General features: G+C 46.2%; 2 protein-coding genes across 7 annotated transcripts in view; both read right to left on the bottom strand.

Moving 5' to 3' along the window:
* PGAP1 (post-GPI attachment to proteins inositol deacylase 1) overlaps positions 1–5,601 on the bottom strand; it is a 76,299-nt gene extending 70,698 nt beyond the window's left edge. Inside the window, exons 1-2 of one of the 4 annotated variants that reach the window (XM_078779926.1) lie at positions 5,547–5,601; positions 4,978–5,124 (exon numbers count right to left, since the gene is read on the bottom strand). In XM_078779926.1, coding sequence (XP_078636052.1) covers positions 4,978–5,124; positions 5,547–5,567 — 168 coding nt within the window. In that variant the 5' untranslated portion in view covers positions 5,568–5,601. Of the gene's footprint in view, positions 1–4,977; positions 5,271–5,403; positions 5,459–5,546 lie in introns of those variants that run through there. The other 3 variants (XM_078779927.1, XR_013623813.1, XM_078779928.1) reach the window with 3 other exon arrangements.
* A 26,339-nt stretch (positions 5,602–31,940) lies between these two features.
* Positions 31,941–118,039, bottom strand: LOC137429871 (spermatogenesis-associated serine-rich protein 2). 3 transcript variants are annotated; one of them, XM_078779934.1, is made up of 12 exons: positions 117,268–118,039; positions 102,556–102,635; positions 90,413–90,521; positions 88,647–88,701; positions 88,192–88,453; positions 74,372–74,590; positions 71,565–71,703; positions 64,600–64,658; positions 47,999–48,108; positions 46,217–46,319; positions 38,880–39,121; positions 31,941–34,717 (listed from the first exon to the last, which is right to left on the bottom strand). In XM_078779934.1, exons 4-12 carry the CDS (start codon positions 88,674–88,676, stop codon positions 34,283–34,285), a joined length of 1,599 nt encoding a protein of 532 aa, XP_078636060.1. In that variant the 5' UTR covers positions 88,677–88,701; positions 90,413–90,521; positions 102,556–102,635; positions 117,268–118,039; the 3' UTR covers positions 31,941–34,282. The 3 variants fall into 3 exon arrangements, with proteins under 3 accessions (XP_078636060.1, XP_078636061.1, XP_078636062.1); XM_078779935.1 differs by lacking the exons at positions 90,413–90,521; positions 102,556–102,635; positions 117,268–118,039 and having other exon boundaries at positions 74,372–74,575; positions 88,647–88,676; XM_078779936.1 differs by lacking the exons at positions 88,647–88,701; positions 90,413–90,521; positions 102,556–102,635; positions 117,268–118,039 and having other exon boundaries at positions 88,192–88,474.
* Between the last annotated feature and the right edge of the window lie 26,140 nt (positions 118,040–144,179).

The following is a 144,179-nucleotide window of genomic DNA, read 5'->3' as shown; positions in this document are numbered from 1 at the left end:
GTGCTTGTTCGCTCTCGTCCTCGTCTCGACTTGTGCCCCGCCCCCTGTATCTCGTTTTTCTTCCGCCTCTGCTCCTGCTTTCTCAAATCCACGTTCTCGCTTGGAGACTTTTCCCAGATTGTTTTTCATGGTTTTCATGGTTCTGTTTGGACATTGTTGGAATATGTTTAAACCGCAGCCGTGATGTTGACACCGCCCTCCCCCCCCCCCCCCCCCCCCCCCAGAATTTCCATGTTTTAAACGTTTCCCAGTGTGTACCCTGGTCAGAATAGGTACACCGTATCCCTGCGTGTCGTAAGAGACGACTAAGAGGGTTGGCGTCAGGAAGGGCATCCGGCCATAAAAACATTGCCTCAAAAAGAGAACCATGACAATTCCAAGTACATATGGGCAGGGTGCAGCCTGAAGTGGAGATGGGTTTCTGAGGTTTGGGACATGGAATGTAGGGACAATGACAGGGAGATCAGGAGAAGTGGTGGAAGTATTAGTCAGAAGAAGAGTGGACATATGTTGTGTGCAAGAGACGAGATGGAAGGGAAGTGGTGTGAGAATGGTGAAGGGTAGGCAGGGACAGAAATACAAGTTTGTGTGGCAAGGGTGCCCGGAGGGCGTGAATGGTGTTGGTGTCCTGTTTTCTGATGAGTTGTGGTGTGGTGAGTGTGACTAGAGTGAGTGATAGGTTGAGGATGGTGAAAATGATGATTGGAAAGCTCTTGGTGAACGTCATCTCGGGATATGCTCCGCAGGTTGGTCGAAGCGATGAAGAGAAGGACAGGTTCTGGTGTGCGATAGAGAAGCTGATGGAAAACGTGAAAGATGAGGAAGTTGTTGTGGTGGGAGGAGACCTGAATGGACATGTGGGAAGGAGTATGGATGGTTTTGAGGGAGTTATGGGGGTTACGGATATGGTGTGAGAAATGGAGAAGGTGAAAGGATTTTGGAGTTTGCTGATGGAGCTGATTTGTTGATTTGTAATACTCAGTTCCAGAAAGAGGATAATAAGCTTGTTACATACACGTCAGGTGGGTCGACGACAACCGTTGACTACCTGATGGTGCGTCGGCGAGATAGGGGGCACCTCCGGGACACAAAGGTGATCTCGGGGGAGGAGGCTGTTTCACAGCACCACTTGGTTGTCTGCGACATAAGGGTGAAAGGTGCGAGGAGAGATCGGCAGGTGAAGTACCAACCGAGAATGAAGGTGTGGAGGTTGAAAGAGGTGACAGTAAGGGAGGCATTAAAAGAGAGGCTGAGTAGGGTAGAGGATGATGTGGTTGAGCTTGAAAGTGGTTGGATGTCATTGAAAGCTTGTCTGTTGGGAGCCGTTGGTGAGGTATGTGGATGGACAAAAGGACCACCGAGGCACTCGGAAACATGGTGGTGGGATGATGAATTTGGAAAGAGGATTGACGAGAAGAGGAAGAAGTTCAAGGAGTGGCAGAAGGCGAAGGGTACGGGAGCAGAAACCGCAGAGCATGAAAGTTATAAGGCAGCCAGGAAGGCTGCAAAGAAAGAGGTAGCAAAGGCGCAGGAGGCATGTAGGAAAATGTTCGGAGAACGCTTGGATTCGGAAGAGGGTCAGAAAGCAGTATTCAGGATTGCAAAGCACATAGCGAAAGAGAGGTGTGATGTGATGGGGGTGAGGTGCTTGAAGGATGAAGTGGGACAAATTGTTGTCGACCCAGATGGAATTAAAGGAAGATGGAAAAGATATATGGAAATGCTGTTGAATACAGAGAATGAATGGGATGGCAACATAGAGAGTAACCCAGTTTTAGGACCGGCAGAGAAGATAACTGAGAAGGAAGTTGAGGAAGCGACAAAAGCAATTAAAAAAAATATAAAAAACCACCTTTAGAGGCCATTTTTCCCCGCAAAGCGGGGGTTGGCCTTTTTCGGGAACCGTGGTTGTTGTTGTTTTTCGGTCCCCTTTTTGAAGCAATGTTTTACGGCCGGATGCCCTTCCTGACGCCAACCCTTTTTGCCGCCTTTAACGACAAACAGGGAATTACCAGTGAACTGGTACTCAATTTGCCGACCTCGGAAGGATGATAGGCTGAGTCAACCCCCCTGGCGTTAATTCAGCGATCAACCGGGATTCGAACCCAGGATCGCAGGATCCTAAGCCGGCACCCGAGCCGCTAGCCCAACACCAGGGTTCAAGCGATAAAAGCAATGAAGAGTGGAAAAGCGGGAGGGCCGACGGGAGTTGTGGGAGATATGTTGAAGGCAGCAGGAAGTTGGGGTGTGAAGAGAATGACAGAGATCTGTCATCTGGTGGTGAAAGAAGGCCGCATTTCAGTGGATTGGGAACTGAGTACCCTCGTCCCTCTATACAAGGGGAAAGGTGACCCTCTGGAGTGTGGTTCGTACCGAGCGATAAAGTTATTGGAGCATGGAATGAAGGTATTGGAAAGGGTGTTGGAGAGGAGGATAAGGAAGAAAGTGAAGATCGACGAAATGCAGTTTGGATTTATGCCAGGAAGAGGAACGACAGACGCGCTTTTCATTGTGAGGCAGTTGCAGGAGAAGTACATGGAGAAGAGGAAGAAGTTGTTTTTTGGGTTTGTTGATCTGGAGAAAGCATTCGATGGGGTTCCACGCAAAGTATTGACATGGGCATTGAGGAAGTTAGGAGTGGAGGAATGGTTGATCAGAGTAGTGATGGCAATGTACAAAAGAGCGCGCACAGCTGTAAGGACGAAGGACGGGAACAGTGGTGAGTTTGAGGTGAAGGTGGGAGTGCATCAGGGGTCGGTACTAAGTCCACTACTATTTGTAGCTGTGATGGAGGTGCTGGCTCAGAACGTAAAGGAGGGTTTACCGTGAGAGTTGTTGTATGCAGATGATCTGGTGTTGATTGCGGAAAGTATGGATGGACTGAAGGAAAAGATGAACAAGTGGAAGGAATGTATGGAGATAAAAGGTCTGAAGGTGAATATCGGAAAGACGAAGGTGATGGCAAGTGGTAAAGCATGTGGTGAGGTGGAAAGAACTGGGAAGTGGCCATGTGCTGTGTGCAGGAAGGGTGTCGGAGTGAACTCCATTCAATGTACAATGTGCGCTGAGTGGGTTCATCAAAAATGTAGTGGTCTGAGAGGGTCATTTACCAGTGTGGCAGCTACATTCAAATGTAAGGTGTGCACAGAGGGAGCTGCAGATGGAGGAAATGTTGAGTTGGATCTTGGAGACGGCGTGAAGCTGGAAGGTGTGAAAACATTTTGCTACCTCGGAGACATGCTGAATGGAGAAGGTGGATCAGACTCGGCAACGGTTGCTCGAGTGAGATGTGCATGGAAGAAGTTTCGGGAACTGAGTGGCGTGCTGATGAGGAGGAGAGTGTCGCTGAAGCTGAAGGGAAAGGTGTATGCTGCATGTGTGAGAAGTGTTATGATTTATGGGAGCGAGACATGGGTAATGAACGTAGAGCAGCAATGAAGGCTGGAAAGGGTGGAAATGTGAATGGTTCGATGGATGTGCGGAGTATCGTTGAGAGAGAGGAAGACAAATGATGAATTGCGAAAGATGATGGGAATATTGCCTGTGATTGATGCTGTGAAGAGGAACAGGTTGAGATGGTTTGGTCATGTGTTGAGGAAGGATGAAAGTGACTGGTTGAGAAGAGTGATGGAAATTAATGTAGAAGGAAGTAGAGGACGGGGAAGACCGAGAAAGACTTGGCTAAAGATGGTGGAAGAAGAAATGCGGGCAAGGGGGTTAACAAGGAGAGATGCAGAAAATAGGGCAAAATGGAGAAGATTGTAATGGGGACCGCAAGGCTAACCCCCACTCTAGCAGGGAAAATGGCCTTAAAATGCATGTTGTTGTTGTTGTCCCTCATTTTTGATCCAATCGAGGGGAAACTTCACAAATCTGTTCAGCATGTCAGTCTACTAAAATTTCCTTTTGGGATTTGCGATAGGGCACGTGGTTTGGCAGATATCGTTAATTAAACGAAAAAAAATAAAAAAATGGATATCTCTTGAATTGCGAGTTCCTCAGACCGTGAGTTGGTAATAATTTATATAATTCACACAGTCCACGGAGCGACCTTGTGGGCTTATCAATGAGGCGAGGCGTGACACACATGTCTCAGCATACCTCAGACCAAGTTTGAAAACCATCATCAACCGTGCATAAATTTGCATATTCGATCATTTTTTACAAAGTTATGGCACTTTGAACTTTGGTAGGGGACATGTATTGCAGCGCAATACTCAGAATGCTTGTTTATTTTGAATATTTTGCACTCATATTGATTGTTCATTGCTATTTAATTGTCAAAATATTTTTGTTTTTATTGGTGTTCATTTGTCATTGTCTACTTAATTGTTTCTTAACTTCTCAAATTTTTATGTATTTTTAATCTACATTGTTTTCAAATAAAGTAAGAGGTGTGTGTGTGTGTGTGTGTGTGTGTGTGTGTGTGTGTGTGTGTGTGTGTGTGTGTGTGTCCATTCACTTATGAGCAGTGTGTGATTTGGTGGTTGCGCTGGGAGTGTTTTGGGGCCACAAACAAAATCTTGTTTAGGGCCACCAAAATCCTCGGGCCGGCCCCGCTTCCAAGTGGTTAATCCATTCTGGGTCAACTATCATGAAATATTTTTCCTTCGATTTTAACACTGTACACACACAGTACAGTGCATCCATATTCATTTGGAAAGACAACTTAGAGGTATGTACACAACTTCGAGCCATCTAACCTGTGTTCGAATCTCGACCTAACTATAAACTCTCACTCTGGCATTTGTCGTGCACGGCGAGGCAGCAATGTGTGTGCCGTCCCATCGGGAGCTCGTTTCGAGCGGTGTATGTTCTCCAACCTAAAAGCCAACGTCTGCATACGTGCTTCCCCACCGTTCCAATTTTCACACTCACAGGCGTATCGAAGCGTTTTACGACAGCTACTCTTGCACTACAAACCTACTTTGCACATCAAATATCAATATCAGAAACAGATCGCGAAGGATCACGTACCAGGTCCAGGAACTTCGGCATTTCGAACATGTACGTCATGGCGCAGCTGTTTTCCTCGCCGTCGGGTAGGAGGGATAACGAGGCGATCAGCAGCATTGCGAACAACACCGCCCGAACCACCAACGCTACTCTTCCCATTTGGACTTGCTGAAGAGAACCGGCCACCCCGAAGCCCCAAAACACCCCGAAGCCCCAAAACACCCCGAAGCCCCAAAACACCCCGAAGCCCCAAAACACCCCGAAGCCCCAAAACACCCCGAAGCCCCAAAACACCCCGATCCCGGCTCATTAATATTCATTACATTAGAGAAAAACATCTTAATTCGTTGAAAATTTTTATATTTCTTTGACATTCACTCAGATGCGATGATATATATCCCACAGTTCGGGGCGAAACATGATTCTTTAAATAAAAACAACTCCAACCTGTCGGCCTAACTATTCCTATGCTGCAGTACGCACAACATCCAGGGAGGTGGGAGGGTCTCACTCTCAACACACTTCAAACAACAGTTCCTCAAGGAGGATTTGGTTGTAACAATAAATATAAAATAACTGATAATACGTACAATGCAAGATACCGATTGCATTTCGCGACGAAGGAAGTCGTCGTTCTTCAAGACATGCAAACTATACCGACATGGCTGCTATGAACCTACATGCAGAATGAAACAATATTCCAAAACATTTCCTTCTGCAATTTATTTTCATTGATCATATTGATCATTAGAGCAGGAGCAGGGCTACAAAACCAAGTGCATTTCTCTTCGGGTCATAAAGTTAATTATTTCACGGCCTATGTATTTATTATACACGCATGAATTAGCCTATAGGTTCATACATTGTGTATCTAGGGAGGGAGGATGAGGGTGGGAGAGAGAATCAGGATTGGAGAGAGGATCAGGATTGGAGAGAGGAGGAGGATGGGAAGGCAGATACGAGATAAGAGGGGAGAAGATGGGGAGAGTGAGAAAGGGGGAGTGGGAAGGTGAGAGTGGGAGGAGATTCAGAGTGGGAGGAGATTCAGAGTGGGAGGAGATTCAAAGTGGGAGGGGATTCGGAGTGGGAGTTCGAGTTGACTCTTGGAGTTGGATCCCTTGACAAGGTTCAACGTGAGACTGCATTCTTTGACATGGCAATGCCCTTTTTCGTATCACATTTTAAGAGTGCATCATCAGACTTGCATTGTCAAACAAGCTCTCAACTATACTTCATATTTCCTTAATCTGTCATTGTGTGGATTATCTCTTGAAAAAAAGTTAAAATATAGTGTACTAGCAGAAGTACCCGGCATTGCCGGGCGGGGGAGGGAGGGAAGGGGAAAGGGGAGGGGAGGGGAGCAGGGGGGAGTGGAGGAGAGGGGGGAGGGGAGAGGGGGGAGTGGAGGAGAGGGGGGAGTGGAGGAGAGGGGGGAGTGGAGGAGAGGGGGAGGGGAGAGGGGGGGAGGGGAGAGGGGGGGAGGGGAGAGGGGGGGAGGGGGGGGAGGGGAGAGGGGGGAGTGGAGGAGAGGGGGGAGGGGAGAGGGGGGAGGGGAGAGGGGGGAGGGGAGAGGGGGGGAGTGGAGGAGAGGGGGGAGTGGAGGAGAGGGGGGGAGGGGAGAGGGGGGGAGGGGAGAGGAAGGGGGGGGAGGGGAGAGGAAGGGGGGGAGGGGAGAGGAAGGGGGGGGAGGGGAGAGGAAGGGGGGGGAGGGGAGAGGGAGGGGGACGGGGAGGGGAGGGGGGAGGGGAGGGGGGAGGGGAGGGGGGAGGGGAGGGCGGGAGGGGAGGGGGGAGGGGAGGGCAGAAAGGAAGGGGTAGGGGGGAAAGGGAGGAGCATGGGGAAAGGGAGGGGGAGTGGAGGGGGATGGGGAAGGGGTAGGGCGGAAAGGAAGGGGTAGGGGGGAAAGGGAGGCCCATGGGGGAAAGGGAGAGGGAGGGGGAGGGGAGGGAGGGGGAGGGGAGGGGGGAGGGGGAGGGGAGGGAGGGGGAGGGGGAGGGGAGGGAGGGGGAGGGAGGGGGAGGGGAGGGGAGGGGAGGGGAGGGGAGGGGAGGGAGGGGGAGGGGAGGGAGGGGAGGGGGAGGGGAGGGGAGGGGAAAGGGAGGGGGAGGGGAGGGGAAAGGGAGAGGGAGGGGGAGGGGAAAGGGAGAGGGAGGGGGAGGGGAGGGGAGGGGGGGAGGGGAGGGGGAGAGGAGGGGAAAGGGGAGTGGGGAAGGGGAGAGGGTAGGGTGGAGGGAGAAGGGAGTGGGAAGGGTAGGGGATGGGGAGGGGGGAAAGGGAGGGGGAGCGGGAGGGAGGGGGAGGAGGGAAGGGGAGGGGGAGGGGGGGAGTAGGGAGGGGGAGGGGTAGGGGTGGGAGAAGGGGAGGGGAGGGGGTGGGGAGGGGGAGGGGGTGGGGGAAGGGGTAGGACAGAAAGGAAGGGTAGGGGGGAAAGGGAGGAGCATGGGGGAAAGGGAGGGGGAGGGGGAGGGGGATGGGGAAGGGGTAGGGCAGAAAGGAAGGGGTAGGGGGGGAAGGGGAGGGGAAAGGGGAAGGGGAGAGGGTAGGGTGGAGGGGGAAGGGAGGGGGAAGGGGAGGGGGAAGGGTAGGGGGGAGGGGGGAGGGGGGAAAGGGAGGGGGGAGGAGGGAAGGGGAGGGGAGGGATATAGATGGTTACTGGCAATTGATCACATCCACAAATGATGTAATCCACACAATTTATGTACTTTACATAACGTTAATAGGAATACATGGCCGTGTAGATGGGAAATACAGTTTGTTTGAAATAAATCACAAATATCAGATGAAAGTGAAAAAAAAACCTATGTGGTGTGAATGGCAATGTTCCTCGCTGAAATGTGAAAAAACTGAATTACGTGCGAACGCATAACTGTGAGATTATGGCGGCAAGGTTGGAACATCACGTGATCCTAGCAGAAGTACCCGGCATTGCCGGGTGGGGGAGGGGAGACCCGTACATTCCCAACCCGTACATTCGCCCTCTCGACTCAAGCTCGTATTCGATTCGTATTCGAAATCGAAAGGGGAAAGGGGAAATCCTTCGTATTCGAATTCGTAAACACGAAATATGAATTAAAATTTAATTAATATCGCACAAAATCGACACAAAACACGGTCGCATAAAGGTGAAAAACGCAATGGCTTTTCGCCCTGAATTACGTGCAAACGTGTAACGTGTGAAGGGATGGAACATCACCTGATCGCTCTGAGCGAATCAGCGAGCTGCTCGCACTGGCTGAGATTAGCGGGTACTTCCTGAAATGCGCTGAGGTAAATATGAATAAAAAATATGGATCTCGTCAAATATGGTCTCAGCCATGTTCGTCCCAGGCTCAATGGCCATGTCTATGCCAAATATCAAGCACGTGAGCCTCTCCGTTTCGGAGTCTATCGGTAACATTACACACACACACACACACAAACTGTGTTTTATATATATATGTAGATAGTATCGTATAATTATGTTAATCTTCTCTAACTGTGTTCAGCCTGGTATTGCTATAATGGTAAAGTTGACTGGCTAAAGATCCTCAGGTTCTGATTTCAAGCCCCTGTCCCGTTATTCAATTAACACCAGGTGGGTCATCTTTCTGATGTTGGCAAAAGGAGTACCAGCTTTCTGGGAAGTATAAAGATCATGGATTGGGATGTGGGGTGATGTAAAATGGTGATGGCCCAGTCCCACCAACTTTGAGTCCAGAAGGGAAGAGTACAATTGAACTGTCTCAAAATGGCTGTCAATAGATAGAATAATAATAATAATATAAGAAGACGTAATGCAGAGCACGATAATTGCAAAATCCACCCTCCTCCCGAAAAAGTTGCCATGGATACATCAAATTGTCCATTTCGTTAAGATTAAAATTGACCATCTTAATCAAAGGGCAGGTCAATCAGATTAAAATGGATGATTTTAGAAGTTTGAGCTTGAGTTTCACCTTTTGACCTCAAAATAGTTGGTTTCCCAATTAAATGAGGAACTATGCAATTGCTGTTTAATTTTCAAGTCATTCAGATGAAAAATTATGATTTGGGAAGTTTGACCTTGAGTTGACATTTGACCTCAAAATAGCTGATTTTCCAATTCAGTGACTTCGTATGCAAATTCTGTTCAATTTTCAAGTCAATCAGATGAAAAATGACAATTTTAGAAATTTGACTTCAAGATGACCTTTGACCTCAAAATCAAGAGGCTTCTTCCTTGTGACCAACTCTACCATTTGGTGAAGTTTTGTAAAGACCGGTTTGAAATTGTGACCCTTATGTGATTGACAGACAGACAGACAAACAGGCAGAACAACGCACAAAACCAACCAACATACTTGAAAAATCTTCGATTTGCAAGTAAAAAGGTACAAAAGCGAGGTTTGCAGAAATCCTAAATTTTTGGAGTTTAAAAAGGAAAGGGTCACAAGAAGAAGGAGTCCACTTAGGACATACCGACTTAGGACAAAAAATGAATTTTAACGATTTCAGCATAAGGCTGCAACATAGCAAAATGTGAAAAAAGTGAAGGGGTCTGAATACTTTCTAAATGCACTGTACATATATATATATATTGTTGCGGAAATGGAGTACGGCTCTTCCCCATAGCAAGAGGGGGGTTAATCCCCCTTTTATTTCCACTGGCCGTCTCCGCTCCTGAAGCTGCCCAGCTCCCTCCACAAGGCAGGTGAGCAACCTCGTTCGAGACCGCGGACAAGATGTTATTTTGCCGAGCGGATTAGCAGCCCGCGGCTCGAACCATTAGCAATACTAAACCCGATCCTAAACGTTGGCCAAATCGTGCCACAGGTGTTCAATGATGGAAACCTCTAAAACGAACGGATGTGAAGAAAAGAAGGCAGAGTAAGGAAGAACAGGAATTTATTACTAAGTATTGTACAAGTCAAAGAAACCAAGGAAGAAGGAAAGATACAAAAATAATGACAGAAGGAGAAGACACAGTGCAATACTAGCTTATCTATTCAGGCTTACTTATACCCCAGGGACAAGACACACAAAACAAACTCACGTACACAAAAGGATGGAATGGCAGGAATGGGTGGAGGGATCAGAAGGTTCAGGTCCGTGCAAACGGCAGGGCTGGAGGTGACAGCTCCGACTCCTCGCACTCTGGTTCACAGAACGGGCGACAGGGAGATCCGAAGACCGCGGAACGTCGAGGTTCGCGTGCCCGCACTGGTTGTTCTTCAGAGTGCTGGTTGGTATCACGAGCAGGGCGTGCCGATTCTCATTCGCTTTCCACTCCAGAACTTACTCTCTCCTCCTCAACTGAACTCTCTCAACTGGGCTCCGGTGGACTGCTGCGGTGGAAGGCTCCGGGTGACGGGTTATATAACCACGCCCATGGAACTTTCGCGAACCTCCTCGAACGCTCTTTCTCCGCCCTCTCAGGCCAAACCCCTCATCCTTGGTTGGTTGATCGGGGGCTGGCTCACTCCTCCTTCTAATGACGAGGTGGAGACACGCCTTTCTTCTCCGAGCTGACCGCGTGCGTAATGGAGTTTGGGGTGAAGAAAACCACCCAATGCAACGGTGCTTCGAAGAGATGATTGGGGGAAACTTGAAAAGGGAACTATCTTATGTCATTTGGTGCAATGCAGAGTCAACTAGTGGGAAACAGAGCCTTAAACTAACATAGAATAAGAAATAACTATTTAGAAGGGGATATGATTTTCTACGTGCATGCGATGGATTAACTAAGGGGACGACCTTTGACCTTTACAATTAACGGAGGTATTTACAAGGATCATTACATTTACACAGGGTGATATTTACAAACAAAGGATTCTCAAATCCGCAACACTGCACCCTCATCCTCCAGGCACGTCCCGGGCCTATAAAACTTTACTTAGTGTGACACATAGGTGTAGTTCCCTCTACAATTAACCTGACCCTGAGTGCGACAGTTTTAAAACACAAATAAGTATGTCCCTCTGCTGCATTACACCCTACCTAACAGATTCACGCCCACAAGATAACCGAATTGCGGAATTGTTCTCAAACTACACATGAACGGTGGAGAGCATTATTTACAAGTGACGCTGATTGTATTTACATTGCAACCCTTAATCGGGCGAAAATGGATTAATCGGGCTAAAATGGCTTAATCGGGATAAAATGGCTTAATCGGGCTAAAATGGATTAATCGGGCTAAAATGGATGAATCGGGCTAAAATGGATTAATCGGGCTAAAATGGATTCATCGGGCTAAAACTGATGATTCGGGCTAAAATGTATTAATCGGGCTAAAACTGATGATTCGGGCTAAAATGGATTAATCGGGCTAAAATGGATTAATCGGGCTAAAATGGATTAATCGGGCTAAACTGGCTTAATCGGGCTGAAATGGCTTAATCGGGCTAAAACTGATGATTCGGGCTAAAATGGATTAACCAGGCTAAAATTGATGAATCGGGCTAAAATGGCTTAATCGGGCTAAAATGGATTAATCGGGCTAAAATGGATTAATCGGGCTAAAATGGCTTAATCGGGCTGAAATGGCTTAATCGGGCTAAAACTGATGATTCGGGCTAAAATGGATTAACCAGGCTAAAATTGATGAATCGGGCTAAAATGGATTAATCGGGCTAAAATGGCTTAATCGGGCTGAAATGGCTTAATCGGGCTAAAACTGATGATTCGGGCTAAAATGGCTTAATCGGGCTAAAATGGATTAATCGGGCTAAAATGGCTTAATCGGGCTAAAATGGATTAATCGGGCTAAAATGGCTTAATCGGGCTAAAATGGCTTAATCGGGCTAAAACTTATGATTCGGGCTAAAATGGCTTAATCGGGCTAAAATGGCTTAATCGGGCTAAAACTGCTGATTCGGGCTAAAATGGCTTAATCGGGCTAAAATGGATTAATCGGGCTAAAACTGATGATTCGGGCAAAAATGGCTTAATCGGGCTAAAATGGATTAATCGGGCTAAAATGGCTTAATCGGGCTAAAACTGATGATTCGGGCTAAAATGGCTTAATCGGGCTAAAATAGATTAATCGGGCTAAAATGGATTAATCGGGCTAAAATGGCTTAATCGGGCTAAAATGGATTAATCGGGCTAAAATGGATTAATCGGGCTAAAATGGCTTAATCGGGCTAAAACTGATGATTCGGGCTAAAATGGATTAATCGGGCTAAAATGGATTAATCGGGCTAAAATGGATTAATCAGGCTAAAATGGCTTAATCGGGCTAAAACTGATGATTCGGGCTAAAATGTATTAATCGGGCTAAAACTGATGATTCGGGCTAAAATGGCTTAATCGGGCTAAAACTGATGATTCGGGCTAAAATGGATTAATCGGGCTAAAATGGATTAATCGGGCTAAAATGGATTAATCGGGCTAAAATGCATTAATCGGGCTAAAACTGATGATTCGGGCTAAAATGGATTAATCGGGCTAAAACTGATGATTCGGGCTAAAATGGATTAATCGGGCTAAAGCTGATGATTCGGGCTAAAATGGCATAATCGGGCTAAAATGGATTAATCGGGCTAAAATGGATTAATCGGGCTAAAATGGCTTAATCGGGCTAAAACTGATGATTCGGGCTAAAATGGATTAATCGGGCTAAAACTGATGATTCGGGCTAAAATGGATTAATCGGGCTAAAATGGATTAATCGGGCTAAAATGGCTTAATCGGGCTAAAATGGATTAATCGGGCTAAAACTGATGATTCGGGCTGAAATGGATTAATCGGGCTAAAACTGATGATTCGGGCTAAAATGGATTAATCGGGCTAAAATGGATTAATCGGGCTAAAATGGCTTAATCGGGCTAAAATGGCTTAATCGGGCTAAAACTGATGATTCGGGCTAAAATGGATTAATCAGGCTAAAATGGATTAATCAGGCTAAAATGGCTCATTTTCTTTTTCCACCGTTGCATATGAATTTGCCTTGTCCAATTCGGCAGCCGTCAGGTTTTTCACACCCCGAGTCGCGATTTCTATCCCGGTCCACCCGGCTGTGCCTTGCTCAACGTCGCTTTTCCCACGCTCCTCAAGCCGCGCTACCTCGTCATGCACATATGCGACCTCCTCGCTCAACCTGTGGTTAACCTCCCTCTCCAATTCTTTTGTCTCATACGTGGCCTTGTCCCTCGCCAACCCCTCATTAATTTCTTTGGCTTGGCCATTTATGCCCTCCAATTTGCCCCCTAATCTGCTTCCGGATCCCTCCAATTTGCTTCCTAACCCCCCAAATTTACTTCCTAATACTCCAAATTTCGTTTTCCAATCATTTCTCATTTCCTCAATTTGGTTTCCCAATTGCTCAATGGTACCCCTTGCTTCGTCCCTCATTGCATCCATCTTACTCCCCGATTCTACCATCCATGCCATCATTTCAGCCATAAATAATTGCATGTCTTTAGAACTCACTTGCGAAGCGGGCATGGCCCTCGTCGCCACGAGCGAGGTGCCGCCATTTTGTGTGCCTGCAACCCCCTCTACCGCACCTTCTTCAACCTCCTCTTCCATTACTCCCACTTCTTCCCTGGGGTCCTGGGTTGACGCTAACTCCTCCTCTACCTCCCCATTTCCCCCCACCGGCATCCGATCGCCTTGGTTATCCATGGCACAACTCAATTTGGATGTTAAATAAAAAATTTGGCCGCTCGTAATTTTGACCAGATTTTTTCACAGCGTCCAAAATTTGGTTTGGGTCCCAAATCCCACTCCCAGACACCAATTGTTGCGGATCCGGGGGTCTGTGCTCCCCTTACCAAGGGGGGGTTAATCCCCTTGTCTTTCAAACTGGCCGATCCCCTAGTCCTGGAAATTATGACGTCACTTCCGGTCGGGAGTAGCCAGGGTGATTGGTCAATAAAGTCCAAAATACCTGAGTGCTAACCCTGGCCGTAAAGCGAGGAGATAACTCCCACCTGGGCCGCAGCGTTAATGGTTACGCCGAGCGAAGCGAGCTGCGACTCGGGCCGTTAGCAAAAAGACGAACCCGATTCTGAGCGGTTCTAATCATGCCACGTATACTCAATGGGGAAAAGACAAAGACGATTGGATGAGAGGAAACCAAAAGGTAAGGAAAGAACAAATATGGTTTATTACTATACTACTGAAAGAGGAAACGAAAGAAGAGCATGTACAGCGAGAAGAGCAAAAGGACACAGGGCAAGCTTACACAGTCTTAAATATCACGCCCAGGACAATACAGACAGACTTACACGAAAGGGGAATAGCAGGAAGGAAGGTCCAGGCAGATGGCAGGGGAGGAAGGTCCGGGCAGATGGTTCAGGCGTTGAGGTCTGGCTCCAGGTTCACGCTCCACTCCGGTCCACGCTTTGGTTCCGCGGCGAAACCCGGCAGGCAGCGCGGTTGGTATTGTCATGGTAGCGGACCGGCTCTCTCACAACTTCGTGTCTGGTCTCGTTCTTGACCCAACTCTCTCTTCTGCTCTGCCTCGCAACCTCTTGACTCACCGCGGCTCTCTGGCTCTCCCTTCTGCTCTGCCTCGCAACCTCTTGACTCACCGTGGCTCTGTTGAAGTAGTCCCACGCGAGCGCTTTTATCACGCGCTCGCGTATCAAGCCGCATGCTTTTCAGGTCCGCCTACCGATGAACACGCCTCGGCCCTGATTGGTCGCGAGGGTTCACCGGCTCCTCCCTTCGTGACACGTTGATGGGGCCACGCCTCGCTCCGACAACTCCTCCCCCTTTTCCTCCAGCTTGACCGCGTGGATAATGGCGTTTGGAGCCAGCGCTGCGGCTGGCAGAGACGCGCAATCCAATTTGGAGGGAGGCTAAGCCGCAAAATGAAGGGGATTGAACAAGGGGCCTAGGTTATTTGATTAATGCAACGTAGAGTCAAACTATTGGAAACAGAGCCTTACCTGAAACACATACTAATGAAATAACTGAAGAAGGTTCCTAAGGTGTCCTATGTGTTGCAATATGGCCTAACTAGGGTGCAACCTTTGACCTTTGGAAGATGGGGATATTTACAGGGAATTATTTATAAGAATTATTATTTACAAGTGAGGGGTTCTCAAAACCGCAACAATATATATTGTTACTGATCGCGGTTTAGATGTTATGATGGGCCGAGCGGATGGTTCAACCGCAACCGTTACAGGATCCCCGACTCACCCGATTCCACCCAAACGTTGGCCGGATCGCACCGCAGCTATTCAATAGGGAAAAGACTAAAACGACGAATGCAAAGAGGAAAAGGAATAAAACGAGAAGACGTACAGACGAGTAATGGGATTTATTATTTACACAAGCAAAAAGGAGCAATCAAGGTTTATTTACAACACATAAGACGCAGGTGACACAGTGAAAATACTAGCTTATTCAGACTTAACTTATTCCCAGGACAGAACAAACAAAGACACTGACTCACGCGGGGAATTGCAGAGTGGATTGCTGGAAGGAGGTGTGTGGCTGGAGGGGGGGGGGGGGGGGACGGCACGGAGCTGGCTGGAGCTTGATCCCGCATGGGACGTCGGGCTGGACCTCGACGGCCGCTGATGCCACCGGGCCTGTCGTGTGCGCGGGATCACGGGTCGGAGCTGCTTGGTGGAGCCGATGCGCTGGTGGGGGGGTCTGGCGTGACGGGTTCTCTCCTCCTTACGCGCTCTTGCTCTGATGACCCAGCTCTTTTTCGTCCCTCCTTGTCTCAACTCAAAGTGCATCTCCTCTGGGAACACCCCCGCCGTGGGTTATATAGGCCCCGCCCCTCAACCTTTGCGAACCTCCCCCAAACGTTCTCCCCCGCCCTCTCAAGCCAAACCCCTTGTTCATGGTTGGTCGAGTGGGGCTGGCTCACTCCTCCCCTCTCTGACGAGGTGGGGACCCGCCTTTCTTCCCCAACCCTTCCTCGTGGTCAATGGCGGATGAAGGGAAAACCGCCCAACATGCAGTTGGCAATGCGAATTGCAATTGACGAAAAGGGGGGAATGGAAGTGTTGGGAGTGGGAATGAAGGGAATCTATCTCTTTCACTGGTGCAATGGAGTATTTCAATTAATGGGAGACACAGCCTTACTCTAAAAACACATAATAAGAGATAACTATCAAACAGGGGTCTTCTATTATTTGGCTGATGTGTATGCTTGTGGACTAATTATGGGATGCCCTTTCACCTTTACACAGCTCCGGAGGTAGGGGGGCGCAGAATAAACAATAATAATAATAATACAGCACACAATCAAAAAAATACACAGTTCTCATACCCGCAACACTGCACCCTCCTCCTCTTAGGCACGTCCGGGCCTACAACTTTTATTTAGTGTGACACGTAGGTGTAGTTCCCTCTACTTTTAACCTGACCCTGAGTGCGACAGTTTTAAAACATAAATAAATGTGTCCCGCTGCTCCATTGAACCCTACCTAACAGACTTATGCCCACAGTTAACCGAATTGCGGAATGGTCTTCAAACTACACACTGACGGTGGGAAGCATTATTTACACTTGACGCTATTTTTATTTACAAAACTAACCCAGGACCTGTAATTGTTCTTTCTGGGGGGGAGACAGTCTGCTCTGCATCAATGCACCATGAAAGCACCCAAAAACGCACCAATATACACCGAAGCACCAATCGGTGCAGTCACCATTGTTCAAGAGTGTTCAACAAAAATAAATTCAACAACCCCTAACCCTGCAGGTGGTCTCTTGCTCTTCGGCTCCCTCTGCTGGTTATTATTATTTCTTCCAGTTGTTGTCTTTTCCTTCATTTTCTTACTGGCGGCCTATTTGAACTGAAAAATGCACCCAATGTGTCCTTTTTATTTGATTTTTATTTATGGCCCACAGGACCGACTAGTGTGGTTCACCTGTGGGGCATCGGTGCCCTGTGGCCAAGGTCCGCCAGCAAGATTTCGGGCCCTCATGGCCGGTTCCAGCAGAGGGGCCATGCCCCAACCCATGGGGTCCATAAGTGGTGCTCGGCCACAGACATGTGGTCCATAAGGTGGTGCATCGATGCAGACAGCTGGTTCTGGGAATTCCGGGCGCACAATGGAGGACTCACGCACGCTCCCCTCGGCACCCAATGGCGCACAGGTCATGTGGGAGACAAAAGGGGAAAGACAAATGAGCGAGGGGTAAGGTCACCAGGGTACACATCAATAAGGCAATGCAAGGCGAAATGCGTACGGAGGGCGAGGTGAGAAAGCTCGTCCCTACCGTACGTCACCCCCCTGTCACCTACCCTACCCTTGCCCTTACCCCATATGTACAAAAATCTACACATTTACAAATTCGTCACTACTGTCACGTCTTCCCCATATTTCCCCTATACCAAATTCGTCTCCACAATCCCTCTACTTCAAAATTTGCCATCACCAAATTCATCATCAATCCTCATAAGGAGGCAGAGATGGAACATCAAAGCACAATGTCACACCCACGTCATGATGCGTCTCACATTCCAAACATCTGCATCAAAAATAATTAAACATGGCATGGTGTGGAGTACCTGTCACCTCAGGTGAGTGGATGCAGATGGTGCGAGGAGATCCTTCATCCTAACTATCCTCTAAATGACTTTAACACACTTTACACTACCCGGGGTCTTTCCCTGCCAATCCATTGGCCAACTTACACTATGGGTTCTAAAAACCAATTCCCATTGACCAAACTGTGGTGCTTCTCAATTTGGGGTCTCACTCCCCCGATTCATCTCCCGGTGCCCTCGCACAATTTCTGGGCTGCGACGTGTAGCTCTCCCAGCAGGTCTACCCACCTGCACACCTCCACCACTGCAGTTGCCACCCGAGCTAACCTAGCTCCTCACCCTAACCTATCTAACTGGGGAAGGCCCTCTCGCACTCTCACCCCCTCAGTGCCCTCTGGCACGGGCTACCCGGGTCCGTCCTCCGGATCCTCGGGCCCCATCCACAACTACCGGCTCCCAGAGCCCACCTGCGGCCTCACCTGGCCGACATCCTCACAGTGGTGGAGTGCCCAAACCAACTACACACACTAACAGGCTACACGCCCAGCCATTTCCACAACACTAATGCACCCATCCAAAGACCATTCTTTCACCCGCACCACAGATGCCAATATCCAACCACAATTTACCTATACCCTCTACCTAACACTTACACTACCCGCCCCGGGTATCCGTGATGGGGGTCCACTCTTCCCCCATTCACACCTTCGCACCATCCACTCCACTCCACAATTTTCACCATACTCACTCCACGACCATCCATTCCAATACTCCATTTATTCCACACTACCATTTATTCCACACAGCCACATACACCTGTTGTTGCACACCTGTGCAATCACCTGGTGCCACCTGCACCCTCCTCCTCTTCCTGGACCATTTGGTCAACACAACACGCAATCACCACTACTCCCTCATACACTGCTTCACACACCTGTTCAGTTGCACACCTGTGCAATCACACCTGTTCAATCACACCTGTTCAATCCTCACACACGGCATCATCTCAGCTAACTACTCCCCTCTGAAACTTGCGCTTCCCAGTCGTCCCTTTAAACTATTGCGCTCCCACGTCATTATCATCCACGCTAATCTACCTGCGTCCCCACTACAGGTATCAGTCACTAGCTAACCTTAACGTTACCTAATGTCATCTTCGCTAGATCCCTACACACGATATATCCTAACCCACCCGGGCTAGTTTTCACTGCCATACACCCCATAATCTATAGCTCCTTTGCCCCACACTCTGTGAGGGATGGTGGATTTGCCATCCCACCACATCGGGGAGGTCCTACTATCAATTTGGCACACCTAAATCCAACCAATCAAAAATTCTGCCAATCATCGTACCAATCATCAAATTTCGCCTTTTTCTAATTTCGTGGCCAAAACACTATCCTCATCACCCGTCTACTTATTACATCCTCTCGGTGCGCCAATTCACGTCTACAGCCCGGCTTCGTACAGCCGAGCAATGAATACGGGTTGTTTTGTGCCAGCGGCTGGATACGTCCCGCATTCGTGGCAGGGACGGGGGCTTACCCGGGCCGAGATCCCACGCACCACCTCGGCGTGGAGCCATCCAATGTCCCGATCTCGACCTGCCGGCACGTCTCAATAGAAAGTGGTCGCCATGACGACCCTTCCTATCGGGCTGCCCGCTCCGCCTAGTGAAGCCCGGACGCGGCCGTTCCAAGCGAGGCACAGCGTGGATCGCGTACGGCGGTTCTTTCGAAACCGCCGTGGTTTGGATCCCCGCTGGTCCTCGCGGCACGCGAAACTGCCCGACGCGCACCGAGGGCCCGATTCGGCTATAAGTCGTTCTAACCTCTAACCCGGTTACCGTTGATGCCTCGCCTGCATGCTTATATGCATACGCTACCCCTTTCTTACTCATACATCCAGCCGTTTCCATGCTCCTCGTACCTTTCCTTACACACCCAGGTACACTCATTCCACTCACAGACTTGGTCACACACCTGACCACCGAACACCTTGGCACACATTCGTCGCTCGCACACCTCACCAACACACCTCTTCGCGCCCCTTCCTCGGTCACCTCCTCTGTGACAATCACAGGTGTGCTCTCACCCGCACACCCAACCACGTGCCTCACGACCAACTCAAGTGTGCATTCCCACACATGCTCTACCATTCCAGGTGTGCATCCTTCCATTCCAGGTGTACATCCTCGCTCACCTGTCACAACCAACTCACGCTCCATGTCACTCTCACTACTTCCACCTCCATTCTTGACCGCGCACTCACCCTTACTCCCGACAGCGCACTCTTTCCTCATGCACCTGTCCGTTACACACCTTTCTCGCGCACACTCTTGCGCACACTCTCCCGTTACACCCTCTGTAACACTCACCACAGGCGTGCATTCTCCTTCACTCTTGACAGCGCACTCTTTCCCCATGCACCTGTCCGTTACACACCTTTCTCGCGCATCCTCTTGCGCACACTCTTTCGTTACTTCCTTCGTAACACTCACCACACCACGCTTCCATGTACCCCCTCGCACACGCGCTTCGACCAACTCACTCTTGACGGCACACTCACTCCTCGGCGTGCACTTTTTCCTCACACACCCCATGGTCGGACATTCTTGCACACCTCTTTTTTCGCACACCTGACCTGTCACACACTTCACCAACGGCCTCTCACGAACACCCGGATCCAAACCAATCCCCAAGCCGACTGAAGCTTTCCTCACATCATATACATTGCCACTCACCTCCGTACCTCGTCGTCGCACCTCCTTTGCCACCTGCAAACTCTTTATTTGGTTAGTGAGCATCACATTATGAGTTGAGCACCGACCTTGCACATATTCCATCACCTCCTCCTGGATTTCTCTTTTAGTTTCTGTCCGTCCCTTCTTAATTTCACTCACCTCTTCTTCCACTTCCTCTAATTTTTGCTTCACCTCTTTTATTCCCCGGTGCGTCTCCTCCAGTTCGTCTTCTAAGGCTACCGTGACCGTCTCTATGTGCATCCTCAACTCTCGGTCCTTCGTCTCCATTATCTCTGTCACCTCGTCCACCCTCATTGTCAGTTCCTCACGTACCATCTGACATTGCCTCTGCGTCGCTATTAATTCGTTTTTAATTTCTTTTTGTGTCGCCTTTAACCCTCCTAGTACCGCAGTGTTCTTTTGAACCTGCTCCACTAGCTCTTTTTGTCCCTCCGTCAGCTGTTCCACCTCCTCCGTCAGATCTTCTATTCCCCCTTGTAACTTTGCCGTATTATTTCTCACCTCTTTCTCCATACGCTTCTCACCTCGCTTTACCTCCTCGCGTAGCCCCGAGACCCCCTCACTCACACCTCGTCGTATCTCCTCTTTCATCTCCCCCATCTCTTTTGTAGATGCCACCCTCATCTGTCCCAATTCATCCCTCTGAGCATCCAATTTGGTTTCTACCCCGATTTTTACCTCCTCTATTTGCTCTCCCATTTGTTTAATTTCTCGGGCGGATTGCGCCCCTATTTCCCGCAATTTGTCCTCCATCCTATTTTCTAGCCCCATTAACCCATTTTTCATCCCCTCTATCTGATTCTCCTGGGCAGCCATTCTATTTTCCACCCCCGTTAACCCATGTTTCACCTCTTTTATCCCGTTGTCTAACCCCTCAAAATTATTGTCTAACTTCCCAAATTTCTTGTCTAACCCCTCACCAGTACCCCTCGCTTCGTCCCTCATTACCCCCATTTGGCCCTCCAATCGCTCACCCTGAGCATCCATCCGGTTCCCCATTACCCCCATTTGGCCCTCCAATCGCTCACCCTGAGCATCCATCCGGTTCCCCATTACCCCCAATTGCTCACTCTGCAGTTTGAGGGACGCCTGCATTTGCGCCATAAATTGCTCCATGAGGGCCTGCATTTGGGCCATCCCTCCCACTTGTGCAGCAGGTGCGGCCGCCGTAGCTATGTGCGAGGCGCCATTTTGCGCGCCTGTAGTCTCGTGCGCGAGAGCGCCATTTGGTGCGCCTGATACCCCCTCAACCACATTGCCAATGTTTTCCTCCTCTCCTTCCTCCACATACATTTCCCCGAGGTCCTGGGTCGATTCTACCCCGTCTATCTCTCCCACCGGCATCCCGTCGCCTTGACCAGCCATGGCGCGATTTCAAAGTTCAGGTTTTGTAAAACAAAACAAATTTCGGCCGCTCCAAATTTTGACCAAATTTTTTTTTTTAGATGTTTTAAAAATTTGGTTCGGGCTTCGAATCTCACTCCCAGACACCAATTGTTACTGATCGCGGTTTAGATGTTATGATGAGCCGAGCGGATGGTCCAACCGCGACCGTTACAGGATCCCCGACTCACCCGATTCCACCCAAACGTTGGCCGGATCGCAACGCAGCTATTCAATAGGGAAAAGACTAAAACGACGAATGCAAAGAGGAAAAGGAATAAAACGAGAAGACGTACAGACGAGTAATGGGATTTATTATTTACACAAGCAAAAAGGAGCAATCAAGGTTTATTTACAACACATAAGACGCAGGTGACACAGTGAAAATACTAGCTTATTCAGACTTAACTTAATCCCAGGACAGAACAAACAAAGACACTGACTCACGCGGGGAATTGCAGAGTGGATTGCTGGAAGGAGGTGTGTGGCTGGAGGGGGGGACGGGGGGACGGCACGGAGCGGGCTGGAGCTTGATCCCGCACGGGACGTCGGGCTGGACCTCGACGGCCGCTGATGCCACCGGGCCTGTCGTGTGCACGGGATCACGGGTCGGAGCTGCTTGGTGGAGCCGATGCGCTGGTGGGGGGGTCTGGCGTGACGGGTTCTCTCCTCCTTACGCGCTCTTGCTCTGATGACCCAGCTCTTTTTCGTCCCTCCTTGTCTCAACTCAAAGTGCATCTCCTCTGGGAACACCCCCGCCGTGGGTTATATAGGCCCCGCCCCTCAACCTTTGCGAACCTCCCCCAAACGTTCTCTCCCCGCCCTCTCAAGCCAAACCCCTTGTTCATGGTTGGTCGAGTGGGGCTGGCTCACTCCTCCCCTCTCTGACGAGGTGGGGACCCGCCTTTCTTCCCCAACCCTGCCTCGTGGTCAATGGCGGATGAAGGGAAAACCGCCCAACATGCAGTTGGCAATGCGAATTGCAATTGACGAAAAGGGGGGAATGGAAGTGTTGGGAGTGGGAATGAAGGGAATCTATCTCTTTCACTGGTGCAATGGAGTATTTCAATTAATGGGAGACACAGCCTTACTCTAAAAACACATAATAAGAGATAACTATCAAACAGGGGTCTTCTATTATTTGGCTGATGTGTATGCTTGTGGACTAATTATGGGATGCCCTTTCACCTTTACACAGCTCCGGAGGTAGGGGGGCGCAGAATAAACAATAATAATAATAATACAGCACACAATCAAAAAAATACACAGTTCTCATACCCGCAACAATATATATATATCTGTGCAGTGTCTGTCCTGTGTTGTCACTGAACTACTTCCTCAAACTTTTGTGAAATCGTATCAAACTTCTGGTATGCACCTATCTCTCCCGTTGGTATGTCCTAAGGGTATTTTTTAGAAAAAATTTCCAATTTGTTTTTTTTTTGGGGGGGGGGGGTGGGTTTGATGTTTTTTGATGTTTTTTTCCAACATCAATTGTTTATAAAACGTAATATCACGTATATTACAAATACATTTGTGCATTATGATTATTTCAATTATGATTGGTGTAAACCATGACAAAACAGCAACTCAGGTACAGTCATTTATCTATACTAGGGCATGCCCGTACTATATATATATCTAAAATTATATCCCCCCCCTCTATTTACATGAAATGGTTTGGTCCATTCGCAAAGCCAAAGCGAACGGCTTGCGAGTACGGTGACAATCCCCCCCCTCTATTTACATGAAATGGTTTGGTCCATTCGCAAAGCCAAACCGAACGGCTTGCGAGTACGGTGACAACCCCCCCCCCCCTCTATTTACATGAAATGGTTTGGTCCATTCGCAAAGCCAGTAACGACCACAGAACCCCCCCCCCCCCCCCCTATATTTACATGCAATGGTTTGGTCCAAAGCGAACGGCTTGCGGAGTTTGGTAAAGAAATCGCCATAGCTCGGTAACTACTTCTCCGATTAATATGAAACCTTGAAAAGGCACATCCTCGGGTCCCCAGCAATATACCTGGCAAGTTTCAAGTATATCGGACCGGTAGTTGTCGAGAAACAGCGGTCGCATACACACACACAGACACACACACAGAGATTACTGGAATTATAGATAGATATCTGCACATCTGGGCAGTCTGTTGTCACTGAACTACTCCCTGAAACTTTTGTTTCCGTGGTTGTGAAGTGTTTTTAATAACGTAGTGGTGGTTTTGAATCATGTGGTGGTGAGGTGTTTTTAAATGACATGGTGGTGAGGTGTTTTTAAATCACGTAGTGGTGAGGTGTTTTTAAATCACATGGTGGTGAGGTGTTTTTAAATCACGTAGTGGTGAGGTGTTTTTAAATGACATGGTGGTGAGGTGTTTTTAAATCACGTGGTGGTGAGGTGTTTTTAATTATGTGGTGGTGAGGTGTTTTTAATTACGTGGTGGTGAGGTGTTTTAAATTACTTGGTGGTGAGGTGTTTTAAATTAGGTGGGGAGAGGTGTTTTAAATTACGTGGGGGTGAGGTGTTTTGAATTACGTGAGGATGAGGTGTTTTGAATTACGTGAGGATGAGGTGTTTTGAATTACGTGGTGGTGAGGTGTTTTAAATTACGTGAGGGGTGAGGTGTTTTGAATTACGTGGTGGTGAGGTTTTAAATTACGTGGGGGGTGAGGTGTTTTGAATTACGTGGTGGTGAGGTGTTTTCAATTACGTGGGGTGAGGTGTTTTGAATTACTTGGTGGTGAGGTGTTTTAAATTACTTGGTGGCGAGGTGCTTTGAATTACGTGGTGGTGAGGTGCAATCATCCCAAACTTCCAGTCTGCACCTACCCCTCCCGTATGTATGTGTTGAGGAGTTATTTTTTGAATTTTATATATTTTTTCAACCGAAATCTTCCACCTAAATTGCTTATAAAAATGTAATATCGCAAACACTACAAATAAATTTGTGCAAAATAATTATTTGTATTATGATTGGTGTAAATCATGACAACACAGCAACTCAGGTACAGTCATTATCCTCAGCTAAAATAAGCCCGTTCCTCAGGAGCGACGCTTCGTGAGGCGAGCGCAGTGAGCCGAGCCAAGCTAGTATATATATATTTATATATATATATATATATATATATATATATATTATATATACGTATATATATATATATACAGACTTGGCATTTAATATGGCATATTTTTTTGGTGGGGGTGAACTTACTTTTCAAGATGTCTTCGAACCAAAAGTTCATTGGAATTATGTTGAAATTATTCTAGATTTTGTTAACGTGACCTTTAAAAGAAACAAAAACCACATTTGACATTTCGAAACAAATAAATTGATCCTTCAAAGTGATGTAAACTGATATCGAACTCAATTCATGGACAGTACTGTGTTAAACTTCTGTACGTTTTCCAGAAGTATCTCTTTATTTTGCACATTAGCCAAAAAAATTTAAAACAAAAACAAAAGTTAAATTACGACTGGGATTACGGACAGTAAAATTACAGTTCAGTACTTCGTGTAACCCCCACGAGCATTCAGGAGAGCACGTACACGTTGAGGCATGCTGTTCACGAGATTTGCCAAGGTTTGGACAGGAATCGCTTGCCATGCAGTGACAATAGCCTGCTGCAATTCACGCACAGAGGTCGGCTGCTGGTCCAAGTGGTCGATTTGACGCGTTAATTCTGCCCACAAGTTCTCTATCGGATTCATATCCGGGGACATGGCAGACCACTCCATATGCTCTACACCACGGTCAGCACAAGAAAGTGTTGGATCATGCGAGCACGATGAGGCCGTGCATTGTCATCTTGGAAGACAAGGTTTCCTCGAAAGGCTGCACGAGCAAATGGAAGCAATGTTTCTTGCAGAATGGCCCTGTACTTGAACTGGTTCAGGTTTCCATTCAGAACAACCAGGTCAGTTTTGCCCCCTGCATGAAAAGCAGCCCAAACGGTCACCCCACCACCTCCAGCTTGGACTCTTGGCACTATGCAATCTTTGTTGTAGGCTTCATGCACTTGTCTGCGCACTCGGACGCGGCCATCTTGACGATAGACCAGAAATCTAGACTCGTCACTGAAGATTACGTGATTCCAGTGTCCTGGCTGCCATTGACGGTGCTCTCTGGCCCACTGCAATCGGCCATGGCGGTGTTGTCTGATCAGGCGTGGCTTTCTCAGGGGACGCCTGGCACCATAGCCTGCTTGAAATAGTCGTTGGTTGACTAGCCTTCTGGATACAGGCACATTTGTCAGTTGCTGCCACTCAGCCCTAAGCCGATTAGCTGACTTGGTACGGCCATTGCGGACTAACCGGTGCAGCTGGCGATCATCCCTCCTTGTGGTTCTGCGGGGACGTCCTGGCCTCGGTATTGGAGTAGGGACACCCCTCTGAGCATTTCGTTTCAGGATCTTTGACACCTGACCTTGAGTGATGCCATACTGCCGAGCAATAGCACGCTCTTTCATGCCGTAATTTCGTAAAGCCACCACTCCATGACAAACAGCATTGTCGATTTGACGGACCATCTCCAGAGGAAGCGGCAATAACTTTTGGAGATGTGCAGCAGTTGTTTTCCACTAATACAGAACGCAACAACCCTTGTATACCCGACTGTGAAGCCAATCGTCAAATGCACCTGTCCGTACATTTTGCCACGCCACCTGTGATATAATCCTGTTGTTGACTTCTTGCTGCGACAGACAATCAGTGACATGGTTGTTTTAACAAATAAATCACCAAAGTGTAAAGGAAACTCACCAGATTTATATACTAATAATAATAATAATAATTCATTTATTTTGTATAGCGCTTTTCATGAAGCCCAAAGGCGCTTTGACAGAGTGCAAAACATAATGCATAACAAAACATGAAAACAACAATTGCAAAAAGACAAGAATCAATAGGGAAATATTAAAAGCAAAAGGAGGGAGAAGGAGAAGTGATAGTCAGGGGTTAGATGCTGTGGGTTGAATGTTGAATGCAGTGCTGAACAGGTGGGTGTTGAGTGATGTTTTGAATGTGGTGAGTGAGGAGGAGTCTCTGATGGTGTGAGGTAGTGAGTTCCAGAGGGTGGGAGCAGCGATGGAGAACGCCCTGTCCCCCCAGGATCTGAATTTGGTCCGGATGGGGGGGGTCAGGAGGTTGGTACCAGCAGAGCGGAGGTTGCGGGTGGGAGTGTGTCTGGAGAGGAGGTCAGCCAGGTAGGATGGGGCTAGGTTATGGAGGGCTTTGTAGGTCAAGAGGAGGATTTTGTACTGGATTCTCTGGGAGATGGGGAGCCAGTGAAGCTTGTAAAGGACGGGGGTGATGTGGTCACGGGTCCGGGAATGGGTGAGTAGACGGGCAATGGAGTTCTGAATGTATTGGAGTTTATTGGTGATTGTTGAGGGTCAACCATAGAGGAGGCTATTGCAGTAGTCCAGACGGGAGGTGATGAAGGCGTGGATGAGGGTTTCTGCAGCCGTGGAGAAGAGGGATGAGCGGAGACGGGCGATGTTTTTCAGGTGAAAGAAGGCTGTCTTTGTGATCTGTTTAGTGTATTTGTCGAAGGAGAGGGTTTGGTCAAAGATGACGCCAAGATTCCGGATGAGAGGGGAGGTGGATACTGGGATACCGTCGATGTTGAGGGCAAAGTTATGGGTGGATTTTGTGAGCGTTTTTGGGCCAATGATGATTATTTCAGATTTATCACAGTTAAGTTTGAGGAAGTTGATTTGAAGCCAGGATTTTATTTCAGAGATGCAGTTTGTCAGGATAGAGTGGGTGTCGGTGGAGACGGACTTGGTGGAGATGAAAAGCTGGATGTCATCGGCGAAGCAGTGGAATTGGAGACCATGACGGCGGATTAAGTGACCGAGGGGGGACAGGTAAAGGATGAAGAGGAGTGGGCCAAGAAATGAACCTTGGGGGACACCTTGGGGGAGGGGAGCAGTGGGGGATTTGCAGTTATTGATGGAGATGAACTGGCGTCTGTCAGAGAGGTATGATTTAATCCAAGAGAGGGCAGTGCCGGTAACGTTAAAGGTGGATTCAAGTCGGGTGAGCAGGATGGTGTGATCGATGGTGTCAAAGGCAGCGCTGAGGTCGAGGAGGACGAGAATGTTGAGGTTGCCAGCGTCAGAGGAGAGGAGAAGGTCGTTGGTGATTTTGAGGAGAGCAGTTTCAGTACTGTGGTTGGAGCGGAATCCGGATTGGAATGTTTCATACAGGTTATTGGCAGAGAGGTGATGTTTGAGTTGAGTGGCTACAGCACGTTCCAAAACTTTTGACAGAAAGGGTAGGTTGGAGATGGGTCTGAAGTTGTTTAGGGTGTCAGGGTTTAGACCAGGTTTTTTTAGAATGGGGGTAACAGCAGCAATTTTGAGGGATGGTGGGACGATGCCTGTAGACAGGGAGGAGTTTATTGTTGCAATGATAAGTGGAGAGAGAGCAGGGAGGGAGGCCTTGACAAAGCTGGAGGGGATGGGGTCAAGAGTGCAGGTGGCAGTTTTCATTCCTATGAGTTACTGAGTTAAGATACTGAGTTAAGAAAGTGAACCCAAGTCAAGAAAAAAAAAATAATCCATATTAAATGCCAAGTCTGTATATTATATATATATATATATATATATATATATATATACACACACACACATGGGATTACGTTTGATTAACCGAAACGAAAGTCGTGCGATAATTAGTTTTACAAAGAGTTATTAAAAAAAAAAATAGAGAAATTAATAAAATAAAATATAAGGAGGTTTTCTATTTGGAAATAGTGAGAAAATTTCATTGGCGCAGAATGGAGCCATCCTTCAGACACATGCAAATTTAAAAGCAAAAGCCAAATCCAGCTGGCGAAGATCAGGCCTGTTGTGGTGGCCAACGAATAAAGCTGGAAAGCCCAACACCAACACGATGAATAAAATTCTCCAGTAAATATTTTCGAACTTTGCAAGCATTCGAGACAGAAAAACAAAAATGGCCGAACACAAAAAAAACACATTATGCTTCCACACAATCAAATCATACTGACATTGGACAAAATAATACAACAGCTAGATAAATACCAGTTGAGATAAACACGATTGCTGGACATCCATAGTTTCATAAAAGATGAACTTGTGAAAATCCATACCAGGCCCAGAGACCCAACTTCATCACGGGAGATTGCAATAATCTTCAGGGCCTTGGTTTCCACAGCATCAAGCTAAGCACAATGTGAAGCAGGGGAGCCAGCCCAAAGGTGAGAGTAGTAATCCATAAAGCTGCGGATGAAGGCCTTCTCGGTGGATAGGAGTTCAGGTGTACCAAGGAAGGACTTTGTACGACGGAGGTTGCCCAGTCGACGCCTGGCTTTGGAGGCCAACTTTGAAATGTGGTTTGCCCAAGAAAGATCTTGGTTGATAGTAAAATCTAGGAGTTTGAATGACTGAACTTCATCAACAGGATTTTTTTTTTTTTTTTATAGATCGGAAGGGTTTTCCCTTCGGTTGTTCTGGAGAGAAATAGTGAGAGTGTGAGATTTGTCAGGATTGAAAGACATATTCCAAGTGTTTGACCAGCATTGTGATTTTTTTCAAGAACGTGGTGAAAATGGTTGAAGCGAAGTGAAAAACCTTGAGCGATGTGCCTCTCACTCACTCACCGCAGGCAGGTTGGTGGTCTTTCCGTCTTCTACCGACTCCTCTCTGGCCTTGCCCCCCCAGCTCTCTCTGGGCTCTGTCCCGCAAATATTCCTACAGGTCGCACAAGATCTGCCTGCAACCCTCTTTTGGTTAAACTGCCAAAATCAAGACTCTCTGCTCACCTTCACTCCTTCATTCCTCTTTTCTACCGCCTCTGGAACAAACTCCCTCACTCTCTTCAATCCCACTCCACCCTCCAAGTCTTTAAAACAGCTGTTCACCACCATCTCTTATCTTCCCCCATCCAAAACCTTGATCTTTTCTACCCCCGCTAATTTCACCCCAATTCCACTTTTTGAAATACCAACATTTGTCCTGGAAGTCCTTGGTGTCCTTGTGCTTTATACTTCTCCCTCCCCTCCCCCCCCCCTTCCCACGCCTCGTCCCCCCGGGCCCTCTCCCTTCCACACATCTCCCTGCTCTCGGATGTTGTGTGTGTGTGCTTCCCCTTTTCTCCCCATCTTGTCTTCCGCTCCCTCTTTATGTGTATTTTGTTTGTCTGGTCGATTTGTTTGTGAAGTTAATGTTAGCTCTTTCACGAGCCTCGATTCAGTATACAAAAAAAAAAAAAAAAAAAAAAAAAAAAATCTGAAGATGAGGGATGTCACGACAGAGGGTGGAATAATCAGCAAACAGATAAAGAGTATTTTCCAGAGAGTCAGAGAGATCATTGATGAAGTTCAGGAATAGGACTTGGCCCAGAACACTGCCTTGGGGTACTCCAGCCTTGACATGGACAGGATATGAAAGGTTTCTATTGAGCGCCATACGTTGGCTACGAGAGTAGTTACCCTGCGCTCGCGAAGCGAAAACGGGGTTAAGCATTAAGTTGTGTCCGTATACCGTGTGTCGTACGTGTGCCACGTGCAGTACGTGTCTGCATTTTAAAAATTCATTTTCTCGGCAACCGTTGGTCCGATTGACACGAAATTTTAGCATAGAAGCGCCTCTGCCTGTATAATTTTTTTATTCATAATTATGACGTCATGGGTCACGTGGTACGGACGCCATCTTTGAAAAAGGTTACACCTCTATATCTCCCAAACCGCTCAATGGAAAAAATTGAAACATGGCTCATTGTCAAGTACTCCCCATGGGGAAAAAGATATATTGATGCTGATGTCATCGGTGCCTTAATTATGACGTCATAATTTGACAAGTACAACGCCTGATCTGATCAATATGAATAAAACAAAAATTCCTCTGCAACTGTTAGACCAATGGACACAAATTTTTCAGAATATGTGCGGCTCCTATAGAATTTTTAAATGATAATTCTAACGTCATTGGTCACGTGGTACAGACGCCATCTTGGGAAAAAAATCAAAAAAAGTTGCACCTCTATATCTGCAAAACCGTTTCATGGAAAAAATTGAAACATGGCTCATTGTCAAGTACTCCTTTTGGGGAATATGATATGTTAATGATGATGTCATCTGTGCCTTCGTTATGACGTCATAATTCGACAAGTACAACACGTATCCGCTCTGTGAATTTTTTTTTTCTCAGCAACTGTTGGTCTGATGGGCACGAAATTTTCACCATAGGAACGCCCCCTCATGTAGAATATTTTAATGATAACCATGACGTCATAGATAATGTGGTACAGGCGCCATCTTGGAAGAACCGAAAAATGTTGCACCTCCATATCTCCTAAACCGCTGCATTGAAAAAATTGAAACATTGCTCATTGTAAAGAACTCCACATGGGGAATAGGTGTTGTTCACGATGACGTCATTGGTGCCATAATTATGACGTCATAATTCGACAGGGACAACGCTTAGTCTGATCAGTTTGAAATGTATTGGGCATGATCTATGCAACAATTATATTAGAGAATATAAATTTATGATGTCATCGCTCACGTGGGCTGGTAGCCATATTGGATCAAAGAAAAAAATGTTCAAAAACAGAAGAGTTGGCTCACAACAAGTTGACTGCGCAGGGTAAGTATTCTATGAATACCATATAGTTGAAGTCAGTAATCCATGTGTGGAGTAGGCATTGGATGCCATAGGCAAAGGTTTGGAGAGTAAGGCAGGATGCCAGACTATATCAAAATGACGAGATATGTCCAGAGAAACGACCCTGATCTCACGTCTGACATTGATGGCCTCCATCCATTGTTTGGTGAGTTGAAGCAGCATGTGTTTGTTAATTAATTGAGTGAAGACCCTTGGTGGTGAGGTGTTTTAAATTAGGTGGGGAGAGGTGTTTTAAATTAGGTGGGGTGAGGTGTTTTAAATTAGGTGGGGGTGAGGTGTTTTAAATTACGTGGGGGTGAGGTGTTTTGAATTACGTGAGGATGAGGTGTTTTGAATTACGTGGGGGTGAGGTGTTTTGAATTACGTGAGGATGAGGTTTTCACGTGACTGTATGTGTCCGTTGTTTTTTTTTGTCATTAATGTTAGCTCTTACATGAGCCTCAATCTTGTATACCAAGACACTTCGGGGTTGAAGCTTCTCAATTTCCAAATGGCGAAAGAAATGCTACATCACACTTTTAATCAATCGTCGATGCAAATGCATCAAAAAATACCATTGACTTTTAATTGAATCATAATTACTTTTCATAACATGAGACGTAGTTGAGCTTGCGATGCCAGGAAGCAAAAAAAAATCGTCATTAAAGTAACGATGACAAAAACTATGGATGATGTGGAAAATCAATACAAGCAACTCAAGGGTACATGTTTAGGTGTGTCAAAGGTAGATTCGTTCAGAAATATTCACCTGGAAGTTATAACTGATATTGGTTTTTATTCGGCACAAGTGAAGCTTAAAATTAATCGATCCTCTCCAAATACATATGATGTCCAAGGAAAATATTAATAATCAGAACATTGTCACAGCTTGTCAGTAACACTTTGTTGTTACACGCAATAGCATCGTAATAAGCGAAAGCGCAGCTATATTATATAACGGAAACATTATAATTGTTTCAAGTATTCAAACAGTTTCACAATTTAAAAAAAAGAAAACCGTTTTCATTTCTTTTTGGGTGGAATAAATATTTTTCAATCATCATTTCCAAAAGGATGCCACGAGAGGTCCCAATGTGATTCTGTAAGGCACAGATGATCTAATATACTTTGAATAAACAATTGCACAAGAGATGACAATATGTCACGTTCAGCTTTTGCCCACGGTATTTTTTAAAAGCACAATATTTATGCTTTTTAAACTATGTAGTGATAACTGCAACACGTGGCAGGAGATACAAGGCAAATGCGACACGTATGACATGAAAATAAGTACAGGGATTGGCTGCAAGTTCCAGAAAATAATCAGTAGCGATTGGTGGTTATGAAAGTAATGTAAGTGAAGATTGACTGTTGTGACAGCCAATTTAAACGTTTGGAAGTATACCTTTAAACCACTCACAAGCTCGTTTCTTGTCATGGAACAAAATTAGCTTCTGAAATAACAAAACCTTGGAAGTCTATAAACAGCAGGTTTGGAGACGGATCCTGCCAGCTTGACACCCATTCCAAGACTTTGTGATGCAATACAGCTGCGATGGCATTCTATGGTTAGGCCGATGCCTTTCGTTGTCCAACGATGCTCCTTACTTTGCATGTAGCTTACAGATTACAAAAACTGGTATCAGGATCGATAAAAAATAACGAGGATAAATCAGCATGTATGTTCATTGTTCAAGTCTCTCATTGAATGATCAAGTTTATGTTGAACTTAATAATACAATACCCTAAAAATTGTTTGATTATGAAACACAATATTTGGTCAGAGGATGATAAAGCGTAAAAGAGCAACACCAGAAGAAGAACAAAACAAAACGTAATACGATTCCTTCCAACCTTTTGCTATGAAACAGATTTGTAAATATAAAAGATATGACGTTTTGGGATTATTATTATTATTATTATTATTTTAAACCAAGAAAGCAATGTGATGTGATAAAACCCACGATTAATGAGAACTGTATGCCAATCTTTGGTCCAATATCTATTGTTCAGGCACTAGTTGGATATGTTAAAGTCCAAAGATATTGCAACATCATTCAATATAAAAATCACAACCTGAAGTTCACATTGTGATGAAGAAGAGAATGGGAGAGAACAATACAAGAAGAGAGGTGAAAAAGAGGAAGAGCTCACAACAAGTGAGGAGGAGTCTGATAGTGCTCGAGGTCTGATAGTGCTCGAGGTCTGATAAGAGGTTATGGAGGAGAAAAAGGGAAATAATAAGAAAGGTGAATAATTTTTATTAAATCACAAACTGTAAATTGCGGGCGAATCAGAAATATTGAAGGTAGGTAAATCTCTCCTACCCATCCACTACTCCTTATTTAATGGTCCCAATAATTCCTACTTTATTGTGGAGTCAGCCAGGAAAGGTTTTTAGCCTCAGTCGTTCACGAAACTGTTGGCCAGGCCTGGCGTTCGACATACAGTTACAAGAATTTGCAATTTCTTCAGAATGCCGGAGATAACTCATCTACTCTTTGCGAAGGACACCGTGGAATGTTTAATGTCCATCAGCTAATGTTAGCAGACAGATCCTCAGCTTAACACCCATTTGGAGGACGATGGACTTTATGAGGAAACACTGCCTGCGAAGCACCAATCTGACAGTTTATTATAGTCCAGTTGACAATCGAACCCGGAGTAGCCAGCTCAAAGGCAAGTGTGCTACCTCTGCACCATCCTGGTGGACCTTTGAATCCAGATAAATGTAAGAAAACATTTATTTCGCTTCAATGTTTCTGTGTTACCCCGTACAATAAAGAAGAAATACGAGAAGAATCAAGAAGAGAAAGATTAGGAAAGAATAAGGAAAAGAAAAACGGGAGAAACATAAATCAGTAGACAAAAAGTATAAGCAAAGCGAGGAATAGGAAAGGAGAAAACAGTACAAGAAGATGCAAATGCTGTTTGAAGCAAATCTTTTGTGCTTCTGCAGGTGGTCATAAACCTCGACACTCTACCTTTGTGGACACAGACTGAAAAGTTATATCACACCAACGATATTTATGCTTAATGACAAGAAGAAATATGTCCTTAGTTGAATGAATGAAACAGCAATATAAGGTGCTGCCTTCCCAGTGGAGTTCCGGAAGACTTAGGCCTGGTAGGCAGAGCCATTAGGAACATGATCTTGAAGTCCGTTATAGCCACGAGAAGCTTGTGCTCGAGGTCCATTTTGCCGAGGACGGGGATTCCTCTGAGGTCTAGCATTGGGTGGTGTTTCCCTATTGGCTGTTTTGGGGTTTAGTGAGGTCTTCACCATGGTGGATTCTCGGTTTTCCTCTTGATCATTATGGTTCGGTTCAGGTGGTAATTTTCCCTGAACTTGTGCCTTTGGCATGTCCCTCATCTGGTTTCTCCGATAACCACCATGCATGTCCCTACGTTGATGTGTTGCTGACTTGTAATTTTCACCACCAGCTGGTGAGGTCCCTATTCCACCTCTTCCAAAATCCTGTTGTCCTCTGGCACGAGGACGATAACCCGCACCAAACCGCCTGACTCTTTGGGTGCCTTGGAATGGATAACCCTGAAAGGCAACGACAGCACACATTGTCAGCAGGAATCAAGTTCAAAGTTAGGTGTGGCACTCTTCATCCAAAAGTTTTTCAATTTTTTCCAAAAACCTTCACAACCATCGTGCACATGTTACCTCATCCCAAACGATTGCAAACGATCGAAAAGTGAAAACTTAAACAAAGCAAGTACAGATACATTCAAAGTACACCGCCCCCATGCCAAATAAATAAATATCCTGCAGCACGGCATTGCCTGGGCGCCTTCGATACCGCCGTGCAGGTCATAGAGACTGCATTGGGAGGGAGAGGTGTACAATAATTGATTGATTAATTGCATAATTAAAATCAATAACTAATAATCATAAAACATTTTCTTAATCAATTGGCTAATAGCATACCTAAACCACCAGTGCTTCAATCGAAGCTGTAACTTTTTGAAAATTAATTAAATCAATAAATTGAGCTAGGAAATCAATAAATAGTTAATCGATTAATTGATTAATCAATAAATCAAAAATATCCTTTGTAACCACATCATGTGATCAATGTTGTGTCCAAATGTCAGCTTCCTAGCTCAAAAGGTGCCTGAGATATTGCCCAGATGATAAAGTAAATAAATAACTCGTTAATAAATGGATAATAATTAATTAATTAATTAATTAATTAATCAACAAACAAATATAGCTTTTTGCCAAAGCACTTTCTCACTATTGTGCTGAAATTTCAGCTTCCTAGCTCATAGGATGGCTGAGATATCGCCGGGACAAAAGAAAACAACCAGAGTGAAAACTGAGTACTCCCTTTCAGCGTGCGTCATTGCCGAGCCCCCTTCGGTGCCCGACAATGATGTTATGCAGCGCCTGGAGATGGCTTAGGAAAGGAGCGGTGTACAATAAGACGTCATCAGTTTATTTTATCTTCATATACCAGAGGTGTATGCAGCATAAGGCCTGAACCAATGCTCTCCACTCTTTCCTATCATGTGCTCGATGTGCTTCCATAGTATAATTCCACCAAAGCGGTCTTTGGGCCAAGCCATCATGGTGTAAACCCCCGTCAATCAAAAGATGGAATCGGAATGCTTTAGGAAAATGAAGCCATCAACTCTCGATGGAAAGAACATTTTTCCAAGAGCTTTTAAATTGTAACTCCATCATGAAAGATAAGATCCTCGTACGGATACCTCAACGACCAACAAGAGAAGAACTCGAGGAACGCCCTACTTGAGTGAGGTGCAGATGACCATGGGTAAGATGAAGAGCAATATCAGTCACTTGTGAACACACAAATAAAATTCCCTTCCAAAAGTATCTTCCTCACTCACTATGATGATGTATGCAGCATAAGGCCTGAACCAAAGCTCTCCACCCTTTCCTATATTGGGCTAGATGTTGTGCTTCAACAGCAAAATTCCAGCTTCCATGAGATCCTTCTCCACTGTTTGCTTCCATATTGGTCTACCCTCTTGAGAATGCACCAAAAGCCATTACTTTTCTTTGCTGTTAAAAATTTATTACTTTTTGCCCTCGAGTAATCTGTGTTAAGGGAAGTACCAATATAACAAGCGTTACGCCTTGGACCTTGGTCCCCCGTCAGGGAAGTGATGTGAGTTGACAAAGTGGAAGACGCAGAAAACATGCTATGATATGATATTTCGCTCACAAGGTTCAGACATACATGGAGGCGGCCATCTTGGATTTTGACGTGGCGACCCAATTTTCAATAGCGTTCTTCCTTATGCCTAGATACACCCACACACCAGATTAGAAGTTGGTACTTCGCTTATTTTTCAAGATATTCCGCAAACAAGGTTCAGACATACATGGCGGCGGCCATCTTGGATTTTGACAGGGCGACCAAATTTTAAACAGCCTTCTTGCTTTTGCCTAGATACACCCACACACCAGATTAGAAGTTGGTACTTCGCTTATTTTTCAAGATAAATGAAAACTTATCTGACTGAAAACACAAGATCTGCCAGCAACCCTCTGATGGTTAAAGTGCCGAAATCTCGGCTCTCTGCTCACCTTCACTCTTTCATTCCTCTTTTCTCCCGCCTCTGGAACAAACTCCCACACTCCCTTCAATCCCTCTCCTCCCTCCAGGTCTTTAAAACAGCTGTTCACCACCATCTCTTATCTTCCCCCATCCAAAACCTTGATCTTTTCTACCCCCACTAATTCACCCCAGATCCACCTTGTTTGAAATTCCAACTTCTTTCCTGGAAATCCTGGCAGTGTCCATATGTTTATACCTCTCCCACCCCCCCCCCCCCCCTTCACATGCCTCCCCCCCCAAAGCCCTCTCCCTCCCACAGATCTCTCGATGTCTCCATGTCTCTCGGTCCCTGCTCTCAAATGTTGTGTTTGTGTCCTTCCCCCTCTCTCCCCATCTTGTCTACCACTCCCGATGTTATTTGTTTTATGTGTCTGTTTGTCTTTCTGTGTGATTAATGTTCGCTCTTTCACGAGCCTCGATCTTGTATACAAATATATATATATATATATATATATATATATATATATATATATATATATATTATATATATATATATATATATATATATATATATATATATATATTTCGCTCACAAGGTTCAGACATATATATGGTGGCGGCCATCTTGGATTTTCACGTGGCGACCCAATTTTCAATAGCGTTCTTCCTTATGCCGAGATATATCCACACACCAAATTAGACGTTGGTACTTCACTTATTTTTCAAGATATTCATCTCACAAGGTTCAGACGTACATGGCGGCGGCCATCTTGGATTTTGACGTGGCGACCCAATTTTAAACAGCGTCCTTCCTTGTGCCTAGATACACCCACACACCAGATTAGAAGTTGGTACTTCGCTTATTTTTCAAGATATTCTGCAAACAAGGTTCAGACATACATGGCGGCGGCCATCTTGGATTTTGACGTGGCGACCCAATTTTCAATAGCGTTCTTCCTTATGCCTAGATACACCCGCACACCAGATTAGAAGTTGGTACTTCGCTTATATTTCAAGATATTCATCTCACAAGGTTCAGACATACATTGCATCAGACATACATGGCGGCGGCCATCTTGGATTTTGACGTGGGTTGCACCCACACACCAAATTCGAATGCAGTCCTTCGCTTACGCACGCACGCCCGCACGCACGCACGCCCGCACGCACACATGCACGCATGGACGGACGGACGGACACACAGACGGAGGGGAAAGCCATAGTCCCCCTTTCGCTACGCTGTGCGACGGGGGACAAAAACACAGGGTGCATGAAGCTAATATATGAGTGAGGGTGAAGAAGAAGAAAACCACGCATTTTGCATCTTCAGATGCATGTGGCTGCTGAAGCAGTTTCCTCGGCTAGTTTTTTTTTTTTTTTGTATACAACATCGAGGCTCGTGTAAGAACCAACATTAATCACCAAAAAAAACCAAAAAAAAACCTGACACACAAAACATACAATAAAGGGAGCGGGAGACAAGATGGGGAGAGAGAGGGAAGCACACAAGCACAACAGCAGAGAACAGGGACATTGGGAGATCTGTGGGAGGGAGAGGGCTTGGTGGGAGGAGGCATGGGAAGGGGGGGGGGGGGGGGGTGGGGAATGGGAGAGGTATAAAACACATGGACACTGCTCGTGGGCACAATCCTGGATGGGTGGCCACTTCGACATAGGACACTCAAATGGCTCATTCTTCCCATTAAGCTGGTACTCAGTTTGCCAGTTTGCCAGATTCAGACTGAGTCAACCCACCTGGTGTTAACGACACGACAGGGGCTTGAACTCAAGACCGTAAGGTCTTAAGCCAACACCAGTCTTATGAGTGAGATAAGTTGAACAAAATTCAACAAGCATGATGTAAACTTTAAATTTTTCCTAAAATTACAAATAAGAATATCAAGTGTGGATACAAAAAACTGCAGACTAGACAAGAGCACTCTGGATAAAATCTGGGTCTGGAATAATTGATTTTGTATCAAGCATTTCTAATAGAGACTTATTTAATTTCGAGAGGGTCAAAACTTTTATTCCAAACTCAACTGTATAAATTTAGCTTTTACAATTCCCCAAAGCCACTGTCAAATATGACAGTTAATGACATACACACATTCCCCATCTTTATCACATTCCCTGCCCATTCAATGTTCTTTGCATATTCATGCCATGACCTACTTTTGTTACAGGATGTGCATTGTGCTCTTCTGCCGAGTTAACTGAAGCCGTCTTCGCCTGCTGCCCCTGGGTCGGAACCGGCTGACCGCTACGCTCTGCTTGCCTCTGATCTGCCTCTGGCCTGGGCGTCATTTCGCAATGTCCACGAGCACGAGAAGGGGGTGCGGCCACCTTATGGGAACTCAGCGATATGAGAGTGTCGTAGTTCGGCTTAGATGAGTAGAAATTCTTTGGATGTGTCACTGGAGGATTAGAGAGGAAATGCTAATAATAGCAACCATTACTAGCAGTTGTGCAAATTCTTGGTCTCCTTTTAACAGACAATGACTGTATTTCTTTGGATCATTTACCTTTACTCAAGCGAGACAAAAACAAGGTTGTTGCAATAAATGGTAACAAATCTAATAAACATTTTTTTAAATTCTCAAAATGCAAATGATAAAATAAACACTGGGACCTTTTAGGAGGTAAACAATATAGTCGTAAAATTATTTTGAATTAGTAAAGTCATAAATGATAGAATTAAAAGCATAGTATTGCCAGCCCTCACCAGGAGAAAATGTTATATGTGTCAAATATTAGCATTCTGAATGCCTTATCTATCTATAATTCCAGTAATCTCTGTGTGTGTGTGTGTGTGTGTATGTGTGTATGTCTGTGTGTTTGTCTGTGACCGCTGTTTCTCGACAACCACGGGTCCGATATACTTGAAACTTGCCAGGTATATTGCTGGGGACCCGAGGATGTGCCTTTTCAAGGTTTCATATTAATCGGACAAGTAGTTACCGAGCTTTGTCCAAAAAACGATTCAACCAATCAGAGAGCAGCGAGTTATCACGTGTGCCGAACGTGGCGAACAGACTCTGCCTCGGACGGCACATTTGAGAGCGTATTCATTTATTTCACGTTGGCAAACTATGTTGGCGTTAAACTATGTTTTAAAACTAATTAAAACTAATTTGCGATTCTTTCGCTTTCCTGCGCGTTTGTGCACGCTATGGCGATTTCTTTACCAAACTCCGCAAGCCGTTCGCTTTGGACCAAACCATTTCATGTAAATAGAGGGGGGGGATTGTCACCGTACTCGCAAGCCGTTCGCTTTGGACCAAACCATTCCATGTAAATAGAGGGGGGGGGATTGTCACCGTACTCGCAAGCCGTTCGCTTTGGACCAAACCATTTCATGTAAATAGAGGGGGGGGATATAATTTTAGATATATACTGTATATAGTACGGGCATGCCCTAGTAAATATAAACTCTTATTTGAAGGAAACACTCTTTTCTTTCTCAGACTGAGATAGCATTTTTAGATCCATCCAAATACCACTTGTAATCATTATCAGTTAATCATATTTTCATTAAATGTAAAAAGAGCCGACAGCAATTGGGAATGCAAAACCGACATCCAGATATAAATCTGCTATAATTATATATTCACTCTTTAGCTGCAGTGGTGATAATAATGCGTGCCCCATCATGGCAAATATTAAAGGCATGAATGATCTGCCACGCACTAGGAATCTCAAGCAGCCAAGGGGCAAATTGCAAAGGCAGGCTAGAAATACCAATTATGCAAATCCCTACTCCAACTTGGCGTGGCTGTGTGCAATCACCCAACACTTATGCATAGCTAAAATTGGAGGACTGAACATACAAAGTGCTATTGTTCTACAATGGTAAAACATATATGCATAAAATACCAAGACATAAAAGCTAAACTTCTGTACCTCTTGCCTCATATTAATCTTTTCATTTCAAATCCAAATTTCTTGAGTATATAGCAATAATTACAAATTTGACTTCACTGTTCCAATACTTATGGAGGGCTTTGTGTATATACGGTGCCTTCAAAAAGTATTCACACCCCTTGACTTTTTCACATTTTGTTGTGTTACAGCCTGAATTTAAAATGGCTTAAATTGAAATCTTTTGTCACTTATCTACACAAAATACCCGATAATGACAGATTTAAAATATGTTTTTAGAAATTTCTACAAGTTTATTGAAAATTAAATAAATAAATATCTAATTTACATAAGTATACAGCCCCCTCAGTCAATACTTTGTAGAAGCGCCTTGGGCAGCGATTACAGCTTCAAGATTACAGCTTCCATCATTGCTTCGGATATGAAATCTTTCCTCTTCTCCAATGGCTTGATCTCTGATCATTAATTTGGTTTCAGACCAGGTCACTCTACTCTGGTCATGCTGCTTCTGCTTTCTCATCAATGGATGGAGGTCCTCAATGCCAAACCGGAAATTAGAGATGTCTCCCTTGACATATCACGTGCCTTCGATACGGTCAGGCACCCCGCTCTGCTCACCAAACTCTCCTCCTTTGGTATCCATGGAAATCTCCACGCATGGCTGGCGGACTTCCTCTCTAGTCGGAGTCAACGTGTGGCCCTGAATGGGTTTCTCTCATCTCCTCTTCCTGTTCAGGCTGGAGTTCCCCAAGGCAGTGTTCTGGGCCCTGTGCTTTTTCTGGTCTTCATCAATGATCTCTCTGACTCTCTTGAAAATTCTCTCTATCTCTTTGCTGATAACTCTACTCTCTGTCGCTCCATTCCTCATCCCTCAGATAGGCAGTCTGCAGCCTCCTCACTCTCTCCAGACTTGCACAAAATCACAGACTGGGCAAACAAGTGGAACATGTCTTTCAATCCTGACAAATCTCACACTCTTACGATGTCTCTCCGAAAAGACCGACTGGACAACCCTCCCATCCACTTTCTGAATAATCCTCTCCAAGAAGTTCTGTCACTCAAGCTTTTGGGTCTCACTATCTGCCATGATCTTTCCTGGGAAAACCACATTTCAAATCTGGCCTCCAAAGCCAGTCGCCGACTGGGCATCCTCCGTCGTGCGAAGTCCTTCCTTGGCACACCTGAGCTCCTCACCACATACAAGGCTTTCATCCACAGCTCAATGGAATACTGCTCACCACTCTGGGCTGGTGCTCCTGCCTCACACCTAGCTCGTCTTCACGCTGTTGAAACCAAAGCATTCAGAATCATTGGAATCTCCCGCGATGAGGCTAACTCCGAGGGCCTTTCACTCACTCACCGCAGGCAGGTTGGTGGTCTTTCCGTCTTCTACTGACTCCTCTCCGGCCTTGCCCCCCCCCCAGCTCTCTCTGGGCTCTGTCCCCCAAATATTCCTACAGGTCGCACAAGATCTGCCTGCAACCCTCTTATGGTTAAACTGTCAAAATCAAGACTCTCTGCTCACCTTCACTCCTTCATTCCTCTTTTCTCCCGCCTCTGGAACAAACTTCCTCACTCTCTTCAATCCCACTCCTCCCTCCAGGTCTTTAAAAGAGCTGTTCACCACCATCTCTTATCTTCCCCCATCCAAAACCTTGATCTTTTCTACCCCCGCTAATTTCATCCCAAATCCACTTTTTTGAAATACCAACTTCTTTCCTGGAAATCCTTGGTGTCCTTGTGTTTTATACTTCTCCCACCCCCCCCCCCCCCCTTCCCATGCCTCCTCCCCTCAAGCCCTCTCCCTCCCACACATCTCCCGATGTCCCTGCCCTCAAATGTTGTGTTTGTGTGCTTCCCCTTCTCTCCCCATCTTGTCTACCGCTCCCTATTTTGATATATTCTGTTTGTCTGTTTGATTTATTTTGTGTGAGAAATGTTAGCTCTTTCACGAGCCTCGATTCTGTATACAAAAAAAAAAGAAAAAAAAAGAAAGTCTTCATTGGTATGTCTGTCTCAGCTTTGCATATCTGGATTTGGGAAGTTTCTCCCATTCTTCCTTGCAGATTTGCTCAAGCTCAGCCAAGTTGGATGGAGAGTGTCCGTCAACAGCAATCTTCCAGTATTTCCACAGATTCTCAATGGGGATTCAAGTCTGGGCTTTGGCTCCGCCACTCAATAACTTTCACGTTCTTGTTCTGAAGCTATTCCAGTGTTGCTTTGGCTTTATGCTTGGGGTCATTGTCCTGTTAGTTCGTAAATCTTCACCGCAGTCTAAGGTCTTTTGCACCCTGAAGCAGGTTTTCCTCAAGGATTTGCCTGTATGTGGGTCCATTCATTGTTTTCTCTATCGTTACACATCTCTCAGTCCCTGCCGCTGAAAAGCATCCCCATGCATTATGCTGCCACCACCATGCTTCACGGTAAGGATGGCATTAGATGGGTGATGAGCTGTCCTCGGTTTCCGTCAGACGTAGTGCTTTGTATTCAGGCCAAAGAGTTCAATTTTCATCTAATCAGACCACATAAAATTTTACCTTATGCTCTCTGAGACTTTCGCATGCTTTCTTGCAACTCGAGGAATGCTGTCATGTGCCTTTTTCTCAGGAATGGCTTCCATCTGGCCACTCTCCCATAAAGCCGAGATTTAGGATGTGCTGCAGAGACTGTTGTCCTTCTGGCAGGTTCTCCCATCTCAGCCAAGGAACTCTGTATTTCTGTCAGTGGTCATTGGGTTCTTGGGCACCTCCCTGACCAAGGTCATTCTTTCCCGGTGCTCAGTTTGGTCAGCCAGCTCGAGGAAGAGTCTGAGTGGTTCCATATTCTTAGCATTTCCTAATGATAGAGCTCACTGTGCTCTTGGGAACTTTCCACACTCTAGAAATTGTTTTTTTTACTATTCCCCAGATCTATGCCTCCTCACAATTATATCTTGGAGTTCTATGGACAGTTCCTTTGACTCCATGGTAGAGTTTCTGCTCTGACATGCATTGTCAACTGTGGGACCTTATATAGAAAGGCGTGTTTCTTTCGAAATCATTTTAAAATCAAATTTTTTTTTTCAATTGAAATGGCCACAGATGGTCTCCAATCAAATTGTCGAGAAATCTCAAGGATGATCAAAGGAAATTGGATGCACCTGAGCTCAATTCGGAGTGTCATAGCAAAGGTGTTAAATACTGTTACGTTTGTCGGGGTAGATGAAAGAATCCCATCGTAAAGGTAGGACTGTATAATCATAGCATGGACCGTGGACGCGTAGAAGAAATCTCGATGTATTTAAGTAGGGAGACTGTAGCTTAAGATTGTTTATGTGTCTTCACATGAGGGGTGAAGCAGTGATAACTAGTTAGTGATTACGGTTAGTTTTTTCCCAGTATGTGATTTCCCTTTGTCACTTTCCCTTTACGTTTTACATTTACAACCAGGCCGGCCATGCAAAACCTCCATTAAACCACCACAACCGCCGACAGAACCCGTACATTGCCGATCGGCAGGTAAGCACCGCCTTAATGAACACTCACACCAAGCAAACCCGGCAGGCCATGCCCCAAGGTACGCAATTGGCCAGTAGGAGGTGGGCGGGCAAACTGGGAGGGACGTTCGGTCATTGGCTTGAGAGAGTAAAGAAGAAGAGTCTGTCTCTCTCTGGGTTCGGTTGGGTTGTGAAGTTTGTGCGCTTTGGAGGAGAGCGAGTGGAGAAGGTCGACAGCAGCTCTTTCTCTGGTAGGCTGGAGGCCACGCTGAACATCCCTAAGTGGTGGAGGTGCCTAAAAGGATAACCTCTTGACTTTATTCACCTCATGTTTGTGGCGCCATCAGGTGCGACGGCGCCGCCATCTTGTGCCAGGTTCCCGCCTGAGGGACATCGCACTCTGGGCTGCCAACTTCATAGACGGACCCATTTGGGACCAGATAAGGGCACTATAAAAGGGGACTTTCTTTTATTTATCTTTCCCTTTGTCCATTTTTGAGACTGAGTGGAGGATCCTCACAGTAGGGAATTAGTTTTTACCACAACTTTTATTTCGTCTTGCATTTATTTTCATTTAACTATTTGTTGAATTTACTGTCATTTTTACTTATTTGTTGTTTTGGAATAAATCCGTGTGTTCCGCCCAGGTAAACGGCTCGCATCCCGTCATTCCCATGCGTGTAAAAATACCGCCATTTTCGGCTGCTTGCCTCGGGAGTAAAAACTGTCTCAGCTATCACCGGTGATCGTAATCTTCGGCGATGCGACAATACCTATTGACTCAAGACATTTCAGCTTTTTATTTTTAATGAATATGTAAAAAAAAAAATTCTAAAAAAAGAAATATTCCACTTTGACATTATGGGGTATTATGTGTTGGTCAGTGACAAAAAATCTCACTTTAATCCATTTTTAATTCAGGCTGTAACACATCAAAATGTGAAAAAAGTCAACGGGTGTGAATACTTGGTACTGTGTGTGTGTATTGTTACAAATCCGTCACTTCCGCCAGTGTTATTATTATATACTTGTAGGATTTTTAGTTTCAGGTGATATTGTTAAGATTTTTGTGTGAAATGGAGATGACTTTCGTAAAAGGTAAAAATAAATGTTTGTGAAGGAAAAAGGAAAATGCGGCAAAGAAACGGGAAGAAGGGAGATCAAGATGGGCAGAGCGAGGAGGAGACAGCTGTGAGTCACATCGAGGCTGCGAGCGGACTTTTTTTGATATTGGTCGCGAATGAGTTGAGGCTTCCCAGGAAAGGGATTGCCCACGACATCATCACATATTGCTAATGCAATTCAACCTGCGTCTTAGGTTTTATCACCAAGGGTGAGTTATTGTTGGAGGGAGCCAGAGCCTCCATTACAGGCTGATACGCCATTTTATCCTCGAAGAGACTGTCCGCTTCGTGCATCTTGTTTTGTCATTGGGATTTCCATATCGACCTCATCGCGTTGATTGCCGTTGGTTCCCATATCGGCTCAATTCCCATATCAAGCTCTCATGTCGTAACTCATCATCCACAGTGGCGCCAATATCTGCCTGTTGTTTTGCCGTTCTGCATGACCTCCATCTTCAACCAGCGTGGGGATCCGTGCACGGACTTTGGGGAATGTTACATTCCACTCATGTTTGGCATATCGTGAGTTCATTGCTTTGAGAGCATTGGGGAATGATGGTACCATCATATGTATTGTTCATTTGATGCAAGTGATATTTTCATTGTACTTTCTTTAATAGTGTTATTATTGTGTATGTGAGAGTTCTTAATACAATTACTTGTTTTGTTCTACAATTTCATTGATGTAGTTTTACCATGGTTTATTAGCACTCAAAATAACAAATCTTTCTGCAGTGTTCCCGCTTGAGACTCGGAGGTGCACCGTAACCGGGGTTTGGGGAGGAACATGTGACAGTACATATATACATATATGTGTGTGTGTGTGTGTGTGTGTGTGTGTGTGTGTGTGTGTGTGTGTGTGTGTGTGTGTGTGTGTGTGTGTGTGTGTGTGTGTGTGTGTGCAAGTCACTGTCGTGGCTGCTATCTCCACACGTGGGTGGGTTTCAGGAGACGGAACAGAAACCTACCAAGTCTCAAAGCTCAAAGTATCCACCTCTGTGTGTACATGCTTGTGTGTGATAAGGTCTTACCTTCCCCAAATTCCTCCAGGGCCTGTTTCAAGCACTCTACATCGCAGACAAAGCGCACCATTTTACTCAATTCCTCATCGTACTTGCGTTCACTCACAAAGTGCTGAAAACAAAAAGAAACAAAGATCTCTTACTCAGCCTTGTGATCTTAAACCAAACAGCATGTTACCCATTACCTATTCACTCGCATTTTCCATAGTTGCAGATTGCCTTTGCCTTGAAATATATGACCATTGCAAATAACTATGCAAGCAAAGTATAAATCATCGCAGGATTTGATTTGACATTTAAAATTTTTAATTTATTTTGCACACATAAAAGTAAAGCTTTTTTTGGGATTTTTGCAACAGTTGTTTCATCAATTCTTAAAAACCTCAATGAAACTTTCGACAATATAATGGCAGTTCCCAAAATACTGTATGCCCATCACAAAACTGTCACAAATATCTAAATATGTCAAAGAAATGTTCCTTGTATGACAACTACAGAAAAATTCAGGAGTGAGCTATAATCTTCCAGTAGTTGGTCTGAATAAGGTAGTTGTAAAAAAGAGATGGAGAGAGAGATGAAAGCTCTGCAGAAGAGCTCATTCGGGACAAAATCGATTCCACATGTGGTGACATTGCAGATGTACAATCACTTTGTGAAGTCATAAATTCCACGTCTTTCGACCTGAGAGCAATAACGTTGAGAGCAATAATATGGAGTATGGAGGTTTATCTTGCTTCAAATTGCAATAGTCCCTCACTATCTTCAATCCCACTCCTCCCTCCAGGTCTTTAAAACAGCTGTTCACCACCATCTCTTATCTTCCCCCATCCAAAACCTTGATCTTTACTACCCCCGTTAATTCACCCCAGATCCACTTTTTTGAAATACCGACCTCTTTCCTGGAAGTCCTCGCAGTGTCCATGTGTTTTATACCTCTCCCACCCCCCCCCCCCCCCCTTCCCATGCCTTCTCCCCCCAAGCCCTCTCCCTCCCACAGATCTCCTGATGTCCCTGTTCTCTACTGTTGTACTTGTGTGCTTCCCTCTCTCTCTCCCCATCTTGTCTCCTGCTCCCTTTATCATATTTTATGTGTCCGTTTTTTTTTTTGTGATTAATGTTCTCTTACACGAGCCTCGATCTTGTATACAAAAAAGAAAAAAACAATCTTATCTCAATGATTCCAGGCTGCATAGTTAATAGTTTTTTTGTTTGTTTTTTTTGTATACAGGATCGAGGCTCATGAAAGAGCTAACATTTATCACACAAAAAATCAAACATACACACAAGGTATATAGTAAGGAGGGCAGTAGACAAGATGGGGAGAGAAGGGGAAGCACACAAACACAACATTTGAGAGCAGGGACATCGGGAGATCTGTGGGAGGGCTTGGGGGGAGGAGGCGTGGGAGGGGGGGGGGGGTGGGAGAAGTATAAAACACAAGGACACCAAGGACTTCCAGGAAAGAAGTTGGTATTTCAAAAAAGTGAATCTGGGATGAAATTAGCAAGGGTAGAAAAGATCAATCTTTTGGATGGGGGCAGATAAGAGATGGTGGTGATCAGCTGAAATTAGTTTATAGTTGATCAGGTTTTTATGCCCTATGACCCACCCAAAACTTTACTAGCCAAACTTGTTCTGGGATTGTCAAAAGAAAGCTCTGCTACGAGTATCACAGAATGCCAATTTAAAAATAGTGAACATAGGCTGCAGCTTTTGACCACTTTTACTAGTAGTGCTTTTCGACAGCTTGTGATATCATTGGAGGAGGTTGGCTTTAGGTCCCTCAAGTACCTTGATATGCCCACGGAGCTCACTCAGCTGATGTTCGTCCATACGACTCGCTTGGTCTGCCTGCTTTTTGAGGACCAGCGCCGTGGCCTGTCGTTCTTCCAGCAGCCGCACTACGAGAGAATAAATAATAAAAATACAATAGTTTTTTTTAAACGTGGAACATGAGAGCTGCACGTGTGAAGCGAGTTTTTGTCTCCGGTTTTGAATATGGAAACCATAATACACTGCTGGTGGAACACAAAGATGAAGAATGCTATTCTATCCTCAGGTATGTCATCATTCTCAAATCTCTTTCACGTTTCTAACAAAATATGAGGTTTGTGATTTAACCCATAAAATATGGATGAAAGACTCAGGAAGGAACACAAAATTGCATCCATAAATCTTCAAAAGAACTTCTCACATATGGATTTGTGAGATAAAGGGAAGAAAGACTTCAAGGGAAAGATCGAGTTTAGTTTCAATAGTCGTTTTTTGTTTCTTTACATTTTTTTTTCAAACTTATATCGATAAAAACAACAACAAAAAAATCCAACTCCTACAAATAGAAACTCCTGTATTCTCTTTGTTTCAAACTATAGGGGATACTATTGCAATTTGAACCACCGCCATATCCAGATTGTTCTTAAGGTAAAAAAACAAAAACAAGTTTCATTCTTGTTTTTACTATACCGTGATGAATTAAAAATAAAACTGTACTTTCTAACACCTGATTTTGAAAGTAGTAAACTAAGATCCAACATATTCTCATGCATATTGCCTTGAAAGTTCAGTGATACGCCATTCATCCCTATTCAGTGATACCATCCCCATCAGTGCCAGTCGATGCATTGAAATTCCCCAAGACTAGAAGAGTATCTCTCATGTGGCATTGATCAACCACAGACTCGAGCGTGGCGTAGAATGCCTCCTTCACAGTGAGATCACTTTCCTCAGTAGGAGCATATACAGAGACACTGAAGTTATTCATTTGAATTCAGCTCAACGGTACTGTGTCCTCATGAAGTATTCAAAGAAGCAGACGATCACCCCTGTCGTGAACCTCGTTAGTCTCTGGTATAGATAGCCTCCAGCATGTGTTAAACGTAAACTAAGTTTTATCTCTGATGTGTTAACTTATTTAATTAACCTAGACAAAATAATTCCAGCCAGATACATTTGTGACATATCAAACAAGTCATGAAGGTTACAATACATGAACTTGGTTGGTTGGTTGGTTGCAGCAGGGTGATCGGCATCTCAAGGAGATAGGAATGGGCCAGGCATCAGCCTGGGGGGATGGCCAGACGGAGGCCCCTGGAGTACCGTTGGAAAGTGGATGCGGCGAAGCGCTGCTCTGATGCATGCTCCCATACCTGACCTGAACTTCAGTGTAAATCAAGCAATGGTACTTGAGGTTTGTTCAAGTAGTTGTTTATACAGGGTGAGTCAGAAGAAGCGCCCGATTTCTGTATATATATATATATATATATATATATATATATATATATATATATATATATATATATATATATATATATATATATATATATATATATATTGTTGCGGATATGAGATTGGCCTCCATCCATATCCGCTTGTAAATATTCCCCTATTTCCTCCATACTTCCCAACTATCCCCAATCCCCCATTCCCTAGTCCCATTTTCTGTAAACAACACTCTGTAGACCCGACCTTCCCCTATTTCCCCCATTAAATGTCGCATCCAGGTCCACCGCATCTCACGTAGACAACTATAGGACATCTTGCTAGTTATTCTTAGTCTATGTCAGTTAAGGACTCGTTTCCATTAATTCTGACTCTTCGTTGCACCAGAATGTGATTGTATGGCACCGTTAGGAAGTTTAGGACCTCCCAATACCTCCCCGCAGCTCTTCCTCACGGTTCAGCAACAACAACAACAACAGCAACAACAACGGCGGCGGCGCGGGGAGTGCGCGTCCTCACTCCGGCTTGGTTAGCCGCCATCGAACATGTGCTCGACGGGGTTACCACGTAGGGGCTCGCTGTCAGCTCCTCGTCAAGGGCGGAGCCCGGTAACCCCCGCACCCAATGGGAGCGGCGGACCGGTCCCATCTGGGGCGGAGCCAAGCAGCCGAGGGCGTGTCACTCCCCGCTGAGCATGCGCAGGAAGAGGGAGGTGACGTCAGATGCGCCCTCAGCTTGGAGAGAAAAGGACGCCACCTCCGAGCGCCGTGACACCTCCCTGCATCTACTGGACCGTGCTTTATCCTGTCCCTGAGCCAAGGTGCACCTTGTGCTATCGACTGCCTGCCCTTCCCTGCCACCAATCCCTGTGTAAGTCAGTCTTGTTCCGTTTGTCTGTGGTCTGTCTGGGATAGATAAGATTGTGTCTAAGTGCCTATCTCTTCTGTGCTTTACCTCTTACCTTGTAATCTACCCCTTTTCTCCACCACCAATTATATCCTCCTCCGGAGGTCTTGAGAACTGTACCCCTTGTGTCGTTTCATTTATCCCAGCCGTTGTGTCCTTTCCTTCATTGATTTAGCATAGCGCGATTTGGTCAACGTCGGGTGGAATCGGGTAAACTGTGCGAACACGGCGGCCATTCCGCTCGGCCCATCATAACATCTAAGCCGTGTCCGTAACAATATATATATATATATATATATATATATATATATATATATATATATATATATATATATATATATATATATATATATATATTGTTGCGGATATGAGGATTGCATTTTTTTGATTGTGTGTATTGTATTGTGGTAAATTGTTGTGTAACATTGTTGATTATGGCCCCTCCTGCCTCCAGAGTTGTGTAAAGGTAAAAAGGGCGTCCCGGTAGTTAATTCCATGAAACACCACATTGAAGGACACGATAAAACCCTTGTTCAGTAGCTTATATCTTATTATGTGTTTTAGAGTAAGGCCTTGTCTTCCATTAGAATGACACTCCACTGCACCAAGTGGAAGAGATAGATTCCCTTCAATCCCATTCCCAAAACCTCCATTTCCCCTTTCGTCATTGCCAAGCCTCGATTGCCAATTACATCCCCTCCAAAGCCGCCATTGACCACGAGGCAGGGTTGGGGAAGAAAGGCGGGTCCCCACCTCGTCAGAGAGGGGAGGAGTGAGTCAGCCCCACTCAACCAACCACGAACAAGGGGTTGGACTTGGAGAGAAAGATCAAGGAGGTTCGCGAAGGTTGAGGGGCGGGGCCTATATAACCCGCTGCGGGACGTTCCCCAACAGATCGCAGATGAGCTGAGAAAGGAGAGGAGCTTTTACACGAGAATCGCAAACAGGGTCCAAGAGAGAGCTGGGTTGTGAGGTCCAAGAGAGTTGAGAGTTGCACCGTTGTTGCGTGCGAGATACGAAAAGCCTTTGACAAAGCCGCTTCAACCAGCCCCGTTTCAACCAGCCGAGTGACCCTGCCGGCGTGCGCTGTAAAGCCGAATACAAGGAGCTGCCGGCGTGCGCTGTAAAGCCGAATACAAGGAGCTGCCGGCGTGCGCTGTAAAGCCGAATACAAGGAGCTGCCGGCTCCCCGCTTCCCGCCCGGAGTGGACCCGCTCGCTGTGCCCTGTGATCCCACCTGCTCATCCCTCCAAACGATTCCTACCCTTCCATCCATTTGCGTACGTGAGTTTGTTTTGTTTGTTCTGTCCTGGGTAGGTAACTAAGTCTGTATAAGCTAGTAATTTTCACTGTGTCACCTGCGTTTTCATGTCACCTGTAAATAATCGTGACTGCTCTTTTTGCTTATGTGTGTGTAAATAATAAATCCCGTTACTCTTCTGTACGTCTTCTTCTTCTTCCTCTTTGCATTCGTCGTCTTAGTCTTTTCCACATTGAATATCTGTGGCGCGATACGGCCAACGTTTGGGTGAATCGGGTTTAGTCGGGGAAACTGTTAGGTCGCGGTGCCTTCGCTCGGCAAACAACATCCTTATCCGCAGACCGTAACAATTGGTGTCAGGAGTGTCGGATTCGGACCTGGGACTAAAAATTCATTTAGCCCAAATTTTGGACACAATTGTACAATTGGAGTAACAATTGGTGTCGGGGAGTGAGATACGAGGCCCGAACCAAATTTTAAAAACAGCTAGAAAAAAAAATTTGGTCAAAATTTGGAGTAGCCGAAATTTGCTTTTGTTTTACAAAAACCCGAATTTTGAAATCGCGCCATGGCTGGTCAAGGCGACGGGATGCCGGTGGGAGAGATACAGATAGACGGGGTAGAATCGACCCAGGACCTCGGGGAAATGTATATGGAGGATGTGGTTGTGGGGGTATCAGGCGCACAAAATGGCGCTCTCGCGCACGTGGTTGAGGGGGCACGGCCGCGGAACCAATGAGCGCGGCCCAAATGCAAGCCTTCATGGCCCAATTCATGGTGGAAATGCAGGAAAAAAACGACAGTATGGAACGAATGGAAAACAGAATGAGGGCTGATAGTGAGCGAATGAGGGATGAATTGAGGGGAAAAATGGGAGAAATGGGGAACCGGATGGAGGCTCAGAATGAGCAATTGGGGGTAATGAGGAGCGAAGCGAGGGCTCAGAGTGAGCAATTGGGGGTAATGAGGGACGAAGCGAGGGGTACCGGTGAGGGGTTAGACAACGGGATAAAAGAGGTAAAGAATGGGTTAATGTGGGTGGAAAATAGAATGGCTGCCCAGGAGAATCAGATAGAGGGGGTGAAAAATGGGTTAATGGGGTTAGAAAATAGGATGGAAGGCAAATTGCGGGAGATGGGGAGCAATCTGCCCGAGAAATTAAACAAATGGGAAAGCAGATAGAGGAGGTAAAAATCGGGGTAGAAACCAAATTGGATGCTCAGAGGGATGAATTGGGACAGATGAGGGCAGCATCTACAAAAGAGAGGGAGGAGATGAAAGAGGAGATACGACGAGGTGTAAGTGAGGAGGTCTCGGGGGTACGCGAGGAGGTAAAGCGAGGTGAAAAGCGTATGGAGAAAGAAGTGAGGAATAATACGGCGAGGTTACAAGGGGGAATAGAGGGTCTGATGAGGGGAGTAGAACAGCTGACAGTGGGACAAAAGGAACTAGTGGACCAAGTGGAAAAGAACACTGCAATAATCGGGGGGGTTAAAAGCGACACAAAAAGACATTAAGAACGAATTAATAGCGACACAGAAGGAATGTCAGATGGTACATGAGGGGTTGACGAAGAAGTTGGAAGAGGTGACAGAAGTAATGGAGACGAAGGACCAAGAGGTGAGGACGCACATAGAAACGGTTAAAGTGGCCTTAGAGGACGAAATTGAGGAGACGCACCGGGGAATAAAAGAGGAGAAGCAAAAATTAGAGGAAGTGGAAGAAGAGGCGAGTGAAATTAAGAAGAGACGGACAGAAACTAAGAGAGAAATACAGGAGGAGGTGATGGAATATGTACAAGGTCGGTGCTCAACTCATAATTGTGTGCTCACTAACCAAATAAAGATTTTGCAGGTGGCAGAAGAGGTGCGGAGACGAGGTGCCAAGGTGAGTGGCGATATACGAAGAAATGTATATGATGTGAGGGGAGCTTCAGTCGGCTTGGGGGTTGCTTTGGACCCGGGTGTTCGTGAGAGGCCGTTGGTGAAGTGTGCGACAGGTACGGTGTGCGAAGGAGGAGGTGTGCGAGAATGTCCGACTCTGGGGTGTGTGAGGAAAAAGTGCGCGCCGAGGAGTGAGTGTGCTATCGAGAGTGAGTCGGTAGTAGTGCGTGTGCGAGGGAGCACATGGAAGCGCGTAGTGAGGAGTGTTACAGAGGATGTAACGAGAGAATGCACACCTGTGGTGAGTGTTACAGAGGATGTAACGGGAGAGTGTGCGCAAGAGGATGCGCGAGAAGGGTGTGTAACGGACGGGTGCATGGGGAAAGAGTGCGCTGTCAAGAGTGAGGGAGAATGCATGCCTGTAGTGAGTGTTACAGAGGATGTAACGGGAGAGTGTGCGCAAGAGGATGCGCGAGAAAGGTGTGTAACGGACGGGTGCATGGGGAAAGAGTGCGCTGTCAAGAGTAAGGGAGGATGCACGCCTGTGGTGAGTGTTACGGAGGAAGTAACGGGAGAGTGTGCCAAGAGTGTGCGCGAGAAAGGTGTGTAACGGACAGGTGCATGAGGAAAGAGTGCGCTGTCGAGAGTAAGGGTGAGTGCGCTGTCAAGAGTGGTGGTGAAAGTAGTGAGAGTGACACGGAGCGTGAGTTGGTTGTGACAGGTGAGAGAGGATGTACACCTGGAATGGAAGGATGCACACCTGGAAGGGTAGAGCGTGTGTGGGAATGCACACTGGAATTGGTCGTGAGGCACGTGGTTGGGTGTGCGAGTGAGAGCACACCTGTGATTGTCACAGAGGAGGTGACCGAGGAGGGGCGCGAAGAGGTGTGTTGGTGAGGTGTGCGAACGACGAGTGTGTGCCAAGGTGTTCGGTGGTCAGGTGTGTGACCAAGTCTGTGAGCGAAAGAACGAGTGCAATAACGAAGTATGCGGGGTGTACGGGCGGCGTTGGAGCATCGAGCTCAGTGAGGGTGAAAGGGGTAGCGTATGCGTGTAAGCATGCAGGTGAGGCATCGACGGTAACCGGGTTAGCGGTTAGAACGACATTTAGCCGAATCGGGCCCTCGGTGCGCGCCGAGCAGCTTCGCGTGCCGCGAGGACCAGCGGGGATCCGAACCACGGCGGGTTCGAAAGGACCGCCGTACGAGATCCATGCTGGGCCGCGTTTGGAACGGTCGCGTCCGTGCTCCGCTAGGCGGAACGGGCAGCCCGATAGGAAGGGTCCTCATGGCGACCCCTTTTTGTTGAGGCATTCCGGAAGGGCGAGATCGGGACATTGGATGGCTCCGTGCCGAGGTGGTGCGTGGGATCTCGGCCCGGGTAAGCGTCCTTCCCTGCACCGAGTGCCGGACGTATCCAGCCGCCGGCACCAAACAACCCGCATTCATTGCTCGGCTTTACGAAGCCGGGCTGTGGAAGTGAATTGGCGCACCGAGAGGCATTAGTGAGTGGACTGTGATGATGGTGATAGTGATAGTGATTTGATACGAAATTTTGAATAGTGAATAGAATTGGCAGTAATTGGAAAATTTTTGATTGGTTGGAATTTGGTAAGCAAAATTGATAGTGGGACGTCCCCGATGTGGTGGGATGGCAACTCTGTCATCCCTCACAATGGGGGCAAAGGAGCACTAGATTTATGGGGTTTGGCAGTGAAAACTAGCCCGGGAGGGTTAGGATATATCATGTGTAGGGATCTAGAGAGATGACCTTAGGTAACGTTAAGGTTAGTTAGTGACTGATACCTGTAGTGGGGACGCAGGTAGATTAGAGTGGATGATAATGACGTGGTATGTGCTTAGTTTAAAGGGAAGACAGGGAGCACAAAGTTAGCAGGGCAACAGGTAGTTTAGATGATGCCGTGTGAGTGTTGGAGGTGTATAAAAGTGTATTGTGAAAAGTGTGTAAGGAACAGGTGAGATTGCACAGGTGTGCAACTGAACAGGTGGATGGAGCAGTGTTTGAGTGATGGTGATGGTGATGTGTGTTGTGTTGACCAACTGGTCCAGGAAGAGGAGGAGGGTGCAGGTGGCACCAGGTGAGATTGCACAGGTGTGCAACAACAGGTGTATGGAATATATGGAGTGTGGAATACATGGAGTGTGGAATAGATGGAGTATTGGAATGGATGGTCGTGGAGTGAGTATGGTGGAAACAATGGAGTGGAGTGGATGGTGCGAAGGAGTGAATGGGGGAAGAGTGGACCCCCATCACGAATACCCGGGGCGGGTAGTGTAAGTGTTAGGTAGAGGGTATAGGTAAATTGTGGTTGGATATTGGCATCTGTGGTGCTTGGTGGAAGAATGGTATTTGGATGTGTGCATTAGTGTTGTGGAAATGGCTGGGCGTGTAGCCTGTTAGTGTGTGTAGTTGGTTTGGGCACTCCACCACTGTGAGGATGTCGGCCAGGTGAGGCCGCAGGTGGGCTCTGGGGGCCGGTAGTTGTGGATGGGGCCCGAGGATCCGGAGGACGGACCCGGGTAGCCCAGTGCCAGAGGGCACCAAGGGGTGACAGAGCCAGGAGGGGCCTTCCCCAGTTAGATAGGTTAGGGTGAGGAGCTAGGTAAGCTCGGGTGGCAACTGCAGTGGTGGAGGTGTGCAGGTGGGTAGACCTGCTGGGAGAGCTACATGTCACAGCCCAGAAATTGTGCAAGGGCACTGGGAGATGAATCAGGGGAGTGAGACCCCAAATTGAGAAGCACCACAGTTTGGTCAATGGGAATTGGTTTTTAGAACCCATAGTGTAAGTTGGCCAATGGAATGGCAGGGAGAGACCCCGGGTAGTGTAAAGTGTGTTAAAGTCATTTAGAGGATAGTTAGGATTGAAGTCTCCTCGCAACATCTGCATCCACTCACCTGAGTTGACGTACCTCCACACCATGCCATGTTTATTTATTTTTATGATGCAAATGTTTGGATTGTGAGACGCATCATGACGTGGGTGTGACATTGTGCTTGATGTTCCATCTCTTCCTCCTTATGAGGATTGATGATGAATTGAGTGATGGTAAATTTTGGTTAGAGGGATTGTGGTGACGAATTTGGAATAGAAGAGATATGGGGAGACGTGACTGTAGCGACGAATTTGTAAATGTGTAGATTTTTGTACATATGGGGTAAGGGCAAGGGTAGTGTAGGTGACAGGGGGGTGACATACGGTAGGGACGAGCTTTCTCACTTCGCCCTCCGTACGCATTTCACCTTGCATTGCCTTATTGATGTGTACCCTTGTGACCTTACCCCTCGCTCATCTGTCTTCCCCCTTTTGTCTCCCACATGACCTGTGCGCCATTGGGCGCCGAGGGGAGCGTGCGTGAGTCGGCCATTGTGTGCCCGGAACTCCCAGAACCAGCTGTCTGCATCGATGCACCACATTATGGACCACATGTCTGTGGCCGAGCACCACTTATGGACCCCATGGGTTGGGGCATGGCCCCTCTGCTGGAACCGGCCATGAAGGCCCGAAATCTTGCTGGCGGACCTTGGCCACAGGGCACCGATGCCCCACAGGTGAACCACACTAGTCGGCCCTGTGGGCCATAAATAAAATAAATAAAAATGGACACGTTGGGTGCATTTCGCTTTAATACAAATAGGCCGCCAGTATGAAAATGAAGGAAAAGACAACAACTGGAAGAAATAATAATAGCCAGCAGAGGGAGCCGAAGAGCAAGAGACCACCTGCAGGGTTAGGGGTTGTCGATTTATTTTATTCAGTGAACAATGATGACTGTGCACCGATTGGTGCTTGAGGGTGTGTTGGTGCGTTATAGGTGCTTTCATGGTGCATTGATGCAGAGCAGACTGTCTCCCCCCCCCCCCCCCAGAAAGAACAATCACAGGTCCTGGGTTGCGTTTTGTAAATAAAGTAGCGTCAATTGTAAATAATGCTCCCCACCGTCAGTGTGTAGTTTGAAAACCATTCCGCAATTCGGTTAACTGTGGGCGTGAGTCTGTTAGGCAGGGTGCAATGGAGCAGCGGGACATATTTATTTATGTTTTAAAACTGTAGCACTCAGGGTCAGGTTAAAAGTAGAGGGAACTACACCTACGTGTCACACTAAATTAAAGTTATAGGCCCGGGACGTGCCTAAGAGGAGGAGGGTGCAGTGTTGCGGATATGAGGATTGCATTTTTTTGATTGTGTGTATTGTATTGTGGTAGATTGTTGTGTAACATTGTTGATTATGGCCCCTCCTGCCTCCGGAGTTGTGTAAAGGTAAAAAGGGCATCCCGGTAGTTAATTCCATGAAACACCACATTGAAGGACACGATAAAACCCTTGTTCAGTAGCTTATATCTTATTATGTGTTTTAGAGTAAGGCCTTGTCTTCCATTAGAATGACACTCCACTGCACCAAGTGGAAGAGATAGATTCCCTTCATTCCCATTCCCAAAACCTCCATTTCCCCTTTCGTCATTGCCAAGCCTCGATTGCCAATTACATCCCCTCCAAAGCCGCCATTGACCACGAGGCAGGGTTGGGGAAGAAAGGCGGGTCCCCACCTCGTCAGAGAGGGGAGGAGTGAGTCAGCCCCACTCAACCAACCACGAACAAGGGGTTGGACTTGGAGAGAAAGATCAAGGAGGTTCGCGAAGGTTGAGGGGCGGGGCCTATATAACCCGCTGCGGGACATTCCCCAACAGATCGCAGATGAGCTGAGAAAGGAGAGGAGCTTTTACACGAGAGTCGCAAACAGGGTCCAAGAGAGAGCTGGGTTGTGAGGTCCAAGAGAGTTGAGAGTTGCACCGTTGTTGTGTGCGAGATACGAAAAGCCTTTGACAAAGAGCCGCTTCAACCAGCCCCGTTTCAACCAGCCGAGTGACCCTGCCGGCGTGCGCTGTAAAGCCGAATACAAGGAGCTGCCGGCGTGCGCTGTAAAGCCGAATACAAGGAGCTGCCGGCGTGCGCTGTAAAGCCGAATACAAGGAGCTGCCGGCTCCCCGCTTCCCGCCCGGAGTGGACCCGCTCGCTGTGCCCTGTGATCCCACCTGCTCATCCCTCCAAACGATTCCTACCCTTCCATCCATTTGCGTACATGAGTTTGTTTTGTTTGTTCTGTCCTGGGTAGGTAACTAAGTCTGTATAAGCTAGTAATTTTCACTGTGTCACCTGCGTTTTCATGTCACCTGTAAATAATCGTGACTGCTCTTTTTGCTTATGTGTGTGTAAATAATAAATCCCGTTACTCTTCTGTACGTCTTCTTCTTCTTCCTCTTTGCATTCGTCGTCTTAGTCTTTTCCACATTGAATATCTGTGGCGCGATACGGCCAACGTTTGGGTGAATCGGGTTTAGTCGGGGAAACTGTTAGGTCGCGGTGCCTTCGCTCGGCAAACAACATCCTTATCCGCGGACCGTAACAATATATATATATATATATATATATATATATATATATATTTATTTCTGTCAGTTGATTGTTTGTTTGCCATTTGTATTACAGTGTACAAGCAGGTAGAAATAAATGAATGACATGTTTATCTAACCATTTATTCGGGGGAAAATTATTACGGAAGTGTACCAAGCTGTTTTGCTTGCAATTTTCAAAGTGCCCTCCATCGTGATCGATGCACAATTGCAGCCGAGCAGGCACAGAGTGGCACACGCTTGCAGAGTTCGATATCAATTTCCTCAAACTTTGCAGTGATTTGAGCCTTCAATTCCTGAATGGTACGAGGCTTTTCACGATAAACAAGGTCTTTCATGAGCCCCCAAAGAAAGAAATCTGGAGGTGTAAGGTCTGGGGAGCGTGCCAGCCACTCGATCGGACCGCGGCAGCCGATCCACTTTTCGGGATCCACTTACACTTCCGTAATAATTTTCCCCTGAATAAATGGTTAGATAAACATGTCATTCATTTATTTCTACCTTCTTGTACACTGTAATACAAATGGCAAACAAACAATCAACTGACAGAAATATATATATATATATATATATATATGTTGGAACCCATCTGTGGATCGGTCCCATCGGCCGATGGGTGTGACCCATCTGTGGATGCACGAGAAATGACAATGCAGACCCATCGGCCGATGGGTCTGCGCCATCTGCGGATGTGTTGTTCACCTTGAAGGTGAACCCATCTGTGTTTCCTATGCATCAATGGTGGATGAGTATGTTTATTTGAACCTAAAAATAAGCAATTGATGTCATAAATGTTTATAAAGCAGTCCGTGACATGTGGTTTAATCTGTTAAACATTTAAAAATCATCTCTGTTAAATTCCTACCACATGTAATTCCAATGACTGTGTACCTGATTGAAGAGCACCATTCTGTCAACACATTCCTTCAAGGTGAACAACACATCCGCAGATGGCGCAGACCCATCGGCCGATGGGTCTGCATTGTCATTTATCGTGCATCCACAGATGGGTCAGACCCATCGGCCGATGGGACCGATCCACAGATGGGTTCCAACATATAAACAGAAATCGGGCGCTACTTCTGACTCACCCTGTATATAGTGTTGACACAGTTGCATCATTTAAATTTTAAAAAATATTTCTGTACATATTTTTCAGTTATTTCGTTTTCTACGGAAACTTTCAGAGTTACAGTACCCGAGAGGCCGACTGTTACTGGCTATCGACTGCACCATTTTGCAGTGTATGAATTTTTAACGAACGAAGAGTTTGTTCTATAGATTAGTGATCTCAAAAGGTTATGGATGTATATGTGAGACAAAGAACCAACAGCAATTCAAAATGACAACAAAATTATGAACAACATGATCTGACTCTCAACTCCACCATGTTTGGATTTCTGTACATATTTTTCAGTTATTTAGTTTTCTCCTGTTCTTCGTTCGTTTCTAGGCTTTATCTATTTCATATTATTGGCGCTGAGGAAGCGCCTTTAGCGATTGACTTCCAGCCAGTGTAACGCTAATTCCTGTCACAGGAATTCGGAGATCATATAAGTGGGCGTGGCAGTTCCTGATTGGTTCGTGTTGGGGAACGCCTTCTCGCTGCCGACGTGACGTAAATTCGCGCACGCGCACTGGTGATTGGCGCTGAGGAAGCGCCTTTAGCGATTGACTTCCAGCCAGTGTAACGCTAATTCCTGTCACAGGAATTCGGAGATCATATAAGTGGGCGTGGCAGTTCCTGATTGGTTCGTGTTGGGGAACGCCTTCTCGCTGCCGACGTGACGTAAATTCGCGCACGCGCACTGGTGAAGCTTACTCGATCTTACTCGATCCCATATAATACATGTACTTTCATTGCATACAAATTATACTTCCTCCTAGAAATTCCAAGCCCGAACCTCAGCGCAATCCAAGAGGATTCACTTGTTTTTGTTTGAAAGCATTTTTAATGAAACTGTAATTATGTGCATTAATGTTCTTAAACTTTTTTTTTTAATTTTCCCTTATGAATCACAAGCCTCCTTAAACTAGCATATCCCCCTTTTTGTCCCCCGTCGCACCACGGAGCGAAAGGGGGGTTATGGGTTTCCCCTCCGTCCGTGTGTGCGTCCGTCCGTCCGTCCGTGCATGCTTGCGTCCGTGCGTGCGTGCGTGCGTAAGCGAAGGACCGAATTCTAATTTGGTGTGTGGGTGCAACCGACGTCAAAATCCAAGATTGCCACCACCATATAAGCATATATATGTCTGAACCTGGTGAGCGAAATATCTTGAAAAATAAACGAACTACTAACTTCTAATCTGGTGTGTGGGTGTATCTACGCATAAGGGAGAACGCTATTGAAAATTGGGTCGCCACGTCAAAATCCAAGATGGCCGCCTTGCGTCTTCCACTTTGTCAACTCGCATCACTTCACCGACGGGGGACCAAGGCGTAACGCTTGTTCCCATTGAAAGCCCTGACATTCGCTGATTCACGATTTGCAGCGGTTTTCAAGACCATAATCCCCTGCGAATGTTGGGGTTTTACTGTACTGTATAGCACAATATCTCAAAAAGTTATGAACGGTTTATGATTAAACTTGGTGGATGAGTTTGGGTATGTGACAAGAACAAGCCGATTAGATTTTGGCTCAGGCCCGGATCCAGATCCGGCCCATCAGTGGGATACAAAACGTAGTGTTCAGCCGAACGGAGGCATGCGCTCGACCGAGTGCCGTTCATGCGCTGTGCATCCATTGAACTTTTTCTTATTATCTTCCACTTTTCTTCTATCATGTCATGTTGCTCCTCAATGTCATTGTAGCAGGACGCTAACTTAAAGTGCCACCAGCATGGAGTGCACAAAAAATAAAATCTCTTCAAGGGTAATGATGTGAATACAGTCATGAAGGAAATCTTGCAGCCAGTTAAGAAGACGACCCTGGTTATGTGAGTGAGCATGGCTGCATACCAGTGTCAGCACACATGATAAGGGTCTATCTAATGAGACTTCCTTGATCCCAAGATGATTTTAGGTTAATGATGCATTTCCTTTCATAAGAGGAAGTGAATCAAATAAATTGACAATGAGCAAATGTAGTAATACTTGTTTATTTCATTAATTCTTCTTTTCCCCTATAAGAGGAGTAAAATAATTCAGCCTTGCTAGAACGATTGAAGTTTTGGAATGATTACTATTCACTGGGAATACATGCTATTACTTGCTGCATTGCCCTGGGCAATGCAGATTCTGCACATTCCTCCAGTTGGAACATTTGTTCTTAAAAAGTGTTTGCTTTCATTTGAAAACAACTGCAACATAAAGTACATTTCAACATCAACTGTTACCATCAATGACAGCACATCAAAGCAACTTGCATCTTATTATGGGTAATAAGTACAACAAAATAGGAATAAAATGAGCAAGGTATGATTCATTCATATGAAAAAAGACAGATTTAATTACCATCAGCAATGCAAATGTTCAATCAATCATACTGAGATATGCAACTTGTCTGTCTGTCTGTCTGTCTGTTTGCTGACCACCATACATTCGGCCATTACTTATCCAATCGCAAACAAACTTGACAGAAAGACTAACGGTCACACATTAGAGGTTGTGGCGACTTAATTTGTTCCCCTACCCAAGGGGGTTTACCCCACCAAGGGGGTTGCATGTTGAGGTGTATATCTGTATTACGATAGCTTATCATGGTATTTTTCCAAGGTGGATTTTAATAACAAAAGTAATAACAACATTGATGATAATATTAATGTTATTACAAAACAATATTAATACTAATAATATCCACCCTCCCCAAAGGGTTCTTCCTCAGACAAACACCGTTTTAACATGAATAAATAGCTTATCGTGTTGTAGGAGCAAGCCTACCAGAAGTAAAAAAAACATAACAAATCACAAACACGTATCATTACCTTTTAAAAGTCACTACTGCCGTTTAACACTAACTGAAAGAAATTTGGAGGAATGCCGACATCTGTGAGGCAATCTATGCCTATTACATCCACCACACACCAAAGAGCCTGAGCCTAGATCTGCTGTAATCTATATACCCCCACAGAGGTGAATAACATGACCCTTCCTGCCACTTCCATGGGGAATGGTTCTTCTAATCAATGAAATGCAGATAAGATGAATGTTGTACTTTCATTACTTCTGCCACCAAAGGTGGATGGGAGGTTATGTTTTCACCCCTGTCTGTCTGTTTGTCTGTGAACAGGATATCTCAAAAAGTTATGAACGGATTCGGATAAATTTAGTGGACAGGTTAGCTGTGTGACAAGGAACCACCTTTAGAGGCCATTTTTCCCTGCAGAGCAGGACTTGGCCTTTTTTCAGGCACCGTCGTCCCCTTTTTTGAAGCAATGTTTTACGGCCGGATGCCCTTCCTGCCGCCAACCCTGTTAGTCGCCTCTTGCGACACACAGGGAATTACCAGTGAACTGGTACTCAATTTGCCGACCTCGGAAGGATGACAGGCTGAGTCAACCCCCCTGGCGTTAATTCAGCGATCGACCGGGATTCAAACCCAGGATCCTAGGATCCCAAGCCAGCACCCTAAACGCTAAGCCAACACCAGGCTAGCTGTGTGACAAGGACAAATTGATTAGATTTAGGTGAAGATCCAGATCCGGACCCAAGAATTGTTTAAGTGATTCTCCATCATTGAGAAATGGAGTCAAAAATGATACATAGCATGATGATTTAATGATTATTTCAAAAGGTTGCGGATGTATTATGACAAAACTTTGTGGGCGAGTTGGGTAGGTGACAAGAACAAGCTGATTAAATTTTGGTTCAGGTCCGAATCCAGATCCGGCCTATCAGTGGGATACAAAACAAACTGTTCAGCCTAGTGTATGTGCTCTACCGAGTGCCATTCTCGTGATCTTCTTCATGCATTTTAAAATAGATTTTTGTGCATGCGGCTGAAATGTCTACTCACCTCACCATCATGCAATTCCTTTCCAAATTCCCATTTCCCCTCCACACCCCATCAACCCCCTCCACCACAAGCTCCCACCTCTCCCACACCCACCCCTCCCCCTCATTTCCCCCCTCTTCCCCATTCCCCATGGTGTGACCTGTTCAAAAGTCAATGTTTCAAAATGAATGCAACCTGCAGATTATAATGTATTTCGTCATATTTGCCGATTGTTATTTTAATGTGCAACTTGTGCAGCAGCAGGAGGAGTTATAGAAACTGAAGGTTTTTCTATTTTGTCCCAATGATATTGATGCACGTTTTCTCAGCAGGCTGGTCCATGTTTTCACTCACTTCCTTATCGTAATTAAAGATCTCACAAGTATCCTTCACCAAAGTGAGAGGCATTTGGCCAAGCACCATTGAATTAAAATTGTCTGTGAGAGTTCACCACCTTGCCTTGTAAACTGCCTTCTTCGTTTACAATTGTTCCAGTGGCCCCAACATTGGTGAGTTTTCCATCATTCAGATCAGATTGTAATGATAAATGCAACTTGATCTATCCAGCAATGGTACATAAAAAGAAAAAAGTTCATTGAGGACACCCCAGGAGCAAGCAACTAGGACACTGTGAAAACAGCTGTGGAAGCAGTGAAAGAGCTTCATCCTCTAAACTTCCCCCCTCCAATCCCACTTTCTCCCATTGTGTTGCAGATATTGTGGGAATGAGAAATAATTCCATGAAAGACCAGGATGGCTTACCTGTTTCTTCCTTCACTTTATCCATCTCGGTCATCAGATTCACCTCTCTATCCATCAAGCTGGGACAACAGGAGCACAAGCCATATTAGTCATAACAGTGCAAGAACACCACTCAATTCTTTCATATATCTTATTCCAGCATGAATTACTCAATGAAATTATTTTATCTAGGGGTTTAAAAGTATTTGGTTGGAGCAGGTGAGCAGAGATGTTCATGTGAACTCATGCAAAAAATATCCTAAATGTTATTAAAAGTTCTTTAAATCGCATGTATTTATATTGGGTCACAAAATGGCGAAACAAACATGAAGTTCTGATACCTTCCACGGTTCCCTCGACTGAACATGATGCGATGAAGCTAACATAATCACAACAGTCTGTACAAATGTCCAGCTTGTCAAATAGATCAATTTAAATCACAACCACAAATGTTAGTAATATTACCAAGGCTTCCAAGTAATAACACTTAGAGTTGAAAGAAGGATCCGAGACACCTTCATTTTTAGCAATTTTGAAACCCGCACAAGTAAGCTCATTTTCTTGTTCAAATAGGCATTGGTGTCTTGGTTGCTAAGGACACCGTGTATGGTCACCATCTTGGTTATAAAGGAAGAATTCACTGCGTATGGTCACAAATGTTAAAACCATAATCGCTATCACCTATAACCTGTACAAACCAGTTTTCTCCATCAGAATCCATAAACTTCCGAGATGTTGAAAAATAAGCTTTTTTGATTGGTGCATGATGACCATTTTATTTTACAGAGATGTTTCTCTTCTTGAAGTGCCTAATCCGTCGATAATACATGTGAAATTTTGTATCGATCGGTTTAGCGGTTCTGAAGATCTTTGAAAATTTGAATAAACCCAAGATAGTCAGTTACCAGGCCTTTCGACCAATCCGGTTCATTGAACGATATGCACTAGATTGGAATTTGAAAACCCAAAGGAAAATGTGCCCTTAGGCTTAGGCCATCAAGTGAAATTTGCAAGATTGATACTCAGTACAAAAGTAGCCATCACCGCATACATTTTGGTTGGATTCCATTAACTTTTCTTTTGCTACTATTGTGTTACAGATCGGCCATTTTCTGTCAAATGCGATAATTTTTAGGAAGTCAACTGTACTCTGCAATGTGGAGTCCAATACATATAAGCCCACAGAATCTTGTTTCTCACAGTCTGAGAGTCCTTTAGCTGCTTTTTTGCAAACTCCAAGCGGGCTTTCATGTGTCTTTCACTGAGGAGAGGCTTCCGTCTGGCCACTCTGCCATAAAGCCCAGATCGGTGGGGTGTTGCAGTGATGGTTGTCCTTCTGAAAGTTTCTCCCATCTCCACACAGGATCTCTGGAGCTCAGCCAGAGTGACCATCGGGTTCTTGGTCACCTCTATTACCAAGGCCCTTCTCCCCCGATTGCTCAGTTTAGCCGGGCGGCCAGCTCTAGGAAGAGTCCTGGTTGTTCCAAACTTCTTCCATTTAAGAATTATGGAGGCCACTGTGCTCTTGGGAACCTTCAATGCAGCAGAAATGTTTTGTAGGCTTCCCCAGATCTGTGCCTCGACACAATCCTGTCTCTGAGCTCTGCAGGCAGTTCCTTCGACCTCATGGCTTGGTTTTTGCTCTGATATGCATTGTCAGCTGTGAGACCTTACATAGACAGGTGTGTGCCTTTCCAAATCATGTCCAATCAATTGAATTTACCACAGGTGGACTCCAAACAAGGTGTAGAAACATGTCAAAGATCATCAAGAGAAATGGGAGGCACCTGAGCTAAATTTCAAGTGTCATAGCAAAGGGTCTGAATACTTATGTAAATGTGATATTTTAGTTTTTTCTTTTTAATAAATTTGCAAAACTTTCTAAAATCCTGTTTTCTCTTTGTCATTATGGGGTATTGAGTGTAGATTGATGAGGGAAAAAATGAATTTAAACGATTTCAGCATAAGGCTGCAACATAACAAAATGTGAAAAAAGTGAAGGGGTCTGAATACTTTCTGAATGCAACACACACACACACACACACACACACACACACACACACACACACACACACACACACACACACACACACACACACACACACACACACACACATACACACACACACACACACACACACACACGTGTAGGACCCTGACATTCGTGGTTCCGACATTTGCAGACCCTGCATCTACGCAGTTCATCATCGATTGTGACATGCTTCTACATTGGTGGCCCTGTGCTTCGTATATTCACAGTATTTTTGATCGGGAAGTGTGAGTGATTATTTAATTATACAAGTAATAAAAACTTTTTTAATGCAAAATGATGTCGGATGTTACTCCAAAGAGTATGGAAACAATGTACGGATGATCACAAGAAAGTATCCTGTGAAACCATCCCTACATCTTTCTTTCTTTGATTAATGGTTGTCCCAAGAAAATATAAAATATATATCAAACACACACACACACACACACACACACACACACACACACACACACACACACACACACACACACACACACACACGGTATTTTCTCGGCACAACCATTATCAAAGAAAGATTTAGGAATGGTTTCACACGATCATTTTTTGGGATCATCCGTACATAGTATCCATACTTTTTGGAGTAACCTCTCTACATCCTTTTGCAGATTTTAAAATGTTTTTATTACTTGATTCTTTGCTTTTTTAAAGAAATTTGTTGTTCTGCTAATGATTTACAAATGTTGTACATTTGGTCCTCAGTTAACGTCGTGGGTACGTTCTTGAAAACACGACGACGTTAAATGGATCAATTGATCTCATAAGAATTCATGTTAATAGAGAGGGTTAGGTTTCTTAACCCCCATAAAATGTATCAGATTTATGTAAATTCACACACTTTTCATTATTTATATATTCTGTACTAGCAGAAGTACCCGGCATTTCCGGGTGGGGGAGAGGAGGGGGAAGGGAGGGGAGGGGAACGGGGGGGAGGGGAGGAGAGCGGGGGAGGGGGGAGGGGGAGGGGAAGGGGGTAAGGGGAAGGGGGAAGGGGAAGGGGTAGGGGGAAAAGGGAGGGGGAGGCGAGGGGAGGGGGAGGGGTGGGGGGGAGGGGGAGGGGGAGGAGGGGAGGGGGGAAGGGGAGGGGGAAGGGGAGGGGGGAAGGGGAGGGGGAAGGGTAGGGGGGAAGGGTAGGGGGGAGGGGAGGGGGAGGGGAGGATGGAGGGGGAGGGGGAGGGGGAAGGGGAGGGAGAGGGGGAAGGGGAGGGGAGGAAGGGGAGGGCCAGTCAACAATGACGTTGCAGTTCTCATGGGAGGAGAGCAGCCCAACAATCACGACATCGTCCTGCATCTTCACAACAACAGCACAAAGCGGCTTTTGGAGACTCACCGATCCTGTGAAGTCCGACAGTACCGGCGTTGCCGGGCGGGGGAAGGGAGACCCGTACATTCCCAACCCGTACATTCGCCCTCTCGACTCAAGCTCACTCGGACAAAAGCCTCGCACAAATTACACCGTGAAGGCCCAATGGCCATGTCTATGCCACAAATCAAGTACGTGAGCAAGTCTGGCGCACTGAATTGAAAATATATAGAACGCTCATACTCCGTGAAAAGTGTAGCCGCCGTGTCGCTATCTTGGTTAGCACGACTCGACCAACTCGCTTCGTGGATCTCGTTTGTTTTGAACGTGTCCCAGATTTTAAAAGCCAGACAACTTAAAATGTCATTTTGTGCGGCAATAAACTGCTCCAATCAGTTAAGGAAGGGTTGTAGAAAGACGTTTCACAGCTGTTTCAAAGACGTTTAATTCATATCGCACAAAATCAACAAAAATCGACACAAAACACGATCGCACAAAAGGTGAAAAAACGCAATCGCTTTTCGCTCTGAATTACATGCAAACGCGTGATGGAAATCACCATCGCCCAGCATCGAGTGCCAACCAAGATGGCGCCCGGTAGCTGCATCTCCACCTATGTGGTGTGAATGGCAATGGTCATTCTATATATTTTCCGTTCAGTGGTCTGGCGGTGAGGATGGAACATCACGTGATCGCTCTGAGCGAATCAGCGCGCTGCTCTGGCACTGGCTGAGATTCTGTGTATAATGTTCCTCGCTGAAATGCGCTGAGGTAAATATGAATAAAAAATATGGATCTCGTCAAATATTTTTAGGTAGGCCATGCCCTTCCCAGGCTCAATGGCCATGTCTATGCCAAATATCAAGCACGTGAGCCTCTCCGTTTAGGAGTCTATCGGTAACACACACACACACACACACACACACACACACACACACACATACACACACACACACACACACACACACACACACACAAACTGTGTTTTATTTATATAGATTGTACAAGTTGTAATACAGTACTGTACATACCTGTACTGTATTGCAAACGTTTTAGACGTGCTCACATTGTAATGGTACTGTAATACTTTATAGACTAACATTCTAAATAGTACGTACCAACAAATGTGTCTAGCGGCCCCCCCTATCAAAGCACGTCGTTATCCCGGAAAGTTTCCGTTTTAAGGGTGAAGTACTGGTGAACAGGTGATTTTTTTTTTTGATTTTTTTTTTTTTTTAGCTGAACAGTTTCCTTATAGTCTTATAAACAAGAATCATGCTATTAGAGGTCATAGAATTACCCCTAATTATTGAAAAATTCAAATTTCAATTCAATTCAATATAATATTTTGCATGAAATTTGTTATAACTTTGGAAATGCATCATTCTTTTGGGTTGAAATTCGGACAGGATATTCAGAATATCACTTCCTTTAAAATGATGAAGGCTTTTGTTTATAGGCGTAGCCATTGTGGATTTATTGAAGGACAACCAAGTTTTATCTGGTAATTGGCATAATTAGCTAATTAGTGAACATTTGACATAATTTCACAAAATCCTCTCATCAGGTAGTAGAATAACACATGTATAATACATGTACCAAGTTTTGTGTGAAAAGAATGATAGGTGACATAGAAGATAGAAGTAGAAATGTGTTCTTTGTTTTTCCTTGTTTTTTATTGACGGTCTAATTTATGCAAATTATATGCATGTAATATGACAAAGAAGCGTTGAAACTGGTCTGAGTTAAAGCCAAGATTATATCTTTCAAGAAAAACTGAAAATTAGATATTAACTTGACTTTGTTTTTGTGTAAAGGCCTCTCAAAGGTACCTATGTAGTTTTCTCAATTTTTCACCAGTACTACAGTCTACACCCTTAACTGCTCGGAGATTAAGCTCGAAGGAAGATATGGTATTCTGTATTGTCTTACGAAGATAGACGTTGAGTTTAAATTGCATCATTTCAAACGTTCTGGCATCACAGTCCTTGTGTTAGAATTTCATTTTATTTTCTATCCAAAATAAAAGTTCATTTTTACTTACGTACCATGAACCAGCCTCTGATCGGTGCAAATACCAATGGTGTAAATCATGCGCTGATCAGCGCTGATGTTTTTTAACACCCTTTTGGAAGATAATTTAGGGGGTATCTTCACAAAAAAAAACACAATAAGCATTAGCAAAATGGTGGTGCACCATCTTGGTCAGCCCTTTGTCACATAATTGGGTTCTTCAGCTGCCATTTTGTTTCAGCCTATTCAAACATGCCTTGCCTTGGAAACACAATCTAATTCGGATTTGAGCATAGGATCCTGTAGACTAAATAAGTATCAAAATCTGGAGTGAAATCTGAAAAACGTAACATTAGCGATTCTTACAACTAAGTGTATTTATTTATTTAAGCAAGGCTATCATGCCTCCTTCTGCTCTGTCATCTTAATTCATACCTCCATAGGATAGTGTGTCACTCTACTGACCTGGGACCTGTGATACTTGTAGGAAATCCAAAGATTTCAACCATCTGTTTTTAAAATTCCCTTTATATGACGGACCCAGATTGCGTCTATTTAAAAGTTTTAAAGAAGTGGGGATTGGCGGGTCGGATCTGCCGAACATTTTCGGACTTTTAAACCAGAAGTAATCAGCTTTCTATTCCTTGGCAAGCCAGCCGTTCCTCATCAACCATTTCATTGGAGGGCTTGCTTGAGTGCTTAAGCCGCTTGGCGAGCACACTACAATCTGCTCGGTAATGATACACACCGCTGTTTCACCATTCTCTTACGTTTCCATTTACTTTATTTGGCATTTTGCTTCAATATTTGTACTGACTTTCACCTCCCTGTGCCTTGTATTTATTGTTTGTTTTTTTGAAACGCTTCTGTACACCACCCTTGTGGTCAAGTTTCATAGAAATTGGATGTATAGTTTCTGAAAAGAAAGCAAATACCCCCGTAGACCGCATTAGACCCCAATTTTTTTAATGCCGTGAACAAACGTTGTGGTACATCATGAGTGAGGGATGGAATGTTGTGTTCAAGTTTCATTAGAATTGTGTGTGTAGTCTTCGTCTTCGCTCTTTCACGTCTTCGCTCTTTCACGAGCCTCGATCTTGTATACAACAAAAAAAAAAAGAAAAAAAAAAAAAGCAAATGCCTATTTTTTGGGGGGGGGGGGGGGGGTCAAACCTGGACCCACTTTGACTGCCAGTAGATGCCCTTAGACCCCAATTTATTTAATGCCGTGAACAAACTTGAGTTGCAACATACCAAATACCATTTTAGCCAAGTTTGCTCACAATCCCATGAGCAGTCTTGGAGAAGAAGTTGCCAGTGTTGACAGACCGACTGACAAGCTAATAATAGTTCCAGGTGAGCTAATAATAGGAATAATAATAGTTAAAACTTAAAATAACAAACCCCAGCAAGAACAATAATCTTCCAGCCATACTAACCTGGAAGCCACAAATATTACAACAAATACCGATTACTGAGCTTGGTCGACTTAAACGATAATGGTTCACCAATAGCAAATGATTTATTATGGGCCATCATTGGGTCGCAAATTGGTACAGTAGGTGCAAATTCCCAGAAGCTGTGCAACATTTTGTCATCATTCCAACGTTGACCTTTTACCTCTGCTGCACATCAGCAAAAGTCGTTTTAATCCTCTTGATGGAGCCATCAATCTCGTCCTTGATGAGTCGGCGGTAGCGAGACAGCGAGGCGGCGCAGCGCTGAAGATCCTTAACAGATTTGTCAATGCTGACTCCAGCTGGAAGTGCAACAAAGAGGTCAGAGATTGAACGCAGAATCAAGTGCAAATTCTCAGTTTCTTTGCAACAGAGCAAAGCAATCACCCAGCCAGCAGGTGTTTGGTGGAACAAACATTTCAGATTGTGTTGCAGATGAAACCACAAGTGTTAAATTTCAATCAGGTGCTATTTTAAATCTCCAATTCCTATAAAACAACTTGAAGATAGATGTTCCATGGTGTTTTGATAAATTTTAACATCCATAAACACATCGCTGGATGAATCTTATAGATTCCACTACCACTTCAGTTTTAATATAGTATCTTGTTTTTATACATCTCCTTGTACTGCATTCCTTCTGCCTCTCCCTCCTGACAACCCAAAAAAAGTTTTATTATATATTTAAAATTAATTGAACAAGATTCTTCTGCAGAAATACTTTTTACCTCTGCCACCAAAGATGGATGGAGGTTATGTTTTCACCCCTGTCTGCCTGTCTGTAAACAGGATATGTCAAAAAATTGTGGATGGATTCAGACGAAATTTGGTGGAGAGGTTGGGTATGTGACATGGACAAAATTATTAATAGATTTTGGTGAAGATCCGGCTCCGGATCTGGATCTGAGAATTTTTAAGCGATTCTTCACCATTGAGAGAGGACAAAAAAAATAAATATATATATATATATATACGTGTATGTATATATATATATATATATATATATATATATATATATATATATATATATATATATATATATATATATATGTTGATAAGGGATATAATTTTGATATATGAGATAAGGACAAAAACAATATACATAGCACGATATCTCAAAACGTTGTGGACATATTCGGACGAAACTTGGTGGGCAGGTTGTGTATGTCAAAACAAAGAATTCATTCAATTTTGGTGGAGATACGAACCCGGATACGGATCAGATAATTTTTAAAGTGATTCTTCACCATTGTGTGATCGTGCTAAAACCAAAATATAGCACAAAATCTCAAAACGTTATGGATGGATTCAGACGAAACCTGGTGGACAGATTCGGTGTGTGACAAGGACAAATCAATTCAATTTGGGTGAAGATTCAGATACGATAATTATTTAATTTCTAAAATGGCTCTTCATCATCGAGTGATGGGGCTAAAAACAATATGTAGCATGATATTTCAAAACGTTGTGGATGACTTATGAGAAGACTTGGTGGATGAGTTGGGCAAGTGACAGCAAGAAGCCGATAAGATTTTGGTTCATGTCGGATCCATATCTGACCTTTCAGTGGGATACAAACCATAAACTGTTCAGCCTGGCAGAGGTATGCTCTCTATCAAGTGCTGTTCTAGTTATACGTGCATTTTAGTACCCATGCCAAGTTGCCCTTAATAGTGTAGCAGCATAGCAAACCTGTTGTGCATTTTGTGATACAAGCACCAAATTTGGCACAAATGTACATTAATATGTTGCGAACATTTTCAGATATTGGGCCACTTGAAATTCCGTAATTTTATTTTTCAAATTTTTTCAAATTTCGTAATTTCAAATTTTTCGGGTGACACCGTCACAATTTCGGTCTTCGAGGCCGGCCGATATAGTGGGGCGGCTTAGCCCAAATATTCAAAAGAATTGTGCATTTTGTGATACAAGCACCAAATTTGGCACAAATGTACATTAATATGTTGCGAACATTGTGTGGTCAGCAATGAAGACGAGAGTCTGAATTACATGTATGCAAAAGACCTTGTGAACCAGTGAAGCAAATACACGGGTAAGCATGAATTAAATCTAGGGCATGATATAATTTCCATGATGTTTACCTCTACACTCAATGGTGGAAGGAGGTAATGTTTTGATCCCAGCTTGTCTGTATGTCTGTTTGTCTGTTAGTCCACAAAATTCCAGACAAAGCTTGTAGTAGTGGTAGTTGTAGTGGTAGTGGTGATAACAGAAATTGTTATATAGAACTGAACTTATATTATTATTATATGCAGAAAATAACTTCATTTCTATATGCCCTGCAGTGGACAGGTTAATTGGTTTATGCACTGAAGGGGTCACCCTGGTGTGCACTGCTGTGTTCTGCCTCACTGAGTTGTTCAGGTATGATGTACTCAGCACAAGCTTCCGGTCGGCCCGGAGGTGGGGGTGCGGGGCCTGTCACGGAACGTCAAAACAAACGGCCTGCCGGGGCCGCCCAGAAGTCGGGCGTGAGGGGCGCGTCCACTAATGGAACGCCTCTCGCTTCCCAGATCGAGGGCCACGTGGTCAGGAGAACCTCGTCCCTTCCGGTCACACTTTGCCTATCGGCCGGCCTCGAAGACCGAAATTGTGACGGTGTCACCCGAAAAATTTGAAATTACGAAATTTGAAAAAAATTGAAAAAAAAAATTACGGAATTTCAAGTGGCCCAATATCTGAAAATGTTCGCAACATATTAATGTACATTTGTGCCAAATTTGGTGCTTGTTTCACAAAATGCACAATTCTTTTGAATATTTGGGCTAAGCCGCCCCACTATAAGGCACCAAGTGGAATGTACATTTATGAGAATTTTTCAACCACTGTCATACAACTCATTATCACGTACAATTATTTCACCGAGTTCAGTGATCTCATTCTTAATGAAAAATGGCAAAGAAATCACAGTGCCCATCTATAGAGTGACCATTCGCATCAAGGCCTTACTGGAGATGGCTCCCTTGCTGATCTTCTTGTTGTGCAAACTGGGGCTAAAAGGAACATCTGGTAGATCTGTGACGATGCTTGAATGTTGTGTTGCAAAGAAGCCACGTCCCGCCTTACTGCTGGAATCATGCCCACGAGCCGGATACGTTCCGGAAGGAGGCCGCGTCGGCAAGCCGCTCAATGCCATCTCTGAACGTCTTTCATCTGGCAGTGAGCACACTGTCACCCCACAAAAAGTTATTATCGCCCAGAACTTCCTTCATCCCTAACCAATTCATTTCATGAGTAACAAAGACGTTCTTTTGAGAGGTGTTTTCCTGGTGATAGAAGTTTGCCAGGAAACTCAGAAAGAAGCTATTCAGGCTTATTGATTATGCCAATTTAAAAAAAACTATTACTCATGCACATTCCATCTGTCTTGTTTAGTCATAGCACAAACTTAAAATCTGAATTGTGCTCTAAATATCCATGCAATATTTGACATCCAAGTGAAAATTTACAAGACTACCATATTAAGGTTCCCTTGCAAAAAACTGGGTGCCCCTTAATGCAGCACGCACTGCTGACATTCCACCAAAATGTCTAAATTGTGTACAATGGTCAAACATAGACAGTTCAAACACTAAAATGCTTACTCAAATGCATCGTGTCTCTCTAACAATGCATTATTATTGTGATCGAGTTGGCCAATGTTTGCAGTGTTAAAGAGCAGTTAACTAACCAGGTGCAAGTTCATCCATGTGTGAGTGCAGCTGCGATTTGTATCACAGCCGCGATTTGTGATTTGTAAAAACATTTTTACAAACCACAGCTGCAGTTCCACAGGGCTTGACTTTATCATTCAAGAAAAAAACCAACATTTGCAATTCCAAACATTAAAATTGTTTGCTGAACAAGTTTTTCCACAACAACCACACAACCACAAAATGTCGACCCTTAAATAATGCCACTGCATTCAAAATGACTCCTCGTCTCAGTGCAGGGAGTTGTGATCTAGTTCAGGCAGGATAATTTGGCAGAGGCCGAGCTAAGCGAGGTCGTTTAATCCTGATACATATGAAACATCCTGCAACACATGCCTACAGAAAACAGACTTTTTGGAATGCCGGCCACATTTTCCATCCAATCGTCATGTAACTTTGTTTTTGTTTTTTTTAAATCTCCATGGGTAGGCACTCCTGTGTTGAAGGTTTTGTGTCAATCACTCAAGTGGTTGCGGTGAAAACAAATTTAAAAGAGAATAAAAGTGAAAACCTGAGGGCGGAAGAAAAAAAGTGAGCGCCTCTGATGATGTTCCACAACATGGTCAAGGATGGCTGTAGACGCCTGTTACAAGTAGATCAATTTACATTCTACCATTAGTGAATGCACCCAAGTATCAATCTCAGCATTATTTTCAGCTGCTTTCGAAGTTTCATTTTCAGCTAATTTCAAAGTTGACAAGATTCGCCATCAGCATTCCCTTTCCCTCCCCACTCCAATATCAGCATTTGATCCCAACCGATCAGCATTCCCTTTCCCTCCCCACTCCAATATCAGCATTCATTCCCCTCCGATCAGCATTCCCTTTCCCTCCCCACTCCAATATCAGCATTTGTTTTTTTTGTTTTTTTGTATACAAGATCGAGGCTCGTGAAAGAGCGAACATTAATCACACAGAAAGACAAACAGACACACAAAACAAAACATCGGGAGCGGTAGACAAGATGGGGAGAGAGGGGGAAGGACACAAACACAACATTTGAGAGCAGGGACCGAGAGACATGGAGACATCGAGAGATCTGTGGGAGGGAGAGGGCTTTGGGGAAGAGGCATGTGAAGGGGGGGGGGGGGTGGGAGAGGTATAAACATATGGACACTGCCAGGACTTCCAGGAAAGAAGTTGGAATTTCAAACAAGGTGGATCTGGGGTGAATTAGTGGGGGTAGAAAAGATCAAGGTTTTGGATGGGGGAAGATAAGAGATGGTGGTGAACAGCTGTTTTAAAGACCTGGAGGGAGGAGTGGGATTGAAGGGAGTGTGGGAGTTCGTTCCAGAGGCAGGAGAAAAGACGAATGAAAGAGTGAAGGTGAGCAGAGAGCTGAGATTTCGGCAGTTTAACCATCAGAGGGTTGCTGGCAGATCTTGTGCGACCTGTAGGAATATTTGGGGGACAGAGCACAGAGAGAGCTGGGGGAGCAAGGCCGGAGAGGAGTCGGTAGAAGACAGAAAGACCACCTACCTGCCTGCGGTGAGTGAGTGAAAGGCCCTCAGAGATAGCTTCATCGTGGGAGATTCCAATGATTTTGAAAGCTTTGGATTCAACAGCGTGAAGCCGAGCCAGGTGTGAGGCAGGAGCACCAGCCCATAGGGGAGAACAGTATTCCATTGAGCTGCGGATGAAAGCCTTGTATGTGGTGAGGAGCTCAGGTGTGCCGAGGAAGGACTTCGCACGACGGAGGATGCCCAGTCGGCGACTGGCTTTGGAGGCCAGCTTGGAAATGTGGTTTTCCCAAGAAAGATCATGGCAGATAGTGAGACCCAAAAGCTTGAGCGACAGAACTTCTTGGAGAGGATTGTTGGGAAAGTAGATGGGAGGGTTGTCCAGTCGATCTTTTCGGAGAGACATAGTAAGAGAGTGAGATTTGTCAGGATTGAAAGACATGTTCCACTTGTTTGACCAGTCTGTGATTTTGTCCAGGTCTTCAGAGAGTGAGGAGGCTGCAGACTGCCGATCTGAGGGAAGAGGAATGGAGCGGCAGAGAGTGGAGTCATCAGCAAAGAGATAGAGAGGATTTTCCAGAGAGTCGGAGAGATCATTGATAAAGACCAGAAAAAGCACAGGGCCCAGCACACTGCCTTGGGGAACTCCAGCCTGAACAGGAAGGGGAGATGAGAGAAATCCATTCAGGGCCACACATTGACTACGACCAGAGAGGAAGTCCGCAAGCCATGCATGGAGATTTCCATGGATACCATAGGAGGAGAGTTTGGTGAGCAGAGCTGGGTACCAGACCGTATCGAAGGCATGTGATATGTCAAGGGAGACAGCTCTGATTTCCTGTTTGGCATTGAGGACCTCCATCCATTGTTGAGACAGCAGAAGCAGCATGTCCAGAGTAGAGTGACCTGGTCTGAAACCAAATTGATGATCAGAGATCAAGCCATTGGAGAAGAGGAAAGATTTCATATCCGAAGCAATGATGGATTCCATGACTTTGCTGATAATTGGGAGCAGGCTGATTGGTCTGTAGTTGCAAGGATCTGTTTTTGCACCTTTTTTGTGTAAAGCGGTAATGTTAGCTGATTTCCAGCATTATTTCCAGATTTCCAGCGGTAATGTTAGCTGATCAGCATTCCCTTTCCCTCCCCACTCCAATATCAGCATTTGATCCCATCCGATCAGCATTCCCTTTCCCTCCCCTCTCCAATATCAGCATTTGATCCCATCCGATCAGCATTCCCTTTCCCTCCCCACTCCAATATCAGCATTTGATCCCATCCGATCAGCATTCCCTTTCCCTCCCCACTCCAATATCAGCATTTGATCCCATCCGATCAGCATTCCCTTTCCCTCCCCACTTCAATATCAGCATTTGATCCCATCTGATCAGCATTCCCTTTCCCTCCCCACTTCAATATCAGCATTTGATCCCATCCGATCAGCATTCCCTTTCCCTCCCCACTCCAATATCAGCATTTGATCCCATCCGATCAGCATTCCTATTCCCTCCCCACTTCAATATCAGCATTTGATCCCATCCGATCAGCATTCCCTTTCCCTCCCCACTTCAATATCAGCATTTGATCCCATCCGATCAGCATTCCCTTTCCCTCCCCACTCCAATATCAGCATTTGATCCCATCCGATCAGCATTCCCTTTCCCTCCCCACTCCAATATCAGCATTTGATCCCATCCGATCAGCATTCCCTTTCCCTCCCCACTCCAATATCAGCATTTGATCCCATCCGATCAGCATTCCCTTTCCCTCCCCACTCCAACATCAGCATTTGATCCCATCTGATCAGCATTCCCTTTATGCTGATCATTACTCCCTCCCTCCCCAGAACCAATCAATGCTCGATCTCCTCCGATCAACATTCCTTTCCACATGATCAGTACGCTCTTCTTCCCCACTCCAATTAGCATTTGCTCCCTTATGATCAGCATTACATTCTCTCAGATCAGTACTATATCACTCCCCACTTCAATAAACACCTGTTCCACTCACGGGCAGCGTTAGTCGTTTGGTTGCCCCATGCAAAATGCAATAACGGCCCAGTGGGGCCCCTGTGAGCCCTGTTAATCTTTCATCACTAAAATATGCAATTTGGTGTCCGTCTGTCTGACGTCGATGTCTTCGGTCGATTCTTATGCAATCTCAACCAACTGAACGAGCCAAGGGGATGAGGGGTCATATATATGACAAAGGTTGTAGCGACTTCATTGCCCTTCTCCCTAGCCCCCCCCCCCCCCCCACCACACCACGAGTTACGAAGGTGGGGCGATACAAATTATCTTCGTGAACGTGTATCGTGTAGTGCAACTCTCATTGGTGGTGGGAGAGGTTATTACGAGTCACGTTTCAGAACCCTCAATTGTATCATGAGTAAGGGGACTAACTCCCTCAGTGTTATTTTCACACTTGCTTGGCCTATGTTGCTTTAGACTTGACTACAAGAAAATCTGGAGGCATTCCCATGTTTAATTGCCCTTTTCTGCCTTGGGAAGGTGTATATATAGCAGCTTGAGCATGTTTACATCTTATCGTGGCGTTTTTCCAAGGCCACTTCAAATGACAAAAGTAATAACAAGAATAATGATAACAAAACACAACAACAACATGCATTTTAAGGCCATTTTCCCTGCTAGGGCGGGGGTTAGCCTTGCGGTCCCCATGACAATCTTCTCCATCGTGCCCTATTTTCTGCATCTCTCCTTGTTAACCCCCTTGCCCGCATTTCTTCTTCCACCATCTTTAGCCAAGTCTTTCTCGGTCTTGCCCGTCCTCTACTTCCTTCTACATTCATTTCCATCACTCTTCTCAACCAGTCACTTTCATCCTTCCTCAACACATGACCAAACCACCTCAACCTGTTCCTCTTCACAACATCAATCACAGGCTCTATTCCCATCATTTTTCGCAAATCATCATTTGTCTTCCTCTCTCTCAACGATACCCCGCACATCCATCGAACCATTCGCATTTCTACCCTTTCCAACCTTCGTTGCTGCTCTGCGTTCATTACCCATGTCTCGCTCCCATAAATCATAACACTTCTCACACATGCAGCATACACCTTTCCCTTCAGCTTCAACGACACTCCCCTCCTCATCAGCACGCCACTCAGTTCCCGAAACCTCTTCCATGCACATCTCACTCGAGCAACCGTTGCCGAGTCGGATCCACCTTCTCCATTCAGCATGTCTCCGAGGTAGCAAAATGTTTTCACACCTTCCAGCTTCACGCCGTCTCCAAGATCCAACTCAACATTTCCTCCATCTGCAGCTCCCTCTGTGCACACCTTACATTTGAATGTAGCTGCCACACTGGTTAATGACCCTCTCAGACCACTACATTTTTGATGAACCCACTCAGCGCACATTGTACATTGAATGGAGTTAACTCCGACACCCTTCCTGCACACAGCACAGGGCCACTTCCCAGTTCTTTCCACCTCACCACATGCTTTACCACTTGCCATCACCTTCGTCTTTCCGATATTCACCTTCAGACCTTTTGTCTCCATACATTCCTTCCACTTGTTCATCTTTTCCTTCAGTCCATCCATACTTTCCGCAATCAACACCAGATCATCTGCATACAACAACTCCCACGGTAAACCCTCCTTTACGTTCTGAGCCAGCACCTCCATCACAGCTACAAATAGTAGTGGACTTGGTACCGACCCCTGATGCACTCCCACCTTCACCTCAAACTCACCACTGTTCCCGTCCTTCGTCCTTACAGCTGTGCGCGCTCTTTTGTACATTGCCATCACTACTCTGATCAACCATTCCTCCACTCCTAACTTCCTCATTGCCCATGTCAATACTTTGCGTGGAACCCTATCGAATGCTTTCTCCAGATCAACAAACCCAAGAAACAACTTCTTCCTCTTCTCCATGTACTTCTCCTGCAACTGCCTCACAATAAAAAGCACGTCTGTCATTCCTCTTCCTGGCATAAATCCAAACTGTATTTCGTCGATCTTCACTTTCTTCCTTATCCTCCTCTCCAACACCCTTTCCAATACCTTCATTCCATGCTCCAATAACTTTATCGCTCGGTACGAGCCACACGCTAGAGAGTCACCTTTCCCCTTGTATAGAGGGACGAGGGTACTCAGTTCCCAATTCACTGGAATGCGGCCTTCTTTCACCGCCAGATTACAGATCTCTGTCATTCTCTTCACACCCCAACTTCCTGCTGCCTTCAACATATCTCCCACAACTCCCGTCGGCCCTCCCGCTTTTCTACTCTTCATTGCTTTTATCGCTTCCTCAACTTCCTTCTCAGTTATCTTCTCTGCCGGTCCTAAAACTGGGTTACTCTCTATGTTGCCATCCCATTCATTCTCTGTATTCAACAGCATTTCCATATACCTCTTCCATCTTCCTTTAATTCCATCTCGGTCCACAACGATTTGTCCCACTTCATCCTTCAAGCAACTCACCCCCATCACATCACACCTCTCTTTCGCTATCTGCTTTGCAATCCTGAATACTGCTTTCTGACCCTCTTCCGAATCCAAGCGTTCTCCGAACATTTTCCTACATGCCTCCTGCACCTTTGCTACCTCTTTCTTTGCAGCCTTCTTGGCTGCCTTATAACTTTCATGCTCTGCTGTTTCTGCTCCCGTACCCTTCGCCTTCTGCCACTCCTTGAACTTCTTCCTCTTCTCGTCAATCCTCTTTCCAACTTCATCATCCCACCACCATGTTTCCGAGTGCCTCGGTGGTGAACAAGAATAATGATAATAGTACACAAATAATATAAACCTTATAGTATTGCAAAATAATAATATAAATAATATTATTTGAAAATAATATTTGCACAATACATCTATATATATAAAACACAGTTTGTGTGTGTGTGTAATGTTACCGATAGACTCCGAAACGGAGAGGCTTACGTGCTTGATATTTAGCATAGACATGGCCATTGAGCGTGGGACGAACATGGCCGAACTCAAAATATTTGACGATCCATATTTTTTATTCATATTTACCTCAGCGCATTTCAGCGAAGTACCCGCTAATCTCAGCCAGTGCGAGCAGCTCGCTGATTCGCTCAGAGCGATCACGTGATGTTCCATCCCATTCCCGTCACACGTCACACGTTTGCACGTATTTCAGGGCGAAAAGCCATTGCGTTTTTCACCTTTATGCGATTGTGTTTTGTGTCGATTTTGTGCGATATGAATTAAATTTTAATTCATATTTCGTGTTTACGAATTCGAATACGAAGGATTTCCCCTTTCGATTTCGAATACGAATCGAATACGAGCTTGAGTCGAGAGGGCGAATGTCCGGGTTGGGAATGTATGGGTTGGGAATGTACGGGTCTCCCCTCCCCCACCCGGCAATGCCGGGTACTTCTGCTAGGATCACGTGATGTTCCAACTTTGCCGCCATAATCTCACAGTTATGCGTTCGCACGTAATTCAGTTTTTTCACATTTCAGCGAGGAACATTGCCATTCACACCACATATTATATGTGAAGCTCGGCATTATTATATGTGAAGAAGATGATGAAGGAGGAAGAGGTTTTTTTTGTTTTAATGTAAATGAGTATGGTTTGTATGATTTGGATTCATGGAGTTTCGTGGAGATTTGGAATCAACGTGGTGGATAAAACATCCCCCCCCCTTCCCATGCCCCCCCTTTCCCATGCCCCCCCCCCAAAGCCCTCTCCCTCTCACAGATCTCTCGATGTCTCCATGTCTCTCGGTCCCTGCTCTCAAATGTTGTGTTTGTGTCCTTCCCCCTCTCTCCCCATCTTGTCTACCGCTCCCGATGTTATATGTTTTATGTGTCGGTTTGTCTTTCTGTGTGATTAATGTTCGCTCTTTCACGAGCCTCGATCTTGTATACAAAAAAAAAAAAAAGAAAAAAAAAAAGAGGAATAAGTGGTTATGTTTACTTCCTGAGAGTGGTTTCATTGAAATCCACTCTCAAGTTAACAAAGAAGGATTCCTGGGAGATCCTGCTCTCCATGCAGGGATAACCAACGCCACATGTTGGCCTTTGCAGTTATGATACCCATAAAATGTCCATGTACCCATAAAAAAAATTGGATCACAAATAGTCCCGGGAGTTACCCGAATCCACCGTAGTTGGATATATTGAAATCCGTTAATCCGTTCTCAAGTTATAACACGACAAACAGACAAACACGGCTCCTATTATAATACAGATGTGCACCAGGGCTGAGGGAGGGAAGGCTCTAAAATGAGAAAGAAGCATTGAAAAAGGAAGTGAAGAGGAGGTTAGCGAGTTTGGAGGGAGTTTGAGAGGAGGTAAGGAAGCAGGGATGCATGGGGCTTACAAGGAAGGTGAGGGAGGGGTGGAAACTCCACCATGTTTACTTATGACGCAAATGTATATATATATATAAACATACATAACAAGTTAGCCAAATACCAAACAAAATACTTGACTAATCCATAGTAGCAAAAATTGCATCGATACATATCTTCTTATGGAATCTGATTAATTCACGAAATCGCTTGCTGAGTGCGTTGTTGTTTCATGCCCAGGGCACTAGAGCCAATGACGTGTGAATACTGCCTCAGCTGTTTGATGTCGGTCAGGTAGCATGAGCAGCCAGCCAGGTTGCTTCACGAAAATGTCACGATACCACACCAATCACTTCCTGCTGCAGAGCTACATATTACATTTTAAAATTTCATCTCAGGTGTCAATTTATCTTTCAATACAAAGTTTGACACTCGTGGAATAGCCGAAACTAAGCAAAAGCAAAGCTGAACACCAAGTTTGGAATGAAGTGTGTTGAAATGTCGAGCGTGAGGAAAAGTTCACTAATTAAATCCACCATTTTCTGTTTTTAAAACGGCCATTTTGGATAAAGCATTATTTTACATTCATTCACAGCCACAAAGGCTCTTTGGAATTCCAACATGTGTTGAGTTCAAAGGTCAACTGGGCTGAACAGTCAGCCAAAACCTCAAAGCAATCACAGAGAAGTATGAGAGGAGGATGGGGTGTGAAGGGGGTTGGGAGGACAGGAGGACGAGTTGGGATTGAGTCCACTAAAGTCACGTGAGGACCGTTTTGAGCCAGTGTTCTTGCATAATAAGATTTATGATGGTCGTATGTTACGCTCATGGTCGGCCTTGTTTACTAGTTACATTCCTACAGACTGACTTTCGAGTGATTTGAAACCCAGCTGGAGTCATTTTAAATCTATCCAATATTCATACACACACCTATACAAATAAGAGGGAGAATTGCTTTGCAATACATGTCCCATACTGGTCCCAATGAATGTTCTTGTTCCAAGTACCAGCAATTGCTACAAAATAAGTTGCAGTTTCTGTAACTTATCATAAAACATAGGGGCAATACGCCTGGCGCTCACCTGGTAGAATAAACAGTATACTACACTGACTAAAGGTATTTTAAACCAATCTCAATAGTTGCTAGAAGACAGGGCAGCATGTAGAATCATACAAACATAATTATAAGGCTTTAAACAAACCTATTTTATTACCTATTAAATAGGTAAGAAAATACCTATTTCGGGGGGCAATTCCCACCCGCCCCCCCCCCCCCCGTAGACCTCCAAAGGGGCAGACATTTTAAATGCCGTGAACAAACTTTGGTACATCACAGGTGATGAAGGTTGTGGTCACGTTTCATCGAAATTGCATATGTAGTTTCAAAGAAAGCAAATACCTATTTTGGGGTGGCAACACCTCCCTCCCCCATAAACCCCTAAAAGCGCAAAAAAAATTAATGCCGTGAACAAACTTTGGTACATCATGGGTGGTGACAGTTGTGGTCAAGTTTCATCGAAATAGTGTTTGTAGTTTCTGAGAAAAAAGCAAATTCCTATTTTGGGGGAGGGGGGGGTGGGGGTCAAGCCTGGATCCACTTTGACCACCGGTAAAAACCCTAGACCCCGATTTTATTAATGCCGTGAACAAAATTTAGTCACAACACAACAAATATAATTTGTGCACAGTTTGTTCAGAATCCCTTCAGTGGTTTCAGAGAAGAAGTTGTAAGTGCTTATGGACTGACGGACTTGTGATGAAATTATGGTTGACTAGTGAGGTACCCGTGCTACGCACGGCTGGGAGGCCAGAAGCAAACAGACAATGCAGAAATGGCGAATGCTAAAGCATGAAGTCTATAAATTACACATTCCTGTAGCACCTTCAGTCGCACATCAGACATGGACAGCAAGTTCATGAAGGACTTCCATGAAAAACGTACCCGTTCGCAAGCAAACAGGTACGTGTGTTCCATTCCCAGTCAATGGCGAATCTGCATATGGCGATCCGCGAATTTCACGTTTAGAAAGTAGAAACCGTCACTGCATTTCGTCATTCACTTGAACTCGATATCTCTTTTTAAATTCCAAACAGCTTAACTGCAATCACAAATATAAATTAATATAATAAACTTTTAACAACATTCGTGACATAAACAAATATTTAAATCCTGATGCGAAGTTCCGTACGGGTGGGTGAGTACAATTACGAATTCAAAATCGCACTTGTATTCACTCAATTCCAATCATCCATTGATACTTCAACAAAACAATTAACACGATTAACGTTTAACGATTAAACATTACGATTGAATGACGGTTGTATTGGGATACCATCAAACCCGCGCATTGCGTAATCTGTCCACTTCCGCATTTGCGGCAGGTTCATAATTCTCATCAAAATCTAAACAGTATTTGTAGAATTTCAATAAAAGCCACATCACTGTTCATATCGGTAAATATTATTCCATCGTGTTTGGAAAAACCGAAAAATTGGGGGAAAAAAATTGGAAAAATAATATAGCCTATTTTACTCCAAGGGGTCCCAGGAATACCCACCCAAAATATCGTTGCGATCGGTTCAGCCGTTTTTGCGGTACCTGCGAACGGACAGACGGATGGACATTTGGTGAATTATAGAAAGATAACTGCTGCAGTTCCCTCTTCATCCGGTGACGGCTTATAAAAGGGCTTATTTATCGTGAGAGGGGTTGGTCTGCAATTGTCTGGCTTCAAATTGGTAAGAGAGATACTGTGCCTTCAGGCCCCTTCTCACTTGAACGATTTTTTGTACAACTGCGGTGCGACTAAAAAAAATCGTACAGCCGTGCGATTTCCGTACGAATTTCCCTGTTTCTTTCCACGCAGTCTCACTTGTACAACTGCCGTGCGACTGCCGTTAAACTCTCATGCGACTTTTCCTCCCCGATAACGGTTCAAGTTGCGTGCGACTGCCATGCGACTGCCGTGTGACTGCCGTACAACCTCAACGAGTCCCGCGCAAGCACCGGGCGATTTTTGTTCAACTTGCGTGTGACCTGTGCGCATGCGGTACAACTGCCGTACAACCAATCAGAGCGCCGTGCGTCCACCGTACAAGCGCCGTTCGATCCGCGCGATCCCGATGTGACCAATGCGAACTATGCGAACTATGCGAAACGTGCGACAGCCATATGGAAATTTTGGGTATTTTGGGTCTTCATGGTCTTTTGGGTCTTTAACAGTCTTCAGGGTGTTTTGGGTCTTTTGGGTATGTTGGGTGTTTGGGGTGCATTGGGTCTTCAGGGTATTTTGGGTCTTTGGGGTCCATTGGGTCTTCAAGGTCTTTTCAGTCTTTTGGGTCTTTGGGGTCCTCCGGGTATTTTGGATCTTCATGGTCTTTTGGGTCTTTAACAGTCTTCAGGGTGTTTTGGGTCTTTTGGGTCTTCAGGGTATTTGAGGTCCATTGGGTCTTCAGGGTCTTTTCGGTGTTTGGGGTATTTTGGATCTTCAGAGTCGTTGGGGGTCTTCTGAGTCCTTGGGGTGTTTTGGGTCTTAATGGTCTTTTGTGTCGTTAACAGTCTACAGGGTATTTTGGGTGTTTGGGGGTATTTTGGATCTTCAGAGTCGTTGGGGGTCTTCTGGGTCCTTGGGGTATTTTTGGTCCTCAGAGTCTTTTAGGTCTTTTAACCGGTTGACACACAGTCAACTTGTTCAAAGATTTCCCCTTAAACCACCCCCCACTCAAATCCCTCCTTAAGCTCTACTCAAAGCCTTTAAAACCTAACCTTATGAATGGGGACAGATACACAAACACACACACATTGTGTTTTATATGGTGGATATATATATGGTGGGAGGGGGAGGGGGAGGGGGGAGGGGGAGGGGGGTAAGGGGGGAAGGGGAAGGGGTAGGGGGGAGGGGAAGGGGGAGGGGGAAAAGGGAGGGGGAGGGGGAAAAGTGAGGGGGAGGGGGAAAAAGGGAGGGGGGAGAAGGGGAGGGGGTAGGGTGGAGGGGGAAGGGAGGGGGAGGGGAGGGGGGAGGGGGGAGGGGGAAGGGGGAGGGAAGGGGAGAGCCAGTCAACAATGACGTTGCAGTTCTCATGGTCGGAGAGCAGCACAACAATCGCGACATCGTCCTGCATCTTCGCAACAGCACAAAGCGGATTTGGAGACTCACCGATCCTGTGACGCCCTCCAGTACCGGCGTTGCGGGCGGGGGAAGGGAGATCCGTACATTCCCAACCCGTACATTCGCCCTCTCGACTCAAGCTCACTCGGACAAAAGCCTCGCACAAATTACACCATGAAGGCCCAATGGCCATGTCTATGCCACAAATCAAGTACGTGAGCGAGTCGGGCGCACTGAATTGAAAATATATAGAATGCTCATACTCCGTGAAAAGTGAAGCCGCCGTGTCGCCATCTTGGTTAGCACGACTCGACCACCTCGCTTCGCGGATCTCGTTTGTTTTGAATGTGTGAATTACGTGCGAACGAGTAACTGTGAGTTTATGGCAGCAAGGAGCATCACATGATCGCTCTGAGCGAATCAGCGCGCTGCTCTGCCACCTGATCAGATTCCGTGTATAATATTCCTCGCTGAAATGTGCTGAGGTAAATATGAATAAAAAATATGGATCTCGTAAAGATGAAAGAAAAAAAAACCTATGTGGTGTGAATGGCAATGTTCCTCGCTGAAATGTGAAAAATCGCAATCGCTTTTCGCTCTGAAATACGTGCGAACGCGTAACTGAGTTAATGGCGGCAAGGAGCATCACGTGATCGCTCTGAGCGAATCAGCGCGCTGCTCTGCCACCGGTCAGATTCCGTGAATAATATTCCTCGCTGAAATGCGCTGAGGTAAAAATATGGTAAAAAAATATTATGAAATAATTTTTTTTAGGTCGGCCATGTTCTTCCCAGGCTCAATGGCCATGTCTATGCCAAATATCAAGCATGTGAGCCTCTCCGTTTAGGAGTCTATCGGTAACATTACACACACACATGCGCGCGCACACACACACACACACACACACACACACACACACACACACACACACACACACACACACACACACACACACTGTTCCATCAAGTCGATTATTTAAACACAATTCGATGCACACAGTATATTACACCTTGGAACCACATCCTCAAACCACCCAGGTTTTGCCACAACATTACGACTCTCAGCCTGACGAATTATGAAGCCAAGCAGACCATTTGGCCATACCCGATTGTGTTGAAGCAGAGCCCCTTATAAAAGAACGACAATAATTAAAAGAAGAAAAACTTCCCAGTGTTCCCTGTGTGAGCCAGACACCACAAACGCCTACCTTCCACGATGGCCTTGGGAGCCTTTGACTCATCCTTCTGCAGCGTCGTGCTCTCCAGGTGCAGCTCGCCAAGAGTTTCGCTCAAGTCACTTGTCTCGTCGCTTGCGCTACCGTTAATAAGTGGACTACTAGGCTGGGCAAGCTCACCCTCCAGCTCTGGAGAGAACTGCAGATCGAGGCTCAGGCTGGCTATTTCTACAGCCCCGTGGTTATCATCTTTCTTCTGCTCCGCTATTTTTTTGTTCTTCTTCCTCAGAATTGTCTGCATGGACAAAAAAAAAAATTTCAGAAGGCAAATCGGCTGTACTAGTCTTCGTACCTCATGCCAAACATGCAATTTTTGTTAGGAAGAAAAGATACACTGCTCATAAAATGTGAAGATTTTCGTTTACTTTCGTAGTTTCCGAGAACCTGAACTCGGCATGCTTCCTTAACAGTCAAGACATTCCAGTGGCCTGCGAGTTTTTTTCATGGGTGTGCTCCATTCCTTTAGCACCTCGGCAGCACTTCCTGTAAGCAATGCATGGCACACTATCAGCACCCTCGGCGTGAGCGAAAAATGCCAAACCAAGCATTCCGAGAGCGTGACAAACAACAGCTGCTCGGTGTTCATTAAATAACCAAGCCTACAACAATTGATTTTTATACTTGCAACTCCTCAGATACATTTGATTGCATCTTCAACAATTAAAAAAAACAAAAAAACAATCATGCAACGTTGGAGCAGAAAATTCCGAGTTTCAATTCCAATCAATACTGCGTTTTATTAACTCTGCCATATGAAAGGGGTTAAGGTTTTCCAAGGCTGCATTTCACACCCCACCGACAGCTGTAGCCATCTTGTATGAAACGGGAAATCAATATTCTATTTCGAAAAGCATTTCTGTCATCTTCAAGGATGATGTAGTCTTTAATCATTGTGCTGTTTTTAAAAGGACTATCCATTTGGTCGGTACTCAAGGAAGGAGGTGCTACGCTTGTAAAATGATAATGGAATTAAGGAAAGGAAGAAAAGGAAGGAGGATAGGATAGAGGATGGAGGTTCGACAAATGTAGAGTGCAGAGAGAAGGGAGCGAAGGTCGGAAGTGAGTGTAGTAAAGTGAAGTAACTGTAGTAAAGCAAGTGAAAGAAGGGCCATGCATGGAGGAGGAGGTAATCCAAAATTCCTCGCTCTGCATACACAATAAATACAAGGTCCTTTTTATTTATTGGCCTATAAAATTAATAAAGATGTAGTTATTCAAACCATAAGTTATCGATGATACGCTGAATAATTTACCCTGGGAAGACAACATTGTACTCATAATGACTACGTAATTAATACAAATTATGAATCAACAGACTTGGTTTTTAAAGAGATCTTCAATCCAAAAAAACGAGAAAGCATCTGAAAATGCATTGCTCGTCCACATCTGCTTTGTATTAGGATTTCTTCCACATGCTAAACATGCTGAAAACAGATTTTTTTTAAATACCATTACATTGATGATTTTAGGTGACCTTGACCTTTTGACCTCAAGAGCAATAGGCTTCAGTGACCCAATATGCAAACCCTGTTCAGGTTTCAAGTCAATCAGATGGAAATTGATGATTTTGTGATCTTAACCTTTGACCTCAAAACAATTGACTTCTAGCTTTTTATTGGTGAACTAATTAGTGACCCAAATATGCAAATCTGAAAATTTCAGGTCAATTGGATGTAAATTGATGATTTTATGTGATGTTGACCTTTGACCTTTTGGCCACATTATTAATTTGTCGTCTCCATATTCTCATAACAAAGCATTGTTGAAAATTTGATGACAAAAGCTCAAATGGTAAAAACGTTATGGCCCGACATGGACGCACGCACGCACACACACCTCGTTTTTTTTTCATTTCTGTTCCTCACAATTCTATCATACATACAAACAAACACAAAGACACATATATATATATATATATATATATATATATATATATAAATATATATATATATATATATATACATACACACACACACACACACACACACACACACACACACACACACACACACACACACACACACACACACACACCCTGGCCGCAGCCCCGGGGGGACAGGCTAACAAGGATTTTGGTGCATATTTCCACCCAAAAGTTCTACCCTCCATATGTCCTGGGTAAACAAAAAGCAGGCACAAAATGCCTCAAACACTGCCATTGTCACTACTAATCAGAAAGGACAACATCTGTTACCATCCATGAATGCTTGCACAGTCTTGTCTACATTGTTGTCAAATTGCTGCAGCACCAAAACGATCTCATTGTTGCTTTTGTTGCCCACCACAGCTCTCACTGCGCTGATCTGGAACACAAGAGCATATTTGGGGTCAGTGACCCAACATTTCTACTTTCAGCAGAAATGGAGAATGTTACAGGACTAATTATACTGAAATTTTATTTATCCTTTCCAAATATAACCCATTCTCTTGTGAGCACGACAATAATCCTGTACTGCACCCAATTTCACTCACCCCACTGTCCCCAAATCCCAGCCCCCTCCCTCACCTTGCAACCTAAAGCCCAAATCCTTGAACAGAGCCTTGATAGTCTGAGCAGTCACAAGGAGGGATTGGATGATAAGATATTGTTGCGGATATGGGATTTGGCCTCCATATCCGCTTGTAAATATTCCCCTATTTCCCCAATACTCCCCAACTATCCCCAATCCCCCATTCCCTAGTCCCATTGTCTGTAAACAACACTCTGTAGAACCGACCTTCCCCTTTTTCCCCCATTAAATGTCGTGCCCAGGTCCACCGCATCTCACGTAGACAACTTTCGGACATCTTGCTAGTTATTCTTAGTCTATGTCAGTTAAGGACTCATTTCCATTAATTCTGACTCTTCGTTGCACCAGAATGTGATTGTATGGCACCAGTAGTGAGTTTAGGACCTCCCCATACCTCCTCCCATCTTCCTCATGAAGCCACAACAACAACAACAACAACAACTACAACAACAGCGCGCGGGGAGTGTGCGTCCTCACTCCGGCTTGGTTAGCCGCCATTGCCCATGTGCTCCGGCGGGGTTACCACGAAGGGGCTGACTGTCGGCCCCTCGTCAAGGGCGGAGCCCGGTAACCCCCAGCACCCAATAAGAAGCGGCGGGCCGATTCCATCTGGGGCGGAGCTAACGAGCCGAGGGCGTGTCACTCCCCGCCGGATATACGCAGCCACTTACCGGACGTGACGAGAGATGCGCCCCCAGCTTGGAACGAGAAGTCGCCACCTCCGAGCGCTGAGAGACCTCCCGCATCTCTGGACCGGACCGGGTCGATTCTGCCCCTGAGCCAAGGTGCACCTTGAGCCTCGACTACCTGCCCTTCCTTGCCATCAATCCCGGTGTGAGTCAGTCTTGTCCCGTTTATCTGTCGTCTGTCGGGGCTACTATAAGACCGTGATTAAGTGCCTACCTTCCTATGCTGTACCTCTTGTCCTTGTAAATCTCAACGTTCCGAAATATTATAACCTCCTCCGGAGGTCTTGAGAACTGTACCCCTGGTGTCGTGTCATTTAACCCAGCCGTTGTGTCCTTTCCTCAATTGATTTAGCGTAGCGCGACTCGGCCAACGTTCGAGTATAATCGGGTAAACTGTGCAGACGCGGTCATACCAAACCGCTCGGTAAACCAACATCCACAACCGCGTCTGTAACATTTGGTGTCGGGAAGTGGGATTCGATCCGGAGCGCGTTTCACGCGCTCGAAATTATAACGGCAAAATTTGATTTTGTTTTACGAAAATAAAAACCCGAATTTTGAAAGTCGCGCTATGGCAGACCAAGACGGCTGGGTTCCGGTAGAGAGTGAGGCAGGGTCGATCCAGGACCAAATTGAGGGACAAGAGGAGAGCGAAGCAGTGAGGGTAGCAGATTCGCAAAATAGCGCCGTCACGCACGAGGTAGCGGGCGCGCAAAATGGCGCCTCGCAGATGGCCACGGCGACCACGCCCGCGACCGTGGTAGCGCCGCAGGTGGATTCGAACCTTTTTATGTTGCAAATGGGGGCCCTTATGGAGAGGCTAGAAGCAAAAATGGGGGTAATGGGAAACCAAATGGGGGTAATGAGGGACGAAGCGAGGGGTACCGGTGAGGGGTTAGACAACGGGATAAAAGAGGTAAAGAATGGGTTAACAGGGGTGGAAAACAGAATGGCTGCCCAGGAGAATCAGTTAGAGGGGGTGAAAAATGGGTTAATGGGGTTAGAAAACAGTATGGAAGGCAAATTGAGGGACATGAGGGACCAAGCGGAAAGGGAAGTTAAACAAATGGAGCAGCGGATAGAGGGGGTCAGAATGGGGGTAGAAACCAAACTGGATGCTCACAGGGAGGAAATGGAGCAGATGAGGGTGGCATCTGGGCAGGAGATGCAAGTGATGGGAGAGGAGATCAGAAGAGGTGTGAGTGAGGAGGTCGGAGGAGTGCGCGAGGAGGTGAGGCACTGTAAGGAGCACATGGAGAAGGAGGTGAGAAAGGGGACTGTAAAGTTACAAGGGGGCATAGAGGACCTGACGCAGGAGGTGGAACAGCTGACGGAGGGACAAAAAGGACTAACGGAGCAGGTTCAAAGGAACACTGCGGTATTAGGAGGGTTAAAGGCGACACAGAAAGAACTAAAAGATGACTTGATAGCGACGAAGAGGGAATGTCAGATGGTACGTGAGGGACTGACAACGAGGTTGGACGAGGTGATAGAGGTAATGGAGACGAAGGACCGGCAGGTGAGGACGCACATGGAAACGGTCAAGGTAGCCTTGGAGGACGAGCTTGAGGAGACGTACCGGGGAATAAAAGAGGTGAAGCAGAAATTAGAAGAAGTGGAAGAAGGGGTGAGCGAAATTAAGAAGCGACGGAGAGGGGATAAGAAAGAGATAAAAGAGGAGATAAAAGAATTGGTCTGAAGTCTGTGTTCGGATCGTGATGATGTGCTCATTAACCGGATGAGGGATTCGCAGGTGATGGAGGAGAAGCGAAGAGGAAGAGGACCCGGTGTAAGTGGTGACCAATATGGTCGTGCGTATGATGCGCCAGGGGATTTAAGAAGCTTGGGGGTTGAGATGGACCCGGGTGTTCGTGAGAGGCCGTGGGTGAAGTGTGCGACAGGTCTGGTGTGCGAAAAAGGAGGTGTGCAAGAAAGTCCGACTCTGGGGTGTGTGAGGAAAAAGTGCGTGCCAAGGAGTGAGGGTGCTGGCGAGAGTGAGTCGGTCGTAGCGCGTGTGCGAGGGAGCACATGGAAGCGCGGTGTGGTAAGTGTTACAGAGGGTGTGACGGGAGAGTGTGCGCAAGAGTGTGCGCGAGAAAGGTGTGTGACGGACAGGTGCATGAGGAAAGAGTGCGCTGTCGAGAGTAAGGGTGAGTGCGCTGTCAAGAGTGGAGGTGAGAGTAGTAAGAGTGACACGGAGCGTGAGTTGGTTGTGACAGGTGAGAAAGGAAGCACACCTGGAATGGTAGAGCGTGAGTGGGAATGCACGCTGGAATTGGTAGTGAGGCACGTGGTTGGGTGTGCGAATGAGAGCACACCTGTGATTGTCACAGAGGAGGTGACAGAGGAGGGGGCGCGAAGAGGTGTGTTGGTGAGGTGTGCGACCAACGAATGTGTGCCAAAGTGTTCGGTGGTCAGGTGTGTGACCAAGGCTGTGAGTGGAATGAGTGTACCTGGGTGTGTAAGGAAAGGTACGAGGAGCATGGGAACGGCTGGATGTGTGAGCAAGGAACGGGCTGCGGGGTGTAAGCATGCAGGTGAAGCATCGACGTTAAACGGAGCAGCGGTTAGAACGACTTATAGCCGAATCGGGCCCTCGGTGCGTGCCGGGCCTCGCGTGGAACGGCCGCGTCCAGGCTCCACTAGGTGGAGCGGGCAGCTGGATAGGAAGGGTCGTCATGGCGACCACGTTTTGTTGAGACGTGCCGGCAGGTCGAGATCGGGACATTGGATGGCTCCACGCCGAGATGGTGCGTGGGATCTCGGCCCGGGTAAACCTCCTTCCCTGCACCGAATGTGGGACGTGTCCAGCCGCTGGCACCAAACAACCCGCATTCATGGCTTGGCTTTACGAAGCCGGGCTTTGGATAGGAATTGGCGCACCGAGAGGCATTAGTGAGTAGACTGTGTGATGAGGTTAGTGTTTTGGCCCCGAAATTAGAAAAAAGCAAAATTTGATGATTGGCAAAGGATTGGCAGTAATGATTGGCAGATGATGGGTAGTGATTGGCAAATTTTTGATTTGTTGAAATTTGATGTGCAAAATTGGTAGTGAGCGATGGGCCCGGTGGGTAAGGGTGGCATCCCTGCCACCCTTCCCATATGGGGGCAAAGGAGCAATAGCTTATGGGGTGTATGGCAGTGAAAACTAGCCCGGGTGGGTTAGGTTATATTGTGTGTAGGGATCTAGCGAAGATGACATTAGGTAACGTTAAGATTAGTTAGTGACTGATACCTGTAGTGGGGACGCAGGTAGATTAGTGTGGATGATAATGACGCGGGAGCGCAATAGTTTAAAGGGACGACTGGGAAGCGCAAGTTTCAGAAGGGAGTAGTTAGCTGAGATGATGCCGTGTGGTTGAGGATTGAACAGGTGAGGATTGAACAGGTGTGATCGAACAGGTGTGATTGCACAGGTGTGCAACTGGACAGGTGTGTGGAGCAATGGATGAGTAGTGAGTGTTGTGGATCAGCGCGAATGCGCTTGGGGAGAGAAGGGTGCAGGTGGCACCAGGTGTGAGAGCACAGGTGTGCAAGTACAGGTGTGTGGAATACATGGAGTATTGGAATGAGGTGTGTGGAGAGAGTTGGAGTAAGTGGTACGGAGTGGTGTGCATGGCGCGAAGGTGTGGATGGGGGAAGAGTGGACCCCTTTCACGAGTACCCGGGGCGGGTAGTGTAAGTGTTAGGTAGAGGGTATAGGTAAATTGTGGTTGGATATTGGCATTTGTGGTGCGGTTGCAGAATGGTATTGTGGATGGGTGCATTAGTGTTGTGGAAATGGCTGGGCGTGTAGCCTGTTAGTGTGTGTAGTTGGTTGGGCACTCCACCACTGTGAGGATGTCGGCCAGGTGAGGCCGCAGGTGGGCTCTGGGAGCCGTTAGTGTCAGTGGGGCCCGAGGATCCGGAGGACGGACCCGGGTAGCCCAGTGCCAGAGAGGGCACCGAGTGGGGAGAGCGCCAGAGGGCCTTCCCCAGGTAGTTAGGTTAGGGTAAGGAGCAGGTAAGCTCGGAGGCAACTGCAGTGGTGGAGGTGTGCAGGTGGGTAGACCCACTGGGAGAGGTACACGCCACAGCCCAGAAATTGTGCGAGGGCACCGGGAGATGAATCGGGGGAGTGAGACCCCAAATTGAAAAGCACCACAGTTTGGTCAATGGGAATTGGTTTTTAGAACCCATAGTGTAAGTTGGCCAATGGATTGGCAGGGAAAGACCCCGGGTAATGTAAAGTTGTTAAAGTCATTTAGGAAATAGTTAGGATTGATGAACCTGTCGCACCATACGCAGCCACTTACCTGTGGTGGTGATGATGACTCCACACCTGTGTTTTCTTTGTTTTGTGTTGCAGGAAGTAAGGATTGCTGTTGGATTTGTGAGACGCATCACGACGTGGATGAGACATTGGGGTGATTCCATCTCTCCCTCCCTAGGAGGGACTGATGATGAATTGGTGATAGCAAATTATGATGTTGAGTTGGAGATGGCAAATTTTGATGAGAGGTTGAAAATGGCAAATTTGATTGGTTAGGAGGGAGAGAAGACGAATTTGGTTTATGGGAGGAACGGGGAAGACAGTAGGGACGTTTGTTGATTTGTAAAGTAGATGTTTATGGGTAGTGTTGTGTTTTGTGGATACAGTAAGGGGTAAGGGAGGGGCCATGTAGGTTATCTGGTGGGGGGTGGGGGGGGCGTACGGTAGGAACGTACCTGTCTCACCTGGTTCCCATGTGCCCCCAGTGTGCATTACCTTACATTGCGTGCACTTTTGCGCCCTTACCACCTTACTCACTTGTTTTCTTCTTTTGTCTCCCACCTCCGAGGATCTGGCTTTGGGGCAGAGAGAGAGGAGAGAGAGGTGCTGGCTCCGCAGTTGTGGGCCTGCACTTTCGCTGCTTGCTGCCGGGATCGATACACCATATGGACCGCAATGTTTGTGGCCGCCCACCATGGACCGCAGTTCTTTTGCGGGCAAGCACCACCCGTTGATAGACCTATGGGTCAACGTGGCACCTATGCCATACAGGTGAACCACTTTTAGTTGGCCCCCTTGACGGCCACAATTTAGAAAGGGACGCGGTTGGTGCCTTTCTTTATTTTGAAAGAAGCAAGAAGGCCAAGTGCACCACACTAAGAGCAAGAGACACCTGCAGGGTTAGGGGTTGTTGTTTTTATTTTAATGAACAATGGTGACTGCACCGATTGGTGCTTGGGGTGGTGCTTTTGGTGCTTGGAAGGGGTGCTCTGCACATTATTAAAGGCCGTAAGGCCACAGAGCACTCGTGGGTTGGTGTATCGATGCTGGCATGCGTGCTCTCTCTCTATGCATAACATCTGCATGTGTTCCTCCAAAAACAGGTCCTGGATCGTAGTGTAAATATCAGTGTAGTCTTGTATAAATGATGCTCCCTACCGGCTGTATGTTTAGTTTGCGAATTCTTTCCGCGATTCGGTTATCCTGTGGGTGTGTTTCTGTGAGGAGAAGGGTGCAACGTCGCAGGGGGACATATTTACTCATTTGTGAATATCTGTAAAACTGTCGCACTCAGGGTAGAGTTAATAGTAGAGGGAACTACATCTGAGTGCCACACTAAAATAGGTAAAAATTTATCGGGTCGGGACGCCCCGAGGGTAGAGAAGGGTGCAATGTTGCGGATATGGGATTTGGCCTCCATATCCGCTTGTAAATATTCCCCTATTTCCCCAATACTCCCCAACTATCCCCAATCCCCCATTCCCTAGTCCCATTGTCTGTAAACAACACTCTGTAGAACCGACCTTCCCCTTTTTCCCCCATTAAATGTCGTGCCCAGGTCCACCGCATCTCACGTAGACAACTTTCGGACATCTTGCTAGTTATTCTTAGTCTATGTCAGTTAAGGACTCGTTTCCATTAATTCTGACTCTTCGTTGCACCAGAATGTGATTGTATGGCACCAGTAGTGAGTTTAGGACCTCCCCATACCTCCTCCCATCTTCCTCATGAAACCACAACAACAACAACAACAACAACAACTACAACAACAGCGCGCGGGGAGTGTGCGTCCTCACTCCGGCTTGGTTAGCCGCCATTGCCCATGTGCTCCGGCGGGGTTACCACGAAGGGGCTGACTGTCGGCCCCTCGTCAAGGGCGGAGCCCGGTAACCCCCAGCACCCAATAAGAAGTGGCGGGCCGATTCCATCTGGGGCGGAGCTAACGAGCCGAGGGCGTGTCACTCCCCGCCGGATATACGCAGCCACTTACCGGACGTGACGAGAGATGCGCCCCCAGCTTGGAACGAGAAGTCGCCACCTCCGAGCGCTGAGAGACCTCCCGCATCTCTGGACCGGACCGGGTCGATTCTGCCCCTGAGCCAAGGTGCACCTTGAGCCTCGACTACCTGCCCTTCCTTGCCATCAATCCCGGTGTGAGTCAGTCTTGTCCCGTTTATCTGTCGTCTGTCGGGGCTACTATAAGACCGTGATTAAGTGCCTACCTTCCTATGCTGTACCTCTTGTCCTTGTAATCTCAACGTTCCGAAATATTATAACCTCCTCCGGAGGTCTTGAGAACTGTACCCCTGGTGTCGTGTCATTTAACCCAGCCGTTGTGTCCTTTCCTCAATTGATTTAGCGTAGCGCGACTCGGCCAACGTTCGAGTATAATCAGGTAAACTGTGCAGACGCGGTCATACCAAACCGCTCGGTAAACCAACATCCACAACCGCGTCTGTAACAATATTTATCAAAACTATCAAGGAGAAGAAAAACACTATTACGTTTGTGGGGGTAAACAATGAAATACCTTAGGAAAGTTAGAAATGTATAGTTTAGAATGCTCCTTTTGCCACAGAGAAGCCATCTCGATGTACGTAAGTAGGCCGTCTGTCTGGGTAAGAGCGTTTGGATGTCGCCATAAGGGGCGTGGTGTTGTGCTAATTAATTATAGGGCTTAAAGATTAATTCCCCTGTGTGTAAATTGCCTCCTGTGGTCTTCCCTTCGGTTTTATTACATTCGGCCAGCCAGGAAATAGAGTGCTCAATAAAACAATGAAAGCACTGTAATGGGCCTCATGCGCTCACAATGCCACGAGGGCCGACAGAAACAGCATTTGCCGATCGGCAAGGGAACGACGTCATCCGAACTTTCCCGAACGGAAATTGGACTACGCCCCCCCAACGACTCGTAACGAGGAGGCCACGCCCCAGCCTTCATGATTGGTGGAGGCACGATGGGATGATTGAGTAGCGCTCGATGATTGGACAGAGTGTGATGTCAGGGTGGAACATTCAAGAGCTAGAAGGAAAAAGACGCCGTCTCGCCATCTTGCTCTCTTTGTGCTGGCGTTTGTTGGATGCAGTCGCATTTAATTACGTTTGGTCATGGTGTTCGTTGGAGGCGGTCGCATTTTCTCTTTGTTCTGGCTTGGTGGTGCCAGGTGGTGGCGCATCTTTGGCTCGTGTGCGCTTGTGGAAAGAGACTGAACAAAAGAAGTTTGGGGCAGTCGGAATCGTGAAAAGTACCTCACGTTGGGACGTCGAGGAGCGCGACTCCGCACCATTTTGTGCGCTTCCCACATGGTGCTTTGGAGGCGATGAACGTCTACAAGTCCTCGGTTGAACTGCAGAGCTGAGTGCCGGAGGATGACCAAATAATTTTATTTTCTTTTATTTCTCCCTGTGTCTGTAATTGAGTCTGCATGAAGGGTCCCTCACTTTAGGATTTTACTATTTGTTTTTACCTTAACATTTTTTATTGTGCTTGCATTATTTTCATTAAATCATTAGTTGTTGATTTCAATTTATGGTCTTGTTTTGTTTCTATTTGTGGGTTCGGATTAATCCAGTGTCGGCTGTCCGATCAGGTAAGAACTTCGAACCTTCCCGCGCGCGCGAAAATATAATCCCGCCAAGTTCAAAATACGCCTCGGCGTTAAAGCTCGTTTCGGACATTCGTCCTCTTGGGGTGTTAACCAACACGACAATACTTTATCCAGCTATACACTTCACAATATAAATCAATATTTATCATCATTATTATTTGTTATAGCAAGCACCTTATGCCTCAAGGTGCCTTACAGAGATTACCAACTGTCCATTGTAGAGGGGTTAAGGAAAGGAGGACTGGGCAGTAGGGTCATGGAGTGATCTCATTGGGTAAAAGCCTCATGGAAAAAATAATCGTTCAGATGGGATTTGAAGGTTGCGATGTAGTTGGTTTGGCAGAACAACAATCAGTAGGATGGAGTTCCAAAGGTAGGGTGCAGAAAGAGAGAAGGCACATAAACTTCAGTTAGCTATGTATGAGTTAAGGACAGCATCAATGAAACATACAGAGTAGTGGTGCTTTAAGATGAGGAGTTAAGTTTTGTCAGTGTTGAATTTTGAGTGGTGAACAGTTATCCAGTGAGATATGGTTTTGAGGCAGTCACAGACATTGGTGTGGATGTCAGCAGAGAGGTTTGTAGTGAAGAAGAGGAAGAGGTCTGTGTTTTCAGCATATACGAGTATGTGATAGATGTGATGAAATTGAAACATATTACCAAGAGACTGTATGGAGGTGAAGAAAAGAAGAGGTCCAAGGACAGAGCACTGGAGAAGGCTAACAGAGTGTTGCACAGAAAGATGAAGAGGGGTTGATAATGATAGATAATTAACTTTCAGAGAGGTGGGAGGAGAACAAAGAGAGAATAGAGCCGGAAAGCTTCACGAGTTGAGGAAGTGGACAATGTGTGTGTGATTGATAGTGGTCAATACAACAGATAAATAAAGGGGTTTGGGCATGGAGTCGTGGCATTGTGCCTTGGTGAAGGAAGTTTGTTGCTCACCAGGATGATAGATATCTCGGTGAATGGCTGTGGGGAGAAAGCCTGATTGGAGGGGATCAATGAGGTTGTGGAAGGAGGTGAGATAACATGCCTATGCACACGACATTGGAGCAGTTAGGAGGTGTAGGAAAAAAAAAATCGCTAGATGGGATCAGCGGGTCTTTGTGGCCTCTTAAAAAACGGATAATAATCGTAACATGACCTGATAAAATTTAAAAACATAGGGGCAATACCCCAGGCGCTCACCTGGTATAATAAACAGTATACTGCACCGATTAAAGGTATTTTAAACCAATTTATATGGTTGCTGGAAGACAGGGCAGCATGTAGAATCAAACGACTTTAAACAAACAAACAAAAAAATACCTATTTTTGAGGGGCAACCCCTACCTCCCCCCACCCACCTCCCATCCTGTATACCTCCTCAGACTTTGATTTTCTTCATGCCTTGAACAGACATTGGTACCTCACGGGTGATGAAGGTTGTGGTGAGGTTTCATTGAAATCATGTGTGTAGTTTCAGAGAAAAAAGCAAATATCTATTTTGGGGGGGTCAAACCTGGACCCACTTTAACCCCCCATAGACCCATTTAAACTTCGATTTTCTTAGTGCCGTGAAAAAACTTCGGTACATCACGGGTGATGAAGGTTGTGGTCAAATTTCATCGAAATGTTGTGTGTGGTTTCAAAGAAAAAAGCAAATTCCTACTTTGGGGGGTCAAACCTGGATGCACTTTGACCCCCGGTAAACCCCCCAGACCTCGATTTTTTTTATTGCCGTGCACAAACTTTAGTCACAACACAACAAATATCATTTGTGCCAAATTTGGTCACAATCTCTTCAGCGGTTTCGGAGAAGAAGTTTCAAGTGTTTACGGACGGACGGACTGATGGACGGCCGGACGGACTGACGGACGTCGTGACATCGCATAAGCTCCCCTGAACTTCGTTCCAGGCGAGCTAAAAATCAATTTCAATTTTCTTTACCTGCATTTGTCAAATTCCTCACCATTCCCATTGCGTTAAAAGAGGATGAAATAAATACCAAAAATGATGATTGCAGTTTGTATAGCATCTCTTTCCTTCGGCGTCTATTTATAGAGAATGAGAACTGTGATAGTGGGAAAATTATTCTGAGACTTCAATGCATGCCATGAATAAAGAAAAAGCCTTAATTATTGTGATGAGCTACTCTCCTCCACACAAAAACCTTTGCACTTCAACAATTGCAAACAGAATTCATGATGTCGTCAATAACTCTGCCAACGAAGGTGGGAGGAGCTAATGTTTTCACCCATCTGTTTGTCTGTCTGTGAACAGGATATCTCAAAAAGTTGTGCATGGATTCAGACAAAATTTGGTGGACAAGTTGGGTATGTGGCGAGGACGGAATGATTAGATTTTGGTGAGGATCTGGATCCAGATCCGGCTTCTAGAATTTTAAAGCGATCCTTCACCATTGAGAGCTAGGGCTAAAACGATATATTGCAGGATCTCTCAAAAAGCTTTGGACAAATTCAGATAAAATGTGGTGGACTGGTTGGGTGTGTAACAAAGAAGAGTTGATTCGATTATGGTGAGGATCCGGATTCAGATCCGACAATTTTTTAAGTGATTCTTCACCATTGAGAGATAGGGCCAAAATGATACCATATAGCACGATATTTCAAAAAGTTGTTGACGATTAACAACAAAACTTGGTGCATGAGTTGGTTAGGTAACAGGAACAAGCCCATTCGATTTTGGTTCAGGTCCGATTCCAGATCCGGTCCATCAGTGGAATACAAAATGCGGAAACTATTCAGCATGGCGTAGGTATGGGCTCTACCGAGTGCCGGTCCAGTTGTTCTTGCTTTAATACAAAGCCGAAGACCCGTGAGGCTTTCCTGCAGGTTGGATTGAAATAAACTAGGGATACAGAAGGAGAAAATGACATTTTGAATCCTAGTTCAGCAGAGCGAATTGCACTGCACAGGTTGCGGGTATGGATGAATCGAGTTTTATCTAAACAACAACCAGCTTAATTCTCCCTTAGCTGTGACTCTATTCCAGCTTTGCAAACGCGGTCACTTGAATGTAAATTCTCAGTCTGTTACCAATAGAAAGTTCCCTCTTCAGAAAAGACTCAAAGATTATGCAATCGGTATGGTCTGGTGAACTGATGTTTCAAATAACTCCCTCTCCCACCCCCAAACTCACAAGTGGCTTCTTTACTCTACTCTCCTCTCCTCACAGCCTGACTGCTACCAAGGCTCTTCAAAGGCCCACCAGTTATAAAAGCACACCAGACAAATAGGAGTTGGAAAAAAATAAACATAAGTTTAAATGCTGACCTTGTCACGTATCTTCTCCTGGGTGCGAGTTTGAGCCATTGCAGCCTCGATCTTGCTGTCAACTTCCACACCAGCTAAGTCTGGGAGAGCAGACAGGTAGGTTCAGGTTTTTGTGAAGATTATACGATATCATACAATCCGTATGCTCTCACATTGACAGTAGTTAATGAGCAACTCGAGTATTTGGCATCGAATACAACACTTCACATTCGTTATCCGCCTCAGCATTTTGTCGCCATCAACAGGTCAGGTCAATCCTTTTCCAGTGATGAAATGTCAGGCCGTGTCACGGAGAACTGACAACAAATAATCAAAAGCGGGTCATTCAATCCATCATACTTTTTTTGTGTACATAGTCGAAACTCGTTGAAGGGCTAGCACACTGAACGAATCAGGAATTAACAGACAAAAACAGGATGCAAAGCATGAATGCATGGAGAACGAAACTCCAAGGAGGAAAAAGTGGAAAATAAGGAGGGATTTGGGTGGTGGTTAACTAGGGTAGAAAAGATCATGGTTTTGGGTTGGGGAACTATCCCAGATGGCGGTAAACAGCTATCTTGAAGACTTGGAGAGAAGAATGAGATTGAAGAGGGTGTGGAAGTTGATTCCACAGGTGGGAAAAAAGAACAAATGAGTGGAGGTGAGCAGTGACCCTGGATTTAGCATGGAAAGAGCAGAGGGTGCAAGACCAGAAAGGAGGCGGTAGAAGACAGAGAGACCACAGACCTGATGACAAAGTGATAATCCCACCTCACGAAGACAAAGGCTCACCTTCAGCGTGGGAGATTCCATTAATCTTGAAGGCCTTGGTTTCCATGGCGTCAAGCTGAGCAAGATGTGAGGCAGGGGAGAGCAGTACTCCATCAAGCTGTGGATGAAGGCCTTGTAAGTGGATTGGTGGTCAGGTATGCCAAGGAAGGACTTTGTATGACAGAGAATGTCCAGTTGTTAGAAAAGGAAGAACTTTGTACCAACAGGCTGGCTTTGGAGGCCAACGTAGAAATGTGGTTTGCCAAAGAAAGAATGTCACTGATAGCGAGAACTAGGAGTTTGAATGATAGAACCTCATCAAGAGGCTTGTTAAGAAATTGGGTGGGAGGGTTTGTTGGGAGAGGAGATTGCCAGGTTCTTTCGGAGAGAGATAGTGAGAATGTGAAATTTCTCAGGACGGAAAGACATATTCCAAGTGTTTGATCAGCTTGTGATTTTCCAAGGTCTAAAGAGAGGAAGGACACTACAGCCTGCCTGTGAAGGATGAAGGACGTCACGGCAGAGGGTGGGGTCATCAGCCAATAAATAAAGAGGATTCTCCAGAGAGTCAGAGGAATAGGACTCCAGCCTTGACAGGGAGAGGAGATGAAAGGATTCCTTTGAGAGCCACACGTTGACTATGACAGTAGAGGAAGTCAGTAAGCCATGTGAGTTGGCCTTGACTACCATAGGCAGGGAGTTTGGAGAGTAAGGCAGAATGCCAGACTATCAAAAGCACGAGATATGGCCAGAGAGATAGTCCTGAACTCACATCTGACATTGAGGGCCTCCATCTATTGCAGGGAGAGTAGAAGCAGCATGTCCAAGTTTGAGTGACCTGGTCTGAAACCAAATTGGTGATCTGAGATGAGGCTGTTGGAAAAAAGGAAGGTCATCAACTGCAGTTATGGATTCCATGACCTTGCTGAAAAGGGCAGAGAGAGGATGACCAAGTGATTCGCCTGTACAGGGTATTTTTGATGAATTGATTAATCATTTAATCGATTAATTACTTAATTATTCGATTAATTACTTAATTAATTCATTTTTTAAAGTTACAAATTTGGATGAAACGGTGGTGGTGTAGGTATTATATTAGCCAATTGATTAATAATTTAATTATTTTATGATTTCAATTCATTTATTTTCATTATTAATCACTTCTTCTTTTTTTCTCATCTGGGTAATATCTCATGGACCTTTTGAGCTAGGAAGCTGATATTCGGACATAACAGTGACCAAGTGATTTGACTATAAAGGATATTTTTGATTTCTTGATTAATCAATTAATCGATTAATTTATTTATTGATTAATCAATCAATCAATTATTATTTATTTCGATAGATTAATTACTTCATTAATTTTCAAAAAGTTACAGCTGGTGCTTTAGGTGCTTTAGGTAGTTAGCCAATTGATTCGGAAATTAATTATTTTACGATTATTGTTTATTTATTTTAATCACGAAATTACTCAATCAATTATTGTACACCTCTCCCTTCCAATACCACCTCTATGTGCTGCACGGTGGCATCGCCGGACACCAGGTGCGCCCCAGCAATGCTGGAAGATATGCGTGAGCTGGAAGATATGTTATTTATTTATTTGGCATGGGGGCGGTGTACTTTGAATGTATCTGTACTTGTTACACCTTTTTTAATGTAGTGCAGTGATGTTGGCGGGTTTCCAGGCAGATATAAGATGACCTAGCACAAATGGCAGGGTGAAAAGGGCAGAGAGAGGATGTGCAAAAGCAGCAGAGCAGGTTTATAGAACACGTGAGCTGATGCCATCCGGTCCAGTAGCAGTCAGAGTTGAGGGTTGAAAGAACCTTCTCCACTTTCTCAGGTGAAAAAGAGAAGGTAGAGAAGAAGACACAGAAGAACCAGAAAAAACACAGAGTCCAGGAGCAGTTGAGTACGACAGGGAAGGATGGGTACCGAGAGTGAGGGGTTGGGGGACACAATATTTGGAAGCAAACACAGAATTGAGGCATTCAACCTTCTCACGAGCGGAGTCGGCTGTGGTGTAATTTGAAGAGAGGGAAGGGATGGAAGGGGAGCATACTCCAAGAGAAGGCAAGTTGTTTCAGAGCAATTGCTTCACCACAGGATTCAGTTGGCGGGAAGAAAAAGGTAGGACAATTGAGGATGACATGGGAAGAATCGGTGCATGAGAGAGCAGCATTCTGTGTAAGAATTCCCAGGCTGAGTTAACATCAGGGGCAGCAGATATGGCAGACCAGTCTTGAAGAGAGATGGCTGCTTGCAGTCCCTGCTAATCCGCTTGAGTGAAATGCAAATCTGAGAGTAGCAAGAGAGATGTTGACTTTCAAAAGCATTTGATCCGATGAACCAATTGGAGCAGAGGAAGAACAGGAAATCTTTGCGGGAAAGTTAGTCATCACCAAGTCCAGAAGGGGGGATTTGCCATTTGGGGAAATCCGGGTTGAAAAGAAAATATTGCTGGGATATTGGGCACGTCATGCTGTTACATTGTCTCATTTCCATAATACATGTTGTTCAACATTCAGACTACTCCATAATGTGACATGACAGCTCTGCAAAGTTAAACGTGATAACCAAAAATACCGCTCAGTAAATGTTGCGCCTGATGATGCAACTTATACCGAAGATATGTTTGCATACACCAAAGGCGTCTACCGCTGAAGCAATAGTCAAAGCTTCAACAAAAGCTGAAATCGAGTTGTCTTTTTTTGCAAGTGAAAAAATAAATTGGCAATACAATCTCTGCGAATACATCTGGAGGAATTTTCTAAAATGTCCACTTGGTAATGAAAACCAGACAACTGAGCGTCAAACAATCCGTCAATATTGCTTTACTTTTGGACACCGAATGCCTCGGGTCGGTTTTGTGAAGAGGAGGACAGGAAAAAAATGGAATCTTGTTGTAATCAATCGACGTTAAATATTCAATGAGAACCCTAATGTGGGCTATCAAAGAATGTCGGGTTAAAATAAAATACTACAAAAAGGTAAAAATTAGATACGGGTACATTCATCATTTTGCATGAATTCAACAAATTTGTACACAATACACATACGCAAGATCAATAGGAAAGCTGATCATTAAACTCCGAGACCAGAAACTCTTGAAAGTCGCATTCCACCGTGTAATATTGCTGAACTACAATGCAGCAAATGTTTCCAAACGGCAGATGCTACAAATCGCTGATCGAGAGCGTGTTAGTGTGTCTGCCACAGGAACGACGTCAGCAAAAGCTAGGATAGTGCGACAGCAAAACAATGTGGTCATAATGAGAGACATAATAATGCAGCTGACATATATATGTATGTATATATATATATATATATATATATATATATATATATATATATATATATATATATATATATATATATATATATAACGATATATATATATATATATATTGTTGCAGATCCAGGGGTCGGCACTCCCCTTATCAAGGGGGGGTTAATCCCCTTGTCTTTTACACTGGCCAATCCCCCAGCCCTGGAAATTATACGCTCCTCTGTGGTCGAGATTGGCCAGGGTGATTGGTCAAGATGGATTCCCAAATACCTGCTTACCAAACTCTCTGCAAAGCAGGGACATAATTTCCGCTCGAACCACGGACAGATGGAAATTGCGAGCGGTTTAGCAATCCGCGAATTGAGCCGTTAGCAATAAGACTAACCCGATTCTGAGCGGTTCTAATCCTGTCACAGGTACTCAATGGGGAAAAGACAAAGACGATCGGATGAGAGGAAACCAAAAGGTAAGGAAAGAACAAATATGGTTTATTACTATACTAATAAAAGAGGAAACGAAAGAAGGGCATATACAAGAAGAGCAAAAGGACACAGGGCAAGCTTACACAGTCTTAAATATCACGCCCAGGACAATACAGACAGACTTACACGAAAGGGGAATAGCAGGAAGGAAGGTCCAGGCAGATGGCAGGGGAGGAAGGTCCGGGCAGATGGTTCAGGCGTTGAGGTCCCGCTCCAGGTTCACGCTCCACTCCGGTCCACGCTTCACCTCGGTCCACGCTCCACTCCGGTTCACGCTCCGGTTCCGCGGCGAAACCTGGCAGGCAGTGCGGTTGGTATTGTCGTGGTAGCGGACTGACTCTCTCACTCAACTTCGTGTCTGGTCTCGTTATTGACCCAACTCTCAACTCCTCTCCACTTCGACCCCCGAAGTAGTCCCACGCAAGCGCTTATATTACGCGCTCGCGTATCAAGCCACATGCTTTTTAGGTCCGCCTACCGGTGAACATGCCTCAGCCCTGATTGGTCGCGATGGTTCACCGGCTCCTCCCTTCATGACACATTGATGGGGCCACGCCTCGCTCCGACAACTCCTCCCCCTTTTTCTCCAGCTTGACCGCGTGAATAATGGCGTTTGGAGCCAGCGCTGCGGCTGGCAGAGACGAGCAATACACTTTGGAGGGAGGCTAAGCCGCAAAATGAATAGGATTGAACAAGGGGCCTAGGTTATTTGATTAATGCAACACAGAGTCAAACTATTGGAAACACAGCCTTACCTGAAACACATACTAATGAAATAACTGAAGAAGGTTCCTATGGTGTCCTACGTGTTGCAATATGGCCTAACTAGGGTGCGACCTTTGACCTTTGGAAGATGGGGATATTTACAGGGTATTATTTGCAAGGCTTATTATTTTACAAAGTGAAGGTTCGAAAAACCGTAACAATATATATACAGTCACGTGAAAAAGTAAGTACACCCCATGTAAAGTTTTGACTTTTTCAACATATTTCAACATACAGCTATTTGATCTTCATTTCAACGATATTGATAGATAAAGGTGATATAATATAACAAATATCATGAAACATTTACATTTTGTAGTCCATTGTATAATTTAAATAAACATAAATGCAAATTTCACATGTGGAAAAAGTAAGTACACCCCTACCTTTATCACTACTTCAAATACCTAAAATTAGAATCAGGTGCACCAGCTCAGGTGCAAATGATTAGAACATCATTCGTGAAGATCTTGGAGGAACCTGTCTTATTTAAACCTCAGACATTTACTTTGGTTTGCTCTTTGTTGTTGAAGTGTGCGGCGTCACCATGCCTAGATCAAAAGAGCTCTCTGAGGCCTTCAGAAAGAAGGTTATAGATGCCTACGAGACTGGGAAGGGATTTAAAAAGGTCTCCAAACAATTTGAAATCAATCATTCGACTGTCCGGAAGATCATCTACAAGTGGAGAAGATTCCAAACAACTGCCAAATTGTTCAAGACAGGCCGCCCCAGCAAGTTCAGCCCGAGAGCAGACCGCAAGATGCTGAAAGAAATCTATGAACCCCAGAATGTCATCACGGGACCTACAGGTAGCTCTTGTCACTGTTGATGTCAAAGTGCACGAGTCTACCATGAGAAAGAGGCTGCACAAATTTGATCTACATGGGAGGTGTGCCAGGAGGAAACCTTTGCTGCCCAGAAAGAACATCAGGGCAAGACTAAAGTTTGACAATGTACACCTAGGCAAAGACCACGACGTCTGGAACAATGTGCTCTGGACAGATGAGTCAAAGGTAGAGCTATTTGGCCACAGTACCAGAAGACATGTTTGGCGAAAACCAAAGACAGCATTTGACCACAAGAACCTGATACCAACTGCACAGCATGGTGGTGGAAATATTATGGTTTGGGACAGCTTTGCTGCATCACGGCCTGGGCAGCTCACCATCATAAAATCCACTATGAATTCTTCATTGTACCAGAGGGTGCTTGAGGATAATGTGAGGCCATCTGTCAGAGAGTTGAAGCTCAACCGAAGGTGGACCTTGCAACATGACAATGACCCTAAACATACCAGTAAATCCACCAAGGAATGGCTGAAAAGAAAGAAATGGAGGGTTCTGGAATGGCCAAGTCAAAGCCCGGATCTAAATCCCATCGAGATGTTGTGGGGGGATTTGAAACGAGCTGTGCATGCAAGAAACCCCTCAAACATCTCACAGCTGAAAGAATTCTGCATGGAGGAGTGGGCAAAAATTTCTCCCAGTCGATGTCAGAGACTGGTAGACAGTTGTAAGAAACGCCTACTTGAGGTTGTTTCTGCCAAAGGGGGCAATACCACCTATTAGAGCCAAGGGTGTAATTACTTTTTCCACATGCGAAATTTGCATTTATGTTTATTTAAATTATACAATGGACTACAAAAAGTAAATGTTTCATGATATTTGTTATATTATATCACCTTTATCTCTCAATATTGTTGAAATGAAGATCAAATAGATGTATGTTTAAATATGTTGAAAAAGTCCAAACTTTACATGGAGTGTACTTACTTTTTCACCTGACTGTATGTACTGTAGGGATTTAATTTGTAGTCCATTGTATAATTTAAATAAACGTAAATGCAAATGTGAATCCATGAATAAGTGAATTCGTGATATGAATAAGTAAGTGAATAATTTCTCGATTAATTGATTGATCAATAAATCAAGAATTCAAAAATGCCTTTTACAGCCATGTCACTTGGTTGCAGTCGTGTCCAAATATCAGCTTCTTAGCTCAAAAGGTGCCTGACATATTGCCAAATGAGAAAACTAAGTAATTAATCAACGAATTGATAAATCAAAAAATACCGTTTTTGCCAAAGCATGTGCTCAATATTGTGCTAAATTTTAGCTTCCTAGCTCAAAGGATGTCTGATATATCGAACGGGAAAACAAAAAAGAAAACAAACAAGAAAAAAAAGAAAACAAACAAAAGGAGTGAAAACTGAGTACTCCCTTTCAGCAACCGTCAACGCCAGGTACCCTTCGGTGCCCGGCAATGACATCATGCAGCGCCTGGAGATTAAATAGGAAAGGAGAGGTGTACAAAAACAATTGATTTCTTCAGAATGCCAACAGGATTAGAACATCACCGGGCAATGCCGGGTACTCCTGCTAGTATGTAATATATAAAACTCATTCTAGCCACCGACTGCTTTTAATGTTCGGTGCCTTCCGGGTGACATAGAAAGTTGAAATTTGGCATGACGACGGACATCGAAGGCAATATCCAGGAAAAATCACAGAACCAACAGAAAGCGTCTGTAAATTAATATTTACATTAAAAAAAATAAACAAGTGATTTGAATCCCTTCAGCTGTTCTCAAGTATCACATTTTTACCAGACATGACAGGTTTCACATCAATCGGTGAAGCGGTTTCGGAAAAGGGGTTTTTAAATACCAGGATTCTAGCTAATACGGCTGCCAAACCACGCGACATATGACATCAAAAATGTACACTCTGCATATGTATATGTAGGGGATCACATTTGTGAAGTTTCGTGTTGATCGGATAAGGTTCGTTTTTCTATCCAAGATGACTGCCAAACTACATGACCTACGACAGCATCATTTTCAAACTATATATGCAGCAATAGTGTTAGATGTCGTTTGTAAAGTTTTGCATTGACAGGTAATTATCATCTCATCAGACCACAGAATATTTTGCCTCATGCTCTCCGAGTCTTTCACGTGCCTTTTTGCAAACTCAAGGTGTGCTGTCATGTGTTTTTTTTTCTCAGGAGTGGCTTCTGTCTGTCCACTCTTCCATAAAGCCTAGATTTCTGATGTGCTGCACTGTTCCCATCTCAGCCAAGGAACTCTGTATTTCTGTCAATGGTCATTGGGTTCTTGGGCACCTCCCAGACCAAGGTCTTTCTTGCCCGGTGCTCAGTTTGGTCAGACAGCCAGCTCTAGGAAGAATCTGGGTGGTTCCATATTATTTCCATTTCCTAATGATGGAGCTCACTGTACTCTTGGGAACTTTCAACACTCTAGAAATTGTTTTATACCCTTCCCCAGATCTCTGGCCTCCTCACAATTCCCTCTCAGATTTCTACGGACAGTTCCTTGAACTTCATGCTTGAGCTTCTGTTGTGTGTTTTTCTAAATCATGTCCTATCAATTGGATTGGCCACAGGTGGACTCCAATCAAATTGTAGAGACATCTCAAGGATGATCAAAGTAATTTGGTTGCACCTGAGCTCAATTTGGAGTGTCATAGCAAAGGGGTTGAACACTTATTGTGCGACTCAAGACATTTCAGCTTTTCACTTTTAATTAATTTGTAATTTTAAAAAATCCGCTTTGAAATTATGGAGTATTCCACCTCCATCGCTCTATCTACCGTTCCATCCTGATCTGTTCAGTGTTCTCGCCATTCCATGAGCCTTGACTATGTAAATTCATCAGTCCTTATTTATGTTGAAGGCTCCAATCACGGACTATACAGTCCTCATTGAGGCCAGGCCTTAAATAAAAGAACTGCATTGATGGAAAAGTGAAGAAAGAGAGAATCGTCTCAGAGTTTTTTGAGATGGGGGAAAAAAATCTGCTTTTTGAAAAGGCGAAGATCATAAGTGTTTGGAAAGACATGATAGGGTAAAGAGTTCCAGAGTTTGGCAGTGGAGGGGAAGAAACAAACGTAATAACTGCCCATCCTTGAGATGCCAGTGGCCACACAGTAATCATGAGATGTAGTGGCTTGTCGAGTATTCCGTGGTCTTGCTAATGGCGGAGGTACACAAGCAGCAAATTCATGGGAGCATAAACCGAAGTAATATCTGTAGAAAAGAGAAAGAGAACCAACTTTGAGACGTAATTTGAGTGGGTCGAGTGTTGAGGTCAGATTGGGAGAGTTGATAAGTTGGAGCACCGCTTTGGATTCAATTCTGTCCATCAAGTATGTGGAGCAAGAACCTCACCAGATGTGACAGCAGTACTCTATACAAGGATGAACCAATCCTTTATATAGTTTAAGCAACTATTCAGAGGAGAAGAATCTTCGACATCTGTAAAGGACTACTAGTTTCTTCGAGGCAGACTTAGCTATTTGTGTAATGTGTGGATTCCAGGATAAATTTGATGTTAAATAAACCTACTAGGTATTACCCTATCACATGGTGTAATTGTGGCACTTTCAAATGAGATTGGAGAGTTGAGTGGAGCTTTAAAGAGAGAGATGGGAATAAATTGAGTTTTAGAAGCATTAAGCTTAACCTGATTACATTTGCCCACTGGGAAATCTTGTCCAAATCCAAATTTAAAGAATTAGCTGTGATGAAACGAGATGTAGATTGAGTGAGGGAAGATGGGGCAGATGGGAAAAACATGGTGGAATGTAATGTTGAGTCATCATCATATGAGTGCATTTGGTTATTTGTAGAAGAAAGAAGGTCATTGATAAAAAGAAGGAAGAGTGTTGGAGATATTACAGAACTCAGAGCGACACCGATGTTGATGTGGAAGGAGGGAGATGTTGAACAATTACGGAGATAGAGCAGCCAGTCAGCTCGATATGACTCGAGAAAGCTCGATATGAGAGAGCAGAATAAAGGAGGAAAGCTGAAAGAGGTTAGCTTGGATATCAGACCACGTCTCTGTCACACTCTGTCAAAGGCTTTTGAGATATCAAGGCCAACAACAAAGGATTCCCATAAAGTCTCTCAGAGAAGAGGCCCAGACATTCGTAAGGTAGGAAAGGATATCACCGGTAGATCTTGCTTTGTGAAAATCATATTGATGGTCAGATAGAAGACTGTGAAATTTAAGACGCTTGAGGAAATGGGAATTGAGAAGACATTCAAAGATTTTGGAAATAGTATAAGTCAGAGTAATAGGACGGTACTTGGAAGGGTTTGAACGATCACCCTTCTTTAAATTAGGCTGTACTAAGGCAAGTTCCATGAAAGAGGAAAAGTTTGGGTTTTTAAACAAAAACGAAACAAGCGAGCAAGCACGGGTGCAAGTTCTGAAGCACACTCCTTCAAGACACAAGGAAGATCACCATCTTGTCCATATGCCTTGCGTGTGCCCAGAGAGAGGAGTACTTTTTTGACTGCATGAAAAGAGATTACAGGGAGGGGCATAGGATTGGTAAATGGAAATAAACATAATGCCAGCTTAACAATACATAGTCAAACATAATCCATAAAATAAAAATACCGAAAAATGGTGACCGATCATATGTTCCTCTTTCATGACTGGCCCATGTGCACAATGCCCATGTTGTAGAGATCACTCTGTTCGTGATTGAGGCTTTGAACAGCTCGATCACCCTGTACAGCCGAGTCTTAACCCCCAGTAGATACCCCACGCACATGAAGCGAAAAGTGGGGTTTAGCAATTGGTTCATGTCCATCTGTCTATCTTATCAGTTTATGATCGAGGAACAACTTATTTAAATTAAATGCTATATTTTGAACATGAATCAGAACATGAATAGGAAGAAAAGTTTGCCACTTTACAGTATTTTACATTACTTTAGCTCTGAATTTGTCTCGAGTGCACATGCACACAAAGGAATGAGATAATATTTTTACTCTATCTGCCTGCCGAGCAGTCAAACATAATTGAAAATCATTCAAAACAGGAAACTTACTGTTTTTAAGGACGTTATAAAGGACACAAACAACGGGCATGAATAACTAATGTAATGTGTTAGATATGGTGATGTAATAGACATTGGGTAAAACCTGGAATATATTTATTTATACTCTTTTAAGCATCTTTAAATCTTTATTTACATTTAATTATATACCTGAACACTAGAACACAAATCACCTTCATAATACTTCCAAGAACCTCCAGTTTTGCATTACTTGGACAAGTTATATCGGGTGATGCATGTAATAGGAGCTGTCAAGCGCAACCTCTGGGATGTGGGCGAGGCATGTGAGAGGGTGCAGGGTCGGGGTGAAGAAGAGGCCGCTGATATGGCTATGTATGATGTCAACTGACACTGTGTTCCATGGTGATCAATAAAGCCTCCATCTCCTAAAGTGTGACTCATACAGTGTATAGGGTGGTGTATAAGACTGCCTCAGTAGTGCAAAACTTCTGGATTGTTTTGAAACGATCTTTAAAATAAATATTTTATTAAAATTGACCTATATACTTCAACACTGCGTGGGGTATCGTGTTCTATGAACTCTGTCATTATCATCTGTTCTTCCACGAGTCAAAAAATTTTATACAATAAAATAAAGTCACATCTGCATGGCCTAAGATTCACTCATGGAACTGACAGGCGCAAATGAGATGGGGCTGAAGAAGCAATACAAAACTTTTATTTCCCTGCGCTCGAGAAGTGAAAAGCACGGTTAGGTGATCGGTTGCATACGTGTGTGTCTGCACTTTTAAACTTCATTTTCTCGGCAAACGTTGGTCCGATTGACACGAAACTTTACCATAGGAGTGCCTGTAGAATATTTGAATGATAATTATGACATCATAGGTCACCTGGTACAGGTGCCATCTAGGAAAAAACGAAAAACGTTGCACCTCTCTATCTCTGAAACCGCTCCATGAAAAAAAATTGAAACGTGGCTCATTGTAAGGAACTCCGCATGGTGAATAAGTGTTATTAACGATGATGTCAATGGTGCCTTAATTATGACGTCATAATTGGACAGGGACAAAGCTTAGTCTGATCAGTATGAAATGTATTGAGCGTGATCGATGCAACAATTATATTAGTGAATATAAATTTATGATGTCATCGCTCACGTGGTCTGGCAGCCAGATTGGTTCAAAGTAAAAAAAGCCTACAAAAACAGAAGAGTTGCCACGCACAAAGTTGACTGCACAGGGTTAGTATTCTATGAATACCATTTGTTTTACTGGCAAAGAGTTTGAAGGACACACAAAAAAACGGTCTCCTCTTCTCCCCCCCCCCCCCCCCCACCCCTCGTTTTTTCTCCTTGTACAACCCCAACCCATCTCAGTGACATCCCCTCAGTTCTAGTTTGCCACGTCACTAAATTCGAAAGTAAATGTTACACAGGGGATTAGATTATAAGGAAAAAAGAATCACCGAAGATGGGGAGCAAGAAACTTCCTACATTGATTTGTATTAATAAAAATTTTAATATTTTCACCTGAACTCATCCGTGTTTACTTTTCTGCTCTAATATGGGGCATTGGAGTCATACAGGTTTAGACTGGGCAGAAAATATTTTTTAGAAAATTGCTTTGTGATGATGGTGAGATTGTCGAAGTGTGTTGAAACCACCACCTGCTACGCAACAAAGAAGAGGAATGCAACAAAGCATTTAAAAAGCGGAACACGAAACCAATTGTCAGATTCTTTCTTTCTCTTGTAAACTCAGGAATGCTTCTTGTGAATGACACAAAGCGTCACTGTACGATGGAACGCGGAGCAAAACATTCCAGTTTATTTTGTCATTCCGCTGCAGAGACGAACATCCCTCCTTCTGGTAGCAGAGGCAAAGACAATGGCCAAAGGGACGTGGCTCAAAATCCACGGTGCTATCAACAATCCAAAGTTCAAACGGGCACAAAATACCATATATGTTGCTTTCTCAATCAGGGCACAATCTATGGTTAAAAGCCTCGAGGCCGCACGTCATTCATGTGGTGTTGCAAGCCAAAGCATCAAGGGGCCTGCAGTGGAAGAGTGGCTGGAAGAGCAGAGTTTAGCACCGTGGCTCTTACGTACAAGTGCTGCATTCCCAACTGTGCAAGACAAATTGTCCAGACATTTCCAAACGTTCCGCTTTGGCAGGAAATTGCTTTCAGGCAATGGTTAAAATGCCACGTTTTCGTGTCACGTGGCCACACTTTTGGAACTGCAGAGGGACACACCAACTCACCGCCCCTATTATTTTTCCACGACTCCTCTAGGACGAAGTATAGGAAAGCTGCTCTCTCTCCCACACTTTCTTCTCCCCCCCTCCCCCCGAAACCCTCTCCTCTACTCCTCCTCCTCCTCCTCCTCCTCCTCCTCCCCCTTTTCCTGTTTGTTCATTCCTTTGCTTATTGTGTCCAACTGTTGCCCCGCTACCCCCCGCTGCCTGTTAATATCCTTCATCGCATCGCTCTTCCACGACCATCGACCTTGCAAGACATATACAGTAAATGAAACTGTTCTCAAACAAAGTTCTTCAAAAAAGGAATGTAATCAAAAGGAAATCAAGTTTCAAATGTAAATGTTCCAGAATGTTCGGAATGGACACCCGCTAGAGGAGATAGTCATGTTCACTAACATGCAAATGTGAGGCATAGAACATCAACTTATACTGTATAAGACTTCCTTCTTTCTTTCTTCCCCCCCCCCTTTTTTATTAATTTTTTTTTTAATTTCCCCTTTCCCTTACCCCTTCCCCCCCCCCCCCCCTTTTTAATAACTAAACTCGAGGGTGTAATTATTAGAGCGTCTTCACTGGAGTTGAGAGGACGGTCGTTGGATTCCAGGCCGAGTCACACCAAAGACAAAAATGTGCATACGTGCTGCTGCCTTGCTTGATGCTCAGCATTTAAAAGGATAGAGGTCAAAGGACACAAACAAACATAAGATGGCAACCACTTCCCTGGCTTTGATGGACCTCCTGGTGTCCTTCTGCGTTGAAATTCCTTTTAAAGAAAGAACATATATCATTATATCAAGTAGAATTCCAAGAAGCAGAGATAACTGTGCCATGAAAATGACATCATCCTCACATCAAACTCGAACCTCCTTTCGCCAACAAGACAAGGAGCTATCAATGGTCGTTTCATGTTCGATTAAAAGATCTTCTCTCCAAGCAGATCATCTCAAACGTTGTTGCAAAATGGATTTCAAACATAACCGCAGCGTTTCAAGACCTGAATAGAAAGCACGAGTTCCGCACGGACGCGGAACCAGGCACGGAAAGCACGGGTCAGCACGGATGCTGAACGAGGCACGGAAAGCACGGGTCAGCACGGATGCTCGGACCGATCGATAAAAACAAATCGCAATCCCACGTCTGCACAGTGCGCACACTCTTCGTTTTTCTCTCCACTCGTGGTGGCACAAGCTCTGTGTACGGAAAACGCGTGCGGATGACAGAGGCACATCCACGTACATCGCGTCAAATTATTATTGGCTCGGAGGCACGACCCCCCCCCCCCCCTTCACTTCCAATCCAACCCGGACAACCACCATATTTACCCACCTTAGTTATGTTGATCCACCAGGCTTGCAGGGTGCTGCTGGTTCCGATACTTGAACTCCAATGAGACTCGCACGTAAACACACACGTACAGGAGGCACGCACAGTGCACTCGAGAGCACAAAATGATACACAATAAGGTTAGCCCTTCAAACGTACTGATTTAGAGTTAAGGTAAACACGCAGCAGTGCAGAACTCACTCAACACTCACTCAACACTCACTCAACACACACACACACACGATCGCAATGACTCGCACTCATACAATCACAATCACACAGCACTCAGTCACAGTCACACAGCACTCAGACACAGGCACAGTCACACAGTCACAATCACACAGGCACGGTCACAGTCACACAGCACTCAGACACAGGCACACAGCCCTCAGACACAGGCACACAGCACTCAGACACAGGCACAGTCACTCAGCACTCAGAACTCAGCACACAGCCACACAGCCACACAGGCACTCAGACACAGTCACACAGGCACAGTTACACAGTCACACAGCACTCAGACACAGGCACACAGGACTCAGACACAGGCACAGTCACTCAGCACTCAGAACTCAGCACACAGCCACACAGCCACACAGCTACACAGGCACTCAGACACAGTCACACAGGCACAGTCACACAGGCACACAGCACTCAGACACAGGCACACAGCACTCAGACAGGCACACAGCACTCAGACACAGTCACTCAGCACTCACGAGCGCGCGCACTGCCAATGGGCGGATCAAGCATGGAAATGACGCGGTTAGAACGTAATGTATGGGAAAGAGACGCTTCACGGCACGTGACCACCCAGAGCCAATGAGCACGCCCGTTCATGGCCCATAGTAGATTCTACTCCGTTGGAACCATTCCACGGGGAATCATATATTTGACGTACGCACGGGGACCGAAAGCGAAGTTCAGGAAATTGTAAAAAGAAGATTTTAATTTCAGAAAATAATTTAAATCAGTTCCAATCATACACTCATAATCATATAATGATGCTTTACCCCCATTACACCCAACCATTACTCAATCATGATCTGTTCTACCCCAAATGAAACCCCATTCCCAAGCACCCCGTTCCAAGCACCAAATTAAACCCCGTTCTACCCCATTCCCAAGCACGCCCCTTTTCCAGGTTATTGTAATTTCCCCCCTCTGCCCTCTCCCTCACCTCTTTTCATTTCTCCGTTGCTTTGCTACTTTTCTATAGCAAAGCAACGGAGAAAGCGCCCTCTGGCGGCTGGCGGCGCCGGGGATGCCGGGATGCCATCTGGGATGTCTCCGTCGGCATCCGGGATGGGTGCAGGGCAGGGGGGTGGCGTGACGGCGGGGTTGGGCGGTGCCGGAGGTCCGCCCGCCGGGGGGGCGGCCCCGACGCGGGGACAGAGCCGCTGGCGGGGGGTGGTCCAAGTCGAGGTGGGCCGGCTTGAGGCGGCCCACGGAGACACGGTCAGGAGTACCGCCGATGTCCAGGGTGAAATGCTTCGCCCCGGTCTCCAGCACGCGGAATGGCCCGTCGTACGGGGGCTGCAGTGGTGTCCGGTGGGCGTCGTGGCGGACGAACACGTACTCCGCCGTGCGAAGCTCCGGGGCGACGTGCGTTGGCGGGCAACCGTGGTGCGCCGTCGGCACCGGGGCGAACCTCCGTGCGGTCTCCTGCAGGGCAGAGCGCTGCTGTGCCGCGGACCATGGTGCCGTGGAGTCGGGGAGGAACTCGCCCGGCACCCGCAGCGGTTGTCCGAAGACCATCTCCACCGTGGATGCGCGCAGGTCGTCCTTGGGCGCCGTCCTGAGGCCCAGCAGGACCCAGGGGAGCCTGTCGACCCAGCCGCCGTCGCGGAGGCTGGCCCGGAGCGCGGCCTTCATGGCGCGATGGAAGCGCTCGCACAGGCCGTTGGCCTGGGGATGGTAGGCCGTGGTGCGGTGCAGCTGGACGCCGAGCCCCCGCGCTACCGCCCCCCAGAGCTCTGAGGTGAACTGGGGGCCGCGGTCGGACGAGATGTCCGAGGGGGCGCCGAACCGGGCAACCCAAGTGGCGATGAACGCCTGCGCGACGTCCGCCGCCATCGTTGCTGCCAAAGGCACGGCCTCCGGCCACCGGTTGGTGTGGTCCACCATGGTGAGGACGTGGGTGAAACCCCGCGAGGGGGGCAGAGGTCCCACCAAGTCCACGTGAACGTGGTCGAACCGACGTTCGGGCACAGGAAACGGGGCCAGCGGGGCCTGGGTGTGGCGGTGAACCTTCGCGCACTGGCACGCGAGGCACGTCCTGGCCCAATCGCGGACGGCCTTCCGGAGGCCATGCCAGACGAACTTGTCGGCGACCAGCTTCTGGGAGGCCTTCGTGCCCGGGTGGGACAGGCTGTGGATGGCGTAAAAAACCCGGCACTGCCAGCCAGCGGGCACGATGGGCGAGGCCGGCCGAGGCAGACGTCGCACAAAAGGGCCGTGCCGGCGCCGTCGAACGGTACCTCGGTGACCCGGAGGCCCATGACGGCGGTCCGAAAAGCCTGGACGGCGGGGTCGGCGGACTGGTCCGCCGCCATCCGGGCATAGTCGATCCCAAGGTGGACCGCGTGGGCGACGGACCGGGAAAGGCAATCCGCCACTGGGTTGTCCTTCCCCGCGACGTGCCGGATGTCCGTCGTGTACTCGGACACGGCCGAGAGGTGACGCTGCTGCCGGGCCGACCACGGCTCGGCGACCTTGGCCATCGCGAAGACCAGGGGCTTGTGGTCGACGAAGGCTGTGAACGGGCGGCCCTAGAGCAGATGGCGGAAGTGCCGGACCGCCAGGTGGAGCCCGAGCAGCTCGCGGTCGAAGGTACTGTACCGCCGTTCATGCGGGCGGAGCTGCCGGCTAAAAAACGCCAGTGGCTGCCAAGCTCCCTTCACCCATTGCTCGTGCACAGCGCCCACCGCGTAGTCTGACGCGTCGGTGGTGAGGGCGATCGGTGCATCGGGCGCCGGGTGCGCGAGCAAGGTGGCGTTAGCCAAGGCGAGCTTCGCGCCCGCGAACGCCGCGTCCATCTGCTCGGTCCAGGCAACGTCGCCTTTGCCCGGCTTCCCACGGAGGGCCTTGTGCAGGGGGCGCAGGAGCTGGGCGATGTGGGGCAGGAAATGGTGATAAAAGTTCACCATGCCCAGGAACTCCTGGAGCCCCTTGATCGTGCGGGGGCGCGGAAAACCCCTGACCGCCTCCACCTTGGCCAGTAAGGGGATGGCCCCGTGCCTGGTGACGCGGTGCCCCAAAAAGTCGATTTCGGTGACGCCGAACCGGCACTTGGCGGGGTTGATGATCAGGCCATGCCAGCCCAGGCGTTCGAAGAGCGTGCGGAGATGGCGGAGGTGCTCCTCACGGGACGCGCTTGCGACGAGGATGTCGTCCAGGTAGACGTACACGAAGTCCAAGTCGCGCAAGACGCTGTCCATCAGCCGCTGGAACGCCTGGGCCGCATTCTTCAACCCGAAGGGCAGCCGCAGAAACTCGAAGAGGCCGAATGGTGTGATGACGGCCGTCTTCGGTATGTCCTCCTGCCTGATGGGGACCTGGTGGTATCCGCGGATGAAGTCCACCTTGGAGAAGAGGGACATTTTCGCCAACCGGGTGGAAAAGTCCTGGATGTGAGGGACCGGGTAGCGGGCGGGGATGGTAGCATCGTTGAGGCGGTGGTAGTCTCCGCACGGCCGCCACCCGCCGCCGGGCTTGGGCACAATGTGCAGCGGTGATGCCCATGCGCTGTTGGAGCGCCGGACGATGCCCAGCCACTCCAGCGTGGCGAACCCCTCCTGCGCCACGGCGAGCTTCGCCGGGTCGAGGCGGCGCGCTCGGGCGTAGACCGGTGGCCCGACGGTGGGGATGTGATGCTCCACCCCGTGCTTGACGGCCACCGCCGAGAAGGTGGGCCGCGTGAGGGCCGGGAAACTGGCGAGGAGGCGGGTGAACTCGTCCGCTGCCGGAAGCGTGCAGACCAACCTTGCCGGGACCGAACCGCTCAGCAAGCCGCTTGGCGAGCCGCTCGGTGAGCCGCCCAGGGAGCTGCTCAACGAACTGCTCAGCGCGCAAGCGAGCAAGCTGAAGGTTTCGGCTTGACCAAGGCGTCTGTGCCTCACATCCACCAGCAGCCCATGCGCACAGAGGAAGTCCGCTCCGAGTAGGCCCATGGGGACACTAGCGGTAACGAACGTCCACTGAAAGCGCTGCCTCCCGAACCGCAGCGAGAGACAACGCTTCCCGAACGTGCGGATGGGCGTGCCGTTGGCGGCAAGCAAAGCGGGGCCCCAGCCCGCAGCTTGCCTGTCGGACGCGGAGGCGGGGAGGACGCTCACCTGCGCTCCCGTGTCGCACAGGAAGCGACGACCCGAGGAGGTGTCTGTTATTAACAGAAGGCTGCCAGTATGGCCGACACTCATGGCAGGAAGCGAGCGCCGGCCTGGCCGTTTCCCGACCTGCCAAAAGTACAAGGCGGGCGGCAGGACCTGGCCTTGTGGCCGAACCTGGTATGGAACTGGCACCAGGTCTGGCCCGGTGGTGGTTGATGCGCCGGTCGTGACGACGGTGGTGGGCGGGGCGTGGCGGCGGCCACGCGCGGATCCGCCAAACCTACGCCGTGTTCGGGAGGATCCGAACGCCATGCGACGTGGCGATCCGAACCACTCGCGCTGTGCGCGGCGCCGGGATCCACGACGGCCGTGCTATATGCCGGACGTGCATCGTGGGCCGCGAAAAACTTGTCCGCTTCCCTGGCCAGGGCGCGCGGTTCCGTAATGGTTGAACCAGCGAGCACGAGTCGCACCTGTACAGGTAGCTGGCGGAGGAAGAGAGCATGGAAGAGGAAATCCACATGGCTGTCGCCGAGCAGGGACAGCATGTAATCCATGCGGCGGACGGTCGTGTGTCGCCGAGTACGGGAAGGTCCAAAAGACGTTCAGCGCGGTCGGCCTCTGTGAGGCCAAACGTGTCGAGGAGAAGCCGCTTGAGCGCCGCGTACTTGCTCTCGTCCGGTGGGTGCCGGAGGAAGGACACGACTCGGGCGGCCGTGCCGGATCCAAGGGCAGCGACCACGTAAAAGTACCTCGTGTCGTCCGCCGTGACGCCCCGGAGCTGGAATTGGGCCTCGGCCTGTAGAAACCAGGTGTCGGCCTGCGCTTCCCAGAACTCCGGTAGCTTGATCGCGACAGCGTTGGTGGCCATAGCGCGTTCGGGGAACAGCAACGGCTGAACCAGTCGGAGGTCACCAGTGTAGTGTGGTGCTGGGCACACACGTTAAATAAAGGTAGGCCACAACGCTTTGGGTTAGGTCGAGCTCTTTATTGCTTGCTCACTCGTCAGCACTGCCGTGCTCCAGGCTGCGAGCCCGCGTGTATATCCGGAGGCCACGCCTCACCTGGGGCGTGGCCGAGACCCACTGGTGCGCAGAATTACGTCACTGCGCCAGCGAGCCATCGTGTCCACCACACCCTGCACTTTCCCCTTCCTCTGCTTCAACTCGCTTGCAGTTTATTTACCCCACGTGTCCTTCTCCCCCTCTCCTTGATCTCTCTCACCTCTTTCTCCTCTGATCCTGGTGTTTTCCCCTTTCCATTTTGTTTCATTCCATTCTGTTCCAGCTCTTCCACGAGTATAGGTTCACTGGTCAATCATTGTTAAAAGAGTCCATGTATTAAAGACTAGAAAATAACACCTGTCACTTTGCTGCTGGGAATACTAAGAAAGTGTGGAGAGCGAGAGAGAGCGAGAGAGAGCGAGAGAGAGCGAGAGAGAGCGAGAGAGAGCGCGAGAGAGAGCGAGAGAGAGAGAGAGAGAGAGAGCGAGAGAGCGAGAGAGAGAGAGAGAGAGAGAGAGAGAGAGAGAGAGAGAGAGAGAGAGAGAAGGGGAGAGAGAAGAGAGGAAGGAGGAGCAAGGAGGAGGTGGGAGCGGGTGAAAGAGAAAGGGAGAGGGAGGGGGTAAGAGAGGAGGGGGTGCGAGAGAGGGAAAACGAGGAAGGGAGAGAGAGAAAGAGAGGGGTGGGCGAGAGAGATGGGGGTGAGAGAGGAGGGGGAGAGGGAGAGTCAGTCAGAGTCAATCAGAGTCAATTAGCGAGGGAAAGCGAGGAAGGGGGGAGAGCTAGGAAGGGGAGGAGAGTGAGTAGGGTGGGGGAGCTAAGAAGAGAGTGGAGAGAGAGGGGAGGGCGTAAAAGGAGGGTTGGAGGAGCAAGGAGGAGGAGGAGCGTGTGAGGAAAAGGGGAAGAGAGAAGGGTGAGAGAGAGGCAGGGGTGGAGTGAGGAGGGTGGAGGGGATAGTAAGAAGGGAGAGGTGTGAGAGACAGGAGGGAGGCAAGGAAGGAGGGGAGTTAAGAAGGGGGAAAGGGAGGAAGAGGGAGAAAGCGAAGAAGGGAGGGGTACGGCGTTGTAAGAATCGCTAATGTCTTAAATACACTTAGTTATCTTACTATAATTCACCAAATGTCCGTCCGTCCGTTCGTTCGAAGGTACCGCAAAAAAGGCTCAACCGATCGCAACGATATTTTGGGTGGGTATTCCTGGGACCCCTGGGAGTAAAATAGGCTGTATTGTTTTTCCAATTTTTCCAATTTTCCAGTTTTTCCAAATACGATGGAATAATATTTACCGATATGAACAGCGATGTGGCTTTTGTTGAAATTCTACAAATACTGTTTGTTCTACGTACCAGGAGAGAGTACGAACTCTTCCTATATAAACCATGCGGCTCCGAAGTAACATGGCAGCGTGTGCAAAGCGACTGAGAAACAGGTGTAGTGGCCGCTTCCGTGTTACAGATTCGGCACGCACTCTTCACACATACACGTGCGACTGAGAAAGACGTGTAGCGGCCGCTTCCGTTTTTTCAGAATTCAATCTGTTTTTCAAAATTGGCACCATGTACTGTTTAGATTTTGATGATTTGTGTGTGATATGATTCAACGGATGTTTATATGAATCGTTTAAAATTTAAAAAAGCCTTCAATTTCTTATAATTTGCCTTTTCATTTGGGCCTCCCAATTGAAGCCCCACCCATAGGGCGGGTACCATTGCTCGAAAGTATTTACCGATATGAACAGTCAGAACAGTCAGAACAGAACAGATAAGAACAGACACTTAGTTATAAGAATCACTAATGTCTTCAATTTTTCAGATTTCACTCCAAATTTCGATAATTATTTCGTGTATGGGTTCCGATCCTTAAATCTGAATTCACATTTCCATTATATGCTTTAATTAGTCCATGGTATACACTTCGTTATAAAAATTGCTGATGTCTTAAAATTTTCATATTTCACTCCAAATTTCGATACTTATTTAGTGTTGATACGGCATTTATTCAAGAAAGGAGTGAACCCCTTGGGGAGGGGTAGATATTGTTACGGTTTTGAGAGTCTCCATATTGATCATTAAAGGTTAAAGGTTTGCCCCCATAGTTAGTCCACAAGCAACACGTAGGCCCCTTAGAACATTAGTTATGTCATAGTATGAGTGAGGATAAGGCCATTTCCACTAGTGATACCTGCGTTGTGTAAAGAAATAATAAGCTTAGGTCATTTTCATTTTGCGGCCACCCTCCAATCTCCATCATGGGCATAATCGATCCCGCGCTCCATTTGGCATCCCTCAATTTGTTACGCTTTGGGCTACCCGCGGCAGTTTGTTACGCTTTGACCGCCAGCAGTGTTTGCTGCCCTTGGTTTCGCTCGAAACCAGTCAAATGCCACGAGGTAAGCCTGGAAAGAGGGAGGAGCGCGAGGATGAGGTGTGGCGCATCAAGCAGCACGTCAGAAGGCGGTGATGGAAAGGGCAACAACCAACCAGGGCTCGGTGGGCATGGCTGAGAGGGCGTGGTAAGGGCGCATCTAGCAAGTGCTGGAAGGTTTGCTGAAAAGGCTATATAAGCGCACGCACAAAGCCCTTGAAAGGACTGTCGAGGACTCGCATGTTTGGGCTTGCGGTAAGAGGACTGGCACGATTCGCGCATGTATAAGGACTGCTGAGCAAGGGGCTTTGTGAAAGGACTCGCTGGGGAAGGTTGGCTTTGAGAGGACTCATTGGGAGAAGGCTTTGTGAAAGGACTGTCGAGGACTCGCATGTTTGGGCTTGCGCATGGTAAAGGATTCGTTGAAAGAGAACTTTCAGAGGGTACGCGCACTGTAAGAGGACTGGCCCGATTTGCGCTCTGTGAGAGGACTTCTGCGGGAGAGGCGCTTTGCCATTGAACTGTATTGGGAGCGCATATAGCGCCGGTTCTTCTATTACGTACGTGGCCGTGACCGCAAGTATAAACGCCAAGCCAGGTTCATCTATTATGTACGCGACCGTGGTCACAAGTAACCATCCAGCCAGCGTTACCTTTCGCCCCGCATTTAACCCCGTAATTGTCCGATCCACGTCAACAACCCGCGGGGAGCTTCTGCCGCCCTGACCATCTTCTTCGCAGTGCGAGTCGGGGACCGGAGCGAACTGCCTGGACGCCATCATCCCTGGACCATCAACCTGACCACCTGCAATCCCCGTGTGAGTGTCTGAGTGTGAAACGGGCCCGTGTCCTGGGATAAGTTAAGACATGTAATAAGCTGCACTGTGTGTTCCTCTTCTCCTTCCTGTACAAATTGTAAATAAACCAATCTGTTCTTCCTGTCCTTCCTAATTCGACCGTATCAGTTATTTCCTCCATTGGATAAGCGCGGCATGATCAGAACCGCTCGGATCGGGTTTAGTCCTTGTTAACGGCCTGGGTCACGGTTCGCTATCGCTCGGCGTTTCCACCTACAACCGTGATTCGGGCGGGGTTTATTTCCTTGCTTCCTGGGTGGCGTTAGTACGTAGGTAATAGGAATTCGGCCTACCACCCTATTTAACGCCGTCCGGAAGGAACGTCATAGCCCCAGATCCCGTCGGCTAGTAAAAGACAAGGGGACTAATCCCCCCTTGGTAAGGGGAAAGGCCGACCAGGAGATCCGCAACAATATTATTAGTATTAATTTTGTTTTATAATAACATTAATATTGTTAGGGTTTTGAGAACCCTGCACTTGTAAATTGTGGTAAATATACCCCTTTGTAAATAATTCTTTTTGTAAATACCTCCATTCATTGTAAAGGTCAAAGGTCGTCCCCTAGTTAGTCCACATTGCAACACGTAGCGAATCATAGGCCCTTTTCATAGTTATTTCGTTATTATGTGTTGTAGGTAAGGCTGTGTTTCCAATAGTTGACTCGACGTTACATCAATCAAATAAGATAGGCCCGATTCAGTCCATTTGCTCTCCCTCTCCCAATTGTGGTACGCGCCTCTGCCCGCCGCAGTCGCCTCAGCGCTCGCCCCAGACGCCATTGCCCATGTGCTCCATCTCGGAGAAGAAGGGGGGAGGAGCCGCCAGAGCATAGGCGTGGCACCTCATCGTCATCAAAGGTGGAGTCAGAAAGCCCTTAACCACCAATCAGCACCGCGGTGAGCCCACCGGTAGGCGTGTCAGCGGGGCCGGCGGCTTGATACGGCCAAGGCCAATAAAAGGGACTGCGAGGGACTGCTTAGGGAGATGAGTGAGGAGAGGCAGCACATGAGCTTCAGAGAGACGTGTAAGGAGGCTGGTGACCAAGGAGGAAGAACCAGCGCTGATGACCGGGTTTTCGCCGCTGAACCAAGGGCGAGGGCGTGCATGCGGGACACCGACGTCGTGCCGCGATCCCCGGACCTCCCTGCCGCCAGTTCCGTGGACCGTCTGCCCTTCTCATCCTTCCCGCCATTTCTGCCTGAAATTCCCATTTGTGTACGTGAGTTTGTGCTGTTTGTATTGTCCTGGGTATAAGTAAGACTGTTTAAGGGCTTGCGCTGTGTCTTCTTCTGTATATTGCTTTCGTTCCTTCTCTTTCTTTGGTTTTGTATAGTTAATTAATAAATACCTGTTCCGCCTTATTCTTTTGGTTTCATTCTCGTCCGATCGCTTTAGTGATTTCCCAATTGAGTACCTGTGGCGCGATTTCGGCAGAACCGCTTATAATCGGGTTTAGTCCATTGCTAACGGCTCGGATTCCGGATTGCTAAACCGCTCGGCAAACTCAATCTTGTCTGGGATTCGAGCGGGGCCATCCACCTGCTTTGTGGAGGGATTGGCGGAGGTGTCCGGGAATCCCTTGACCAATCACCTTGGCCAATCCCATCCCACAGAGGAGTGGGGTAGTTCCAGGAACGGAGACGGCCAGCTTAACAAGACAAGGGGACTAACCCCCCCCCCCCCCCTTGCTAACGGGAGTGCCGTGCTCCGGTTCCGTAACAATTGGTGTCGGGGAGTGGGATTTGAGACCAGAACCAAATTATTAAGAGCATCGAAAAAAAAAAATTTGGTCGAAATTACGAGCGGCCGAAATTTTATTTAATAGTCCAAATTAAAGTCGTGCCATGGATAGTCAAGGCGATCGGATGCCGGTAGGGGAGTTAGAAGAGGAATTTGGAGGCAACCCGGGACCCCAGGGAGGGGTTGGGAGAGAGAGAGGAGGAGAGCGACGAGGATGTGGTAGAGGGGGTGTCAGGCGCACGAGATGGCGGCGCTTCGCACGAGGTTGGAGGTGCACAAAATGGGGCCTCGCACGTGGCTGCGGCAGCCGCGCCCTCGGCGCCGATGGACTGGGGCCTATTCATGGAGCAAATAAGGGCCTTTATGGTCGAGTTGGGTGAAGGAATGGAAAGCAGAATGAGTGAGAAATTGGGAGGCCAAATTGGGAAGTTAGACAGCAAATTAGAGCAGTTAGACAATAAATTTGAGGAGTTAGACAATAAATTTGAGGGGTTAGACAACAGGTTTGAAGGGCTAGAAGGTAAATTGGGGGGCCAACTGGAGGACATGGGTAACCAAATCGGGGAAATGAAGGATGGGTTAACGGGATTGGAAAATAGAATGGCCACCCAGGAGAACCAAATGGAAGGGGTGAAGAATGGGTTAACGGGGTTAGAAAACAATATGGAAGGAAAATTAAGGGAAATAGGGGAGCAATCCACCCGGGAGATCAAACAAATGGGGGAGCAGATAGAGGAGGTAAAAATCGGGCTAGAAACCAAATTGGACACTCACAAGGGGGATTTGGAGCAGATGAGGGCGGCATCTACCAAAGAGATGGGAGAAATGGGGGAGGATATAAGGCGTGGGGTGAGCAAAGAGGTCGCGGGGGTATGCGAGGAGGTAAAGTGGGGTGAGGAGCGCATGGAGAAAGAGGTGAGGAACAGCGCGGCTAGGTTACAGGGGGGAATAGAAGACCTGACACGTGGAGTAGAGCAGCTGACAGTGGGACAAAAGGAGTTAGGGGAGCAGGTGGAAAAGAACACGGCGGTAATAGGGGGGTTGAAAGCGACGCAGAAAGAAATAAAGAAGGAATTAATAGCGACGAAGAAGGAATGTCAGACGGTACATGAGAGACTGACGAAGAGGTTAGAAGAGGTGGTAGAGGCAATGGAGACAAAAGAACGGGAAGTCAGAACGCACATAGAAACGACCAAGGTGGCCTTAGAGGGAGAAATTGAAGGGGCGCACCGGGAAATAAAGGAGGTGAGACAAAAATTAGAGGAAGTGGAAGAGGGGGTAAGTGAAATTAAGAAGAGACGGAGGGAGACTAAGAAGGAGATAAAGGAGGAGGTGATGGAATTGGTGCAAGGTCTGTGCTCACAGCGTGATGATGTGCTTACTGACCAAATAAATAGTTTGCAGGTGGCGGAGGAGGAGCGAAGGAGAGGGAACGCTGAGGTGAGTGGCGATATGCTCGAGAAGGTATATGGTGTGAGGGGAGATTCAGTGAGCTTGGGTGTTGGTCTAGACCCGGGCGTCCGTGAAAGGCCGCTGGTGAGGTGTGCGACTGGTGCAGAGTGTGTGGAAAGAGGAGGTGTGCGAGGATGTCTGACTATGGGGAGTGCGGAAGGTATTTGTGAGCCAGGGTGTGCGGCGGTGATCGGGTGTGTGCAAGAATGCACCCCCATGAGTGGTACGGAGTATGTACCGGGAGAGAGTGCGCAAGAGGGGGCGTGAGAAAGGTGTGGAATGGAGGTGTGTGTGGGGACAAAGTGTGCGCCAAGGAGTGATTGTGCTGTCGAGAGTGAGAGTGAACGCACGACAGAGTGTGTTGGTGAGAGTGACACAGAGAGTGAGTTGGTGGTGTCGCGGGTGCGGGAGGGCACATTGAAGCACGTGATTGGGTGTGCAAAAGAGTGCACACCCATGGTTGTCACAGAGGATGTGACCGAGGAGTGGGTGCGAGGAGGTGTGTTGATGGAGTGTGCGAACGATGAGTGTGTGCCAAGGTGTCCAGTGGTCAGGTGTGTAACGAAGTATGTGAGCGTTATGAGTAGACCTGAGTTTGTGCGAGGGGAGAATGCATGAGCGAGTGCTGTGACAAAGTGTGTGGGATATACGAGTGGCGTTGGAGCGCCGGGTTTGGAGAGTGTGAAAGGGGTCGTGTATGCGAGTAAGGCATCGACGTTAAACGGAGCAGCGGTTAGACCGACGTTTAGCCGACGCGAGCCCTCGGGATTGGGGTACTGCCGGGCTTTGGGTACTGCGGGAACCGGCGGGGGTCGTAATCACAGCGGTTTTAAAAGAACCACCGTGCGCGATCCACGCCGGGCCTCGCCCTGCACGGTCGCATCCGCGCTCTGCTAAGCGGAGCGGGCGGCCCGGTGCGTGGGAAGGTAGGAAGGGTCGGGACGGCACCCCCTTGTGGTTGCGGCATTCCGGGCGGGCGGGATTGGGACATCGGGCGGGAGACCGAAAGGCTCCGCGCCGAGGTGGACCTTGGAATCTCGGCCCGGGTAAACCTCCTCCCCTGAACCGAGTGCCGGACGGACCCAACCGCAGTAGACAAACCGCCCGCATTCATTGCTCGGCTTTGCGAAGCCGAGCTTTGAAAAGGTAATGACGCACCGAGGCTCAAATTAATGGACATGTGGTAGGAGTAGGAAATTGATGATTGGCAAATTGGATTGGTAAATTTGATTGGCAAAGATGATTGGCAGTAAAGATTGGCAAATTTTGATTGGCAAGAATTGGATGGGCGAAATTGATAGTGGGAGATGCCCGAGGTGTAGGGATGGCAAAGCCACCATCCCTCACATCCACCCGGGCACATGAGCTATAGACTTATGGGGTTTGGCAGTGCAAGCTCGCCGAGGGCAGGTTAGGATAAATATATAGAGATCTAGAGATGACCATAGGTAACTGCAGAATTAAGTAGTGACATTGTACAAGTAGTGGGGATGTAGAATAGATTAGTGGATGATAAGGACGTGGTATGTGCAATAGTGTAAGGGATGACTGGGGATGCACTAAGTTAGAAGGGCACCAGGTAGTTTAGATGATGCAGTTGTGTTTGTGTGAGAATCTTGGTGTTGAGCAAATGAGGAATTGGTTGAGAATGGCCGTGTGTGTGAGAATCTTGGTGTTGAGCAAATGAGGCAATGCTCGTGAATGGTGCAGTGTGTGTGAAGGAGGTGATGGAGCAGCGTATGGTGAAGGGTGTGATTGTGCATTGTATGGAGTGAACGGTCCTGGAGGAAGGAGGGTGCAGGGAGCACCAGATGTGATGGAACAGGTGTACAAGTGAACAGGTGTGCAAGTGAACAGGTGTATGGAGAATGGTTGTGTGAAATAGCTAGTTGGAGGTATTGTTGGAGGTATTGACTTATATAGGGTTGGTTTTCTAAAGCTTATATCAGAATATTAACTTATATCAAATGGGTCTTTTGAGGGGAAAGTGTGATGACGTCACCACGTCACGCGGCACGAATGCGCGCCTGTGTCGTTGGAGATACTGACTTCTATAGGGAGGCCCCATCACCCTCCCCCATCACCCTCCCCCATCACCCTGCCATCACCCTCCCATCACCCTGCCATCACCCTCCCCCATCACCCTCTGCCATCACCCTCCCATCACCCTGCCATCACCCTCCCATCACCCTGCCATCACCCTCCCATCACCCTGCCATCACCCTCCCACCACCCTGCCATCACCCTCCCACCACCCTCCCATCACCCTGCCATCACCCTCCCATCACCCTTTATTGGACCATCTGACTTCTGTAGGGTTGGTTTTCTAAGGTTTATATCAAAATATCAAATAAATCTTTTAAGGTGAAAGCGCGATGACGTCACCACGTCACGCGGCACTAATGCGCACCTGTGTCGTTGGAGGTATTGACTTATTTAGGGTTGGTTTTCTAAGGCTGTAGGCCGCACCTCATTTTGTCAAATAAAGTGGTATTCGGGTGGTCCCGGTATTTGGGACCGCAGGGACGGAAAGTGCAGGTACGGGGTGCTTGGCACTCCCCAGCCGGCCCGCTCTGAAGGTTCGGATCGGGACACCGGGATTCATTCCGGTCGCCCGGTCGGCCCGGAGGTGGGGGTGCGGGGCCTGTCACGGAACGTCAAAACAAACTCCTCCCTCCCATCCCATCACCCTCCCATCACCCTCCCATCACCCTCCCATCACCCTCCCATCACCCTGCCCCATCACCCTGCCCCATCACCCTGCCCCATCACCCTGCCCCATCACCCTCCCCCATCACCCTGCCATCACCCTGCCATCACCCTCCCATCACCCTCCCCCATCATCCTCCCCCACCACCCTGCCATCACCCTCCCACCACCCTCTCGTTGGAGGTATTGACTTATATAGGGTTGGTTTTCTAAGGCTGTAGGCCGCACCTCATTTTGTCGAATAAAGTGGTATGCGGGTGGTTCCGGTATTTGGGACCGCAGGGACGGAAAGTGCAGCCGGCCCGCTCTGAAGGTTCGGATCGGGACACCGGGATTCATTCCGGTCGCCCGGTCGGCCCGGAGGTGGGGGTGCGGGGCCTGTCACGGAACGTCAAAACAAACGGCCTGCCGGGGCCGCCCAAAAGTCGGGCGTGAGGGGCGCGTCCACTAATGGAACGCCTCTCGCTTCCCAGATCGAGGGCCACGTGGTCAGGAGAACCTCGTCCCTTCTGGTTGCCCTGCCGTCCCGCCGTGGGCGCTGGCAGGGTGTACTTCAAACTAAGCTTAAGTGTCAAGTGTTAAGTTCCTCCTTGCCCTCGCAAGGGAAAGGCTAGGGTCAAGCTCTTCCAAATTTCCAAACACTAGAAATCGGACGTCTCAAATTAATTAACTAATTTGTAAATACATCTCAGTCGCCCGCGACCTCTCTAGTGCGGGCGTCGAACCAGTTCATTTCCGGGCGACCGGGCTGAGTATCGGCTCGGCCGTGGCCGAAGCCGTTGATTCCGCCGTAGCACGCTAACGCGTAGGCTCGTGCGCCCCTGGTCCGCCGGGGCTCCGCGGGTGTCCTACCGTGCCTGGCTTGCCGGTGCCCGGGGACGGATTTCGCTGTCTAAACATGGTAGCGCTAGGCCAGTGGGACCGCCGGGACCCACGTGCACTCACAAGGTGTTCTGCGCTTGGGCGGCAGTATCAGACCGGGGCGCCCAAAGGCGCCACGCACCCAAACGCTCCCCGGCTAAAGTTCATCCTGAAAGCGCCCACATTGTGCGGACAAACCAAGTCAAGGGCCACGTGGTCAGGAGAACCTCGTCCCTTCCGGTCACACTGTGCCTATCGGCCGGCCTCGAAGACCGAAATTGTGACGGTGTCACCCAAGGTGGTGTCACCCCCCCCCCCCCCCCCCCCCAAAAAATCAAGAGTGAATCCTGTCTGATATTTCCAGTTGCAATGTATGGATGTGAGTCATGGACAGGGAAAAAGAAAGAGGAAAAAGATTGACACTTTAGAAATGTTGTGTTGGAGATTAATCTATCTATAATTCCAGTAATCTCTGTGTGTATGTGTGTGTGTATGTGTGTGTGTGTGTATGTGTGTGTGTATGTGTGTGTGTGTATGTGTGTGTGTCTGTGTGTCTGTGACCACTGTTTCTCGACAACCACGGGTCCGATATACTTGAAACTTGCCAGGTATATTGCTGGGGACCTGAGGATGTGCCTTTTCAAGGTTTCATATTAATCGGAGAAGTAGTTACCGAGCTATGGCGATTTCTTTACCAAACTCCGCAAGCCGTTCGCTTTGGACCAAACCATTTCATGTAAATAGAGGGGGGGGATTGTCACCGTACTCGCAAGCCGTTCGCTTTGGACCAAACCATTTCATGTAAATAGAGGGGGGGGATTGTCACCGTACTCGCAAGCCGTTCGCTTTGGCTTTGCGAATGGACCAAACCATTTCATGTAAATAGAGGGGGGGGATTGCCACCGTACTCGCAAGCCGTTCGCTTTGGCTTTGCGAATGGACCAAACCATTTCATGTAAATAGAGGGGGGGGATATAATTTTAGATATATATATAGTACGGGCATGCCCTAGTGTTTAAAATTCTGCTTACTGCAAGAACAACAAACAAATTGGTGCTTGATAAAATCAGACCAAAATGTACATTCGAAACACTGATGCGAGATAAAAACAAAAACTGTCTTACTTTGGCATCTGACATCATGCATGCAGAAAACGAAAGTCTGAAGAAATCAACATGCTGGGTATTGTAGAGGGAAAGAATAAGAAGAAGAAGAGGAGGAGGAAGAGGAACAAAACAGAACTTGTATGTGCTGGATGGATGGGGTAAAGGCTTGAACCAAGCGTCTCTGGCAAAGCTTCAGGAAGTAGTGCAGGATAGGGATGTTTGGAGAAATCTGATCATGATTGTCACCAGACGTCAGCACAACTTGTCAAAAATGGATAACTCGATGATTTGGGTTCAACATCTTATATGACAGACAGATATCCAGGGCTGAGATTGGGAATTCTATGTCGAACAAAATCCTTTAATTCCATTCAAATGGATGTGCACTTTTATAAACTGTACTGGAAAAAATCATTTTGGCACAAAATTATTTTGCAGTCATCGGAATAATTATAAGGACTACAGCAATCGGTCCCGTCCTTAAGGACAGCCGACAGCGCCACGTTGTGGGAAGTTGGTAACATAACCAGGTAACGGTGACCCGCATAAGGACGGGTACAGGTAAGAGAGGGCAATTTACCCTAGACATTCAAACTACTACGTATATTCAATGTATACCTGCCTACTGTACATCCGAAAATCTGAAGGTAAGAATTGCATTTCAAATTTTATTCATTGGGTTCGAACAACTGCTTTAGTGCACAATTCATACAATTCAAATTTCATTTAAAAAATTGCCATGAATAATACAGAGTATCATTATTCCACAAAAAGAGACATTCTGGATTTTTATAAGTGAATCGATAAAGAAAATTCACCGGAACACGTATATGAAAGCTATTTATATATGGACAGACGAGTCTTGCTGGTAGAACCTATTGCTCTGATGGTCAGACCTGACATCCAAAATCACCTGACATGTGATCATAACCTGACAAAATGTCACATGACATGACATGATGAAGGGTCGACATCTAAATTGTCATTGCAATATTTCATCAGCTTTGACATGTTCGTTATTGACGTTCCACAGTTTCTGCTCAGAACCCCTTCCAAGCCACAGCAGGTCCATAATCTCAGCGGTGGGTCCATATCAGTAGGTCCTCAACCTCAGTTCTGTCTGAACAGTCAATTGGGAAATTAAATCTCACTTCCAACAACTCCCTACCCTTTGCTTTTATCTTTACCTAATGAGGTTTACTGAATTTACCTTCTTTGCTGGAGGTTTTTTAAATGTATTATTATACACCCATACTCTTTATCACACATCACAGAGTATAACCATACCAACACTCCTTTTATTAAACTGTAAATGTGGTGATTATGCTTGGAGAATGGGTCTGGGTCAAAAGGCTGTTACGATCAAAAATAGGACGGGACAGGATTCCTGTCCCCAAGAGCTATTCCTCCTTCATTTGAATGCTAGTGCCCAAAAAGCCAAAGTCTGTTTCCTTGTTGTTTCATTCAGTTGACATATCAGGTCAATGTCTATGTTGTCCCTAATCGACATCCATTTCTGCTTCGGTTGGATTGTCAATACCTTACTTTCAAATACCTTACAAATACGTCAAATACCTTACGTTCGCAGTTGATGACGTCCTCTCTCGCCATCCAGGTGCCGGTATCTATCTATAATTCCAGTAATCTCTGTGTGTGTGTGTGTTTGTCTGTGAACGCTGTTTCTCGACAACTACCGGTCCGATATACTTGAAACTTGCCAGGTATATTGCTGGGGACCCGAGGATGTGCCTTTTCAAGGTTTGAAATTAATCGGACAAGTGGTTCCCAAGGTATGGTCACCGTACTCGCAAGCCGTTCGCTTTGGCTTTGCGAATGGACCAAACCATTTCATGTAAATAGAGGGGGGGGTTCTGTGGTCGTTACTGGCTTTGCGAATGGACCAAACCATTTCATGTAAATAGAGGGGGGGGTTCTGTGGTCGTTACTGCCACGTGGTTTCAAAGTTGTTTTTTGTTGTTGTTGTTTGCACGCATGTTTTTTTGCACGCACGTACGGGCAAGCACGTACGTGCGGGCACGTCCTAGTTATTATAATGGGAGATGTCAATCACCTCGATCTGACTGCACTTCTTATCGGTCACAATCTTAAGCAGGTTGTACACCAGTCGACAAGAAATAATGTAGTACTGGACAAAATTGTGACAAATATGAAAAACCTCTACAGTTCTGTTCAACTTGCTGCTCCAATCGGGCAAAGCGATCACAGCGGGGTAATGTGGTACCCGAAACAACATTTCTCTTCCAATAATGATACGAAGCGCAAAGTTATCCGCCCAATACGTAAATCAGACATCCGTGCTTTCGGTGAATGGATAACACGTCATGACTGGACAGATGTTATTAGCAAATGTGACGTTGAAGACAAGTGCACACAATTCTATACCGAGTTGAATTCTGCAAATAACATTCACTTCCCGTCTAAGATCATTAGACTCCATGTGGCAGATAAACCATGGATAACATCGGAAGTGAAAGTGCTGATTCATAAACATCAAGCAGCATTCCATCGAGGATCCCCCAGCTGGAAAAACCTCCGAAATAAGTTTCAACGGAAAATCAATGAGGCAAAGCAAGACTTCTATAGTAACCGAGTTCAACGATTGAAGCGTGACAACCCAAGTTCATGGTATCGTTACATTAAACTCATTATGTCCAACACACAACAGGAGCTGATTATCAACTTGCCAGACATTCCGAGCAGCGACTCCTTAGCAATTTCAAACGCCATTAATTCTTACTTTGTTTCAATTATGAGTAGAACATCCCCATTACACAAGGACAATATTCCAGCTTTTTTTCCTTTTCCACCAAATAGTGTTCCCATGGTGCAACCTACGATGGTCTATAAAGAACTATTAAAGACCAAAGAGGGGAAGAGTTGTGGGCCAGATGGCATCTCTCCTAGACTTATACGAGAGTTCGCCTTGGAGCTAAGCATTCCTCTCTGTGACATTATCAATGCCTCATATAAACAAGGTGTTGTTCCCAGTCAATGGAAGAAATCAATAGTTGTTCCTCTACCTAAACAATCACCACCGACATTGGACAAACTGAGACCGATTGCATTAACTGATCATTTCGTGAAGCTTGCGGAGCTATTCGTGTATCGATGGCTCATGTCCGACATTTCTGCTAACATCGACGCTCAACAGTTTGGGAACCGTGCAGGTATGTCCTCCACCCACTACCTCATACAACTGATGGATTTCCTGTATGGTGGAGCTGACAGACCTGGTACAATTTCGACTATTGTTTTGACTGACTTTTCGAAAGCTTTTGACTCAGTGGATCACACGGTAGCCATCAACAAACTGTACGTGATGGGAGCAAGACTTCCTTAATTCAGTGGGTCTGCAGCTTCCTCACAAACCGCATCCAGCAAGTTCGTTATAAGGGAGAACTTTCTATGCCTCTCTCAACAACTGGTGGAGTCCCACAAGGAATGCGACTGGGCCCACTCATCTTCTTGGCCCTCATCAATGACGCTCTCCAGTTATCTGATATTAAGAGGTGGAAATATGTGGATGACTTAACTTTGGCAGAGTCGCGTCAAATGGGGGGGGGGGAGGATGGAAGAGGGGAGGGGAAGGGAGAGGGAAGGGGAGGGAGAGGGGGGAGGGGAGGGAGGCGAGGGGGGAGGAGGGATGGGGGGAGGGGGAAGGGGGGAGGAGGAAAGGGGAGGGGGAGGGGTTGGGGGAGGGGAAAAGAGGGGGGAGGAGGAGGGGTAGGGAGAGGGGGAGGAGGGGGAGGGGGAGGGGGAGGGGAAGGGGCAGAGGGGGAAGGGGAGGGGAAGGGGAGGGGGAAGAGGAGGATGGAGGAGGGGAGGGGAGGGGAGGGGGAGGGAAAGGGAGGTATAGGGGGAAGGGAAGGGGAGGGAGAGGGGGAGCACGAAGCAGATTTGGAGACTCACCGATCCTATGATGCCCTCCAGTACCGGCGTTGCCGGGCGGAGGAAGGGAGACCCATACATTCCCAACCCGTACATTCGCCCTCTCGACTCAAGCTCACTCGGACAAAGGCCTCGCACAAATTACACTGTGATATATGGTGCGAGTTTGGTGGCGAGGATGGAACATCACGTGATCGCTCTGAGCGAATCAGCGAGCTGCTCTGGCACAGGCCCAATGGCCATGTCTATGCCAAAAATCAAGTACGTGAGCGAGTCTGGCGCACTGAATTGAAAATATACAGAACAATCATGCTCCATGAAAAGTGTAGCCGCCGCGTCGCCATCTTGTTTAGCACGACTCGACCGACTCGCTTCGCGGATCTCATTTGTTTTGAAAGTGTCCCAGATTTTAAAAGCCAGACAACTTAAAATGTCATTTTGTGCGGCAATAAACTGCTCCAATCGGTTACGGAAGGGTTGTGGAAAGACGTTTCACAGCTGTTTCAAAGACGTTTAATTCATATCGCACAAAATCGACAAAAATCGACACAAAACACGATCGCACAAAAGGTGAAAAAACGCAATCGCTTTTCGCTCTGAATTACGTGCAAACGCATGACGGAAATCACCATCGCCCAGCATCGAGTGCCAACCAAGATGGCACCCGGTAGCTGCATCTCCACCTGTGTGGTGTGAATGGCAATGGTCATTCTATATATTTTCAGTTCAGTGGTCTGGCGGCGAGGATGGAACATCACGTGATCGCTCTGAGCGAATCAGCGAGCTGCTCTGGCACATGCTGGGATTCAGTGTATAATGTTCCTCGCTGAAATGCGCTGAGGTAAATATGAATAAAAAATATGGATCTCGTCATCGGAGGTCATTTTTAGGTAGGCCATGTCTATGCCAAAAATCGAGTACGTGAGCCTCTCCGTTTAGGAGTCTATAGGTAACATGCACACACACACACACACACACACACACACACACACACACACACACACACACACACACACACACACACACTATGTTTTATTTATACAGATTCCCGGACTTGTTACCAAACAAACAATCGTCACTTAGACAATTACGTCATAGCAATAAGCTTATAGAAATTAGGTGCAGGACTGAACGTTACAGAAAGAGTGCAAAGCCTTATATAGTTAGACTTTTAAATACCATGAATGTGTTATAAGTCTTTAAAGGCTAACCCCCGCTCTAGCAGGGAAAATGGCCTTTAAAATGCATGTTGTGTTGTGTTGTTGAATGTGTTCTAAGTAAGATTAATCTCTTAACACATATTCTCGAAGTGAGATTCATAATATAACAGATTTACCTTTTCTTTCCCTAGTTTTATATTTCAAGGAAATTTTTATCTTGGAACGTGGTACTTATTATTGCAGCTATTTTAACAGTGCGTATTTTACACGTGTGTATTTTATACGTGTGTATTTTATACGTGTGTATTTTATACGTGTGTATTTTATACATGTGTATTTTATACATGCGAATTTTATACGTGTGTATTTTACACGTGTGTATTTTATACGTGTGTATTTTATACGTGTGTATTTTATACGTCTGTATTTTATACGTGTGAATTTTACACATGTGTATTTTATACGTGTGTATTTTACACGTGTGTATTTTATACGTGTGTATTTTATACGCGTGTATTTTAGACGTGTGTATTTTATACGTGTGTATTTTACACGTATGTATTTTATACATGTGTATTTTAACAGTGTGTATTTTAACAGTGTGTATTTTTTATACGTGTGTATTTTATACGTGTGTATTTTATACGTGTGTATTTTATACGTGTGTATTTTATGACAATGGGTGTATTTCACAATAATGTGTGTACCTTAAACGATGCTTATTTTTCCTGTTATTAATGCCTGAATATGGAGTTGTAGTGTAGTAATTTTTTTAATTCATTTTAATTATTTGTATGTTTATAGTGATTGCAAATTATTGACTTATTCATTTCATGATCTCGTATTTTATGTTCTGTTGTAAATCATTCACAATTCAGCTTTGGCTGCGACGAATTGATAATAAAACCATGATTGAGATTGAGAGCAATACACGTGACAAGTCCACCAAGACTTTATATGGTGAGTACACTGTACATGGTGAATACACGTGACACGTCCACCAAGCACACACTCAAAGGAAAACATCACCCTCTCCGGGCCCAACACCACCGATTCCAAAACCACTACCTCGGCCTTCAAGCGAATTTGGCCATTTTGGATCTTTCATTGCTATCACATTTAATTTTGTTCATGTTGGAAGTCCTTTTTGTTATTTAATCAGGATTTGAATCCGAATTCCCCGAGTTAACCAGTAAACCCCTTGATTTAGCCCCAGTTGGTAGGAGTTAATGAATAAACCCTTTGGTGCGAGTTTATAATTAAGAGAGGGAAGAGGCTGCTCATGCCTTCCTGTGTGCAGGATGAGGGATGCTCCTACAGATGGTGGAGTCATCCATGGAAACCGAAGGTTTCCCCAGACAATCAGAAAGATTGTTGATGAAGATGAGGAACAGAGCACTTCAGCTTCGACAGGAAGATGCGTAACTGCCCCTATATGAATCAAAGCTTCGTGTTTCCATCTGAATCGGTGTTTAAGTGTACTGTTCTAAACGCAGGCCTAATATTGTGTGGAACAAAGGTTCAAATCCTCGATACTGCATGTGTTTGTTCATTATCTACGAATGCTCCTGTAATTAATGTCATTGTGCACATGTGTCTTCTTCCTAAATGTGATATATGCACATGCTCAACCACAAGCCTTAGAAATAGATCAATGTAATAAATAAATAAATAAAATACACCTCTCAAAACTCAGTCCAATTTGCCAATTGCTGTGCAGCCTTCTTCCATTATATGAATACTTTGTCTCCCAATTCTAAGAGACCAAAATATAAACCAATTGCATCCAACAAAAGGGCAAAACATGAACAAGTCTGGGTTTTCCAATTAATTAATTGGTGATAACAACATGAGTGAAACAATGCTCTTTCAAACTGTTGTGCTTACAGTACTATCATAAAGTAAGTATGCATAAGCAGAGGCCTGATGACAATGAATCGATATATCGTTTTAAAAAATAGGGGCAATGCCCCTGGGCTCACCTGGTTGAACCAGGAAACCACTGGTAGGCATGGATGACCCATGAAATATGTAACAGAAAATAAAGTAAATCCCTATTTTGGGGGGAAAACCCCTGATTTTTTTTTTAATGCCGTGAACAAACTTTGGTACATCACCGGTGATGAAGGTTGTGGTCAAGGTTCATCGAAATTGTTTGTGTAGTTTCGGACAAGAAAGCAAATACCTATTTTGGGGGGTGAAACCCCCCGTAAACCCTGTCAGACCTGATTGTTTTATGCCGTGAACAAACTTTGGTAGATCACGGGTGATGAAGGTTGTGGTCAAGTTTCATCGAAATTGTGTGTGGTTTCGGAGAAGAAAGCAAATACTAGTCAGGTTCACTATGTTTTTTCGTTCAAAATTTTGGTAGATTAGCAAAACTATACATCTTTGGAATATTCAGAGCATGAGGAATCCAAAAATTAATGTTTGCATTTGCATAGACACCTTTGCGAAAATGACACTCAGGACAGTGATGAAGATAGTCAGGTTCACTATGTTAACAAATATAATTTCTTTCAAAATTTTGGTAGATTAGCAAACCTGTACATTTTTGGAATCTTCAGAGCATGGAGAATCTGAAAATCAATGTTGGCATTTGCACAGACACCTGCATGGCCGCCATTTTGGATTTTGAAAATGGCCGCCATAAAATACATATTTTGCGCGATCTCGGCTTCTAGTCAACCTAGAGACTTAATTAAATATGCGAATCCTATGTTTTCTGGGTCAAGGAATCCAATAAAGGCCTCAAAATAGTGCTCAGGATTATAGAAAAGCAACAAACAAAGGTAATTGAAAACCATTGTCTTTATATTTGTGATATAACTGTATTACATAATACATGATATTGCAAGTCCTTTGAAGTTATAGGTTGTTATAGGAAGTTATAGGTAGTATCAGATTGAACTATAAGTCCTATACACAGAATCTACGAGGTCTATAATAATAATAATAATAATTCATTTATTTTGTATAGCGCTTTTCATGAAGCCCAAAGGCGCTTTGACAGAGTGCAAAACATAATGCATAACAAAACATGAAAACAACAATTGCAAAAAGACAAGAATCAATAGGGAAATATTTAAAGCAAAAGGAGGGAGAAGGAGAAGTGATAGTCAGGGGTTAAATGCTGTGGGTTGAATGTTGAATGCAGTGCTGAACAGGTGGGTCTTGAGTGATGTTTTGAATGTGGTGAGTGAGGAGGAGTCTCTGATGGTGTGAGGTAGTGAGTTCCAGAGGGTGGGAGCAGCGATGGAGAAGGCCCTGTCCCCCCAGGATCTGAATTTGGTCCGGATGGGGGGGGGGGTCAGGAGGTTGGTACCAGCAGAGCGGAGGTTGTGGGTGGGAGTGTGTCTGGAGAGGAGGTCAGCCAGGTAGGATGGGGCCAGGTTATGGAGGGCTTTGTAGGTCAAGAGGAGGATTTTGTACTGGATTCTCTGGGAGATGGGGAGCCAGTGAAGCTTGTAAAGGACGGGGGTGATGTGGTCACGGGTCCGGGAATGGGTGAGTAGACGGGCAGCGGAGTTCTGAATGTATTGGAGTTTATTGGTGATTGTTGAGGGTGAACCATAGAGGAGGCTATTGCAGTAGTCCAGACGGGAGGTGATGAAGGCGTGGATGAGGGTTTCTGCAGCCATGGAGGAGAGGGATGAGCGGAGACGGGCGATGTTTTTCAGGTGAAAGAAGGCTGTCTTTGTGATCTGTTTAGTGTATTTGTCGAAGGAGAGGGTTTGGTCAAAGATGACGCCAAGATTCCGGATGAGAGGGGAGGTGGATACTGGGATACCGTCGATGTTGAGGGCAAAGTTATGGGTGGATTTTGTGAGCGTTTTTGGGCCAATGATGATTATTTCAGATTTATCACAGTTAAGTTTGAGGAAGTTGATTTGAAGCCAGGATTTTATTTCAGAGATGCAGTTTGTCAAGATAGAGTGGGTGTCGGTGGAGACGGACTTGGTGGAGATGAAAAGCTGGATGTCATCGGCGAAGCAGTGGAATTGGAGACCATAACGGCGGATTAAGTGACCGAGGGGGGACAGGTAAAGGAAGAAGAGGGGGGGGCCAAGAACTGAACCTTGGGGGACACCTTGGGGGAGGGGAGCAGTGGGGGATTTGCAGTTATTGATGGAGATGAACTGGCGTCTGTCAGAGAGGTATGATTTAATCCAAGAGAGGGCAGTGCCGGTAACGTTAAAGGTGGATTCAAGTCTGGTGAGGAGGATGGTGTGATCGATGGTGTCAAAGGCAGCGCTGAGGTCGAGGAGGACGAGAATGTTGAGGTTGCCAGCGTCAGAGGAGAGGAGAAGGTCGTTGGTGATTTTGAGGAGAGCAGTTTCAGTACTGTGGTTGGAGCGGAATCCGGATTGGAATGTTTCATACAGGTTATTGGCAGAGAGGTGATGTTTGAGTTGAGCGGCTACAGCATGTTCCAAAACTTTTGACAGAAAGGGTAGGTTGGAGATGGGTCTGAAGTTATTTAGGGTGTCAGGGTTTAGACCAGGTTTTTTTAGAATGGGGGTAACAGCAGCAATTTTGAGGGATGGTGGGATGATGCCTGTAGACAGGGAGGAGTTTATTGTTGCAATGATAAGTGGAGAGAGAGCAGGGAGGGAGGCCTTGACAAAGCTGGAGGGGATGGGGTCAAGAGTGCAGGTGGCAGTTTTCATTCCTATGAGGAGTTCAGAGAGGTCAGTAGGGGAGACCGGGGAGAATTGAGACAGGGGAAGGCAGGATAAGGGGGGGCAGGTGGTTGGAGGGGGAGCGGGTGCGGCGGTGGTCAAGCTGTTGTAGATGTTGTCAATTTTGCGTTGGAAGAAAGAAAGGAAGGAGATGCAGTTGTCTACTGTGAATGACTGGGTGGTGGTGTCCAGGGGGCGGAGGAGTTTGTTTATTGTCGAGAAGAGTGCTTTTGGGTTTCCGGAGCCAGAGTGGATAATTTGAGAGTAGTAGGCGGAGCGGGCGTGGGAGAGGGCATCTTTGTAGTGTTGTAGGTGGTCCTTGTAGGCTTGGGAGTGAACTGTGAGACCTGTTTTATTGCGGAGTCTTTCAAGTTGGCGAGCACGAGTTTTCATCAGGCGGAGTTCAGGGGTAAACCAGGGAGCAGAATGGGTGAAAGAAACTGTTTTGGTTTTTACAGGCGCAAGCTGGTCAAGGCAGGAGGAGAGAGTGTTGTTGTAGTAGTCAGTGAGGTCGGAAGGGGTGTGGAGGTCAACGAAGGGAGAAGTGGACATTTTTTCAGAGAGGGTGGATGAGAATGAGGTAGGTGAAAGAGCGTTTAGCTTACGGAAGTTGATAGTGCGATAATGCCTTGGTGCTGGGGTGGGGATGTTGATGGTCATAGTGATGGCTAAGTGGTCAGAGAGGGTGAGGTCGGAGCCAGAGAGATGGTGCAAAATTAATCCAGTGGAGCAGACAAGGTCCA

Source organism: Myxine glutinosa, chromosome 6 (assembly GCF_964187855.1).
Source record: "Myxine glutinosa chromosome 6, kmMyxGlut1.1, whole genome shotgun sequence".
Classification (NCBI taxonomy): domain Eukaryota; kingdom Metazoa; phylum Chordata; class Myxini; order Myxiniformes; family Myxinidae; genus Myxine; species Myxine glutinosa.
The sequence above is the reverse complement of the archived record's forward strand: the minus strand, read 5'-3'. Positions and strand labels throughout refer to the sequence as shown.

Coding starts and splice junctions, on each gene's coding strand:
- LOC137429871 (XM_078779934.1), bottom strand. CDS start 88,676: ATGGAGCACACCCATGAAAAAAACTCGCAG. Junction 88,454..88,646: donor CCCATGAAAAAAACTCGCAG/GCCACTGGAATG, acceptor TTGTCCATGCAG/ACAATTCTGAGGAAGAAGAA. Junction 64,659..71,564: donor TTTGCTGATGTGCAGCAGAG/GTAAAAGGTCAA, acceptor CTGTTGTCCCAG/CTTGATGGATAGAGAGGTGA.